General features: G+C 43.7%; 1 protein-coding gene across 4 annotated transcripts; it reads right to left on the bottom strand.

Moving 5' to 3' along the window:
• Positions 1-5,823: 5,823 nt before the first annotated feature.
• Positions 5,824-116,648, bottom strand: LOC140733124 (TOG array regulator of axonemal microtubules protein 2-like). Of its 4 annotated transcripts, none has more exons than XM_073056007.1 (18): positions 116,272-116,648; positions 72,349-72,623; positions 61,019-61,257; positions 55,150-55,313; positions 47,677-47,750; positions 42,220-42,386; positions 39,231-39,405; positions 35,457-35,612; positions 33,984-34,125; positions 31,660-31,765; positions 29,876-30,111; positions 24,834-24,992; positions 22,841-22,958; positions 20,560-20,660; positions 17,245-17,443; positions 13,868-14,084; positions 8,842-8,928; positions 5,824-7,613 (listed from the first exon to the last, which is right to left on the bottom strand). In XM_073056007.1, exons 2-18 carry the CDS (start codon positions 72,458-72,460, stop codon positions 7,360-7,362), a joined length of 2,706 nt encoding a protein of 901 aa, XP_072912108.1. In that variant the 5' UTR covers positions 72,461-72,623; positions 116,272-116,648; the 3' UTR covers positions 5,824-7,359. The 4 variants fall into 4 exon arrangements, with proteins under 4 accessions (XP_072912108.1, XP_072912107.1, XP_072912109.1 ...); XM_073056006.1 differs by lacking the exon at positions 116,272-116,648 and adding an exon at positions 90,873-91,067; XM_073056008.1 differs by lacking the exons at positions 5,824-7,613; positions 116,272-116,648 and adding an exon at positions 90,873-91,068 and having other exon boundaries at positions 8,846-8,985.
• Positions 116,649-121,942: the final 5,294 nt, after the last annotated feature.

The raw sequence follows: 121,942 nt of genomic DNA on the forward strand, positions 1-121,942 counted from the left end.
TTTTTTACCCTTTCAACCCCATTCTCCTGTCTTCTCATAACCTTTGATGCCCTTACTAATCAAGTACCTATCAACCTCCGCTTTAAATATACCCAATGATTTGGCCTCCGCAGCCATCTGTGACAATGAATTCCACAGACTCACCACCATCTGGCCAAAGAAATTCCTCATCTCTGTACTAAAGGGATGTTCTTGTATTCTGAGGTTCTGCCCTATGGTCCAAGACTTCCCCACTACTAGAAACATCCACTCCATGCCCACTCTCAATGTTAGGTAGATTTCAATGCAATCGCCTATTACTTTTCAAAATTCCATCGAGTACAGGACCAGAGCCATCAAATGTTCTACAAATGTTAATCCCTTCATTCCCAGGGCACTCTCCAATGCCAGCACATCCTTTCTTACTGCTCACAATACTCCAAATCCAGTTTGAGCAGTGCTTTGTCAAGCCTCAGCAATACATCCTTGCTTTTATATTCTAGTCTTGAAAGGAATACTAACATTGCATTTGCCTTCCTCACTACTGACTCAACCCGCAAGTTAAGCCTTAAGGAATCTGCGCTAAGTCCCTTTGCACCTCCGATTTCTGAATTCACTCCCCCTTTGAAAATTATCTACATCTTTATTATTTCTACCAAAGTGCATAACTATACAATTCCCTACACTTTATTCCATCTGCCATTTCTTTGCCCATTCTCTTAATTTAAGTCCATCTCCAGACTCCCTGCTTCCTGAACACTGCCTGCCCCTCCATCTATCTTTGTATCATCTGCAGACTTAGTCACAAAGTTATCAATTCTGTCATCCAGATCATTAACATATAATGTAAGAAGTATCAAACCCAACACTGATCCCTGCAGAACACCACTAGCCACTGGCAGCCAACCAGAAAATGCCCTATTTATTCCCACCTTTGCCTTCTGCCAGTCAGCCAATCTTCAGTCCACACTAGTATTTTTCCTGTGGTACCGTAGCCTATCGTTCAGCAGCCTCATGTGCAGGACCTTCAGGAAATCCAAAGCATCCACTGGCTCTTTGTCTATCCGCCTTGTTATTTCCTCAAATAATTCCAACAGATCTGCAAGGCATTTTTCCTTGAACCAGCCACCGAGGTAAGCGGTAATGGTGGAAGAAGGGATATGCCAGGCCGAGAAGTTACAGTTTGTGGAGATGCGCATTTCTGCTGCTGCTCTCTGCAGCACCTCATCAACGCCCAGTTTTCAGTTGCCAGAGCTGATCTGAGCCTATCCCATTTGGCTTGCTAAAGGTACGTCACCGATATGATGGAGGTGTCCTCGTGATAAGGTATCAACTGTCTCCACAAGGACTGTGTAGTGGCTATCTGTTAATGTTGACATATTTCTGTCGCAGGTAGATCAGTGAGGATGAGGTCAAGTGGATTGGTCCATCTCATTCGCTAATTTGTTACTTCACCTTTATATCCTTCAGGACTTGGCTTTTACAAGTGTGACTGAGTCATTCTTGGTGACGGACATAGAAGTTCCTCTCCCTCAAGACAATCTGTGCCCTCTCTATAGTGAATGCATCTTCCGAGTGTCATTTAGCATGGAAGAGCACTGATTCCTCATTCGAAGGGAGACTGTCAGTAGTAACCATGTTTGACCTTAGGACTTGGAGTCAGTGTTAGGTATTCCACAGGAGACTCCCTCTGCCTGTGTACCACAAAACCTCCACCTCTGGTGGATCTGTCCTGCAAGTGGGACAAGAGCTCCTCACAGATTATGATGGAGAAGTCTGGCGTATTCTCTGTAAGTTATGATTATGTGCTTCTGATTCTGTCTGTACCAGACTAGTCTATGGGACAGATCACTTATTTTAAATTCCAATCCCCAGATGTTCGGAGCAGTGACTTTGTAATGTGAGTGGGACTGAGAGTACATTTTCCATGTTTGAAAAGATTGCTCCTCTTGTTAAATGGAGTATTATGTCATAGCTGGGTGACTGAATGAGTCATGTGACTGATTGGCTGAGCCACTTCAAAGACGTTTAACAGTCAACTGAATTGGGTGGTCCAAACTCTCATACGGGTCAGACCAGTAAGGAGGCAGCTTTTCTCCCTGGCCTTTAAAATTGGAAATGGGTCATGGGGAAAGTATTGTGAACCTCAAGAACATTCATCAGGAGCATCCGAGCTTAAATCTTAGTACAGAACAGTACAGCACAGTACAGGCCCTTTGGCCCACTATGTTGTGTGGTATTTTTAACCTATTCCAAGATCAATCTAATGCCCTACATTTTACTTCCATCCATGTCCTATCTAAAGGTCTCTTGAATGTCTCTAATGTATCTGCCTCTATAACTACCCAGGGCAACATGTTCCGCACACCCACCAGTATCTGTGTAAAAAAAAAAGCACTTTGCTTCAGACATCCCCATTCCACCCCCCCCCCCCCATATTTCCATCCAATCACCTTAAAAGTATGTCCTCTCAAATTAGTCCTCGCCTCCCGGGGAAAAGGGCGATGGCGGCCCACCCTCTCTATGCATCTCACAACCTTATCAAGTCTGCTCACAACCTCCTTTGCTCCAAAGGGAAAATCCCTAGGTCATTCACTCTTTTCTCATAAGACATGCTTCCTAATCCAGACAACAACTGGTTAATCTTCTCTGCACCCACTCCAAAGCCTCCACATCTTTTCTATAATGAGGTGACTAGAACTGTACACATTCCAAGTGCGGTGTAACCAGACTCTTACAGAGCTGCAACAAATACCTTGCAGCTTTTGAACTCAATCCTCCAACCAATTAAGGCCAACACACCATTCACCTTCTTAATCACCTTATCAACTTCCCTGGCAACTTTGAGGGATCTCTGGATGTGGATCCCAGGATCCCTCTTTTCCTCCCCACCACTAAGAATCCTGCCATTAACTTTGTACTCTGCCTTGAAATTCAACCTTCCAAGGTATATCACTTTATACTTCTCCGGATTGAACTCCATCTGCCACTTCTCAACCTTTGCATCCTGACAATGTCCTGTTGTAACATACAACAACTTTCTACACTATCCACAACATCACCAACCTTCTTATCATCTGCAAACTTATTCACCCACCTTTCACTTCCTCATCTAAGTCATTTATAAAAATGACAGTGAGCAGGGATTCCAGAACAAATCCCTGTGGAACGCCACTGGTCGCAAACCTCCAGATGAAAATGCTTCATCTGCTACCACTCTGACTTCTGTGAGCAAGATAATTTCATACCCATGGAGCCCAGTTTCCCTGGATCCCATGCCTCATGACTTGCTGAATGAGCCCGTCATGGGGACCTTGTCAAAAATCATACACCACATCCACCATTTTAACTAAATCAATTTATTTTGTCACTTCCTCAAAAAAAGTCCATCAGGCTTGTATTGCATGCCCTGCCCTTCCCCAAGCCTGTCTCTAAGAATCCTCTCCAATAGTTTGCCCACCATTGACGTAAGACTCTCTGGTCTATAATTCACAGGATTATCCTTATTACCTTTCTTGAAAAAAGGAATAACATTTGCCATCCTGCAATCTTCTGGTACTACTCCTGTGGTCAGTGAGGATACAAAGATCACCACCAGTGGTGCAACAATCTCTTTTCTTGCTTCCCATGGAAGCTATCCTAATTTTTTTCGAAGTTCCAACACTGCCTTTTTCCTATTCTTGACATGTTCCAACACATTAGCCGGTTTTATGCTGACTTGACATTTGCCAAGTTTCCTCTCACTGGTGAATACTGAAGCAAAGGATTCATTAAGGATCTCCCCTACTCACTCCAACTCCAGGCACATTTCCTCTTTTATCCCTTATCAGTCTTAGGCTCAGTCTGGTCATCCTCCTGTTCTTCAGGTCTGTGCAGAATGCCATGGTGGTTTCCTTAATCCTATTCACCAGGGCCTCCCACTTCTCCCTTCTAGCTCTCCCAAATCCCTTCCTATGCCTTAAGTATGTTTCTTTCTTCCTCCTAACTAAATATTCCACCTTTCGTGTCAACCATGGTTCTTTCACCCTACCATTCTTCCCCTGCCTCAAAGGGATGAACCTATCTGGAACCAAATGCAAGTGCTCCCCAAACAACCTCCATTCCATTTCATAAAAGGCAAGTGTGTGTCGCCTCACCAAGCACCCACAGCGAAGCGCTTCCTGTGGAGGAGTTTGCCGAACCCATATTGCCCTTGTTTCTCACTTCAGAGCCAAACAAATGCAAATTATCCTCAGCCTCAAAGGCGGAAGGAGGAAGAGATTCAACTTAAAGCTTGGGGGCAGCCACCTTTCTGTTACGATCTGTGTTGAAATGCTTTGGGCAGTCAAATTTTGTGTATGTACTTTATGACATACAAACCCAGACCATTTGTCCCTGACCTCCGGGCTGGCATGTTCATCGATATACGTAACTTCTCACTTTGGCAGTCTGACGTACTTACCAGCTTCAAGCAGACTTTGGTTATTCCGGTGTCTAAGAAGAACATGGTATCTGCCGCAATGACTATTGTCCAGTAACATTTACATCTACTGTGATGAAGAGCTTTGAGAAGTTGGTGATGAAACATATCAACTCCTGCCTGAGAAGTGACTTGGATACGCTCCAATTTGCCTACCGGCACTACAGAATCACAACAAAATCCATTTCAATGGCTCTTCACTCAACCCTGGATCACCTGGACAGCAAAGGTGCATACATCAGGATGCTCTTTATTGACTACAGCTTGGCACTCAATACTAACATCTCCTGAAAATGAATCAATAAGCTTCAAGACCTTGGCCTCAATACCTACTTGTGCAATGGATCCTTGATTTCCTCACTTGCAGACCTCAGTCAGTTCAGATTGATAACATCTCCTCCACGATCTCCAGCAGCACAGGTACTCCCAAGGTGGTGTGCTTAGCCCCCTGCTCTACTCAGTTTATGACTGTTCCAATGTTATATTTAACTTTGCTGATGACACCACTGTTGTTGGCTGAATCAAAAGTGGTGACATATCAGCATACAGGAGAGAGACTGAAATTCCAGCTAAGGGGTGCCACAACACTAAGCTCTCACTCAATGTCAGCAAGATCAAGGAGCTGATTATTGACTTCAGAGGGAGGAAATTGAAGAGTCCTCATCAGGGATCAGAGGTGGAGAGGGTCAACAACTTTAAATTCCTCAGTGCTATCATTTCAGAAGATATGTCTTAGGTCCAGCACATAACTACAATTATGAAGAAAGCACAGCAGTGTCTCTACTTCCTTAGAAGTTTGCGAAGACTTGGCATGACACCTAAAATTTTCACAAACTTCCATAGGTGTGCAGTGGTTGCATCACAGCCTGACATGGAAACACCAACAGAAAATCCTACAAAAAGTAGTGGATACGTCCCAGTCCATCACGGGTGAAGCCCTCCCCACCATTGAGCATATCTACATGAAACACTGTCGCAAGAAAGCGGCATCCATCTTCAAGGACCCCCACTTCCCAGGCCATGCTTCCTTCTCACGGCTGCCATTATAAAGAAGGTGCAGGAGCCTCAGCACCTCCACCACCAGATTCAAGAACAGCTATTAACCCTCAACCATCAGGCTCTTGAGCCAGTGGAGATAACTTCACTCAGCTTCACTCACCCTTTCATTGAACTGTTTCCACAACCTGCACACTCACTTTCAAGGACTCTTCATCTCGTGTTCTTGATACTTATTGCTTATTTAATTATTTTTTTAACTTTTGTATTTGCACAGTTTGGTGTCTTTTGCACTTTGGTTGTTTGTCTGTCCTGTTGGGAGGTCTTTCATTGACTCTGTAATGTTTCTGCAAGAAGATGAATTTCAGGCTTGTATGTGGTGACATATATTTGTACTTTGATAATAAATTTACTTTGAAATAACCTAATACAGTTTACAATATCTGTTATAGGACTTCAACACTGGTGACTTGGTCAGACTACTTAGATCCAACTATACTAATAACAAAATGATTAAATCTTACTGAAAAGGTTACATCACCAATATAAATGTTAACAATGAAATGTCAGCAACATACAATCAAGATGATCCCAATAAATTATATATTATTCTTTAAAGTCTCTCCTACAAAAAATTACATAACATCAATTATACATCTTTCTTTATAGTAACAGGAAGTCCTGGGTTGACAGTGAAGCAACTGAAAGGAAACCCAGTATAGGAGATGATTTCATTTCCACTCTACAATGAAATCTTCCAAAATGAGAGACTTAAGGCCTCATGAGTTGCAAAGGAAGATTTTGATAACCAGTCTGTTTCAGTGGAGAAATTAGGCTACTGTTCCTGTTTTTGTTCCTGTACATAGAGTTCTTAAGAAGGGTCTCAACGTAGGAGGCCCTTTGGTTGGCTGCACATCACTCTAACCTCATTGTTGAGTCAGAGAGAACACTGCAGAGACTTCAGTACATAGACTTAAAATACATCTGAGTACAGAGTTAATTTTTTGCCCTTTAACCTCCATGCTAGTTAATACTATTTTGCCATATTTTCTTTCAGATCACCATGAAATTTTGAAGTCATTCTACCAATCTTGCATTGTAATTTGTGGGTCTACACTTCATTTGTAGGCAGGCAGAGTTATAATAGAATATTGCAGATACAGTTCGGAGATGACAATGTAATTTTAGGCAAGCTAACTAACTAAGTGACTATTATGAGAGGTTTATTTGTCATAAGTTTTCTGACCAAATTCAGATATCATTTGAATGCAAGAGGTTGTTAGCAAATTAGGCAGAAATAATGCAGTGCACCGATAATTAAATTAAATTGTGGTTATCTGGGCTATATAAGGAGTAAGTGTGTGTGTGTGTGTGTGTTTGAAGGGAGGAGATGTAGTGTTTGAGTGTTTGTGGGGTCAGTATGTGTGTGCGTGTGTGTGTGTGCATGTGTATCCTCCTTTGGATGTGAGGATCGAAAGTATTGTAGTATTTGTGAGGTGTATGTTTGTTTGACATTAGGGGTATTGACAGGTGGGTGGTGATGTATGAAATGGGTAATGAAGGTATGTTCGGACAGAGTGGAACAGGCTTTAGTATGCCTATGCCTGTTACCTCTGGCGGGACAGGTTTGTAAGGGGTCTGTCATCCGACTGTCCACTTCCAGCAGCCCCCATTGTCTCTGCACCTCATCCAGGACTGGATCCCATGCTACTGAAGAATGATTGGGCTCTCATTACCATTGGCTGACTCAGATGTCTGTCGACTCACTTCTTTTTATTCCAACCAATCTCTGGCATTAATAATAAACAAAAATCAATGGTTACGGGAAAGGAAGATTCATTATAAATAAGTACATCACTTTTCCTGGTAGCTGCTCACAGATGGATCTAAAACCTGCTGACTCCAGTACAAGGATCTTGCCATGATTAAAGTTCCTTCTCTGTGAGATCCTGGAGAGTCTTGATGACGTGCGCTGGCTGACTCTGTGCATATTCCTGAAGTCCGCTGCCCATCTGTTGGTGCAGGCTGGCAGCCAGCTTGGCAGTCACTGCCCGCATGTTAACACTTCCGCCTTTGATCACACCGCTCCCAGTCATGTTGCCCAGCAGGTACCACAGCACAGGTAGAACATACCTCTCCACCGCTTGAGGCCTCCGCTGATAGGCCGGCAGCACCAGGGCTGCAGGCAAGAAAGAAACAAGAATACTCAGGGAGCACACCACTTCCAACAGCAGTCTAACCCGGTAACGTGCCGACAGGAATTAGACCAGCTCAGGCCCAAATGCCCAGAAACACCAATCCCGCCTTGATTTTCCCACTCATGTCCTTGAAGAGGATAAAGAAGCTTTACGCGGTCAAAGCCCCAAGATTTGCACATCCTTTCTGCTCTCTCCGGAAGATTCAGCAGCATAAGTTATTGCGCTGAAAGTCCAGTCATCAAGTGGATCATGAGTTCAAATCCCTCCACAGTAATTGGGGCAATTAAAAGTCAAACTACTAGTTTCTCAGTTCAGACTAATTAAATTTGAAAATTAACCATATAACAATTACAGCACGGAAACAGGCCACCTCAGCCCTTCTAGTCCGTGCCGAACGCTTACTCTCACCTAATCCCACCGACCTGCACTCAGCCCATAACCCTCCATTCCTTTCCTGTCCATATACCTGTCCAAATTTTTTTTAAATGACAAAATCGAACCTGCCTCTACCACTTCTACTGGAAGCTCATTCCACACAGTTACCACTCTGAGTAAAGAAGTTCCCCCTCGTGTTACCCCTAAACTTTTGCCCCTTAACTCTCAACTCATGTCCTCTTGTTTGAATCTCCCCTACTCTCAATGGAAAAAGCCTATCCACGTCAACTCTATCTATCCCCCTCATAATTTTAAACACCTCTATCAAGTCCCCCCTCAACCTTCTACGCTCCAAAGAATAAACACCTAATTTTAAGTAATACTTTCAAATATAATTGTTTCATGGTCACAAGTTATGACCGTGGGACCACTGCTTAAACCTAGCTGCTTTACTAATGACTTTTAGTGAAACGTTATGATCTGATATATGAGCGTCCCAGATTCATAGCAACAATTCACTCTTACAGTCCCCCAAGATGCCCAGCAAGTCATTAGATTGAAGCAAAGCCCTCGTTCTGTAGATGAAGTAAACACCCCCCCAATTTCTACCTTGCCAGTTGAGTTGACAGCACAGATGGAGGTCATTTGGACAATCAAATTTATACTGTTTATGTAGGACGATTCTGTCAATCCCATTCCCCCACCCTTTTGCCAATGCTCTGCACATAATTTAGTCTTCTTCTCCTGCCTCTTGAAGACCCTGACTGATTCTGGGCTCCCTGTCACAGTTAAACCTTTGACTCTGCATCCTGACATGATTGGCTTTTGCCTCACCTGCGAGTCGCTCCGTGACGTCGTGCCTTGCCTGGCCGTTGATGAACTGCACTCGGCTGGCGAAGGGCTGAAGCAGCAGCAAGTTGTCTTTACGGAGACAGCAAACCAGTGGTAATCAGTGTTACATACGCATGGGCTAGATTACTGATCAACAAATAGAGAAAGGGAGATAGGGCGAGACCCAGCCAATGTCATGATGTCACCAGTACAGTGGTGGCACCCAGCATAATACAGGTGCAGAAGAAATAAATTCTCAAACCTTATGAACCCCTTTGCAGGGACTCAGTATACATGATAGTGGCTTTTAAGAGGCACTTGGAACAAAGAGAATGGAGGGTCATGGATCATGCGCAGGACAGTGGGATTAATTCAATTTGACACCACTGTTGGCAGAGACATCGTGGACCAAAAGGCCTGTTCTTGCCATACACTGTTCTGTGCTCTTTGCTCTATTTAAGTACAACATTGCTTGGCCAGACTCCTTTCACTCTTTCTCAAATATTATAGCCAGGAGGGTAATTCAGAGCTTCAATCCCCTGCTGACATTTTCCCCCGACTGATTCCTCCTTTAAAATCTTCTCAGTTCCTGTCCTGTAGCACTTGTGCCCCTGGGGAACCACTTTACTGGTGGGCAATGAAACAAGTCGGCCACGGTCCTTGGAATCAAATAAACTTAGTGCACAGGAGGAAACCATTCGGTCCAGTTTGTCCAGGCTGATCAACAAGAGCCATTGAGACCAATCTCACTCTCCAGCTCTGGTCTGCTGGTCACAGTACGGGTGCTCAGCAAGGTACGGTTTCAATGGGGTGAGGCTTTCCACCCACACTACACGATAAGCTCCAGACGTAAGGAGGTTACAAAGGGGTATAAATAGGTTAAGTGATTGGCAAATGGACCTAAGGTGTGAATTTTTCTATTATGGCAGGAAAAACAAAAATGTCATTTTATCTAAATGGTGAGGGATTAGAGATCTGTGTGGTCAGAGTCCTAGCTCAAAAAGCTAGTATACAGGTAGAGAAAGCAATGAAGAAAGCTAAAATACTGTTAAAGTGTGGATTGAAAAGTTATGATTCAGTTACATAAAACTCTTGGTGAGACTATATCTGGAGTACTGTGTGGTTAGTATGGATTAAATTTTATCTGTTTCATGCAAAGGGGGGGATGAATATTCAATAAATAGACAACAAGGTCCTATCCTTTTTATGGATTTTTAGTTATAAAATAAAAATCATTTATAGGAAGATCCCAAGAGTGCTGGAAATACTCTGATGATAATTTATGTCTGGATCTCTTTTTAATCAGGGAGGCATTCCGAGTTGTTCTGCATCACTTATTAACTCTTTTCTAATTGATTTGGCCTGGTTGAAATTTGGAGACATTTACATCCTAATGATAGAGATTATTCTTTTTTTTCCACACATTCACATTCACAAAAAATATTCGAGAATCGATTACTTTATAGTTGATCCCCGATTTTTGTCCAAAGTCCAGAAATGTGAGTATGATGCTATAGCTCTTTCAGATCATGCACCTTTAAGTTTAGCTTTTGAATTGAATGATGTCGCTATTGCAAATTTGCCCTGGCAGTTTCCAGAAAATTTATTACAAAGTCCGGACTTTGTCAAATTTATTGAGATTCAGATAAAAGATTTTTTTCTTTTTAACAATACAGGAGATGTATCGAAATTGATTATATGGGACACATTTAAAGCATATTTGCGTGGTCAGATAATTTCCTATTCAGCTAAGCTTAAGAAACAGACAAAAACAGAGTTAGATAAGATTTCCAAACAAATTAAAGACTTGGATAATATTTATGCAGTCTCTCCTAACATTGATTTATTTAAACAAAGAGTTGAACTCCAATCACAATATAATTTATTATTAACTTATCCTATTGAAAGTAATTTGCTTAAATTGAAAAGTCAATTTTATGTGTTTGGAGATAAAAATAATAAGCTATTAGCATCTCAATTAAAAGCAGCTAGAGCTAAAAGACAAATTTTAAAAATTCATAAGGGAGATGGTAGTTTAGCATGCAATTATGAAGATATTAATAAAAATTTTCAGAACTTTTATATGGAGCTTTATAAATCTCAGTTTCCAGTTGATTCTTCCAAAATGAATGCCTTTTTACAAAAGATTGATTTTCCTCGAATTTCTGTTGAAGATCAACAAACTCTTGATGCTCCTATTACTGAAAGCAAAATTCAGAAAGCTATTTTTTCAATGCAATCTGGTAAAGCTCCTGGACTGGATGGTTATTCTGTAGGATTTTATAAAATTGCTCTCTTCATATATGTTGGAAACGCTTAAAGATTCTTTTTTTGATAGGAGAGTTACCTCCCACATTTTATGAAGCTTCTATTTCTTTAATTCTTAAGAAAGATAAAGATTCTACTGACTGTGCTTCATAGAGACTGATTTCATTATTAAATGTGGATGCTAAAATTCTCTCAAAAATAATGGCTATTCAGCTGGAGAATATTTTAGCTAACATTATTTCTCAAGATCAGACAGGTTTTGTAAAGGGCCGTTATTCCTTGTCTAATGTTAGGAGACTGTTAAATATTATATATTCATCCTTTTCTAAGGCTCACAATGTGTCGTTTCTCTTGATGCTGAAAAGGCATTTGACAGAGTTGAATGGAAATACTTATTTAATGTTTTAGAGAAATTTGGCTTTGGTATTAATTTTAATAAGTGGATTAGAATGATATATAAAAGCCACATAGCTACAGTTATTACTAACAATTGCAGATCTCCTTTTTTTCGGCTTTCACAGGGTACGAGACAAGGATGTCCGTTAAGTCGTTTGTTGGTTAATTTGGTGCTGGAACCCTTGGCTATTGCACTTCATGAAGCTAAAGATATTCATGGAATTCTTATAAATGGGACTATTCATAAGATCTCTCTTTATGCTGGTGATCTTTTAGTTTATATTTCGAATCCTGAAGAATCTATTCCTAGTTTATTGAAACTATTAAATGATTTTGGAAAGTTTTCAGGATATAAACTAAACCTTCATAAAAGTGAATTATTTCCCCTAAACAATTCTGCTTCGATATATGATGACATTCCTTTTAAAGTTACGGACTCATTTAAATATTTAGGTATTATTATCACTAAAAATCATAAAGATCTTTATAAAGCTAATTTGGGTCCTTTAGTGGATTTTATGAAGCAATTATTTTGTAGATGGAATCCACTTACACTTTCCTTAGTTGGCCAAATTCATGCAGTTAAAATGATGATTTTACCAAAACTTTTATATGCATTTCAAAATATCCCTTTTTTTAAAAAATAAGAAGTTCTTCGATCGGGTTGACTCCATTATTTCATCTTTTGTTTCGAATGATAAATATCATTTACAAAAATTTAAAAAAGATGGAGGTCTTGCTTTGCCTAATTTAAGAATGTATTATTGGGCTGTTAATACACGTTTTATGTGTTTTTGGTTATATTGGGCTGATAGAGATGAATGACCTCCATGGGCTGATTTGGAATTGAATGCTGTGAAACAGTTTCACTTAACTGCATTATTAGGAGCATCGCTGCCTGTACAACTGGCCAAAATTACTAATTTAAATTTATATCCTGTGATTAAGCAGTCATTACAAATTTTGTTCCAGTTTCATAATTTTTTAATCTTAAAAAATTTAAACATTTTAGTTTAATTTATCAAAATTATTTATTTAAACCTTCATTAAGTGATTCTACTTTTCTTCTTTGGAGGAATAAAGGGGTTTATTCCTTCATGGATTTGTTTCAAGATGGCCGACTGATGTCTTTTGAAAAATTAGTAACTGAATACTCTCTCTCATATTCACATTTCCTGCAATATCTTCAGGTCAGCCACTTCTTACAAAAATATTTAAGTAATTTTCCATATATACAAGATTCTGACCTGTTAGATATTATTTTAAAAATGAATCCTTTAGTGAAGGGTTTTATTGGGAAAATTTATAATTTATTGTTAAAACAGCACAATTATCCTTCACTTAAGATTAAGCAAGATTGGGAGAGAGAGCTTAACATGACCCTGATAACAGAAGAATGGTTGCGGACTTTAAAGTTGGTTAATTCTTCTTCGATTTGTGCCAATCACTCTTTAATTCAATTTTAAATTGTACATCGTTACTATCTGACAAAGGAAAGACTATCTAAAATGTTTCTTAATGTTGATAGTCAGTGTGACAGATGTAAAACTGAGACAGCCACATTGACACATATGTTTTGGTCATGTTCTGTATTGAAACATTTTTGGAAGTCTATTTTCTCTACAATTTCTAAAGCTTTAAAAATTAATTTACAACCTAATAAATTGACAGTTTTATTTGGTATAATTCCTCAATATTGGTATTTCTCCATCAGACCAACATGTAATTGCATTTGTTACATTATTGGCCAGAAGGGCTATTTTGTTGAAATGGAAAGATATTTCTGCTCCTACTTTGATACAATGGTTTTCTCAGGTGATGCTATGTCTTAATTTGGAGAAAATCAGAAGTCGAACTTTTGATCCTCGATTTGATTTTGAGAAAAGGTGGGGTTCATTCACCTGCTACTATCATCTGATTTGAGTTAATTAATATGGATTCCTTCCGATTTTTCTTTAAGTGGATTTGAGTTGGAGGATTGATTTTTTTTTTGGAAGCTTGTATGATATATAGCTCGGGGGTTGTGCTCCCAATGGATTTTTTTTTGTTTTTGTTTTTTTCTCAGTCAGTAGGGTTTTTTTTAGTTAGTAGGGATTCTTTTTTCCTCCTTTTTCTTTTAAAAAAATATTCTTAACACTTTATTTTTTCTTCTTATTGATATATTGCTTAGCTTTGTTAATCAGTTATTTGCTAATTTAATTCTTTATTGTACATAATGACAGATTGACTTAATGTATCTTTTTTTGTTAATCTTCAATAATAATTAATAAAAAAGATTTAAAAATGAAAATGAAGGGAGGCAGTAGTTACATTTACTCCAGGATCATAGACCCCACACATCAACGACAAAGAGCCTGAGGCCTACCTATGTGATCGATCAGTGTATCAAGCACACGCAGAGCCGCCGTGTAAATGCCCGCGTTCTTCGAGTTTAAGTTGTCAGTGACAATGGTGACTGTGGAATGCAGAACTCTGTGAAGGTCATCCTTCAGAACTGGGATCATGGTCACCAAGGACTGCAGGGCAAACTGGTTCACCTTCTTATTGGAATCCTGCAGCCGTGGGGTGAAGGCATCAAAAATCTGAAACATCAAACGACTGGAATTAGAGGACACGGGGCATGCTCCTCATAGCCCAGCCACTCCACACACCAACACATATGACGTACTCATGCTCTCTTATCTTCACCTTCCCTGCAGGATGTACGTCAACATGTCTGCATGGTTACTTGCGACCCAATCAACATCTCACAGAAAGTTTGGAAACCAAGATCTATGGTTGCTCTTCTAGTACTGTAGCCACATCATTCCAATATCCTAGAACCCTTGGTGTGTATTTTCTGTGGAAGGAACAGCTGGATAGGACAAATGATTCAGAAATTCAAAGCTCCATTTTGATTGATCCCTTTTTCACTGTCTAGGAACAATGCAGGACGATTGAGACTGTTTTGTGAGGGGGGTAGGACCTCTAGATTTATTCCCCAAAATAGACTAAATTTATAATATAAAAGCCAAACGGTCATGGAGATTATCTTCATTCATTGTACCAAGCAATTTAGTACATTCCCTTATATACCAACAGCATCAATTTTTCATTGTTAAATACTACATGAACAAAACGTTGAGAAGCTGTTACACAGGCCCCAGCCCCTGAGTGTCCAGTGATCCAGGCAACCAACAGCTGGGGATAGAAGGCTAAACTCCTATAAGAAACCCTGGGCCACCTCTGCCCAAAGGCCTTTCCTGGACAGGATATTCCTCCTGTTTTGTGCTGTTCCTCAAAGATTCTACCAGCAGTTTCTGCTGCCAGACTGTAAACATCCCGTCAACTACAAATTAAATTAAACCAGGTAAATTTGTTTATTATTTTCATATACACTGAGCTGCAGTGAAAAAAAAGTTGCTTTAAATGCCAACCATACAAATCATCTCATCACACCAGCGCAAAGGGGAAAACAGTCACAGCACGCAGAATGTAGCTTCACAGTTACAGAGTGAGTACAGGGCAATAAGGTGAAAGCCATAGAATTTAGATTTAAAAGAGTAGAATGGAAGTAAGGAGCAGGTTTGCACAGAGCAACGTGCAATGAGATGCCATGCTCCAGTACCATGTTCTGCTGCTGCCCAGCAGCACCCTGGAGATGTTCAATGACACGTTGAGGATGATGCAATTGTACGGTTCCTAGAGCCACTGCCTCACCGCCCCGGTGACCTGAGTGTGACTGATCTCGGGTGCTGTCTGGAGTTTGCAATTTCTCACTGTGACGGCACGGTTTCCTCAGAGTGCTCCGCTCCTGCCGGATCCTAAAGACATGCTGGCTGGTAGATGAACTGGTCAGTGTTAGTGAGTGGTAGGGCCTGAGAAAGGGGGAGGTGTATATATAAATAAAGCATTCATGTAGAACTTGTGTAAATGGGTGTTTGATGGTTGGCATGAATGAAGGGCTTAACCGCCTGTTTCTAAGCCGTGTCTCCCCCGTCACCTCATTATAGGAAGAGGTAGAGGTTATGGAGGAGCTGTAGGTTTACCGGGATGCTGCCTGGATTACAGGCCATGTGCCGTAAGGAGAGGATTGGCAAACCTGGGTTGTTATCTTTGCAGAGGGAAGGCTGTACAAAGTTCAAAGTTAATTTATTACCGAAGTACATATACTCACCATATACAACCCTGAGATTCATTTTCTGAGAGGCATACTCAATAACTCCATAATGGAATAATAACCATAATAGAATTGACAAAAGACTGCATCAACTTGGTCAACAATCACTCAACCTGTGTGCAGAGGACAACAGAGCGTGCAAATACAAAAAGAAAGAAATAATAATAAATAAGGAATAAATATCAAGAACATGAGATGAAGAGTCCTTGAAAGTGAGTACATAAGTTGTGGGAATATTTCAATGATGGGACAAGTGAAATTGAGTGAAGTTATCTCCTTTGGTTCAAGAGCCTGATCGCTGAGGATTAATAATTGTTCCTGAACCTGGTGGTGTTAGTCCTGAGGCTCCTGCACTTTCTTCCTGATGGCAGCAATGAGTAGAGAGCATGGCCTGGATGTGCTCATTTATGGGAAGGGTTTTACTCATGATAGACAGGGCCATATCCACTACTTTTCCATTCAAGGGCATTGGTGTTTCCTTACCAGGCTCTACACAGACTGACAGCGGTTTGTGGCACTATGAAAGGGACAAATCAAGTAGGCAGCTAGTATCTTCTTTTTCCCCCAGAGTTAAAATGCCTAATATGAGAGGGGATGCACTCAAGCTATGGGGGTAAGTTGAAAGGAGATGTGTGGAGCAAGTTTTTTTATACAGAGTGGTGGTTGCCTGCGATGCACTGCCAGGGGTTGCAGTGGAAGCAAATATAATAGGGATGTTCAGGAAGATGTTAGGTAAGCACGTGAAGACTGGAGACGGCGCACGAGCCCGTTATTGGCTCCGTTTCTAGCCGATCCCACAAATTAAATTGAGGGAAGATTGAAATCAAAGCAAGTGCAGAAGGCAAGTGGGTATTCAGCGCTGTCTACCACTCTCACTTGCTGCAGCAGAAAGGTGGCTGTGTGTGATGGTCTCTCACTCTTCCCCCTCCCCCTCTCTCCCCTCCCTCAACCTCCCCCTCTCCCTCTCTCTCCCCTCACCCCCTCTCCCCCCTCCCCTCTCTCTCCCCCTCTCCACCCTCACTCCCCCTCTCTCCACTCTCTCCCCCCCTCCCCCCTCCCTATTTTGAGCAATTTTGTTTGGGACAGCCTGTGGAAAATAAACTGAGCTGAACTGAATACGCCTGGACTCTTTCAATTTTGTGTTTTATATTCTGTATTTTTTGCTCCTTTTTCGTTGCTGTTTTGATGCTTTTCTTTGAACAGATTCCACGGTTTTCTTTGTTTTGTGGCTGTCTGTGGAGAAGATGAATATCAGGGTTGAATACTGCATACATACTTTCATAATAATAAATGCACTTTGACTTTGAATGTGCAGAGAATGGAGGGATATGGATATTGTGTAGGTTGAGTGGATTTGTTTTGTTAAGGGTTTAATTACAAAGGACCTATCTTGTGCTGTACTGTTCTATGTTTTATGTTGAATCTACAGCACCAGAGCAAACCTACATGGAGAAAGTGTGGAAACTCCACCAGGAAAGCATCTGGAAACAGGTTCAAACACAGGCTGCTGGAGCTGTGTAACTATACTGCCCTGTTTCATGCTCTTCAGAGTTCCTTCACCCACGCACAGTGCCCAGACTTACGTCCACTATATTGGAGGTGACGAACCTCGGGTTGGCCTCACATTGCTCCTGCAGCTGTGAAATGCCTTGCATTCTCTCCTGGAACTCCTTGGCAGTCAACATCTTGTTCAGCTGCTTCACCTTCTCTACCATTTCGACGCCGTGCAGGCTTGAATGGTGGGACGGCAACCCCAGCTGCTGTGACGTGTTCTGCTCTGTCCTGCGGAGAAAAGATCAATTAACTGCTCTGGGTTTATTATTGTCATCTGTACTGAGGTAAAGTCGCTGTGAAAATTTGATAGTTTTAAAATGGCTTTCCGTCTTTTAAAATTCATTTTCAGCTCTAAAACTTTCCAAGAGTTGTGCAGTCTTCCAATGCTATCCTGTTATGCACCTTTAAGAACTGACAAGTATCCCTTCAGTTACCCTGGCCCTAAGAAGTAAAAATCCCTTCCTACATCAGAAACGCAATCTCCAAAAGAGTGCTGGAAGCAACCTTTGTTTGCATACCTCCCAGACAGATCATTTTATACGTAGGCACATTGAGGAAGTACAGAAGGGAAATACATTGTAGAACATGGTGTAACAGAGAAAGTGCAATGCAGGAGCATTGCGAGGAGCATGACAAACTAGAATGGGAGATCAAAGGCTTTAGTGTACCAGAGGCCTGCTCAAGGGTCTGCTGACAGCGGGATAGAAGCTGTCCTTGAGCCTGGTGTTCTCTGTCCTACTGTGAATGCTGGCAAGAAAATTAATCTCAAGGTTGAATATGCTAACATAAATGTACTTTGATAATGAACTTACATTGAACTTTGAAGGTATGTGTTCTCAAGCTATTATAGCTTCTGCCCAGCGAAGAGTGTGGCACACGGCCAAGTGGTTAAGGCGTTAGACTAGCAAACTGAAGGTCGTGAGTTCAAGCCCCAGATGAGGCAGTGTGTCGTGCTCTTGAGCAGTAAGGCACTTAACCACACATTGCTCCAGTCCACCCAGCTGAAAATGGGTACTGGCAAAATGCTGGGGGTTAACCTCGCGATAGATTGGCGACCTATCCGGGGGGGGGGGGGGGAGGGGCTGAGTCTCGTACTCTCAGTTGCTTCACACCATGGAAACCGGCATAACTGGCCTGATGAGCCTATAAGGCTCGGGACAGACTTTAACTAACCGGTGGAGAAAAGGAGGAGAATGATTGGAGTACAAGGAGTCCTTGCTATTTTGGCTGCTTTTCCCAAGACAGCGGGAAGTATAAGCAGTCAGTGGAGGATAGACTGTTCTGCACTGCCAGTGAGTCATCTCAGAGACTTGTGACCTCTATGTCTATGAATGACAGGAGTAGTAGGCACCTGTTAACATGACGACCTGCAGATTCATCTTCAAGACGTAACCAGAATCAGATTTAATATCATCGACCTATATGATGTGAAGCTTGCTCTTTTTAATGGCAGCAGCACAGTGCAAAGACAGAAAAACGAGTCAGCAGTGCAAAAAAAAGGAATAACGAGATAGTCTTCATCGACTGATGGATCATTCAGAAACCTGATGATAGAGGAGAAGAAGCTGTTCCTAAATCATTGGACATGGGTCTTCAGGAACCTGTACCTCCTCCCTGATGGGGGTAATAAGAAGAGGACATATCTCTGGTCAGGGTTGTTAGTTATTGTTGTTGCCTTCTTCAGGTATGCCCTCTTGAAGGTGTCCACCATTCTGACTTGGTAATAGAGACAGAGAGAGATAGAGGGATAATGAGAGAGAGAGGCAGACAGACAGAGAAGCAGAGAGAAGTGGGGAATCAGAGATATTCAGAGAGGTATGGTGTCATGTATTTATTTTGAGATAGAGCACAGTAACAGGCCCTTCCAGCCCATGCTGCCCTATTGCACCATGTGACCAATTGACTTCCTAGCCCATACATGTTGGAGGATACCAGAGCTCTGGGGCAAAGCCCACACAGTGTCCGGGAGAATACACAAACTCCTTACAGACAGTGGTGGGAACGTGTAGCATAGAAACAGGTCATTCAGCATCCCGTGTCCATGCCAACCAGTGGGTGCCCTTCTATATTAACCCTTTCCTCCACCACCTGGCCCATAACTTTCCATGCCTAGGCATAAGTGCTTGCACAGACGTTTCTTAAATGCTCTCAGTTGCTCTGCTTCCACTACTATTTCAAACATTGCATTCCAGATTCAGGGTGGGATTTTACTTCTTAGAGCATGGATAACTAAAGGCAAACCTGCCAATGGTCAAGGATGTGTAACATGTCAGAACTTTTGGAAAGTATTAGACCTGAATGGGATTTATAAAATATGGAAAGACATTGTTAAAATGATTTGTTTTTCACTTACAAGCTGATAGTTATTTTTGCTGAGCAAACGGAATCACTTGAAAACTTCAGTTAAAGATTAAAGAAGAGGGTGGGGAGGAATTACTGTCCACTAGGTTTCACCTTTTTTTTTAAAAAAAACTTAATTTACATTAAATTGAAATGAGTAAAAATCAGGAGAAACGGAATGTTGTACATCCATTGGGTGTCACCACTTTGCATAAGGAAAGATTGTTTTTTTTCCTTATGAAGGGAATCTGGGCAAGCTTAGCAGAAGAAAAGCTGGTCTGCGACATGGCAGGATGGTGGAGCTGGTGAAGAGGTTGGTGTTTGAGGACAGGGGAAATCTTGTACAGTTGCACAGGATGTTGGTGAGGCCACACCACAAGTACTGAACACAGTTTTGGTCTCCTTACCTACAAATGGTACAGTAGCATTGGAGGCCATCCAGGCATGAGTGAATTGTCATAGCAAGTGAGGCGAGACAGTTTGTATCTGTAATCCTTGGAGTTTTGAGGGCTGTGAGGTGATCTTATTCAAACATTTAAGATCCTAAGGGAGCTTGATAGGGGAGATGTTGAGATGCTTCACTAGTGGGAGAGTCATGAACAAGGGGACATCGTTGCAGAGTAAGGTCATTTAAAATTGGGGTGTGATAAAATTTCACCTCTTAGAGGGCAACCAGTCTCTGGAATTCTCTGTCCTCAAGAATGATGGAGGTCAGATCATTAGATATGCTAATGGTAAATATTTAAAAGCTTGAGGAATTGAGGGTTATGGGAAACTGATGCAAAAGAGTAGTTGAAGTCAGCATAGATGATCCATGATCAAAGCAAATGGTGGGACAAGCTTGAGGGGCCTGGTGCTCTACCTCTGCTCCTAGTTACTGAGTTTTGTGAAGACAATGCCTTAAGGTTGGTTTGACAGTGACCAAGTACTGCACCATAGAGCCTCTCTAAGAAGACAATTTAGAAAATCCCGTTTCACCAATGAAGACCGAAGTTATATGTCACCTTCCAGTGGTAAGCAGATCTTCCTGAGAATTCGAAGAGCTGTTGACCCTTGACCTGTGACCCTTCAGCGAATGATGATCTGAAGAAGCATCTCGAAGTCCCTGGATAACAATCAAGCCAGATTAACATAAAATATTTCATTATTTTGTGCTCACCAATTTTAATAAAGTTGGCACAAGAGTGGAAGAACCCCTTACTGATGATATAGTTGACCAAACTGAGATGGTTGGGTTGGTTTGAAGCTCACAACCAAGAGACGCTAACAAGGTTCAGGAATTAAGGCACGGCAGAAGTATGCTCAGAATTCTTTGATCAGCAGGAATGGCACCATCTTCCATGCAGCAATGTTGGCCACCACCAACATTTCCTTTTCATATGCCTGACCACTGCCACTGGAAATAAGGAAGTCAGGTTTTCCTTGCGATAAGGAAGAAAAATAACAGAAGAAGCTGGTCCAACACAGAATCTGCAAATGCCAAAGTCAGAGCTAGGGAGGCGATGCTTTATTCAGAAGAATCCACACAGTCAACTTAGCAATCATCTTGACTGTAGGAATAGGCAGGGAAGAAGTCAGAAGTCATGTTGAAGAAGGAAAAATGTCAGAAGCTTCTTTCAGATTCCTCCTAAAGCCTTGTATGTTGCAGCATTTTGTGTGTTATTGAAGGTTCCAGCTCCTGGAGTCTCCTGCCCAGTAGCTGGAAGGAGAGAAGAACTCAGCTGCCTGGCCGTGGTTGCAAATGATGACGCCCATAAAACAATAACCACTAATAATCCCGACTCAGCGGGACAGTACATTGGTACAGGGGGAAGAGCTACTGCTTCATAACTCCGGAGACCTGGGATCGTTCCTGACTTCCAGTGCAGTCCGTGTGGATTTTACAGGCTCTCCCTTTGTCTCCATGGGTTTCCTCTGGATGCTCCAGGTTCCTTCCACACACCAATCATGCATGGGCTGGTAGCAATAAATTGCGTGGTTGAATAAGGGATTGTTGGTAGAAATGTAGGGGGCTTAAAAAACTGGGGTTAATGTATAAGTAGGTGGTGGATGGTCAGTGTGGACAGAGTGGGCTAAAGAACCACCATTTATTAAGGCAGCATCCTTTAGCCTGATCTGTGCACTGATCGGTGTTCTGATCACTTCTTGGAAATTGGGCATCACTGGGCCACTTGATATGTTAAGAGTTTACTATATCGGCTCCAGAGCCTGTAAGGCACTCCTTTAAGCCCAGACATACTGTATATCCCAAATTTGATCCCTCTTCCATCCAGGACAAAAGAGTCCACAACCTCCACTGTATTACGGAGGAAAGGCAGCAGATGCATGGGAACATTGCCACCTACATATCCCCTCCAAGACCCACACCATCCTGACTTAGAAACACTTTGCCATTCCTTCATCATTTCTGAGTCCAAGTCCAACATTGTACAATACCTACTACATCAGAGGACAATGGCAGCATAATAAAGTGATTCATTATCACCTTCTCAAAGGCACTAAATTAATAAATAAATCAATATCCCCTTACAATATCTTAAATACAGACAGAGAATACTGGAAAAGCTTAGCAGGTCTGGCGATGGACAACAGAAATAGCACTTTAGATTTGTAAATCCTTCATCAGAGTTCTGACAAAGTCTCTCAGGCCCAAAATATTTCTCTTTCCACAGATGCTGCCCAACCTACCAAGTACTTCCAGCATTCTCTGTCTTTAGTTCTGATTACAAGCATCTGCAGATTTGTTTGTCCTTTTCAATCACTTTAGGTTGCTGGGTCTCAGATTTTGATAAAATACTTGTCAACACCTTGTGACATGAAAGCCAGTGTGTATATGAAGTTTCTGTGGTTATTTGGTTCACGTATAAACCTGACAAGGTAAAAAGGGCTAATTCCTTTTTTAAAAAAATATGGACCATTTGAGTTGGTAAAGACCATCCAAGTTCTTATGGTCACTCTTAATGATTATTCATTAGCTGATTTTAAAATCTTAATAGATTATGACACAATCCTACTCAACCATGACACGTTAAGTCAGTGATCAAAACAGGATAGAGTTAAGACCTTGGTGCCCAGTATGTTAAAGACTGGACTCTACAACCTAGAACCATGAGCTACTGAGAACTAATATCTCACGTGCAACTGTTGCTACTTTGCCAGCTACTTCCTCTCAGGTAGTAGAACCCCATGAATGTACCCTCTTGTCTCGAAGGACCTTTTGTCTACTATTGTGCCAGCCAAGTACAGAAGCAGATATGGTAGTTAAACATTGTAGATAACACTCACCCTCTTTTTTATAGTTGTGATAATATGGTACAGATCCTTGGACATGAGGGAGCTTTCCAGGTATCTCCCAAACTCTGAATGGGACAGCAAAATATTCAACACCTTCCGCCCATAGAACCTAACAAGGCAACAAAAAGGTGATGTCACCTCAACAAGTTTGAGAGTGCGGGGAGGGTAAATGATTGAAGAGAACATTGTCAACAAGGCCAGAGGGAGCATTGTCAATAGACAGTTACTTCCACAGATGTTTCAGAGTTCCTGTCAACAGGAACGCTAACTGAAGATCTGAGATGCAAATATTTTAACACTATCACTGCAAGATAAGAATCAAAGTATTCCTGACATACAGGCTCTTCTGACAGCCATCCATCCCCAGCAGACGAGCTCTCCCGTCCAAAGTGTCGTGATCACTGAGCAACCTAACCTGCCTCTCAAAACGCTGGTTCTGCAGACCAAACAGGCCCTCCCAGTCAGTTATTAAACTCTTCCCAAAAGACAGGCTTCACAGTCTGAAACATCGTTCTCACAGGGATACCAGGATGTAGCCCAAAACACTGACAATGGTCTGAAATGTCCCTCTCATGGAGAGATCGGGATGTTCTCTATTACAAGGTCTACAATCTGAAATGTCCCTCTCAAGAAGATTTCATAATAGCCCTCAGTATTTGTACTACAATCTGAATAGGAAAGATATCCACAGTCCAAAACTTCACTGCCAATTGTCACTGTCATCAGTACACTGAGAGGTCCAGTCATTCATTTAATATACGGAGTCTACAGTCTGATCTGTTACTCCCACTCAGGACCATCTCCCAGTATACAGCTTTACGGTCTGACGATTATTCCCACTGAGAGATCAGGCCCATCTCCCAGTTCACAGTTTCTATTGTCTGAACTGCTACTCTCAACTCCACAGTCCTCGTTCTCTCTCTCTCTCTCTCTCTCTCTCTCTCTCTCTCTCTCTCTCTCTCTCTCTCTCTCTCTCTCTCTCTCTCTCTCGCTCTCTCTCTCTCTCTCTCTCTCTCTCGTACAAAGAGAACAGAATGAAGAATACAGAATATAGTGTGACAGCTACACAAAAGTGCAATGTGGATAACCAGATAAAGTGCTGGAACCAGGAAGCTATTTAAAATAAGAGATCACCCACTAGAACAGAGAAGAGGCAGAATGTTTTTCTCCTGAGAGTCATGAGCACTGCTCTTCCTCAAGCAGAGGTAGGCAGGTTCTTGATGAGCAAGGAGGTGAAAGGTTCCCGCAGGTAGATGGGATCTAGAGATGAGATTACATTTGGATCGACCAGGAATTTTTTGCAATGACAGACCAGGCTCAAAGTGGCCCGGGTTGATCTTACTTCTAACGCATGAGATCAGAAATGTAAGAAACTGAAAGGAAAGATATTTCTCATATCAGCAGCATTTGATGACTCTGGGCCTATACTCGACAGAATTCAAAAGGATGAATGGGGGATCTCACTGAAAGGCCTGGATAGGGTTTGTATGGAGAGGGTGTTACCATTAGTGGGAGAGTCTAGGATCCCTTTAAAACTGCTATGAGGAGAAATTACTTCGGTCAGATGATGGTAAATCTGGAATTCATTTCCACAGAGAGCAGTGGAAGCCAAGTCACTGGCAGAGATTATTAGTTCTTAATTGGTAAAAAGAGACTGAAAAAAACCCAGCCATGATAGAATGACAGAGCAGACTCAATAGGGTAAATGGCCTTATTCTGTTCATATATCTTATGGTCACATGAAAATAATTTGCCATAATGAGAGGACTGGACAGTGGGGCCAGCCGGATTGCTCTAGCAGGGAGCCAGAATGGACTCCATGGATCTTATGACCTACTTCAACTCTGTAACTGTTCTGAGATTCCAATTACTGGCTGGAGGACTGATCTGTCATTTACTGTGTGTTGGTTCCTCCTGCTGCCAACACCATCACCATCTCCCTGCCAGTCCCCACACCAGCTCCCGTCCACCTCACTGGTCGCACCTTGTTTCCTGATTCCCATCCTGTGAGAACTTCACCGCAGACTGCACAATCTGGTCCACGTTGTCCTTGTTTCCCAGCAGCAGCCTCTCAACGCCAAGGTGTTCTACCACACGCAGGAGGTTCTCGGCGGTGCACTTCCGAACCACGGCGTTGCGATGGCTGGGCAATGGAAGACGAGTGAGATGGTGAGCAGTGGGGAAGACCAGTGATAAATACGAAGCACACTGGAGCAAAAACTACCTGCTGGAGGAAGTTAGGGGAGTGCAGAATAAAGATAGCCAGTGTACAAAGGGGAAGGTAAAGGATGAAAGTTCAAAAATCAACGTTCAAAGTAAATTTATTATCAAAGTAAATTTATATATATATGTCACCACTTACAACCCAGAGATTCATTTTCTTGTGGCCATACACAACAAATCCATAATAGAATAATAACCATAGTAGAATTAATGAAAGACCACACTAACTTGGGCGTTCAACCAGTGTGCAAAAGACAACAAACTGTGCAAATACAAAAAGAAAGAAATAATAATAGTTATAAATGAATAAGCAATAGATATGAAGAACAGGAGATGAAGAGTCCTTGAAAGTGAGTCTATTGGTTGTGGGATCGTTTCAGTAATGGGGCAAGTGAAGTCGAGTGAAGCTGCCAGCAAGGGTGAATCAGCTGAGGGAGGGGTTGATGGACGGATGGGAGCTGGTGGGAGAGGGAAGGGCAGAGAGAGTGACAGAGGCTTGCGGGAGGGGGTGATTGGTGGAAACAAGGTCTGCAGATTTTGGAGTGTGCTAAGAAAGAAAGGTGACATGTGAAACCAGACACACTGGAGCCTGATTAGACAATCCAAGCCTGCCCAGACACAACTGCATGGGCTGGGTTAGTTTTGAAACGAATTACAGGTCCTCTAACTTGGCTGCCAGTTACTGGTTCTTTATAAGCATACTCGTGCTTGCTTAAGGGTTAGGGTTTCAACTTTAAAAGTTAGACACATGGGCACATGGGTGTTCCATGTATAGCGATGTGAGCTGCCCTTCCAGGGGGGCAGGATACGATTAGATTCATAATGAGGATCAGGTTGAACACTAAAGAAATGGAATTGTCCGCAGTCAGGTTGGTTTCATACGTGGTTTTAATGTGTAACTGAGCAGTGCACTGAGTTGATTAATGGTACTGAGGCAGAGCATTTTAATTAGTAATTGGTTTATTATTGTCCCGTATACTGAGGTACAGTGAGAAACTTAATTTTGCATGCCATCCATAAAGATTGTTTCACTACATCAGTACATCGAGGTAGTACAAGGAAAAAATAATAAGAGAATGCAAAATAAAGTGTTAGTTACAGAGAAAGTGTGTGCATGCAGATAATTAGGTGTAAGGCCATAATGTGGTAGATTGTGAGGTCAAGATTCCATCTTATCATTCATTATCCTTATGACAACAGCTGTCCTCGAGCCTGAAGGCATGTGCTTTGCATCGTAAACACAAAATACTCTGCAGATGCTGGGGTCAAATCAACATGCACAACATACTGGAGGAACTCAGCAGGTCGGGCAGCATCCGTAAACCAACAGTCAATGTTTCGGGCCGAGACCCTTCATCAGGACTGAAGAAGGAAGGGGCAGGGGCCCTAAAAAGAAGGTGGGGGGAGGGTGGGAAGGAGAAGGCTGGTAGGTTCCAGGTGAAAACCCAGTCAGGGGAAAGATCAAGGGGTGGGGCAGGGGAAGCAGGGAGGGGATAGGCAGGAAGGGTGAAGAAGGAATGTAAGGGGAAAGCACTATGGGTAGTAGAAGGAGGCATGAGGGAAGTGATAGGCCGCTGGAGTAGGAGGCAGAGGAAAACTGGGATGGGGGAAGGGAGGGAATTACTGGAGAATTCAATGTTCATGCCAAGGGGCTGGAGATTACCCAGACGGTATATGAGGTGTTGCTCCTCCAACCTGAGTTTGGCCTCATCATGGCAGTAGAGGAGGCCATGTATGGACATATCCAAATGGGAACGTGAAGCAGAGTTGAAGTGGATGGCAACTGGGAGATCCTGTCTGTTGTGGCGGACGGAGCGTAGGTGCTCGACGAAGCGGTCCCCCAATCTGCGTCAGGTCTCACCGATGTAGAGGAGGCCACACTGGGAGCACCGGATGCAATAGACGACTCCAGCAGACTCACAAGTGCTTTGCATCTTCTGCTTGATCGGAGAGGGAGGAAGAGAGAATGTCCAGGGCTGAAGAGTTTTTGATTATCATTTTTATTTTGGCTTTATTTTGACTATGTTTTGCATTTCCAAGGCAATGAGAAGGTGGGTTGCTTGGCTTTAATTGTCAGTGGCTATTGAGATGACCTGAATGAACTGCTTCAGACTGTGAAATTAGAACTGTTGACCTGGGCAATTTGTTCATTGACGATGAATTGGGAAGTGGGAAAAGATACATTTTGGCAGAAAGAACAAGCCAAAATAATATACATGACATGGCATTGTTCTAAAGGGGACTGCAAATATACAATGGATATGAGGGGCAGGATAGAAGGAATGAGTAGTTAGTAAGGCAGAAGATCCTCTGGGAGTCATAAATGGCAGAATGGAGGACAAACATTGAAGCTTTCTGTAATACTAATGAGGTAACACCTGATCTGTTGTGTCCAGTTCTGGCCCTATACTGCTAGGAAGGATGTAAAGGTCCTGGAGAAGCTCCAGGGAAGATTTACTGGAATGGTTCCACAGATGAAGGATTAAAGAGCAATCCAGCCCAACGCTCTGCCCTCTCCCCAAGACCTGGAGATTCTTTCTTTTCACAGAGATTTGCGTAGGGGAAGGGTTGAGGGACGTGGTTTCATAAACAGGCTTGTTACGCCTATGGACCCAGTGCTCATGAATGGCGTTCATATAATTGCAGCTACTTAACGGTCAGCACCGACATAGAACATGGAGCAATCTGATACAGGAACAGGCCCACAATGTCTGTGCCAAACACAACACTGATTTCAAATAATTCTCTTCTGCCTGTACGTGATCCATTTCCCTCCAGTCGCTGCATATTCACGTACCTAATTAACAGCCTCTTAAATGCACTGTCATTTCTGCTTCCACCACTGTATTCCAAGCACTCCACTCTGTGTCAAAACTTTCCCCACGAACATTCCCCCCTCACCTTAAATTCCCGTCCTCTAGTATTTGACATTTCTAATCTGAGAAAAAGATTTTTGCTGTCTATCTATGCCTCTCATAAACTAATAAATTTCTATCAGTTCCCCAATGCTCCAGAGTAAACAATTCAATTTGTCCAATCTTTTGTTATATTTAGGAGCCTTTAATCCCAGCAGCAGCCTGGTAAACCTTCTCTGTACCCTCACAAAGCCTCCCCATCCTTCCCGTAATGGGGCGATCAGAACTGCACACTGTTTTGTATAGCTGCAACTCTTCCCAACCCTAATGCTCAAAGACCTTACCCATGAAGTCACGCGTGCCAAATGCCTTCTTTGCCATTCCTTCCACTTGCACGGCCACTTTCTGTGAGCTACGGGCTTGGAACCCAGATTCCTCTGCATATCAACAATGTTAAGCATCCTTTACATTCAACCTCACAAAGAATAACACATTACACTTGCTCAGATTAAACTCCATGGGTGGACAAGAGGGGCTGCTAGAGCTTTTTTAATTTTATTACTCTGTTAAAATCTGTACTTGGCCTTTAATATTGGTATAGCACAAGAGTTGGCAAATTTAGAGGGAATTTTGCCTCTGAGAAAAATGAGAAATCAATATCATCACTGTTCCCAACCTCGCTGGACATTTGGCATGTCAACAAATACTCTAACAAACCAACAGAGACACTGTTGCAAGAATCCTGACTGTTTGTCTTAAATCCTGGCACAGCCATTCCAATGCACAGTAACACAAGAGGCTGCACAGAGTTGTGGACACATCTCTGAACATCGTGGGTATGGTCCTCCCCACTATTGACAACATCTACAGGAGGCACTGCTTCAAGAAGGCAGCGTCTATCCATCAAGGATCTCACCATCTAGGCCATGCTATCTTCTCACTGCTACCATTGGGCAGGTGAAGTCCCACACCACATTTGTACAACCAACAGGTTCTTGAGCTGACCTGCAGAACTCTAATCCTAGCTCAGCGACATAACACTGCAGACCACCTCTGCTACTATTGACTTGCCTCTGAGTGTGTTTGGTTTTTGCACTAATATCTTGTTTTGCACAGTCTTTTCTTTACTGTCTTGTATAATTTACATTGTGTTCTCTGTACTTATAAGCCCGTGATAATGCAGCAGACAAGTTTATCATTGTATCTACATTACTGTGCAAAATTCTTAGGCACACATACAGTATATAACTAGGCTGCTTATGAGTTTTGCAAATTACTGTCATAATTTTACGTATCGCACTGTACTGCTGCTGTTGCAAAAAAAAGACAAATTTCATGACATATGTGAGTGATGATAAACCTGATTCTGATATGGGTCTCTGTTGTGAACTGAGAATAAGAAGAGGGCAGGGAGAAGGGTATCATGGTTGGGAAAAGGGGAAGGGAGAGGGGAGGGAGCGGGAAGCACCAGAGAGATATTCTGTAATGACTAATAAACCAATTGTTAGGAATCAAATGACCTTGCCTGGTGTCTCAGGGCTGGGTGTATCTGCACCTGCGCCAACCCTCGCTCCTGGCACTCCTCCTCTGCCACCTGTCCCACACCCCTCATGCAGCGCTCCAGCCTCAACATTCCCAATATACCTTGCCCCCGGCAGGTTTACAAACTCGCTCTCCACTCCACGTTGACAAATAGAGTACTGCGCAAAAGTCTTAGGCACCCTAGCTATATATACGTGCCAAAGATTGTTGCACAGTACTGTATCCCTCAATGTCCTTATGCACACGACAATATGCTTGACTCCACTTGACAAATGAGTGCGGACAAGGGTAGTCAACGTTAGGGGCAAAGCATTTATTAATTCACACAGACTATTGATGATGAGACCAGTTCATGTATCTGACACTCTCTTACACCTTACCCAGCCCAGCTCACATACTTCCTTACTTTAAGCCGCCTGCAATGAGGGCTGTCAGCGCCCGGGACGGGCTCACACTTTGCGTCATGATGCCCAGTGCCTTGACGGCCTCTTCGCGGATGAACTCGTTGGAGTCGCCGGTCTTGTGGAGCAGGATTCTGGCCACCTCTTCCACTTCCTGGTCCATGCTTCTCTTTAACTGGGAGAAGAGCTCCCCGAGAGTCAGCAACGCTGAGCGGGCAACCTTGGATCGCAGGTTATTAACCTGAGAAAAACAAAAATCACCTGAAGTGTCACCAACCTCATGGGAATACACACGAAATGCTGGAGGAACTCAGCAAGTCAGGCAGCATCTGTGGGGGGAAGTAAGCGATGTTCTGGAACAAGACCCTTCATCAGGACTACAGGAAGGGCCTCGGCCTGAAACATCAATTGTTTATTTCCCTCCACAGATGCTGCCATTTTGTGTGTGTTGCTCAAGATTTCCAGTGTCTGCAGAACCTTTTGTATCGTTGATCTCATGAGCCAGTGAACTTTAATTCCTGCTGAAACCACCTTCCTGGTTTCTGCTACCGGCCCCACTTGTTGGAAGGTGATGAGAGGGAAGTGCAGAGACCTGGGCGTGATCCTGATCTCAGGTGCTGTCTGGACGGAGTTTGCATGCAGTTCCTGTAGCCACATGGGTCTCCACTCAGTGCTCCACAATTCTCCTGCTTCTCAAAGAAGTCCTGCTAGGCTAATAGGACATTGAATGTTATCTCTTAGCATAGCTATGTGGTGAAACAATCAGAAGACGGGAACTCAAGGGTCTGCAGTTGCTGGAATCTGGAGTCAGGTAGCAATGGTGGAGGGAAATGGACAGTCAAGACCTTTAATCTGGAATGAAGGAATGCACGGATAGAGGACAGAATAGACAGGTGAGGGGAAGAGGGTGTGTCAAGAGCTGCTGAGAAATAGGTGGATCCATGTGAGGACAGGTGATTGGCAGATGGAGGAGGCAAGATAGTGACAGAGGCTGCGAGAGATAGGTGGAGGCAACAAAGGGCTGCAGGTGGAGGAATGTGATAGGAAAGGAAAGTGGAGCATGGCACCAAATAAGTGAGATGAGCTTGTGAGAGAGAATAAGTTCTGTGGAACACAAGGAAATACAGAAAGGGAAAATGGGACTCATAGGAACTGGTGAAGATCTGATGGGCTGAATGGCCTTTTGATGGAATGGCATAATGACTCCACATGAGAAATAGGAGATTCTTGCCATTGAAATTTGCACTGAGTTGTAGGATTATTTATGCATGAGTGTGAGTAGAAAGACCTGACTAGAACTGTGACAGGGGCCAGACTAAAGCATTAACATATCTTTTCTCAGGTGCCCTCAGATCTGCTACCCATCATTCTCAAAGAGTAATAGCTCAAAACATATTTTTTCCCTTTTCTTTCAGAAACTTGAGACCCAGTCTGTAAATGCAGTAGCTTTGTGACTAAGCTACTTGGACTGGCATCCAGAAGATTAGAACGTTGATGCAGAGACATGTTCAGATCCCAGCACAACAGCTGGGAGATTCAAGGCACTTACACAGTGAAAGACCACTGAAAGCAGCGGCCAGATTGTCGAGACAAAAATACTGCACTAACGTTCTGCAAATAACGCAGGGAAGGTTATCTGCCATGTGTGCTTATCCACTCCTGGGAAAGGCTTAGCAAATTATTCACCTCTGGGAGCAGTTGAGGGTTGTCAACAGATGCCATCCCTACCAGGAAAAGCTACTATGAACATAAAAGAACGTTAGAGCTATCCTTTTAGTAAATTACTCACCTCTTTCATCACTGCCAAGCAGACAGCATGAAGCCTTGTTAGGAGAATATCCTGGTGGAATCGGGCCAGGCGACAAACACTAGACAACCCTTGCCTCTTCATCTCCCTATAAGGAAATCAGATCACTGAGCAATCTTCCAGACTTACGTTGTCACTTGGAACAGGTCCAAGTCTCCACTAACTTAAGACTTGAGGTCAGAAGTTGTAATTGCAGAGGAACAGTGAGGCTCTTTGTTGGTCGGGTTTGACCATGGATATTGTGTCCTAGCTGCCTGTGTGACACGCAGACTAGGGCAGTACAATATGAAGAGCAAGCTGCAGCCCATGCAGCAGGCTCCCTCGCTCCACGCACCTCGTGAACCTAAAGGAATGACAGAGACCAATAATAGTTTGCCACCAGCAGCATTGCAGGAGTTGCCAGTCAGCAGTGAATTCAACGTAGAGCTGCCTTAGAGACTCCAGCTCTGGAATTTTTCTTGAAGTTTATTCCAAAAGCTTTCCCCATGAGTGTGTATACCCGTAAGGCAGCGGAGGTTTGAGATCAGAGTTTTCCTTCTCCTAAATGAGCTGCCAACCACGGCTGACAAGCCCCATCTGCCTGAAGCAACTGGTTTTAAGGTGCCAGTAACCTCCCTTTACACCTTCTCCTGTCAGTAGAAACGGTTCCGCTGGGTTTAGTAGCTAAGCCACGTGTGATGGTCTGGAGGCGGGCTTGATTGCCAGGGGCTATTTGAGGTGGCCATCACTGGGATCATTGTAACAGGTAGTGGGAGCTGTCCCTGACTATGACAGCCTTAAGGGGCTGCTGCTGAACGTTTTACCCTTTGTGTGATTGATTGGGATTGGCAAACCCATATCCACACAGCAGGCTATAGGAAATCATATCACAGCATTTTGTGTGCCTGACACACTTATAGTCAAGCATTTTGTCACCCAAACACATATGCTACTGTGAAGTCTCGCACCACTGTAGACTGCAATTTCTGTCTGTCCAAACTACTACTACGTCGACTCAGGCCTAGGGGGCCGGCGTCGGGCAAAAGGCATAAGTCTGTCCAAAAGGCCTGGCCAATTTTCAGGGATCAGGCCAATGAAAAGTTTATCTCTGGGATTTTCATGAGATCTGGGTCTACGTTAGTCACCTCTGTCAGAATAGATGGTGGGTAGATCCATATAAGGCCTTTTAGTCTCCTGACATGTGGTAAACCACTACTACAACACTGATGTTAATACTTTGTTCTAAATATTACTGCCATTGGCACAGTGGATCCTCCTATGACTGACTACACAAAAAGAAGTCATATGGATTGAAATGAAAACCCATCCTGAGCAATGCCTCTGAAGTAGTGATGAGAAATAGGAATTTTAATTATTCACTCCAAGTATCTGAGGTCAGTATTTATTGAACATCCTAGCTTATAAGTCACTGAGGCAAAAAGCAAACTGCTGGAGGAATTCAGCAGGTCAGGCAGCCTCTATAGAGGGAAATGGTTATTTGACATTTTGGGTCAAGACCCTTCATCTAGACTGAAAGAATAGATGGAAGACAGTCAGTATAAAGAGAGAGCTGAGGGGAAGCAGTGGGGCAAGAGCTGGCCCGTGATAAGAGGATCCAGGTGAGGAGGAGCGATTGGCAGATGAAGGACCAAACGGCAGAAATCTTGAAGATTGACAAAGCAGCTGCTATGAGGACGTTTCACCTCATAGGGAGGAATCCGGAACCAGAATCTCAGAAGGAGAAGTCATGTGTTTAAGAGAATTGTGTGAGGAGTTTCTTTGGAATTCTCTGAGGTGTGCATAGGTGAAATCATTGGATGTATTCAACATGGGAAAGGATAAATTTTCAGGTCTGGATGAAGATCTTGGCCCAAAATATCAATTGCCCAGTTCCCTCTATAGATGCTGCTTGACCTACTGAGCTCCTCCAGCACTTTGGGTGTTGGTCCAGACTGCAGCATCCAAATCTTGGATCTTGATTTTTGGAATGTTTAATTATGGAAAATGGGCAGGATAGTGGAGCAGAGCAACTATAATGCCACCGATTGGCAGAGCAGGTTCAAGGAGTCCCGCTCCTATGTCATTTACATTTCATTTGCATGTGCCTACCATATTTGGGCAGGCATCTTTTATCACTTTCAAATGGAAGATGTGAAAATGTCAAGGAACTGGTGAACAGGTTCCCAGCTCATATGCTGCCCCATATCCTCAAGGTATACTGAGGATTTTTTTCCAATGCCCCTGTCCTTGCCCTTCCCGACAGCCCCCTCACCCAGAGCTACTGCCACAAAGCTGCCGGTATGTTTAAATCCAATCAAGTTTCTGACCAGTCGCTGTTAGATAGGAGCTTCAGTGCCTCAGTCAGTCCTTGATCCTGACGGGAGAACAAGCTCATCTCCAATAGCTTCTCCTCATCTGATTCCTTCTCTCCTTCTGGGGAATCCAGGGGAAAGTCAGGTAACGAGTGAGCTGGGGAAGAGCGGACAGGTTAGAGAGATTAACACCTTACAAATTCAAATACATCACATTTCTTACAGGAATTAGCAGATTTTTTTTTTAAAAAGAACCAGCCTAGTCACTGTGACAATTATAAACCAACTCCAATACCAATATCAATTAGTTCACTTTAATATGTGTGTGTGATACTGGATACAAGTTATGGCTATCAGTCCCCATCAGTTAAACAACAATGCACTTGCAATAAGACCCCAACAAGTATATACTTGTGAGGCAGTGCAATGGGAGGAGATCGTTGTCTCCTGAGGAGAGATCAAGACTGACTCGCATTCACTAAAGTTTGGAAGAATGGGAGGTTACTTCATTGACATAGAAGATCCTGAGCAGGAATCAAGTATAAAAGTAGGAAAGTTAAACCTTAATCACATGGTACATTGTTGAAGCAACATTATACCACGCTTTATGGAAGGCTTTTAATACATTGCAAGCAGTGAGGAGAAAATTACTAAACTAATCCCCGGAATGGATGGGTTGTCTTAGAAGGTAAGATTGCACAGGCGAGGATCATAAATGCTGAAGTTCAGAAGAGTGAAGAGAACTTGATTGAAACATAAAATTCTGAGGAACGTTGACAGAGTGGATGAAGAGAGGATGTTCCTCCTTCACTTCACACGCCACCCCCCCTGAAGGCCATAACCTTGATGGGAGAATCTAGAACAGGAAGATGAGATGAAACTTATTTTTCTCTCCGATGGTCACAAGTCGTTGGAACTGCAGCCAAGGTAATTGCAGGCAGATGAGAGCATAGGGTTAAGTCTACAGTCAGATGAACCAATATGCGATTATATGGCAGAGCAGAATTGAGAGACCTAGTGGTCTACTCCTGCTCCCGTCTGATCTATGCACCTTCACCTGAGTACACTTTGCAAAGGTACATTGTTGTCTGGGACTTCCTAAAGGAAGATATAAAACTGATACGTACACTCCTCTTCGTGCTTTATATTATTGAAAAGTAAAAGATGTATGTTTAGCCAGGTATGTTCAGCCAGGTATGGTAAATGAGGCAAAGATGGGCAGAATGTGGTTGAAGTAAAGGTAATAGACCTTCCACTGACTTAACAGACTAGGTAGGAGTAAAAGGCAAGATCACATCAACCAGTTCTACCTTTAGAACATAAAGTTCTTTCATTAATCCAGCAAAACTTGCTTCTCTTTCCCATTAAATCCCCAACAATCCTTTCTCTCAACTTCCCCAACTCCCAGATCAACTAAAAGATAAACAGGGAAAAGTAAGACTCAAGCTGAGATTGGACAACACCGGTCACTTTCCACTCTTTCCTTACCAGAGGAATGCCGAGGCATATTGTACATCTGGGATATATTTGGAATACTTGGCAGCGAGGGACGGTTGATCCGCCTGCGGAGTGAAGTTCCGTGACTGTGGCTCCGGGAACTGAGGTTGATCTTGTTGAACTCCCTGGTGTTGAGTAACTCCTGAACTGCACACAAAACAGAAGGACACTGCTGTCATTTTAACATTTAGTCATATAGAGCATGGAAACAGATCCTTCAGCTCAACTTGTCCATGCTGACTGTTCTCCTGTGTGCTCGTCCCATCTGCTCATGTTTAGCCCATAGCCCATTAAAACCTCTCCTCAACATATACTTGTCTACAAAGTATATGTCCTGCCGAAGGGTATCAGCCCGAACCATCGACTGTACTCCCTTCCATAGATGCTGCTCGGCCTGCTGAGTTCTTCCAGCATTTTGTGTTTGTGGCATATACTTATATAGATGGCTTTTAAACCTTGCTAATGTGCCTGCCTCAAACACTATTTCTGGCAGCTCATTCCAAATATGCACCAGCCTCTGCTTGAAGACCCTCAAAACAACATGCGTAGCCATACAGCAGGGGTTCCCAACCTTTTTTATGCCATGGACCAATACCATTAAGCAAGGGGTCTGCAGACCCCAGGTTGGTAACCCCTGCACTAGAGCATTCAATGCAGTAAAACATTGCACAGGAATGTAAGAAACTGCAGAAAATACTGGATTCAACACAATACAACATCCCTCCCACCATCGGTAGTATCTACCTGAAATGCTGCTTCAAAAAGACAACATCCATGATCTAAGATCCCCACCATCCACTCCATGCCATCTTCTCACAACTACCACTGGGCAGGAGTTACAGAAGCCTAAAGTCTCATTCCACCAGGTTCAAGAACAGTTACTTCCCTTCCGTCATTCTGTTCTTGAACCAACCTGCACAACCCTAACCACTACCTCAGTACAGCAACACTATGACTACTTTCCAATACAATGGACTTTTATGTTACTCTAACTGTGTTCTTTCTTGTACACATTGTGTACAATTTGTCTTTTCATTTATGTTGTTCTAATAAATGTTGCTCTGATGTTACATGCCTGCAATGCTGATGTAAGTTTTTCTTTGCACCTGTACATAAAAGAAACTTGACTTTTACTTTGACATCCCAAAATACATAGACCTCATCATCTCATCCTTGCTCATATATTCTAGTCCTCTCAGAATTAATGCTAACATTGCATTTGCACTCATTACCATTGACTCAACCTGCAAGTTAATCCTTGGTGAATCCTGAACAAGGACTTCCAAATCTCTTTGAACCTCTGATTTTTGAATTTTCTCCCCATTTAGGGAATAGTCTGTGCCTTTATTCCTCCTACCAAGGTGCATGACAATACACTTCCCTACACTATATTCCATCTGCCGCTTCTTTGCCCATTCCCCCAATCTGTCCAAATCCTTCTGCAGACACCCTGCTTCCTCAACTCTACCTGCCCCTCCTCTTAACTTTGAATCACCTGCAAACTTTTCCACAAAGCTAACAATTCTGTCATCCAAATCATTGACATATAATGTGAAAGGAAGCAGTCCCAAAACTGCCCCTGCCGAACACCACTAGTCTCTGGCAGCCAATCAGAATAGGTCACCTTTATTCTGGTTCTTTTCCTCCTGCCAGTCAGCCAATCTTCTTCCCATGCTAGTACCTTCCCTGTAATACCATGGGTTCTTATTGTGTTAAACAGCCTCATGTGTGGCACCTTATCAAAGGCCTTCTGAAAATCCAAGCAAACCACATCCACTGACTCTCCTTTGTCTGCCCTGCCTGTTACTTCCTCAAAGAATCCAAACAAATGTGTCAGGCAAGACTCCCCCTTAAGGAAACCACTTTGGCTTTCTTTATCATGTGGCTCCAAGTACCCCAAAACCTCATCCTTAATAATCAACTCCAACAGATTCCTAACCATTGAAGTCAGGCTAACTGGTCTATATTTTCCTTTCTTCTGCCTCCCTCCCTTCTTAAAGAGTGGAGCATCATTTGCAATTTTTCCGTCTTCCGGAACCATTCCAGAATCTAGTGATTTTTGAAATATCATTGCAATTACTTTCACAATCGCTTCAGCTATCTCTTTCAGAACCCTGGGGTGTAGTCCATTTGGCCCAAGTGACATATCTACCTTCAGACCTTTCAGCTTCCCAAGCACTTTCTCCTTAGTAATAGCAACTACACTCATTTCTGCCCACTGACACTCATACTGCTAGTTTCATCCACAGTGAAAACTGACTCAAAATACTTATTACATTTGTCCACCATTTCATAGTCCTCCACTTTCCACTGGTCTGGTATCTACTCTCGCCTTTCTTTTACTCCTTATATATCTGAAAAAACTTCTGGTATCCTCTTTGATGTTGTTGCCAAGTTTACCTTCATAATTCATCTTCTCTCATTACTTCATTAAACATAGATGTGCCTAAACTGCTGAAGAGGAAAATGAAGAAAATGTGATGCAAGTGTTGGAAGTCTGAAGTAAAGAATGAGCATGCTGCAGATACTCAGCAGATGAGGCAGAATGTGTGGAGAGGAACCGGTTTTGTGCTTCAGGTCCCGCTTTCTCCACTTCCCTCTCAAGAGGTTTGCAACGTTAAAGGCAGTTTCAGAGTTGGATGAGATAAGATGCCAGAGAGATCTGAAAACAAGATGAGAGCTTTGAAACAGAAATTTGCAAGGTGAGGATCCCAATATAAGTAGACAGCAGAGCAAGAAGGGCAAAAGGATGAAGGTGGTAAATTCCAAGCAACACGGTTTGGATGAACATTGTATGGAGCATTGAAGGGCAAGGGAACAGAAATACAATGCCAGCTTAAGCTATATCTCTTCTGCATGTGCGTGATCCATATTGCCTCTATTCCCTACCTAACAGCCTCTTAAACACCTCTATCACATCTGCTTTCACCACTACCCCCGGCAGTCCAATCCAGGGGCTCATCGCTCTCTGTGTAAATAACTTGCCCTCCACATCTTCTTCGAGCTTTTTTCACTCTTGCCTTAAATACTTGTCCTCTACTACCCTGAAATAAACATTCTGACAGTCAAAATCTTTTATCCTAAGGTAGAAATGTTCTCAAGAAAACAAACTCTCCACATAGCCTATACCATCACTTAGAAAGCGTTACTGTAAACGTATTCTGCACGCTTTCTAAAGCCTCCACTTTCTTCCTGCAATGGGTTAACCAAAACTGCATGCAACATGCATAAGAGTAAGGCTCTCCTTCCACGAAATCTCACCTTCCTCCACAAACTCACCCTCAAGACCTGCAGCACCCCCCCCCCCCCACCACATCTCCAAATTTTCCCCTTAAATTTCCTGTCCCTAACTCTGCCAAACTCCGCCACGGGCAGTCCCAGATCCTGCTGTGAAAAGAAAGCTCCAAGGACATCATCCCTGGGAAAAGACAGATCTTCGAAGATGGGCTGTTCCTCGTGACAATTGAAAAACTGGTCCAGAACAGAGGAATCGGGTGAGCTGCTGATGGCAGCCTATTCCCCAGTGGGGGTGATGGACTTAAGTAAGTATGGAGGTTTCATGTCCCTACATTGATCTCTTTCCTTCAATATCCCTCTCTCTCCCTGAATCTCTTTCCCCTCAAACTTCCCATTCCTCTCCTTTAACTTTTTGTCCCTCAGATTCTCAATCCATCCTTCATTCTCTTTCCCCGCATTCTCTCCCTCATTCTCTCACTTCAGATCTCTCCCCCTCCCTCGTTCTGCCCCTGACGTTCAGCCGGTTACCCGGGAGTGAGGCGCTGTTGGGGTCGATATCCAGCAGTCGGTCCCGCAGCTGTTGCGTCAGCTCCCTCTCTTTCTGCAGCTGCTGATGCTCCATCTCCTCCCTCCGTTTCTGCCGCAGCTTCTCCTGTGCTGACTTCGAGATCGCCACGTGGCAGGGCTGCGGGAAGTCAGCTGGCTGCAGGGTTTAAAGTCAAAGCAAATTAATCCGGAATCTCAGGTAGCAAGAGCAGAGTCATAGAGTCACACTGCACATTCATAGGGCCTTGTCCCACCAGGCCTGTCTCACCATCAAGCACCCATCTACATGAATCCAATTAACCAGCACTTGTTCTATAGCTTTCTATGTCCAAGTGGTTCGAGTGCTCATTTAGATACTTCTTAAATGCTGTGAGAATCTCTGCCACAACAATTTCACCAGATATCAAACAAAGGTACAAAATGAGCTCTCCATGGCACTGGCTTAATGGAGGGGCAACCAATGTCTAGTCACATTTTAGGCCACCACAGAATCCAAGGTAAAAACACAGCAGAACTAGGAGCAAGGGCTCCTATAGTGGGAGGTGGTAATGGGGATAAGCTCCCTCTACCTATTAAATGTTCCCAATGGTGTGTATCTCAAATAGTCTCTGACAACCAAGTCCAGCTCCTGGAATTCACGTGTGGCCTAGCTACTAAGCCCAGCAGAACCGTGTCTACCCACAGGAGAAGGGGCAAAGGAGGGTTACTGGTGCCTTAAAACCAATCACTTTGGGCAGAAGGGGCTCATCAGCGAGGTTGGCAACTCACCTAGAAGAAGAAAACCCCTGATCTCGAGCCTCCGCTGCCTTGTGGCTATACTCACACACGGGGAAGGCCTCAGGAGTAAACGCCGAGGGAAAAATCCAGAGCTGGGGTCTCTAAGCCAGTCCTACGTTGAGTTCAATGCTGACTGGCAACTTCTGCAATGCTGTAGGTACCAAACTGTATCGTTCTCTGCCGTTCATTTGGGTTCATCAGATGCGTGGAGAGGGGGAGCTTGCTACATGGGCAACAGCTTGCTCTCCATATTGTACTGCCCAGGCTGGCGTATCTAGACACCTAGGACACAATATCCATGTCAACCCTGACCAACGGAGGCCTCATAACTACAAGCAGTATCTTCATTCAGGAGTGAGAACTACTGTTTTATGGAATAATCTAGCAGCAAACCCAACAACCGACTGGAGTTTAAGAACCCCAGTTTGACGGAGGAGACTCAATAGGCAAACCAAGTTTTACGTTTACTTATGACCTTCATTATCAAATGGAGTCTCTCATTAAGATGACATAGAGTACAAAGGCAACTCAGGAGATTGCAGATGCTGGAATCTGGAAAAATATCAAATTGCTGGAGGGAGTCAAGGGGTCAGACAGCATCTATGGAGAGATGCTGTCATATTATAGGTCCAAACCCTGCATCAATGGCCTGATGCAAAGCCTTGGTTCAACATGGCCCTCCACTGAGGCTGTCCACCGTTCAGAATTCCTTCAGCAGGTTAATTTATGAAAAGCCATGTGCCTGTGCAGTTGCGTTTACTCATCATGATCCCTACCCTACCCCACCTCAACCTCTGACCATAGATTTCCATTCTGCTTTCCCTCATGAATCAGCTAATTTCACTTTGTGAGGTTCTCAGCTATTTGCGTCCATCACTTCCTTAGATAGTGTATCAATATCTAAAGATGAGAAAATCTGCAGCTCGCTGGAAATCCAGAGCAACACAGACAAAATGCTGGAGGAACTCAGCAGGTCAGGCAGCGCCAATGGAAAAGAGTAAGCGTTCAGCATTTTGGGCTGAGACGCTTGATGAAGGATTCTGGCCCGAAATGTTGACTGTTCATCTTTCCATAGATGCTGCCTGACCTGCTAAGTTCCTCCAGCACTTTGTGTTCCATATTCTAACCACCTTATGAGGAAAGACTTCCCTTACTTCCTTAGAAACGTTGATGTTGGTAACATTCTCTTCATATGTAACATACCTCCAATGCATTTGTGACTTTAAACAGCTCTGTTAGCTCTCCATTGTCCTCTCTTTTCAACCTCACCATCCTTTAGAGCCTGACTACAGTGCTGTCTTTGTACATCAGGGCTTCCCAACCTGGGGTCCACGGACCTCCTGCTTAATGGCATTGGTCCATGGCGTGAAAACAGTTGGAAAGCCCTGTTGTAAATCACAGAACACCTAAACAACACAGACCAGGTACCGTATATTTGGCCCGTGATTCCCGTGGGTTTCTGAGGGGCTTCTAGGGAGGCACATGAATGTTCATGCAATGAAGGGAATGAAGCACATGACCCATATCCCTCCATTCCTTACATGTTCACAAGCCTATCTAAAAGCATGTTGAATGCCACTATCATATCTGCTTCCATTACCAGCCCTGACAGCACACACCAGGCACCCACCACTCTATGTGTAAAAAACCTTGCCACACACATCCCACTTAAACTCTCTTTGAAACTGTACCGTCTAGTATTTGGCATTTCTACCCTTGGGAAAAGATTCGGGATTCTGGCCGTTTCATGTCTGTAATCTTGCCAACACTTCAATATCCACATTACAATATATTGTGGACACAAAGCTGTGAGCAGGGTACCTGACGTCCCTGGAAATAAACCTACAGATCACATTTGTTTGCAGTCTTAACAGCTTCGCTAAACTGTAAGGCTGCTTTTGATGATTGGTTCACGTCTGTCCTTGGATCCATTGGCTCTAACCCACTTTGCTTTTGACGTTCTGAAGTGCTGGTTAAAGTGTGTTGCTCTGTACCAGAATGAACCGCCTACAGGAACCGCAGCAGGAACATTCAGTCAAAGCTTGCAAGTGCAGTTTTAATCAACACTTAAGAAGAAACGTTGGCAGGGCAATGTCAAAGAGGCAGCAGATTGTCACCAATTTCAAACGCATGGCATGTTCGGCTAACTGACCTCCTTCTGTGCTGGAGGTTATGAATTAGACGTATTACTCACCCTCGCTTCAGTCACTGCCTCCTCTCCTTCCACAAACTCCTGTCTGCTTACATCTGGACCCACCTCCGAGCTCAGCCTGAATGAGATGACCATTGTCTGGCTTGTCTGTGACCCTTTACCTCTGACCTTCTCAGCCAATGGTGGTGCACTCTGAATCAAACTGTGCCCTGGTGATGTAACAGCAGAGATTATGAGCGGTAGGAAAGAGTTGTCATTAACCTTGTTCAATCAGGGGTTCCCAACTTGGAGTCCACGGACACCTTGCTTAATGGCATTGGTCCATGGCATAAAAACATTGGGAACCCCTGTGTTAGATTGAGATTTGAGTTTGCACTTGTTGCTGGCTATTCACAAATTGGACACTTTGGAGTTCCTAGCATCTGACTCTCCAAGAACCTGAGCCAACTTGTTAGCAGTGTTACTGAACATTGTCTGACATCACCAATCACACCCAAGCCTACAGTGGAAAAGAACTGGTAATAAATGAGGAGAATTCTTCAACTGTAAGAATCTCAGGAGTAAAGCTCTTGAATAAAATTTGCTAATGAAGAAAGATAACCTCATTGAAAGCTTTTTAGAATAACCATTCATTATTCATAGCGAGATTTTTCTGACAGCCCTCCTAAGGACTGCACTGTGGTCCACTAGCAGAGCTGGTGACACAGTTCAGTCCTGACCTCAGGTGCTAACTGTGAGGAGCCTGCATGTACTCCCTGGAAACAAATGGATTACTTCGGGTGAACCAGCTTCCTCCCATGTCCCAAAGGCATGCGAGTTGATTAGCCAGTGTAAATTGCCCTTAGTGTGTAGATGAGTGATAGAATCTGAAGAGAGTTGACGGTAATGTAGGCAAAATTCAATGGGATTCGTGAGGATTAGTGTAAATGGGTGCCTTGTGGTCAGCATGCATTTGACGGGCTGACGGACTTGTATCCACACCATGCACGCTCTCTCTTTCGGTTGGAACAGTCTGCCATTTGTGCAGTGTCAGATACTAATTGTTATGTTTTGTAACTTAGAAGCATTAAACTAATTCAAAGGAAGACATGGGAGTCTGAAATGAGTGTGTAATTTCATCTTTACTTTAATCATGGTGTGATGATGTTTGCAATTAATCTATTTTAAATATAGATCATAATTAATTACTTAAACGAACAAGAATGCTTAATCAACCTATGTATATATATGTATGTGTGTGTGTGTATATACACACACAAGATTACTCACATATTACAGGTATATTAAATACTCAGCACTAATCATTGAGAAACATCCTTAAATTACATACTCAACTCAATATATTTACAAAGGATCATCTGCAAACACTCCAGTTCTGTAATTACACATACAGACATTTCCTGCTAGTTTTGCCCTCCTTTTCATTCTGGATATCTTGCTCAAACTCAACTCAAATAAAAGAGAGATGTGTAGGACAAGAGCTTTTTTTAATGTAAGAATGCACTGCCAGGGATGGTGGTGGAAGCAGATATGATAGTGGTGTCTAAGAGAGACACTTAGACAGACACATACACATTCAGAGAACGGAAGGACAGATATCACGTGCAGGCAGGAGAGATTTAGCTTAATCCGGCATCATGGTCAGCACAGGCATTTTGGGCAGAAAGGTTCCGTGTTCCGTACTGTTCTATGTTCTAACTCAATGATTACATTAGCTAGCTGTCATTTCTGGGATATTGGGGCATACTGGAATGCCACAGTAGTGTAGCAGTTAGCGTGACGCTATTATAGCTCAGGGTGTTGGAGTCTAGAATTCAATTCCGGCTCCGTACTGTAAGGAGACTCTCTGCGTCCTCCTCATGGAATGTGTGGGTTTTCTCCAGTTGCTGTTTCCTTCACCATCTAAAGATGTACCAGGTGGGGTAACTGGTCATAGTAAATTGCCCTGTGATTAGAATAAATCCGGCTCGTTGGCAGTTGCTGGGCAGTGTAACTCGAAGGGCTGGAAGGGCCTGTTCTGTGCTGTATCTCTAAATAAAATAGTTTCAAGCAGTGATTAGGCTTGGGTGTTGCTGAAAGAAATCCTAGCCTAGGTGGTTGTCACGAAATAGGGGAACACCATGACAACTGCCTTCTGATGTGATTGGCCTTCCTGTTGCTGTCCTCACCCGACGTTATGCCCACCATGAGCCATTTGGTCAGGTGGAGTGTGCCTCACAGAGAAGGTGGCACTGAAGTCCTGAGTGTTGCAAAGCATCCTCTCGGTTTGGGAGATCTTCCTCACCCTGACGAAGAAGCTGGTGGAATCGACAAGCCACTCTCAGTGGGAGGAGGATATGGCCACACCTTTCCCCAGCAGTCCACATTGCTCACCAGAAATCCTGTTCCTGCATTCTGCACAGAGGTACAGCACACAAAACCCCAATGGTACCTGTACTGATCATTCCCCCTACCTGGCAGCTCACCTGTGCTCTGACCGGTTGTCATTGGAGACGGATATTGCTCTGCTTCAGTCATCAGGGCTGGACTCACACAGCTCCTGCGCCTTCCCTTCCCTCTCAATCCAATGTCAGAGACATCCTCAACATCAGCTGTAAATTAGGTACTTCAGCTATAGACTCATTAAGTTCTACATCATGGAAACAGCCCCTTCAACGCATCCATACAGACTGAGTAGCTGGCTGATCTAGTCCTGTTTGCCTGTATGTGGCCCATATCCTTCCAGGATGCTTCTGTCCAAATGTCTTTGAAATGTTGTTATTACACCTGCTTCTACCAGCTTCCACTGGCAGCTCTCTCCCTGTACCCACCACTCTCTGTGTGATAAACCTGAACCTCAGGTCTGCTTTAAATCTTTTGCCTTTCACCATATGCCTGCTACTTTTAGACTTCTCTACCCTGGAAAAAGACCTATGCCTCTCATGATTTCATACACCTATATAAATTCACCCCTCAGCCTCCTACACTCCAAGAGAAACAATCCCGGCCTATCCAGCTGCTCCACGTAACTCAAGCCCTCATGTCCCAGCAACCTCCTTGTGAATCTTTTCCATACCCTCTTCTCAGCCTCAGGGCCTGTTCTCAAGTCTGTGAAATTAAAATATCTGCACATTGTGCATGGCAGCCATGGGATGGGACAATCATGGGATGCCCTCATACTTTGCCAACTGTGCATCTATAAATTGGGTCACATAGCATATCTTCTGCCTCAGGCCCGTGACTCTAACAGCCTCTATCAATATGACAGCTTTAAAGCATTAGAATGTTCAAGGGTTCATTTAATATCAGAATATATACTCAAACGTGGCAGCTGAACGTGAGGAAGTTAGCTCCTGCGGAACTCGGATGCTGGGCCTTCATCAACGACAAGTTACTCCAGGGTACAGTAGAGGCAGGAGCAAGGCTCAGGAAGGCCACCAGAGAGTTGGCTGAAGAGGCAGAAAAGGGCAGCTTTTGGCCGTGGCTGAGGAGGAAGGACAGAAATTGGGGAACTGACTAACCCCACTGGAAGGTGCAGGGGGTGGCAGGGAGACGTCCCTACTACTGATCTTCCCCCAGGAGATGTGCCAGGGCTAAGGGAGTGAGCAGTGGTCCCTGGAAGGGCACTGTTGGAGGTGTCGTCAAGCAGGAAACATCTTCCTATAAATTTCATTGTGTACAGTACACAACCTGAAATTCGTACTCTTCACAGACGTCCATGAAACAAAGAAACCCCAGAGAAGGAATGATAGAAACATCAAAGCCCTGAAGCCCCCCTCCCCGCACAAGCAAAAGCAATGACCCCCCCCCCACTACCTGCGCTAGGAGAAGCACTGACACCCCCAATATGCAAGCAATGGCAGAAGCCTCCAAAGAGTCTTGATCCAGAGCATCAAACTACAGCCCACAATATCTGAACAGGTACTAAGCCACTGATGGAAACATTGGTGCAAATGACCTAAACCTTAGACAAAAAAAATTGGCTTTAAGAAGGAACAGGTACAACAAGTTTAAGGATGGATTTCTGAGGCTTAGTACTGCAGTAGATAGAGGAGTGTGCAGCTGAGTTGGTGGGATCAAATTCACAAAACAGAGATGAGGAGAATTTTTTTTAGCCAGAGGGTCGTGGATTTATGGAATTCGTTGCCACATACAGCTGTGGAGGTCCAATCATTGAGGGTGTTTAAGGAGGAATTTGATAGGTATCTAATTAGTCAGGGTATCAAGAGATATGGGGGGGAAAGCAGGAAACTGGAACTAGATGAGAGAATAGTTTAGCTCATGGAGGAGTGGCAGAGCAGACTCAATGGGCTGAATGGCCTACTTTGTCTTGTGATCTTGTGACAACAATCGCGAGGCCAGAATTAGAGGAGATACATAGGTGGACTGTTGGTTTGGAGGAGAGCACATAGATAGGGAAGGGTAGAGGGATTTGAAAATAAAGTTGAGTACTTCAAGAATATGAAATACGTCAGTGAGCAGGGGGTGGCAGCTCGATGAGAGTCAGCGCCTTGTTCCAGGTGAAGAAAGTTTCTCGTGCCCTCTGACTGGCATTGGAAGGCAACCAGCAACATACTGCACTCATCGAGATGGAGGTAACAAAGGCACGTTTGGAGGTTTCAGTAGCGGGGGAGCTGCTCAGACCTCAGGAGAGAGTAACTGATCTCCTGTGGAGCCGCTTACAGTGACCAAGGTCTGTTTGAGATACTCAACTGCGAAGGAGGCACAAGAGACTGCAGATGTTGGAACCTGGAGCAACAATCCGCTGGAGGAACGGCCGATGCAGGGGACTGACCCAAAACATGGACAACAGATACTGCTTGATCCATCGAGTTGTTCCAGCAGGTCGTGCGTTGTTCAGTTGCTACAGTGGCAGTCACCAATGGCCCGCCTACTGAGTGTATAGCTAGCAGGAAATAGGTGAACAGTATATCGGTCCCCTGTAGTGATCATATTATACCACAAGCATGTGATGTTTCGACTGTACAATGTGTTACAGTTACCATCCAGGAAAGAAGTTTTAGGCAGCTGACTGAATGTTTATCTTCAAAATTGATGACATGACTGTGCACAAAACACAAGTGTTTGAGCTACCTTGATTTATCCCAATGGGGTGCAACAGCAGAGCAGCAGTTAGTGCAGTCCTGGGTTGATATTGACCTCAGGTGCTGTCTGTGTGGAAGTTTGCACGTTCTGCCTATTGTCAGTGTACTTCACACACCGAAAGGGTGAGAAGGCAAGTTGCCTATGGTAACTTACTGTAATTGGGTAACAGAAAGACTGGGCAGAAGGTCATGGTTAATGAGCATGTATGAGAGAATAGGTTACAGAGGAATTGGCTTAATGGGATTGCTTTGAGAGCCCGCATAGACCCAATGAGCAGAGTGGTCTCCTGCTATGTCAGAAGGAAATTTGAGAAACCTTGGCCCCTTTGTTATAGGATATTTTCTATAATGAGCCTTCCACAGCTACACCCTTCAGCCATCCAGCCTTACAACAAAGCACCAAGTAGAATCTTACCTGGACCCAGAGACTTTCGTTCTTCAGAGCCTGAGCTTGGCCCCTGTGTGACTGTCTCTCTCTCAGAGAGGGCTCTAATAAGCAAAGAAAGACTTCCATTTATGTTGTGCCTGCCATCAGTTCTGGACATCTCAAAGCATTCGGCAGCCAATTAGCAACTCTTGAAGTGCAGTCACTGTTACAGTACAGCAAGCTCCCACAAACACCAACACCCACCTGAGCAAGTGGACAGAAGCAGTGGTTAATGCATCCTTTGAAAGATGGCAACTGTGCAGCACCCCTGCAGTGCTGCAGTGAGGCAAGAAAGAGCAAGATCAGTTCTGCTCCATTGCATAAGTGAAAATGTAAAACTGATCAGAATCGGACTTGGAATTAGGTTTCTTATCACTGACATATATCATGCAGTTTTGTGGCAGTGGAACACTGCAGGACCTAAAAATTACCATAAATTACACAAAAATAAATTACTAACATTCAAGGTAGTTTAGTGTTATTTCAGGTACACAAGTGTGAAGGAGAATAAAATATTTGTTACTCTTGATCCAATGCAGCTCAGAGAGAATAATAATAATTTTAAAAGCACAATAAATATAAATACTGTACATAAGATAGCTTAAACACAAGAGATTCTACAGATGCTGGAAATCCAGAGCAACACACACAAATTGCTGGAGAAACTCAGCAGGTCAGGCAACATGTATGTAAATGACTAAACAGCCAACATTTCGGGCAGAGACCCTTCATCAGGACTGGAAAGAAAGGGGAAAGAAGCCAGAATAAAAAGGTGGAGGAGGGGGAGAGGAGGTTCTTTCTCTGTAGTCATTTGCTATTAAAAATGAGCAAGCTTTGAAAATGGATAAGAAAGATTTTTGTTGCTTCTTAATGTCAATTCCTAATTCACTTCATAAACTCCACGTGTGGTTTTGATTCATTGCTGCTAATTTTTCCAGTGCTGTTGTAGAGTATGATGCTAAAGGATTTACAAAGTTCACATTATTACATTGGACAACACTTTCTTTTTTGAATGTGTTGCTTCCTCAGAATTTTTCTGTGATTATGTTAGCACACTTAAAGCTGAACACAAATATAATTTCAGACTACTTATATCACGTAAAAATTTGGAGAAACAAGAAATTAACTTTTATTGAATATACTGCATTTAATTGCATAACGGTGCTGATGCTTTGCAATAGTTCAACTAAGGTAAAAATGTTTTTCAAATGTTCATTTGAACTCAAATGAGTTTTGAGGCTTCTCGCTTAAGTGTCCAACAATAATTCACCAGCATTGATAGATTCCAGTTGCTCTGATACCATTTCTCCATGACCATAATGCCCTGGTGAAATCTTTCACCGTGCTCGTCACTGTCAGTGCCAAGATCTGCAGGGAATGAAGAAAATGAATCTTCAGTGACGTGCTGCACTTCATGGTTTTGTATGCTTGAAGCATGTTGTCAACCAATTGTACGTAGTATTGCACTCTGTAGTGGCCAAGAAAAATTTCAACAACATCCTTGTATGCCTTCCATGAGATTTTCTCCAGTCCCACTAGAAGTTCTTTGAATTGCCTGTCATTGATGACCTGTTTGATTTGTGGATCAATAAAAATGCCTTCCTTAATTTAGCATCAGTTATTCTGACTGGAATTATTAATTGAAACAACAAATATAGTTGATTTCAAAAAACGGTGCATGATAGGGAAATTTCATGGTGATTTTCATAATCAACAGTCCAAAATCCATAAGGTACAACCAAAAGTATTCAGGAAGCAATATCTTTCTTGTCCTGTGTTATTAATATGGAAGGACTTTTGCTTCTTATTGCGCAGTAAGTAAGATTTCATTTAAATGACAATCCCACATGTGATTTGGAAGTGTTTTGCGTTGATATGATGGGCTTTAACAGTTAATTATCAACACAAGAGTTTCTGCAGATGCTTGAAATCCAGAGTTACACATCGCAAAATGCTGGAAGAACTCAGCAGGTCAGGCAGCATCTATGGATATGAATAAACAGCCAACATTTTAGGCTGAGACCCTTTGTCGTGATTGAAAACGAAGGGAGAAGACACCAGAATAAAAAGGTTGGGGAGGGAAGGAAGGACTAGTTGGAAGGTGATAGGAGAAGCCAGGCGGGAGGGAAAGGTGAAGAGCTATAGAAGAAGGAATCTGATAGGAGAGGAGAATAGACCATGGGAGAAAGAGAAGAAGGAGGGACACCAAGGAAAGGTGATAGGTAGGTGAGGAGAAGAGGTAAGAGGCCAGAGTGGGCAATAGAAGAAGGAAGGGGGAGGAAAAAGATCAGAAGGAGAAATCAATGTTCATGCCATCAGTTTGGAGGCTACCTAGACAGAATATGAGGTATTGTTCCTCCACCCTGAGAGAAGCCTCATTGTGGTAGAAGAGGAAGCCGTGGACCAACATGTTCGAATGGGAATGGGAATGTTTGGCCACCGGGAACTTTGGTTTTTTGGTAGATGGAGCAGATGTAAGCAGTAGCCAATTTACTTGGGTCTCACCAACGTGTTCACTCAAGTGTTGTCTCACCTGGAAGGACTGTTTGGGGCCCTGAATGGAGGTGAGGGAGGATAGGTAGCATTTCTGTTGCTTGCAGAGATGAGTACCAGGAGGGGGATTAGTGGGTAGGGTCAAATGGCGAAATAAATCATGGATTCCTCTGGAAAGCGGACAGTGGTGGGTGGGGGGAATTAAAGTTGTGTTTGGTGGTAGGATCGTAAAGCTTATATGCGTAGATTGATCCTTTGTCCAATAAGTAATGCTGGGCACAGGAGTGTTTGTACATAAGGCAAATAACAGGAAATAATAAAGTAGTGGTGGTGGGGGTGTGGAGGGGTGGGTTAGTGAGTAGAGGTGTCGATCAGCCTCACTGCTTGGGAAGGTAACAGTTTGAGTCTGGTGGTCCTGGCATAGATGCTACGTAGCCTCCTCCCTGATGGGAGTGGGTGAAACAGTCCATGAGCAGGGTGGATGGGATCCTTCATGATGTTACTGGCTCTTTTCCAGCACCTTTCTATATATACAATATATCTTTGATGGCAGGTAGGCTGGTGCCTGTGATGTGTTGGGCAGCTTCCTCTACCAGGTGCACAGCCTTCCTGTCCACCAGACACAAAGCTTCCATACCAGGCAGTAAGGACGCTCTCAACTGCATATCTGTGTGAAGTTCAGCTCTCTTCAGCTCTCCTCAGCTCTCCTCAGCTCTCTTCAGCTCTCACAGACAGTAGAGGTGTTGGTGAGCTTTCCTGACTTGGTCTTGCTGACATTGAGGAAGAGGCTACTGGCCTGACGCCAGGCCTCGAGCTCTTCTGCCTCCGCTCTGTGGGCCGTCTCATCAGAGTTGGTGATGAGCCCCATCTCTGTCAGGTCCCCAGTGAACTTGCTCAGGTTTTCGGCCGTGTGGGCGGAGTGTTCAGCAATGGGCTCAGCACGCAGCCCTGGAGGGCACCTGTGTTGAGGATGATGGGGAGGGAGGAGGGGTTGCACGTCCTGTCTATCCAACACCCAGTTGTGTAGGGGTGTATTTAGACTGAAGAGCAGCAGTTTGTTCACCAAGTTCTGTGGGACAACAGTGTCGAGTGCCAAACTAAAATCCAGAAACAGCATTCTGACATAAACATCCTTGTTCTCTAGGTGAGGTGAGGTGAGGTGCATGACAGATGCAATGGGACCTGTTATAAAGCGGATCTGGTGGTGAGCATATTGGTGAGAGCCCAGTGTGGCAGGAACGGAGTTTTTAGTATCTGCCATTACCAGCCATTCGTGACGACCGGCGTCAGTGCCACCGGGTGGTAGTTGTTTAGTTCTGAAGATGTTGAGTTCTTTGGTACAGGGATGATGGTGGCTGATTTGAAGCTTTGTGAGGACAGCGGGCTATATGAGCGCAATGTTGAAGATGTCCATGAAGCCGCGCCCTTATTTACAAAAGACAGGATTAAATATATAGGTGCTCCGGAGATTAAATAATTGGTTATTTGGGGAAAGAAATAAATATATATACTAAAGTTATTATGAACTCCGTGGAGCATGCGGGGATCTTCCAATATCCAGGCATTCCTTTTTTTTTCTTTCTTTCTTTCTTTCTTCTTTTTTTTCTATAGGGATGTTAGGGGGGAGGGGTTAAGGGGAGCGAGGATGGGTAATATACATTTTTTTTCATATACTTTTATTCTGTAATTACTTGAAAACACAATAAAAAAAGTTTAATTAAAAAAAAGATGTCCGTGAAGCCGTCGGTGAACTGATGTGTACACTCTCTGAGCACTCAGCCTGGGATGTTGTAAAGGACAAATGCCTGACATTCTTTGCCGAGTCCTTCTCACACCTACTGATGTTACGGACAGTGGCTGCTCACCTTTCATGGCCGGCATTACGTTGCAAGCCCCGAAGTGTACACAGAAGTTGCTTAGAGTGTCAGGCAGAGAGGTGTGGCTGATACAGTTGAGCTTGTTTTCCCTTAGTTAGTCAGTAATGCCCTTGATGCCCAGCCACATATGCTGGGGATCATTATCAGACAGGTGTGCGTAGGCAGTCTTTGCCCTCTTGATGCCTCAGATGAGGTGCCTCTGCCATTCTGTCACCAGACCTGAAGGCAGTGTCCCAGGATTTTAGTAAGGACAGCAGCTCTGCATTCAGCCAGGATTTCTTGTTGGGCAGTGAGATTACCGTTCTTGAGCTACCAACGTAACCAGCTACTTAGTGATGTAGCTGGTGAAAGATGAGGCATATTCCTCGAGGTCTGTGTCTTTTCCATTTGTGGCAGCTTCCTTAAACATCTGCTTTTGCTTTTTGTCCATTTGAAACAGGCCTAAAGCATAGCAATTTCCTTATTTGGCCATACAGTGATAATCCTCCTGACTGGTTTCTGCAATTTTAGCAGTTGTTGGAATGCTGGGATTAACATTATGAAGATGTGGCCAGAGAGGCCTAGATGAGGATGTGGGAGGTCTTTGTACAGTATGGACTGTCTCTGTTTGTATAACCATAATCCAGTCTATTTGTTCCCCTATGGCCTTGGTGACATGCTGGTGGAATTCAGGTAAAATGGCCCACAGATTAACATGACTGAAGTCTCCTGCAATCATGAACAGGTTGTCCAGATGTTTGTTTTACAGAGAGGTGATGATACTCTGAAGCTCCCTAAGTGCGTCCTTGCCACTTCTGCCTGGGGGGGTGGGGGTGGTGAATGTAGACAACGGTGATGAGCACAACAGTGAACTCCTTGAGCAGGTGATGTGGCCGGCATCTAATTGTAAGATGCTCAGTTTCTCTAGGATAGTGACTGCTAATGACAGATGAGTTTGTGCACCAACCTGAGTTAATCTATAGAGAGAGTTCACCTCCTTTGATTTCCCCGACAGGGAGTTCCTGTCTGCATGCAACAGAGTCATCCCATCAAGTTGAAACACCGAGTTGGGCATGTTGTTGTTTAACCACGTTTCAGTGAAAACCAGAATGCAGCAGTTTCTCATCTCCTTCTGTGCGATCATTCTCAGTTTCAGTGAGCCCATTTTACTATCTAGCAGGCATTGCAAGGAAAAGTGATGGCACTGCCAGTGTGGTTGGGTTAGCTCTCAGCCAAGCTGGTGCCCAGCTCTCTTGCCACATTTCTGCTTCCCCTTGCACCGTCTGTGTCTGCCGCTTCCTCGTCTGAGCTGGTCCGGCCAGGCCACTGTCGCCGGGTCTGGTATCCATGGAATCCCTATTCTGTTGAGCATTGCTATTAACTCTGCTGCCGGAGGATTAAATATCATTTTGTCCAAGAGTTCAGCGGCACTGTACTCACCGAATTTCAGATGACTGAAATCCCTGACCAGAAACTCTAATACTATCTAAGAATTTAACACTAGCACCATTATTGGGAGCTGTCTGTCTCCATGCACTGCCATCTTTATAGTGCTAAAGCAGAGTAGTGAGGTAGTGTTCATGGTTTCCTGAATCTGATAGCAGAGGGGAAGAAGCTAGATTTAAAACACTGAGCATTATGCTGGTGTTGTCACCCTACAGGTGGGCAAAAGGCAGACTTGGTTAAAATGCTACCAGATAGTTAGTATAAAACAACTCAAACTAAAAACACCTGGATCATGGTTTCAACCTGAAATACTGACAATTCCTTCCCCGCTCCCCCCACACACACTGAACTCCTTAACCCTCTAAGTTCCTCTAGCACTGGGATTACTGCTTGGGGTCCACCGACCCCTTGGTTAATGGTAGCGATCCATGGCTTAAAAAGGATTGGGAGCCCCTCGTCCAGCAGATCGGTAGTAAATCTGAGACCTTTCATGCTGGGTGCACACAGAGTTCAGGGTTGAGCACATGAGTGGCTTGGGGGAGGTGAGGCTTCCCATCCATAGGCCCATTGATTCCAAAGAGTTCACAGCGTCAGACGGGGGAGTGGGACATTTAACCTAAGGCAGGAAGGCAGAAGGACTATTGAATTCAACCTCCTTCCTCATCCCAATCAAACCCTCACTGCCTCTCCCTTCCCTTCCCATGCTGTAAACTGACTATTCCCGGACCAATTCAAACCCTGGGGCTTTTTACTTACACCCTGCATACCAGATTCCCATCCTGAATGGGGGTAAAACTGTAGCCAAAAATAATTGCGTTGGAGCCCCTGAGGACTACAGGGCAGGGAGGCGTTATTCCCTGGGGTTGCCCCATGTAGAAGCAGCCCCTCAAGGGAACAAGATGGTGGGGCAGGAATGCAAATAATTGGATTCCTTTAGTGGATGTCACTAACAATGCCAGCATTTATTGCTCATCCCTAATTACCCCTGAACTGGGAAATTGTTTAGAGTCAACCACAGTTCTTGGTCTGGAGTGCAGACTGGGTAAGGGCAGCAGCTTTCTCTCCCAAAGGACAACATTGAATCAAGTGATTATTTTTAACATGACTCTGATGATAATTTTGCCCTTGATTCCAGATTTATTTAATTACTCAAAATTTAAAATTCCATGGTGGGATTTGAACTTTCAACTTTGAAACAACGGTCAAAAACTCTGGCTGCTGGCCCAATATTTTAGCCACTGGGCTACAAGATGGACCTCTGAAGATGCCAGGTGGTGCTTTCCGTGATGGATTTTAAGTAGAGTAATGGTTGCATCCACTGACCCCAGAGGTTTGTTGGAAGAACTAGTACCAGAGAGTAGAAGAACATACACTAACTGATATCACAGTCCTGATGAAGGGTCTTGGCCAGAAACATCAACTGTTTATTTCCCTCCATAGATGCCTCCTGACCTGCTGGGTTTCTCCAGCATTGCGCTGAAGATTTCTAGCATCTGCAGAATCCCTTGTGTCTCCGACCGCTGTTAAATGTTTCTAGTGAAGGAACCATAATTAGAGCTTCCCTTTCGGTGATGGGCAATGATTACCTCACACAACGCATGGTGTATAACGGCATGGGAACACTGAATACAATGAATGTGTGAGCGAGTGCTCCTCGGTGCCTTACGTTGCCTGAGAGGGGGCTCCTGACTGCGCAGGTCTAGAAAGCAGTGGCTGCAAGTTGCTCTCCAATGAACTTGGCATCTGAACTGAAGACTGAAATAAGCTGGCACCAAGTAACTTCCGCTTCTTCTCAGCACTGCTCCTCAGGTGTTGAAGGGAGATCTTCACCTAAACAAGAAGCAGGAAGCTGGCTGGCATCAGGAAGCTCTGATGGTTTATAATAGGAAACCGAATACCTGAGAGCGAATACAGACCAGAATCTACTTCAGGGGCTTATACATACAGTATTGTGTAATACTCTTAGGCACATATACGGTATATAGCTAGGGTCCTTTAGAATTTGCACTGAACTGTAGTAATTTTACATGTTGTACTGTACTGCTGCAAAAACAAAAGCAAAATTCATGACATATGTGAGTGATGATAAACTTGATTCTGATTTGGGTCTCTACTGTGGACTGAGAGTGGGAAGGGGGCAGGGAGAGGGGAATCACGGTTGGAAAAGGGGAAGAGAGAGGGAAGCACCAGAGAGACATTTAGTAGTGATCAATAAACCAATTGTTTGGAATAGGTTTTTACCCGGCCTGATGTCTCAGGGCTGGGGGTTTCTGCACTTACACCACCACCCCACCCCCACCCCGCCACTCTTTCTCTGCTACCTGTCTCACGCCCCCCCGCGATCTTCACCCTCACCATTCCCTTGTCCCGCCAGATTTACCAACATGCTCTCTGCTCCACGTTGACAAATACAGTACTGTGCCAAAGTCTCAGGCACCCAAGCTAAATTTTGCATAGTGCTGTAGAACAATGGATGCTTGGCAGTGATTATAGAGCAGAATCTATCTGGTGGTTTCACCGGGTTTATATATAGAATGGATAGGCCAAATAATTGCAGACTGAGATCTGATAAAGAGGTTTACATTTAGAATTGTGATTAACCATGACTGACTATGGACTGGAGTTTGGGTCTGGATTTAAACTCAAGCGCGCTGTGTTTGGTCCAACATCATGGGCTTGTTGGCAGCAAAATCACTAAATGACTGCACTCACTATGGCCCTTATGTGGAGTGGCATTGCAGAGAGTCCAGCTGCCTCCCGGCTCCCTGGACTCAAGTTCGATCCTGACCTTGGGTGCTGTGTGCGTTGAGTTCTCTCTCTAAATGCACATTTTTCCAGGTTCTCTAGTCTCCTCCCACATCCCAAAGATGTGCTGGTTGTTAAGTTAATCATCGCTGTAGATTATCTTAGGTGTAGATAAATGATAGAAGCGAGTACAAAGTGCATGCACATGGTATAGTTTTTCATAGGGGGTATGGGAGAACCTGAGAACCAGTGCAGACACAAAGGGCCAAATGGCCTGCTCCTTTGTCAAGAAACATTACAACACAAGAGCTGATTGACGTCATTATCAATGGTCTGGATGGTAATGTGGTGAACTGGATCAGCAAACTTGCGGATGATACCAAGATTGCGGGTGAAGTGGATAGTGAGGAAGACTATCAAAGTTTGTAGCGAGATCTGGAGAAGCTGGGAAAATGGCCGATGGAATTTAATGTAGGCAAGGTTGAAGTGTAGGCAAAGGTTGGTGGACCAACCAGGGCGGGTCTTACAACTGACAGTAAGTGTTGGAAGGCTAGTTGACTGCTGTAAGTTGCCCAAAATATATGTGGGATAGTGATAGTAAGGTGGGGAGAGCAAGTTATTGGGAAAATCAGGGGGTGCTGTGTTTTTTCTCAGTAAGCCAACATAGACCCAGTAGGCTGAGGGCTTCTTTCCACATTGTAAGGACGTGGAAATCATTATTAAAGCACATGGGGAGGTCTCTTGTCTTAGATGCAAGGTTTAACTCAGATTTAAATGGTCTTGGAGCTCCTTAACTCTGCAAGTTCCATAACCCTCCGTGACCCGTACACTATTTCTGGCCTCTTGATCATCTCTGAGTTAACCTCTCCACTACTGGCTGGGCTCTAAGATTAGGGCTCCCTTCCCCAATGCTCTCCACTTCATTTTCTTCCTTTAGAACTACCTGCAAACAAACCTCTCATCATCAGCCAGGAATCGTCAAGTATGGCTCAGGGGTCAATGCTCTGTTCAGCTGTTGCTGCGCAGTAGCTTGGGAACTTTCTGGCATTTCAGAGGAGCTAAGGAAATGGAAGTTGTTGCTGAAGACTGACATGGATGCCATTAAGTAAGATCCAGGGAGTCATCCCCACCTCCAGAGACTAATATTTGTCCCACAATTTACACCAAAAAACTATCATTTTTGCTTTACTTTTCTTAACGAGTAAGGTTACATTTGTCACCTTTTAGTTGGTGCTGTGGGAATGATTCTAGAATCTGTGGAAATTGGGAAGACTTCAGCCAGTGCACTTGACATCTCCAAAGCCTTATCTTCAAAACCTTTGGAATATGGACCATCCGATCTGGAGTTTTATTGCTCTTTAATTCTATTACTCTCTCCAGTACTTTGCCTTCCCTGGAGTTGGGATGTTATGTTGAAGTTGTATAAGAGTTAGTCTGGCCTAATGTGGAGTATTGTGTGCAGTTTTGGTCACCTACCTACAGGAAAGATATAAATTAGATTGTAAGAGTACAGAAGAAATTTACAAGGACTGAGTTATAGGGAAAGATTGAAGAGGTCAGAACTTTATTCCATAGAAAGAAGATTGAGGGGAGATTTGACAGAGGTATACTAAATTATGAGGGGTATAGATAGGGTAAATGCAAGCAGGCTTTTTCCACTGAGGTTGGGTGAGACTAAAAGCAGAGGTCATGGGCTAAGGGTGAAAGGTGAAATATTTTAAGGGGAATATGAGGGGAATTTCTTCACTCAGAGGGTAGGGTGAGTGTGGAACGATCTGCCAGTGCAAGTGCTGGACGCGATTTCAATTTCAAGGTGTAAGAGAAGTTTAGAAGCACATGGATAGGGGCGGTATGGAGGGCCATGGTCAATGGAAATACACAATTTAAATGTTTTGGCATGGATTAGATAGGCCAAAAGGCCTGTTTCTGTGCTGTAGCTTTCTATGACTTTATGACTGTAAGTGTAGCCAGGATGGTAGTTAAGACAGTGGAATGCGCCTCCTGTGCTATGTGGGATTACAGGGTACATAATAGTCACCCTGATGATTAAATCTGCAGGAAGTACACACAACCTCAGCTCCTGACTGACAAAGTGAAGGAAATGGAGCTGGAGCTGGAACTGGATGTACTCCGGACCATCTGGGAGGCTGAAAACCTCACACCCAGAGTGCAGGCTTTAGATAGTAGATGGGTGGCCACCAGGAGAAGGGGGCGTGAACAGTTCCCTGTGGTCTTCCCCTTCAGCAACATATATACCCCTTTGGATACTGTGGGGAGGGGAGGGGTGACCTATCACAGCACAGCAGCAGCAGGCTGGCTAGTGGCACCGTGGCCGACTCTGAGGCTCAGTGAAGAAGATAGTGATAAGAGACTCGATAGTTAGGGGGATGGACGGGAGATTCTATGGCTGCAAAAGAGACCCTAGGATGGTGTGTTGGCTCTCAGGTTCTAGGGTCAAGGAAGGTTCAGAGTGGCTGCAGAAGGTTCTCAAGAGGAAGGGTGAGCATCCAGAGGTCGTGGTAATGACATAGGTAGGAAAGAGGAAGAGCACCTGCACTGTGAGTACAGGGAGTTAGGGAAAAGGCTGACGAGAAGGACCGCCAGGGTAGTCATCTCTGCATTAGACCCGATGCCACGTGCTAGTCAGGGCAGGAATAGGATGATAGTGCAGATGCACGAATGGCTGAGGAACTGATGCAGGGGCAAGGTTTCAGATCTCTGGATCATTGAGATCCCTTCTGGGGAAGATATGGCCTGTACAAAGAAAAATGAGCTACCACTGAACCGAAGGGGCTCGATGTCCTTGCGGGCAGGTTTGCTAGAGCTGTCGGGGAGGATTCAAACTAATTTGGCTGGGGATTGGGAATGGGAGTGATAGGGCCGAGGTTGGGACAGTTAGTATACAAATAAATGCAGTGTGTAGTGAGACTGTGAGGAAGGACCAGCAGATGATAGGGCAAAATTGCAGTCACTAGGATGTGTTGAGATGTAATATTGGGGTAAAATCTAACAGGGGGATGAATATAGGACTGAAGGTATTATATTTGAATGCATACTGTATATGGAATAAGGTGGTTAATCTCATAGTGCAGCTCGAGTCATGGGCAGCACTGAGTCATAGTTGGGAGATAAACATCCAAGGAGACATAAAAAATGCTACAGAAATAGCAAAAGTGCAACCCCATGCATCATAGAAACACTGTAGAAAAACTGTTTCCTACAATGTCTGTTTCCTATAGGCATAGGACCAGAGGTAACAACCTCAGAATAGAGGGACGCCCACTGAGAACAGAGATGAGGAGGGTGGTGAATCTGTAGAGTTGCTGCCACGGACTCTGTGAAGTCATTGAGTATACTTAAAGCAGAGGATGATAGATTCTTGGTTATTCAGGGTGTCAAAGATTACGGGGAAAAGGCAGGAGAATGGGGTTGAGAGGGAAATGGATCAGCCATGAAGAATGGTGGAGCAGACTCAATGGGCCAAATGGGCCTAATTCTGCTCCTATGTCTTATGGTCTTGTTATGATTTAGACAACCTAGCTCCATATTTGGAACTAAATGGTTTACAGTATCAGCAAGCGGGTTCAATTCCCACTGCTGACTGTAAGGAGTTTGCATGTGCTCCCCATAACCACAAGGGATTCATCTAGGTGCTCCAGTTTCTTCCCGAAGTTCAAAGACGTATCAGTTGGTAAGTAAATTGTTCATTTTAAATTGCCCTGTGATTAAGCTAAGGTTAAATCAGGAGATTGCTGGGCGACCAGGCTCAAAGGGCCAGAAGAGCCTATTCTTCGATGTATCTCAATAAATAAATTAATTAAAATCGATAACAATAACGGCAGACAAATTCAGGCTGCACCCTAATTAATTCTTCAATAATATTTTCAATGTGTTTCACGTAACTGCAGGAAACATTCTGTTTGCTGCCTCATTCCCACTAGTAATTCTTCCAGTCTATGACCTCTTCTTTTTGCCCCATGCCCCTACTAGTGAGTTCCTTACATGAGCATTGAGTAAACAACAAATAGCATTTTCAGACCTAAGCAAATTATAAAGTAAGTCTGTGTGATTATCATTTTCTGGCAGTGCAAAGTTTCATAGTGATAGAAAGGTATAGAGTGCAGAAACATTCCTTCACCTCATGAATCTGTGTCGACCAGCAGGCACCCATGTACACTAATCCTACATTGTTCCTGTTTTATTCTGCCCACACCTTCAACCCTCCCACTCACCCGCACCCTAAAGGCCAACTACCTACCAGCCCACATATATTTGGGATGTAGAAAAAAATATACATGGTTTCAAGAAGAACATGCTGGAGATTACAATTGGGTTGCCACAGCCATTCTGGATGCACAGCCTTCTTTGTGAACAAAGCCCAGTCTATTAGTAGGCTCTCTGTGATTTTTTTCTTGTTCTTTATTGGTAAAGACGTAAAGAAAATCAATCCCAAGTAATCAGTGGCTTTGTAAAGAAAACTGAAACAATTTGCAAACCATCTGAAATGTACAGGAGAGTCTCTCACATTCATGGGAGAAGGAGGAAGGAAGGAGAGAGATGGGGTAAAGGGTCATTAGCTTAACCCAGATGAACAGTGGTTCTCAAACCACATCACAGAAAGCCATGCATAGATGGGGAATCTACCATTCCTAGGAGGATCATAAAACAGTTCAGTGCAGAACCCCAACAATCTTCGCTCAGTATAATTGGTTCCACTTAAAGGATTTTCTTGGGATAGCTGTTGTACAAATCTGGATATTTTGTTTAGTGTAGTTATGTTGTTCAATTACCTCCTCTGGGACCACAGCAGGTTCTGTAAGTCCCTCTCTGCCTTCCAAACATGGTCTTCCAGGTGATTCAGCGGCAGTAGCCTCTGGACTCTTGCCCAACGGGTCCTCGCTGTGAGCGTCCTGAGTTTGTGGAGTGGAGCTCCTCTCGATGGGAGGGACAGGTCTGGTGGCATTCAGCAGTTTCTGTGAGGCAGAGCGAGCCAGGGCTGGCTTCAGTGGAAGTATGGTCTTAAGTGGGCCTAGAAGAGAACATCAGACCACTCTGTTCCATTTTGCAATCTCCAATCGCAGCAATTATAAGATTCACACATGCACAATCCCGGAGCAAGCTTTCCACACATTTACAGTCAAGGTACATGTAGTCTGCAGTATTCTGAAAATGCAAACTGAACAAAAAAGAAAATACTCTGAAAACGTTAGTTAAGAAGATCTGGTGTAGTTATGTTTGGAATGAACTATATTAACAGCATGCACAACACTTCTCTTTGTATCTCAGTACATGTGACAATAATAAACCAATTACTAATTCCCAGTTGCTGACTGCCTGGGTTATGCTGGTATGCTGGAATTAGGGTATACAACAAATATTAAGTTCAAGAGCAGCCATTTTTCAGACCTGAATGTGGATTGTAGATTGAATTTAAAATGCAGCCGTGAACAATGGTTTTCCAGGAGCTGTGGACTGGAGTTGATTGCAAACCAGACAATGCAGATTAACTTTCATTTTGAGTGTCTGGAGTGTGGGCACAGAGGACGGTGTGTGAAAACTATATGTAACTCAAAGGAAGCATTGTAGATACAGGGTAACTATAGAATTGGCCTCCTGTTACCTTTGATCTTTATCATATAAACATGTCATCTAATATTGGATCGGGAGGCCTCTTCCTCCAAGAGTGTCTCATTTTGTTGAATAAAACACTTCTGTATCCACACACAACACGCTGGAGGAACTCAGCAGGTCGGGCAGCATCTGTGGAAACGAGCAGTCAACATTTCAGGCTGAGACCCTTCGAAGACCCAAAATGTTGACTGCTCGTTTCCACAGATGCTGCCCGACCTGCTGAGTTCCTCCAGAGTGTTGTACATGTTGCTTTGACCCCAGCATCCGCAGTGCACTTTGTGTCTATTTCTGTATCCATTGGTTTCAGTGTCTCTCCTTTGACTTTGTTCACATTAAAAAGCCTTCACTGCACTTTCTCTGTAACTCTAACACTTTATTCTGTATTCTATTATCACTGTTCCCTTGTACCACCTTGATGTACTGATATTGTGAAATTATCTGTATGGATGCCATTCAAAACAAAGTTTTTCACTGTATTTCAGTATGTCTGACAATAACAGACCAATTAGTAATTACCAAGTTCACAGTGTGTGGGTGTTTGATGGCCAATAGGCTCAGTGGGCTGAAAAGCCTTTTTCTTTGCTCTATGATTATGACTTTGGGAAAACGTGAGGATCTGAGAGGGGTGTTAGTTTAATCCAAAAGTCAACGCCTTCTAACCGGCAACGGACTCTAGATGCTGTTTTGTGCTCACCTCTCTGGAGTGGAAAACAAACCGAGAGTCGGACTGACTGAGCCACTGTTATACTGATTCAAGTCACAGAGAGATGAAGCAGGCCACTTTCATTGACACCACGTCCCTGGCCAGCACACCCCACAGACCCACAGGATCGGTCAGCTGCCTGTATGAGCGTTCAGTAAGCAACATGCAGAGTCACGTGGTGGGAGAGCACTAGACCACCAGCCTTTCTGCCTACGTCAACTGTCGAGGTCATTTTCCACCAATCCTACACTGATTCCACTGTGTTCTTCCTACATTCCCATCGACTCCCCCCACCAGCACCCCAGATCCCATCCTTCATCTCCACACCAGGGGCCAATAGATCTACCATTTCACACAACTTTGAGAAATGGGAGGAAACTAAAGTGCCCGTAGGAAACCCAAGCAGCCAGGGACAGCATCCAAAGTTAGTATTGAACGTGGTTTCACTGGAGCTCTACCACATGCATCACTGCGCCTCTCAACATCCTGCAGTCGTTACACCCGGGACACCTATAGAGCCGTGCAGCATAGAAACATCAACCATCTATGATAATCCCACTTCCTTGCATTAATTCCATTTATGGCCGGATCATGCAAAGAATGGCATGGTAGTTAGCGCTACACGATTACAGCGCCAACAACCCAGGCTCAATCCTGCTGCTGTCTGAAAGGACCTTGTACATTCTTCCCACGACCATGTGGATCTCCTGCAGTGCTCCAGTTTCCTTCCACGCTCCAAAGATGTACGGGTTAGTAGGGTAATTGGTCACATGGGTGTAATTGGACAGCCCAGACTCAGTGGGCTGAAAGGGCCTGTTACTGTGGTGTATCTCTAAATAAAAACTGAAGTACCTGTCCAGGTGCCTTTTAAATGCTCCTATTGTATCTGTTCCCATCTCCTCATTCCAGATACCAACTACTGTCTCTGAATTAATCCTCAGATCCCCTTTAACCCTTTCCCTCATAAGTTAAACCTATGACCTCTAGTGTTAGATGACCCTACCATGGGGAAAAAAGACCAGCTATTACAACCCCAAAGTCAAGTCATTGGTACGAATATTGGAATTGGTATATTATCATCACATGTACCGAGATGCAGTGAAAAGCTTGTCTTGCACACTGTTTATACAGATCGTATCATTACACAGTGCATTGAGATAGAACAAGGGAAAACTATAACAGAATGCAGAATAAAGTGTAACAGCCACAGAGAAGGTGCTGGGTAGACAATAAGGTGCAACAGATAAAGTGTCAGGTCAAGGATCTATCTTATTGTATTATGGAGTAATTTAGTGGTCTTATAATAGTGGCTAGAAGCCTGGTGGTGTGTGACACTAATGTCCGGTTGGGTGGGATCGTTGATTGTGCTGGCTGCTTTATTGAGAAAGTGAGAAGTACAGACAGAGTCCATTAAGGGGAGGCTGCTTTCCATGATGCATAAGCTATACCTGCAACTCTTGCAGTTTATTGCGAGCATGTGCAGATTGGTTACCGTACCAAACCAATATGCATCCGGGTAAGGAGCTTTCCACGGTGCATCAATAACAATTGGTCAGGATGACCAGAGACATGCCAAATTCTTTATCCTCCTGAGGAAGGAGAGGCAGTGGTGAGCTTTCTTGGCCATGCTGTTTACATGGCTCAGAAAAGATAAGATGAGGGAACACACACCAGTCCTCTTTGAGAGATCAGAAGTGGAAAGGGTGAGCAGTTTCAAGTTTCTGGTTGCCAAAATCTCTGATGATCTATCCTGGGCCCAACATATCGACACAGTTACAAAGACAGCAGCCGTATTTCATTGGGAATCTGCGGAGATTTGATCATTCACCGAACACAGTTGAACATTTCTACAGATGTACCGCGGACAGCATTCTGACAGGCTGCATCACAGTCTGGTATGGGGGGAGGGGGGCACTGCACAGGATCAAAAGAAGCTGCTGAAGGTTCTAAACTCAGTCAGCTCCATCATGGACACTGGCCTACCCTGTATCTAGGATATCTTCAAGCAAAGATGCCTCACTAAGGCGGTATCCATCATTGAAAAGCCCCCATTGCCCAGGTCATGCCTTTCTCATTACTACCATCAGGAAGGAGGTACAGAAGCCTGAAGATGCACACCCAATGATTCTAATTTCTGAACGGACAACAAACCCATGGACACTGCCTCGCAAATTTTCTTTTTTTTAATCTTTTTGCACTACTTATTTAATTTAACTTTATAAATATATATATATTTACTATAATTTACTATTTTTATTAGAATGCATTGCAATGTACTGCTGCCACGTAATAACAAATTTTATAACATATGCCAGTGATATTAAACCTGATCCTAATTCTGACTCTGATTCCGATGGTTGGACTATTTGTGATGTTCACTCCTAAGAACTTGAAGCTCTCAACCCTCTCGAACTTCTTCAACATCATTGATGCAGACAGGAGCATATGCACTGCCCCTCCCTTCTTGAAGTCAATGACGAGCACTCTCAATTTGATGATACTGAGAGAAGGTTGTTGTCATGACACCATGTTGCTAGACTCTATCTCCCTGCTGCATGAGTCACATCGTTATTTAAAACACAGCCCACTGTGGCAGTTTTTAACATTTGCAAACTTGCAGATGGAACTAGTGCAGAATTTGGTCACTCAGCCATGCGTGTAGATGGAGGTGAGCAGCGGGCTGAGGAGACAACCTTATGGAGCAGTGTTTAGAATATTTGTGGTGGAGGTGTTGCTGTTTGTTCTTAATGAATGTAGACCACAACCTCTGCTCTCCGCTTTCAGAATATCATATGCCTGGCTAAGAACGTCTTGACCCTAGCACCAGAGAGCAAGTACATCAGCTTGAAGTTTCGTTTGCAGCCACAGAAATCCTGTGTGTGTGTCTCTATCACTGTTGTTTGCCTAGACTTTGACCTTCCCTGCTGTGCAACAGAGCCAGTAGTGGTGCCTCTGATCTGACTGCTGCTGTAGCTTTATCTTGAGAGCTGTTCTACCCCGGACAGCATCCTATTGTAGACTATGTATTCATTGTTCAAAGGTTAACCACTGTTTGTTTACTTCCTGTCATTCCTTTAAATGTACAATAGTTTCCCAATCAACCATAGCCAACATGCCTCATGATGTCATAGACTGATTTTGTTCAATTGAAAGCCCTGGTTTCATATTGAACTAAATCACTCCTGATTTTTATATAAAACTCTATTGTTTATGATTGCTGTTCTTTATCCATGCCTCTTCAATTAACCCTTTACTGATCGAGAAAGCTACAACTCTATTGTTCATGATTGCTGTTCTTCATCTACGCCTCTTCAATTAACTCTTCCTTTATTGAATATTCCATTCCCTCATTGTTTCTTTAGCATACTGATTGAGAAAGTTGTCCCTTGTACAATATTACTGTTAATTTTGTTTAGTTAAGTGTTTAATTACTGGTGTAAATAGTTCAGCGAAACAAGGTAGGCCGAAGAGCCTATTCTCAAGCTGCTCTGTTCAATTTTCCAATGGCATTTTTCCTTGTAAAGTATTCCAAAGGTCTTTTGCCGTACACAGTTGCCAAGGTGGCTCAGGGCCAGGCCTGGTGGTTGTTGGAGTGTTCCAGTTTGGAGAAGGAGGCAACTGCTTTTCCATAAAAGTTATTCTGCCACGAACAGAAGCTGAGTGAACCTTGGTTTTATGGCCCAGATGTGTTCAGGAGTCACTGCTGGTTAATATGTCTGGCAGCTGGAAGTTCAGTCATTAAATGAATGGGAAACAGCAAAGCAGCTCTTCCCACCAACTGAAATCCACAGCACAGCTTGTCCATGCTGTGTGACGTAGGGTTGTCTGGTTTAATCTTGCCCTGCTCTCATCTGTGAGTTACTATCCTTCCTAATCCAGGTGCTCTCTAATCATCCTGAGGGGTTCTGTTCCCGTCACTCTATTGGCAATGGGTTTCCGAACCCACTACTGCCTGTGGTGAACTACATATACCTGTCTGGACTGCTCCTGTGGCTCCTCCCACAGACCCCTGTATAAAGGCGATTGAGGCCTGAGCCCGGCCTCATTCTCCAGGATGTAGTGTTGTTCATTCTTCCAGTCAATAAAAGCCGATATCTCGCTTCTTACGTCTCAGAGTGAGTTATTGATGGTGCATCACTGCCGTTCCCTCTGGATAGGATCATAGCAACACAACTTGAAACAGGCCCTTTGGCCTAACTTGTCTATGCCGAACAAGATGCTTACTTGAACTAGTCCTAAAACTTTTGCTTAGTACCATATTTGTCAACATGGAGCGGAGATCGAGGTTGTAAATCTGGACGGGGCAAAGGATGTCGAGAATGGCGAGGGTGGAGTGCCGTGTGAGGGGTGTGGGACAGGTGGCAGAGAAGGAACGCCAGGAGCCTGGGGGTTGCTCAGGTGCAGATACACCCAACCCTGAGACACCTTGATTCCAAACAATTGCTTTCCTGATGTCCCTCTGGTGCTTCCCACACACCCACCTCTCCCTTCCCCTTTTCCCAACCATGATTTCCCTCTCTCTGCCCCCTTCCCACTCTCAGTCCACAATAGAGACCCACATCAGAATCAGGTTTATCATCATTCACATACAGTATGCATGAAATTTGCTCTTCTTTTGCAGCAACAGCAGTAGAGTGCAATCCATAAAATTGCTACAGTGCTGTCCAAAAGTCTTAGGCATCCTAGCCATGTATTCCATACATCAGGACTCATCAAGGTAATGAGGAAGTGTTGAGCTTTGAAGGTGGGTTTGCATTTTGAGGGAAGGTTGAGCAGTCTGGTCCTGTACCAAGTGCTGTTCAGAATGAGGGGTGATCCAACTAAAGCACCTAACACTTTGAGGGTACTTGACAGAGTAGTTCTTGAGACATTATTTCCCCTGATGGGGGAATCTAGGCCTGGTGACACTCAAGTGAGGAGCAATTCCTTCTCTCAGAACAACCCAGGTTCGTTTCCACCACTGCCTAGAAGGAGCTTGTAATTCCTCCTTGTGACCATGTAGGTTTCCTCTGGGTGCTCTGGTTTCCTCCCATATAGATAGATAGATAGATAGATAGATACTTTATTCATCCCCATGGGGAAATTCAACATTTTTTCCAATGTCCCATACACTTGTTGTAGCAAAAACTCATTACATACAATACTTAACTCAGTAATAATATGATATGCATCTAAATCACTAACTCAAAAAGCATTAATAATAGCTTTAAAAAAGTTCTTAAGTCCTGGCAGTTGAATTGTAAAGCCTAATGGCATTGGGGAGTATTGACCTCTTCATCCTGTCTGAGGAGCATTGCATCGACAGTAACCTGTCGCTGAAACTGCTTCTCTGTCTCTGGATGGTGCTATGTAGAGGATGTTCAGGGTTTTCCATAATTGACCGTAGCCTACTCAGCGCCCTTCGCTCAGCTACCGATGATAAACTCTCCAGTACTTTGCCCACGACAGAGCCCGCCTTCCTTATCAGCTTATTAAGACGTGAGGCGTCCTTCTTCTTAATGCTTCCTCCCCAACACGCCACCACAAAGAAGAGGGCGCTCTCAACAACTGACCTATAGAACATCATCAGCATCTCACTGCAGACATTGAATGACGCCAACCTTCTAAGGAAGTACAGTCGACTCTGTGCCTTCCTGCACAAGGCATCTGTGTTGGCAGTCCAGTCTAGCTTCTCGTCCAACTGTACTCCCAGATACTTGTAGGTCTTAACCTGCTCCACACATTCTCCATTAATGATCACTGGCTCCATATGAGGCCTAGATCTCCTAAAGTCCACCACCATCTCCTTGGTCTTGGTGACATTGAGACGCAGGTAGTTTGAGTTGCACCATATCACAAAGTCCTGTATCAGTTTCCTATACTCCTCCTCCTGTCCATTCCTGACACACCCCACTATGGCCGTGTCATCAGCGAACTTCTGCACATGGCAGGAGTCCCAAAGTCTTAAGCGTTAGGATTAGGTTAAATGACTACATGGGCGTAATTGGGTGATGGGGGCTCGTTGGGCTGGAAGAGCTTGTTACTGCACTGGATCTCTAAATAAATGGATAGGTTGATAGATAGATAGATAGATAGGATATTGTTCATTAATATTCGGCAAGGCTGAACACTCAAGCAAATTCAAGGATGAAATAAATGAATTGTTGAATCAAAGGGGAGTCAAGTGTTTTGGGACCCAGTCATGAAAATGATCAGATTGGCTAAGATCCTGTTACAGGAGTGAGAAGGCAGCATTCCTGTTCTTATTTCTAGTGGTAGTAAATACGCAGACAACTGGGAAATAAAGTAAGTCTGGTGGGCAAAAGAGAAATAAAACTGAACCGTCAAGCAGTGAGAATAAAGCCAGAGGAAGACAGGGGGACAGAGGTAGGAAGAATAGACCCTGAGCACAGGAAGCTCTGTGGAGCGCCTGCAGAGTCAGTAAACCAAGAGAAGATGACAGGTGAAGCCAATTGGGGTGAGGGAGGTGGGATGAAGTAAGAAGCGGGGAGGTGATAGCTGGAGAAAGTAAAAGGCTGGAGAAGAAGGAATTTAACAGGAGAGGAGAGCGAACCATGGAAGAAAGGGAAGGAGGAATGACACCGGGGGAGGTGGAGAATTGAAGAAGAGAGAAGCAGAGGGGTAAAAACAACTGTAAGTTGGGGAAATTGAATGCCATCCAGCTGGAGGCTGACTCGATGGAATATGAGGTGTTGCTCCTCCAGCTTGAGGGTGGCCTGATCATGGGAGCAAAGGAGGCCTTTGAAATGTGGATCGGAATTAAAGTGGTTGTCCACAGGAAAATTCTGCTTTTTGCAGACGAGGAAAAATTGCTCAACAAAGCAGTCGCCCTATCTACATCAGGTCTCACCGACGTAGAGGAGCACCAGATACAGTAGATGACCCCACAGATTCACAGGTGAAGTGTTTGAGGCCCTGAATGAAGGTGAGGGAGAAGGTAAATGGGCTGCTGTACCACTTAGACCATAAGACATACAGAAGTAGGCCATTCAGCCCATCAAGTCTGTTCCACCATTCCATCATGGCTGATTTATTATCCCTCTCAATACCATTCTCTTGCCTTTTCCCCATGACCTTTGATGCCCTGATTATTCAAGAACATATAAACTTCCACTTTAAATATGCTCAATGCCTTGACCTCCACAATAGCCTGTGGCAATAAATTCCACAGATTCACCACCATCTAGCTAAAGAAATTCCTCCTCATCTCTATTCTAAATGGATTTCCCTCGAGCCTGAGACTGTGCCCTCTGATCGTAGACTCGCACACTATAGGAAACATCCAAGGGAGGTAGAGATATGCTTGGTGGTAGGATCCCATTGAAGATGGCAGAAGTTGAGAGAATGATGTGCTGGATGTGGAGACTCATGGGGTGGTAGGTGAGGCCTAGAGGAATGCTATCCCTTTTAAGACAGTAGAAAAACGGGGTGAGGGGTATGTCCGTGAAATGGAGGAGATGCAGGTGAGGGCAGCGTTAATGGTGGAGAAAGGGAAACCCCATTCTTTGAAGAAGGATGATGTCCTGGAAAGGGAGCCTCAACATGGGAGCAGATGCGGTGGAAATGAAGCAATTGAGAAAAGGGAATGGCAATTTTACAGAAGACAGGGTGGGAAAAGGTATAGTCAAGATTCTGTACCTGTGGGAGTTAGTAGGTTTATGAAAGATATCGGTAGCCAGTGTGTTTGCAGAGGTGGAGGTGGACAGAGAGATCGAGGAAGAGGAGAGAGGTGTCAGAAACGGACCAAGTGGTTTTAAGGCCAAGGTGGAGGTTGGAGGAAAATCTGATAAAATTGGCAAGCTCAGCGTGGGTGTGTGAAGTACTGTAGCACCGATACAGTCAATGCAGCTGAGAAAGAGTTGGGGAGCATTACCAGGAAAGGCTTGGAACTTGGACTGTTCTACATAGCCAAAAAAAGGGCAGGCATAGCTGGGGCCCATGTAGATGCCACGACTACACCTTAACTTTGGAGAAAGTAGGAGGAGCCATTCCTCTCCTCTTTCCCTCTTCTGCAATTCCCCACTCCTGTCCCCCCTCTTACCTCTTCTCCTCACCTGCCTATCGCCTCCCCCTGGCACCCCTCTTGCTTCCCTTTCTTCCATGGTCTACACACCTCTCCTATCAGAGTCCTTCTTCTCCAGCCCTTCACCTTTGCCAGCTATCATCACCCAGCTTCTTACTCCCCTCCACCACCATCTTATTCTGGCTTCTTCACACTTCCTCTCTGGTCCTGTTGAAGGGTCTCAGCCTGAAACATTGATTGCTTATTCACTTCCACAAGTGCTGCCTGACCTGCTGAGTTCCTCCAGTATTTTGTGTGTTTTACAGTCAGTGGGCTCTTCTGTATTGCGGAGTGAATAGCACAGGTAGAGTTATCACTATAACCTTTGCCGCACTGCAGTCCTTGCACCGTTCAGTTTTTTTCAGCACATTTCACTGTATTTACTATTCTATTTGTCATTACTATGACACTGTTTACCCCATGAGCTTCAAGTACACTTCATTGCACCCTGGTGTACAGACAATCATTTGAATCTGGATCTAAAACTCAGTCTGAACCAGAACAGAGGCAGTTACACTCAACAAACTGCAGCTGAGTAGCCTCACAATATATCATACTATGTGGTACAGTCTTCCTAAAGATGCCCTCACACTTCAGTGCAAGTTCCAATCATCTCCCATGCAGGGTCCACCATTACTGAACCACTCCCTCCTGAACCTCCTCAGCCAGGACCTGGGTTGTAGCATTGGTGGATGATACTGAGGTCGACCAACTGTACTTGTTAGACCCCATTGTTAGGGTCTGTTTCTAGCAGGGCGATCTCATCCCAGGTCCTTCACATCACCCCCGGGAGGGTTCTAAGATATCGAGGCCTGTGCTCACAACCTGTGACGGGGGCAAATGGGAAGCATCAAGCACCCTCATCCCTATTACTCCCCACACCACAGCTCTGTAATGGCACAGTGTCTGATGGAGCCACAGCCTCACCGCTTCAGAGTCCCAGGTTCAATCCTGACCTTCCATATCGGCCGTGCACACACAAACACACATTCTCACTGTGGCCATATGGGTTTCCTCTACGTACTCCAATTTCCTCCAAAAAGTCTGCGGATTGGTGAATTAATTGACCACTGCAAAAAAGTGCGGGTGAATTGAGAGAGAGAGCGCAAATGAAGAAAGAACAATGAGACAGAGAGAGAGATGAAGATTATGGAGAAAGAGATGACGTGAAAGAGAGAGAATCAGAGAAAAAAATTAAAATATGAGGGTAGAGCAGTGGTTCCACAAACTCTTCAGTTAATGGCATTAGTCCATGGCATAAACCTGGCTGGGAGTCCCTGTTGTAGGGAGCAGCAAGGAAGAAGAGAGGGCAGAGTGTGACAGAGAGTAGGATAGAAGTGGTCACAATGGATGTTGGAGGTTCCAGCGGGAATGCTCCTAATCATCTCGAATCTCATAGAGATTACACTGGGAGGCGGATCTTAATGTGCCCTTCAAGGCTGGACAAACCTGGAGATTTGCACATCCCCAGGACACGCAAAGAGCAACAAGACTGAAAAACAAAAAGTAACAGTAACAAAAAAGTAGAAAGAGGGTGGAGATGATGCTGAACAGAGAGTGTGGAGACGGAGGGAGTGTAGAGATGGTGAAGAACAGGAGAGGAAGAGAGGGAGGATAAAATAAAGAAGGATGGTTGGCAGAGAGTCAGAAACCAGAAAGGATGAGGACACTATGTCCAAGAATGCTGGAAATTTGACAGACTTCCCAGACAATTCAGTACCTACTTTTCTGTGGCAGGATTTCCGACATCCTGCATACGAGTTTGTTCTTGAGCTGTAGAGTGTCGAACAAAGGGTGGCCGTCCTCCGTCTCCGATTCCGTCCAATCCAGCTTCATGCTGTACCCATGAAGATGAGCAGCCCCCAGTGTGTTGCCATCGAACAAGTGGTAGAAGGGATCACTGCCCAGGTCCCAGCCACTGTGGACCGAGCACCTTCCCTAGTGCCCTTTACAAAGCAGGCTCTCTCCAGGGACAAGTTCAGACCAGACTGAAAAAAGGCTACAGAGAACAGGAGGGTTAGTACAATCCTCAGTACATCCTGGCCTTAAAGGGCAAATGCCTTGTCAAATAATACTTGAAACAATTCAAGTATTTGACTATTCGATTTCACAAATTGCATAATTTAGAACTTGTCTACAATTAAATTCCATCTGCTAACATTCTGCCCACCTTTCTATATGATCCATACCTTGCTGTAACCTTATACAACCTCCCTCCCTACCATCAACTTGTATGTCATCTGCAAATTTACTCCAGCATTCACATTCAATTTATATCACAAATAACAAGAATCTCATTACCAACACCTGAAGTACACCGCTGGGCATGGCGCTTCCCATCAGAAAAATAATCCTTCTTCTATCACCCTCTACCTCCTATCACCAAGCCAATTTTCGATCCAATCAGCCAGCTTGCCATGATCCCACGTGACTTAACCTTCTGTATCAATCTACAATGCAAGACCTTGTCGAATACTTTTCTATAGGCTATATAGACAATGTCTACTGCCCCGCCTTCATTAGTCTTTTGGGTTAGGTCTTAAAAATAAATCAATCAAATTAGTGAGGTGGGAGTTCTCCCATGCAAAGCCATGGCAACTATCTCAATTCAGACGCTGCCTTTCCAAATGTTTATGAAACAAGTTCTTTAGGCTTGCGAGGCAAGCCAGGGAGTGTAGGGCTCCAAGGTTTTTAGAGCACTTGAACTGGTTAAACGAGGGTCATTAATTGTTTAGAGTCCCTACCGTTTTTCTTGAGCGACTCACTCTTTGTAATGCAGGTGTCCTGGTGCCTTCTGTTTAAATTTTTAAAGAATATTTTGATGGGCTCAGGGATTCTGTGTTATTTGTATAATTTAAGTGGATGCCCAATTGACGCTAATCATGGGGTCCTGGAGAATGTCATGTCCTGCAGTGTCACTCGGCCGAGCCACTGACGTTCTGTTGGAATTCTCGTGAATAAACTCTGGTTACCAACTATACATCAGGGTCTATCTTTCCTCTGCACTTGGGTTCTGACATTGTCAGCGCACTTTGTGATAGTATGTGTCCTATTCCTTAGGGTTTTGTCCAATGCCCAACCATTGGCAATATTCAACAGGCTTAGTTACTGGCACATTGGTACTGGACCCCAAGAGAAGGAGGAAGATAACATAAAGGCCTATAAGATGGCTTTTTTAGTGCAACTTGTGGTTGAGCCCGCTAGGGAAAAGGCAATCTTCAACTGGGTATTATGTAATGAACCAGATTTGATTAGGGATCTCAAGGAAAAGGTACCCTGAGGAGGCAGTGACTGTAACATGATAGAATTCACCCTGCAGTTTTACAGGGAGAAGCTAAATTCAGATTTATCAGTCTTACAGTGGAGTGTGATTACTACCAAAGATATATTTTGTGAAGTCAAATAGGGGTAGGACATATGCTGTCAATGTTAGGACACCAAGAAGTAAAGAGAACTTCAGAGGCATGAGGGAGGGACTGGCCAAAGTTGATTGGAAGGAGACACTAGCAAGGATGATGGCAGAACAGCAATGGCTGAAGTTTCTGGGAGTGATGCCAAAGGCGCAGGATAGATACATTCCAAAGGTGAAGAAATATTCTAAAGTGAGGGTGAGGCAACCATGGCTGACAAGGGAAGTCAAAGACGGAATAAAAACAAAAAGAAATTAGTGGGAGGCTCTTAAAAACCAACAGAAGACAACTAAAAAAGCAATAAGGAGAGAATAAAAGTACTATGAAGATAAGCTAGGAAATAACATAAAAGAGGATATCAAAAGATTTTTCAGATATTTAAAGAGTAAAAGAGAGATGAGAGTGGATATTGGACTCTGGAAAATTATGCTGGAAGAGTTAGTAATGGAGGTCAAGGAAAAGGCGGACAAACATAATAAGTATTTTACATCAGTCTTCACTGTGGAAGACCCCAGCAGTAAGCCAGAAATTGGAGAGTGTCAGGAGACAGAAGTGAGTGTAGTTATTACAACCAAGAAGAACATGGTTGAGAGACAGCTAAGTTACCTGGACCAGATAGACTACACCCCACTGTTCTGAAAGAGGTAGCTGAAGAGATTATGGAGACATTACTAATGATCTTTCAAGAATTACTACATTCCCTTAGTTTTCCATATTAAAAAAGCCTTATACAGAGTTGATGGTTTAAAGAAAAAGTTAAAATGGATATTACCAGAGAGTACAAAGTTATTTAATTCAAAAAATCTATGAAACTGAAACCAAATTTTTAAAGTATGTTTAACAATAGGACTAAGACCTTGTCTACCTATCCTGGAGAACAAAAAAGGAAGAGGAGCTCCCAATAAAGAAGCCAAAGAAAACCCCCTTACCGAGCTCTCCTCCAAGTGTAACCATGAAGGACAGTCCTGGTTATCTATACCGTGAATACAAAAGGTGATATAACGGATATTAATTGCCCAATAATAAAATCTAAAGTTTGGTAGCCCCAGTCCTCCATCTTTTTTTGATTTTTGCAATAAAGATTTATTCACTCTGGAGCTTTTATTATTCCAAATGTATGACAGGATCATGGAATCTATTCTATCAAGAAACATTTTCGGGACAAAAGATGGAACCACTTGAAATGTATATAAAAATTTCAGTAAAATGACCATTTTTATAGCATTTATTCGACCAATTAATGACATCAACATAGGCGACCATTGGGAAAATGTTTGTTGTGTGTATTCAATTAGAGGAAAAAAATTATACTTATATAGGTCTTTAAAATTTTTAGTAATTTTAATACTGTTACGAAGGATGAACCGCTCTGATGGGCAGAAGGGTACAGAGTTGCCCATGTTCCCCCCACCCCTGGGAGAATCACAAACTGCTACTGTTACCACGCTGCTAATGAGAGAGAAAGAGAGACAAAGGGAAAACATACTGGGACTGGAACATCTGCTTCAGATAAGGGAGAGATAACACCGGGAGAGAGAGACTTGTTGTTCCACCATATTATGACTCCTGAAAGACTTTTGGTTCTGGAGAGGGCTGTTTACTTGGTACCATTCTGTTCATTAAAATTCCTCAGTGGACAGCCGGAGTGGGCTGGTTTGATGGACTAAGCCATTCAAAACTGATTGACACCTGAGACCCCGTGAGTGGGGATAAAAGTGAGGTCTGGGGAGACACCCCTCAGACACACCAGGAGACACACTAGTGAGCACTGCTTGAGTGTTGGAACCCACGTGAAAGTGTGGGGCATCGGGGACCGAACAAAGGATCGGTCAGTTTAACTCACAGTGTTATAGCAGGGCCGGAGGGGGCTTGTGTGTGTGTCCGCCCTTGCCTGGGTGATGAGTCTACCACAGAAGAACGGTCTAGCTGAAGGACAGAGGGGTCATACCTGAATGGCCACAACACATCGACGGATCAAGAACATAAAGGAAGGTTTGACTGACTGTAGCTGTCACTGTTTGCTCATTCTCTCTCTCTCTCCAATGATTAAAACACAAGAACCAACAACTACCTCAGCACGTATGAACTGAACTGAGCTTTATATTCACATATGACAATTCATTATCCCCTAGACATCGATAGAACTTGTTTATTATTGATTATTATTATACCCACACTTTTAGGTTTAGTATTGCTAATGTGTATTATCTATATATTTGCATTGTTGATATTGGTTTGTATATTTTACTAATAAACGCTGTCTGAAAATAGTACCACCAGACTCCAACGGATTCTTCTATCTTTGCTGGTCAGACACCCAGTTACAGGGTACGTAACAATACCAAGGTATATAAAATAATTTTTAGCAATAGTAAAAGGTATTTAATCATAATAATCAGAGTAATTATTAATAGGAAAAATTCATTTTTATGTAAGTTTAGTTTATATCCAGAGAAAATACTAAATTCAGTAAATATGGATAACATAAAGGGAATAGACTTCCTAGGGTCTGAAATGTAAAATAATAGATCATCCACATATAACGAAACCTTATGTAGTTTATCCCCTCTCTTAATACCCTGAACAGAATTAGAATCCCTAAGAGCAATAGCAAGTGGTTTTAAAACCAAATTAAATAATAAAGGACTGAGAGGACAACCCTGACAGGTTCCTCTATATAATCTAAAATAAGGAGACTTTTGATTGTTAGTTATAACCGCAGCCACCAGGGCTTGATAAATCAGTTTGATCCAGGATCTAAATCCCGGGCTGAAATTAAACCTCTTCAAAACCTGAAACAAATAAGGCCATTCCACCTTGCTTCCGCTCAACATGTAATAGCCTTTTCAACTTTATTGGCTAGGAGAGCTATCTTGTTATACTGGAAAGATTCTAATCCACCTACTGTTTTATTTTGGCCCTCCTCCATTATGTCCTGTTTAAGTTTGGAGAAAATTAGAAGTCGGATGTTTGACACATCTTTTAATTTTGAGCAAACCTGGTGACCTTTTATTCAATATTTTCATATGATCTAATTTTTTTTCTCTCTTTCTCTTTTTTTTAGGTAAAATTTTCTTTTCTTTTCTTCTCTTTTTTTCCTCTTTCTCCGCCAAGGTTCAGAGTTGACCAGAAGGATGTTTTCTTTTTTTCTTTTGTAATTTTATCCTCAAATGGACTGCCCAGTCTCTTTTTTTGTTTGGTTTTAGGTTAGTTTAGTGTTATTATTTTAAAAATCCAGTTTTTTTTAATGAATTGCCAAGAGGAGTTGTGGTTCTTTGTTTATACACAATAGCCCAATATTTACAATAGCCCAATATTTACATTTACATGACTTTGACAGTATACTTCCCTTTCGTTGTCTGTACGTTTATTGCATTATGTATTTGATATAACTTCTCTGATTTGTATCTATTCATTTTTTTAATCAATAAAAAAAACATTGAAAATGAAATGAGGATTACTACATTCTGGAATGGTTCCAGAAGATGGAAAAATTGCAAATGTCACTCCACTCTTCAAGAAGGGAGGAAGGCAGAAGGAAAAGACAGTTAGCTTGACTTCAGTGGATGTAAAGATGGAGTCCATTATTGAGGATGAGGTTTCAGGATACATGGAGGCACATAATAAAATAGACCATAGTCAGCATGGTTTCCTAAAGGGCAGATCTTGCCTGACATATCTGTTGGAATTCTTTGAGGAAATAACAGGCAGGGTAGACAAAAGAGAATCAGTGGATGTTGTTTACTTAGATTTTCAGAAGACCCTTGACAAGGCTGCTGAATAAGATAAAAGCCCGTGGTTTACAAGAAAGGTACTAGCATGGATTGAAGATCGGTTGACTGGCAGGAGGCAAAGTGTGGAAATAAAGGGGGACTTTTCTGGTTGGCTGTCAGTGATTAATGGCGTTCCGCAGGGGCGTGTTTTGGGACCACTTCTTTTTGCATTATATGGCAATGATCTGGTTGGTGGAATTGTTGGCGTTGTGGACAGGTTGGCAGACAATACAAAGTTAGGTGGAGGGGCAGGTGGTGTTGAGAAAGCTGAGTCCCCTGACAGACTGGGAGAATGAGCAAAGAAGTGGCAGATAAAAAACTGTATGGGTGACTGTATGGTCATGCACTTTTGTAGAAGGAGAGAATGCATAGAATATTTTCTAGACAGGGAGCAAATTCAGAAATCAGAGGTGAAAAGGGCCTTGGGATCCTTGTGTAAGATTCCCTAACTTGCAGGTTGAGTGAAAGGTAAGAAAGACAAATGCAACGTTTGCTTTATTTTTGCAAGGACTTGAACATAAAAGCAAAGCTTAAGTGCTGAGGCTTTATAAGGCATTGGTCAGACCACACAGAGTATTGTGAGCAGTTTTGGTCCCCTTATCTAAGAAAGGATGTGCTGGCATTGGAGAGGGTCCAGAGGAGGTTCAGGGGAATGAACCCTGGAATGAAAGGGTTAACTTATAAGGAGTGTTTGATGGCTCTGGGCTAAACTTGCTGAAATTTAGAAGAATGACGGGGAATCTCACTGAAATTTATCAAAGAGGCCTAGATAGAGTTAATGTGGAGAGGATGTTTCCTATAGTGGTGGAGTTTAGGACCAGAGGGCACAACCTCAAAGTACAAGGGTATCCTTTTAGAACAGAAATGAGGAGCAATACCTTTAGCCAGAGGCTCCCATGGACCTGCTGCCCTTGTCCTTCATGATGGCAGAATGCATGGGTTTCAGGAGATATTGCTGGAGCAGCCTGAGCATCCACATGCTCTGCAATCTGTTGTGGTACACACTACGGTCTTGTGTCAATTGTGGAATGACTGCATGTTTAGGGCAATGGATAGGGCACCAGTCAAAGCAGCACTTGCAAGAATATTGCACTGATGCAGATCTACCCTCTGAGGGTAAAAATACCCTTGTCACAATTAGCGATATTAACCTAGCAATCAATATTTGGGCAATATTTATCCCATAGCCAATATACTTAGCAAATTATTTCCTCAGGTTGCTACGGGCAACTTGCTGCTATATTACAATACACCACACTACACCCGTCGCTAGAGTTTGCTGGGGAGGTGCCTCTGGTTGTAATGCCACCCACAGCCAGCAGAGGGAGAATGGAATGGAAGTAACATTGGGTTAGACCCAGGATCCAACTAACCCAGAAATAAAACTAATACAGAGAGTTCCATTTCATTTTGCTCATGGAGGAGGATGGCCAAAGCAACAGTTTTTGGAGAAATCTTATTGAAGTTTATAAAATTGTGAGTGACGTAGATTCTGTTGTCTGGAGCATCTGGACAGCAAACACGCCTTCATTATTGCTGAGTACTGTTTATTGGCTGCAGTTCTACCTTCATTGCTATAATTCCAAGCAAGTTCATCAAGCGCGGTCTGCTGAGTAGCTGTAGCATTCTCTGATATAAGTTTAGATTTCTAGCATTTTGTTTTTGGCTCTTAAACAAGACACAATAGAGCCAAGACAGAAAGAAGAGGAAGGTTAATCAGAGAGCCTGTTTGCCTTTCAGGAGAATGTAGCTGACTTGTGATGTAACACCACGTCCATCTTTTCTGCAAATCCCTTAACACCTTATATTCCACTTTGGTAGCCTCCAACTTGACGGCATGAATATCAATTTTTCCTTCTGGCAGTGAATAAATATTCCCTTCCCCTTCCCGCTTCTTCAACTCACCACTCTAGCCTTTTGCCTCTTACCTCTTCTCACCTGCCAATCACCTCCTCCTGGGTCCCCTCCTCCTTCCCTTTCCCCCATGGTCCATTCTCCTCACCTATCAGATTCCTTACCTTTCCTACCCACCTGGCTTCACCTCACACCTTCTCGCTATCCTCCTTCTCCTCCTCCCACCTTTTTATTCTGGCATCTTCCCCCTTTCTTTCCAGTCTGGAAGAAGGGTCTCGGTTCAAAACGTCAACTGTTTATTCATCTCCATAGATGCTGAGCTCCTCCAGCATTTTGTGTCTGTTGCATACCCCTTTTGCTGACAAATTTCTCTCATTCCTTGGGTTTAAAATTGACAATGAGGTTTTTTTTTGTCAGTTGGCAGATCATTATTATCCTGTAGAGGTTTGTTCTTAATTCACTAGTGAAGGGACTGACTCCAATTTTCAGAGGTTTCTCAACCAATTGGTACACTTTCTCACCAACTACCTTATCAGCCCCTTTCAAGCTACCCAGACTATGGAGAACACGCCCCCAGTTTGCAAGGTGAGTTGAGCTGACCATGTTGCTACACAGCTGGCTAGGTAATGTGTGTGGAGAGAAGAACTGGGTGATCATAACCAGGCAATGATAACTTTCCTACCTGAAACCGATTCTGATGAAGTTTCACCGACCTTAAAGTTTAACTGTTTCTCTCCGCAAGGCTTGCCTGACCTGCTGAGTGCTTTCAGCATATTCTGCTTTGAATCGAAGTTCTGTTTCAACTCCGGGACTCTCACATAACCGGAATACTCACACTCAAACAGGTACTGTATCTCCTCACGCAAGCACGCAGTCCCCTTTCATTGGGTGAGTGTACCGAGCGACATGTGGCACTCGTGATTTATTTATATCATTTGCACAAAGTGAAACTTAGATGTTGTCAAAATCAAACAGGCCGGCATCTAAAGTAGGGCGACACGGTAGCGTGGTTCTATTTCAGCACCAGTGACCAGGTTAAATTCTGCTGCTCTCTGTAAGGAGTTTGTACGCTCTCTCCGTGACCACATGGGTTTCCTCCGGGTGCTGCGACTTCCTCCCATCTGGGCTAGTAGGGTAATTGGTGTTAAGCTTTGTAACTTCAAAACCTTAAATTAACTCAAAGAAAGACCGGGAGTCTGGATATAACACGTAATTAATTATTTAAACAAACAAGAAGCATAATCAAACAACATATATATACCAAATTACTCAAAAGTTATTGAAATTTTAAATATACAACACTCCTTCCTGCTTAGCTATAAATTCCAACTGAATAAAGAATGCATCTCAACTATATAGACAGTATTCTAAATAATACAACAACTATATACAGACATCCATAGCATAGCAAATTTTAAATTGTCCCATTCAGACTTAAAGATTTAATCGCTGTACAGGATTTTTACTCTTGTCGGATAATGTCTTTCCTGACAAGGGGGGTGGTCACTCTGCTGGGCAGGTGAAACAATCTCAGGCTCTGGGTCCTCTTCCGTGGTAGTTGTGGGAGTTGACTCTGAGACTGCAGAAGGAAATTCTGACAGCTCTGGACACCTTTCTTCTCCTTTGCTCCCTCTGCATCTACTTCAATCCCTTTCTTTTGCTTTCCTTCTCTCTTTTATACCATTCTTTTTCTCAGTCTTTCTCTCCATCTCTTCCCTCATTCTTCTTCTAGTTTGTGCACCTTGATCTTGGGAAAGTGCATTTAGTTCACTGGAGTACTCTCTTATTAATCTGCATCCCAGACATCATGTGACGAATCTTCTGTCTTCGTATCTCCATTAAATCCTTTTCTACTAGCCTTCCATTCATCCAGCTGGGCTTTGATCTTTGCATCCAATTTTACAAGCTGGTCCTTCTGTTATTACCACATATAAGCTCGTTGGTTGATGGTTGTTGCATCTCTCAGTTATAAATATCATTCCCACCGGAGTGACCCTTTTCTCCAGTATAAGTTCTTAGCTGGGTATCTGCAGGTTTCAGTTTGTTAAATTTGAAATTCTGTTCCAACTCATTTTGTGGAATGACTGAAACAGCTGAACCAGTGTCTAATTCAATTTTAATTAATTTGCCATTCACTCCCGGCATAAGCTATATCGCTTGTCTGTTGTTAATTTTCACACTGTGAATCTCAAAGCTACACAATCCTGTGTCGCTTTCACATTATCAGAATTTTCATCAACAGCATGCAGATCAGTGCCCTTTTTGAAACTGTAACATGAACTTTTATCTTTTTCTCTTCCCTGCGTAGTCCATTTATTTCTCTCTGTCCTACGTGCTCTTCATCTGTGTCTAGCTTTGTTGCATTTTCTGCAAGTTTCACCTTTAAACCTGCATTGGCCCGCTGATTGAGAGCCCCTGCCACACAATTTGTTTGCTCAGACTGGTTACTGTTTAGATGCTGTAATTTTGTTCACACTCACTTTCATTCCTGACTGCAACTCAATTACGCCTCCGTCTTCTGGTTCCACTGAAACAGCGATTTGCACTGGTCTTTCAAGTGTAAGCTGTACTTAGGAGCCATTTTTGAATGTTTTCTTTTAAGATTCCACTAACTAAACCACCTCTTGGGCTATCATTAAGCACATTACCAAACTGACAATGCTCTGACAATTATTTCAAAGCAGTCACTTAGGCTGAAACGGGGGACTTTTTATTCTGCTTATGAAACCTAAAACGTTCTGTAATCAACAAAAGCTTCAGTTCTAAGGGCTCCTGCATCACTTTTTCAATAGCAGCAAAGCTCATTTCTGATGGTTTGTTTGGAGCAGTTGCACTTTGATGCAAAGTACCGGTATATGCTTTTAAACTCAATACACTTAGCAAAATTGGTACTCGCTTTTCATTGGCTCTTTCATTTGCTTCAGAATACTGATCCAGTAGTTCTGTATGCACAAGCCAGTTACCCATTGTGTAATCAAACTCATCAAACTTTCTGATGTAGCCAGCCACTTCTGCTTTTCTTTTTAATGATTATTATCGCCAGGTACTCGATCTTTATGAACCTTTAATTCTTCCATTTCCCAAGCTTTCTTTAAATAAAAACTCGCCTGAGCCTTCAATTCTGAAAAACATTGTGCTTTAACAGGTCAGTAGCCATCTCGTTTTTTTTAAAAAATACCTCAATGCCAGTGTAATGTTTTGAAACTTCAAAACGTTAAATTAATTGAAAGGAAGACTTGGGAGTCCAGGAATAAGGGTGTAACTTCATCTTTACTTTTAGCGAAGTGCACACGTATCACATGATAGCATCACAACGTCTGCAATTAATGTATTTTTATGTATAATCCATAATTAATTACCTAAACAAACAAGAATGATTATTCAAACAATATATATGTACAATGTCACTCAAATATTATTGAGATATCAAATAGACAAAAGGTGCATTTGGGAGGCACAAGCTCAGTGTGTTGGAGGGGCTTTTACCGTTCTGTATCTCTAAAAAAAATGTTGGCTTGCAAACATAATGATTTTCCACACAAACACGTCTAGGCTTTCAAGCTGGGTACGGGTGTTGATTTTAACCAACATTTCGATATCACCCTCTGCCATCTTCATCAGGGATGATGCCTAGGCACATCTGGTTATCCATCTAGTCTCCCGTTATCCATCCCTCCTGATTGGTTAGTCCTCAATCAATCAGGTTTCTGCTGTCCCACCTTGTTTAAAATCGTATTCACAGTGAGACCTTCATCTTTGTTAAAATTCTTATTCTCTAGTCTTCCTTCACTAGGCGGTCCCAAAGGCCACTGGTGCAGCACAGTGGTTTCATGCCCTTGAAGTCAATCCTGTGGTCATCGCATGCGCAATGTTCTGCTACCATCGGTTGCTCCGGGCAACCCAAACGGTTACACCTCTATCAGGGGGTTTCCACTGATATACACTGCTCCAAATTCACAGGGAACCCTGCAGTTTTTCTCTCAGGGGCTTAGTTTCAGGAGATGCTAATGGATAACACTTTATAATCACTGGGGCAGCATGGTACAACAATTTACGGTACCGGCAACCACTGTCTGTAAGGAGTTTGTACTTCGTCCCTGTGACTGCATGGGTTTCCTCTGAGTGCTCTGGTATCCCCCCACAGTCTAAAGATGTACCAGTTCATAGGTTAATTGATCATAAATGGTCCCGTGATGAGGCTAGGGTTGCTGGGAGACGTGCTTGAAGGGCTGGAATGGCCTTTTCCACGCTGCATCTCAATAAATAAATTGTTGGGTTTGCCTCAGTAGCTGAAGCCTGTCAAAGGAAGCTGTTGTCACTTTAAGCACTTAAAGTGGTTTCATTTACTTTGTAATTTGTAGGTAACCAGATCTGTTTTGTGTGCTGGAATGTGGACCTCCTGCTGAATGGATTAGAATCTGGAATGTGCCAGCAATCGATTAAAAAACTATTCATCATCCGCTGAACAGACGCTGTTGACAGGACAGAATGAACAGCCAGAATATCCAAAAGACTTGAGGAGGGAAAAATGGGCCACTCTACAAATCGAGTCTGCTCCTTGTAACCTTATATTCTTTACCAATCAAGAACCTGCCTTTAAACCTGATGACTTGGCCTCCACAGCATTCCATTCATTCTCAGACCCACAGAGTTTCCTGCAAATGGAAATATCCTCTTCACATCCACCCTATTCAGGCCTTTCAATATCTGGTAGGGTTCAATAGATGCCCCCTTGTCCTTCTGAATGCTACTGAGTATGGCCCAGAGCTAGCAAACACTCCTTGCACGATAAACCTTTTATTCCTGTGATCATTTTTGTGAACCTTTCCTGGACGATTTCCTTAGATATGGGGCCCAAAAGTGCCTTTGATAAGCAGGTACGTGGGGCTTAATGATGCCACACAGAATGCCAGGGCCGGGTGGTGCCACCACTCTTGCACTTGGCATTGTGTGGTTTCCCAATGACATTCCTTTATAATTGTCACTGTATCCCAACAAACACTCAAGTTTCCCAGCCATCTATTCAGTCCCCAAGACATGGAGCACACAGGCAGGGTGAGTATTTATCACCCATCCCTAATTACCCCTGAGTGGAGTGGCTTACCATTTCAGAGCCAGTCAGATACTAAGGGCCCTGTGTCACATATAGGGGCAAATCTCCTCCGGGATAGACCTCAGTAAACCAGATGAAGTTTTACAATACTCTGGCACAATACCATTATCATCAGTGCTCAATTCCAGAAGTTAAGTCCCACAGTGGGATTTGAACCACTGCCATTGGAACAAGCCTTTGGATTCCCAGTCCTGTAACCTGACCACTGCACCACCACCATACTCTTCTGGAATTGAACCAGTTTCAACTTTGGTGCCATTTTAACTCCCAGTTGACTGCAAATTCCTGTCTGTGAATTCAATAGAACCATGTCTCCACTTTACTTCTATTGTTTGGCTCCCCTATGACTGAAACCTTCAATTTAATTGTTACATCTAGTCCCGACTCTTCTAGTTCACAACAAAAGCCAAACTGCTGGATGAACTCAGTGGGTCAGGCAGCATCTTGTGAGGCAGAAAGTTGGATCAAGACCTGCAGCAGAACAAGCGGTTTGCTTCTTGCTCCAGATTCCACAGATATGTGTCTCCAGTCTTACAATTCACCTCTCTCTTTCCAATCAAGGCTTTGGCTGCCTCAGTTCTGACTTGCACCAACCTAATTCCCCATCACCTCATACATAGCAAATGAAAGCAGACAAGGCCTCAGGCCTGCTCCACCATTCCGTGAGATCTTGTCAGATCCTCTTACCTCAACATCATCTCCTGTATGAACTCCATATCCACTGATCCCCGTGACATCTCAACCTATCCATCACCCCTGGGAATATATTCAGATACTGAGCATCCACAGCTCTCTTGGGTGGACGTATCCCACCATTCATTGCCTTCTGGGTGAAGAAGTTTCTTCAAACCTCAGTCCTGAAAGTTTGACCCCTTATGTTGAGACAATACTCCTGGATCTGGACACACACCCCATTCGCGGGAAACATTTCCATCCAGTCAAGCTTCATAAGTATTTTCAATCATCTTTCATTTCTCTAAGCTTGAGAGAGTCCAGGCCCAATCTGTTTTGGCTCTCCCCAAATAACAACCCATCTCAGGAGTCAAGCCACTGAACTAGAGACATAAACTGATTCCTGATTCACACATCCATGTGCTCATATCTTCTTTGTCTCTCCCTTTCCTCTCTACAGCATCTCCACCTTTCCTGCAGAGACATAGAGAGACAGAACACAGAAACTGGCCCTGCAACCCACTGTGGCCATGCAGACCATCAAAACACCCACTAAAACCAAACTTACGTTGGTCCCATTTTTATTTTCTGCGCATTCTCACAATTCCCGTCAGATTCTCCCACCCAGGTACTCATTAGGGACAATTCACAGGGGCAAATTAACCTATCAATCTACAGTACATATCTTTGAATGTAGAAGATCACCCACAGGAAAAACCATCATGGCCACAGAGAGAACGTGCAAATGTCACTCAGAGAGCATCTGAGGTCAGGACTGAACCTGGGCCTCTGCCACTGTGAGAAGCTGGCTCTACCGCTGTGCCACTTGCCATCCATAACCCTCTCCGGTGCCGGCTCTTCTGAATCCAGCCCCCTCCCCTACCCATTCAGCTCCAAAGTTAATCACTGACAGACATGCTGCAAACAAGAGAAAATCTGCAGATGCTGGAAATCCGAGCAACGCCACTCTTTTACCACAGATGCCTTCAGGTCTGCTGAGATGTGGGATGGTGAGGGAGAGGGTAAACAGATTGCCTAGCAATCAGTGCAGAGATTAAGAAGTAAAGATACAAGTGTGCCGTAGATTCCCTTGAGCCTGCTCCACCATTCCCCTACTCCCATACCTGACCTCCGCATCACCCATTTCCCTCAGTGTCCAATATTTGGCAGTCTCAGCCATGAATATATTCAGCATTCCCAGCCCTATCCGCTACAGAATTCCACAGATTAACAATCCGCTTCATCGTAGTCCGAAATAAGTTCCTTATCTGGACGCAGTTCCCCAGTTCCAGATTCGCCAAGCTGGGAAGCAGTTTCAGTTTTCTAATCTCAGTGAGCGCGGCCGAGTTTACTCACTCACTCAGTCATCAGTAGAGAACCACTCGTCACAGGAATCAGCTGGCAAATGAGAAAGGAGTGAAGCAGGAGGAGTACGAGAAGTTTGCGTGGGCAGATTACCACTGGAGTGTATAATTGAAGAACATAATTTCTTGGGGATCTTGGGAAGCAAGGTCAATACTTCACTGGAAGTGGCCACACAAGTAGATAGAGAAGCTTGACTTCATTGGCCAGAGCACTGAGTACAAGAGTCAGGTATAAAGGTTGAAACTTGAGTCTTGTGCACAGTTCTGGGCACCCCATTACCGCAAGGATATGGAGGCTTTGGAAGGGGTGGGGAAGAACTTCACCAGGATGCTGTCTGGATTAGAAGGTATGCATTATAAGGAGAGGTTGAACAAACCTGAGTTGCTTTCTCTGGAGCATCAGAGGCTGTGAGGAGATCTGATAGTTTATATAATTATGAAACGCATAGATAGGGTAGACAGCCAGAATCTTTTTTCCCATGGAAGAAATCCTAACAGACATGCACTTAAGTTGAAAGGGGTGAAGGTTAAAGGAGACACGTGGGCAAGTTGTTTTATACAGTGAGTAGCAGAAACTGGAGGTGATGGAAAGAGATACAATCAGTTGTTATAAAAAGACGTGAATATTCATGGAATGGAGAGATATGGATCATGTACATGCAGAAGAGATTTTGTTTAATTTCGTATCATGTTCAACACAGACATTATGGGCCAAAAGGCCTGAACCTGTGTTGTATTGTTATATGTTTGATGACCAGAGTGTTTGCCCATTCCAACAGACTGAATTGGAAAAACAACTTTAGTCTCAACAATAAATCTACTGTATGGACTTAGGTTTGGCTCCCACCATGGCAGCTGGGGAATTTAAAGTAATTTATATTTAAATGACTGGCCACTTGCCTTGTAACAAGTTAGGAATTTCTTTTCATTGAGGGTGGTGAACCTCTGGAATGTTTTAGTCTGGGAGCAGGGTTTTGTAATATTTAAAAGATGTTTATTTTCTGAAAGATTGGGAGAAATGTAGGTTATAGGAAACTGGCAAAGAAGAAGAGATTGAGGCCTGAGATATATCAGCCATGTTGAATGGTGGGATAGGAGTGCTGGGCCAAATGGCCTACTCCTGTCCTATTTACTCTTATGTTCTCAGGTTCCAAATAGAGCTGGAGATTAAGACCATGCTGTCAGTGAGGTTACCTGCAAAGCAGTTGCATAGCTGGTAGAGCTGTTATCCCACAGCTCCAGTGACCTGTGTTCAATCTTGACCTTCAGTGCTGTCCACGTAGGGTTTGGTCACATGGAAGTTCCTCCACACGTCCCAAAAATGGGCAGGTTAATAGGTTAATTGAAAATTACTCCGAGTGTGTAAGCAAGTGGTAGAACCTGGAGAGCTGGTGGAAATGAGGGTGAATTTTTTTTTTTAAAAGGGATTAATATCAGATGTGTGGCAGATGAGCAGCAGGGATTCATGGGCCAAAGGACCTGTTTCTCTTCTGTATGACTCAATGACCATGGAGCTACCACTGTCATAAAAGCTTGTAATGGTGTTCAGGAGAAGAAGCCTGCTGTACTTGTCTAATTCCAGACCCGCCAAGACAGTTGACCTTAGATTGCCTTCTTGGTTCAGCAGCAAGTAAGGGTGGACAATAAAGGCTGGCACATCCAGTGGTTGAATCAATGCTAGGTGAGGTGCTGGGGGCATCGGCCTGGACCAGAAGCAGCAAGGAGCCCGAGTGGCTAGCTAACCTACTTGCAATAGTACAGACAGAATGAAGAACGTGGTCCAGGCCATTGGATGCTCAATGAAATCACAGGATAGGATTTTTCTAGTCCAATGTTAGTTGCCATTATTACCTTAAGGAGAGCAACCTCTGACAATGATCTGCATTTGGAAAAGCAAGGTCAGATTAGGGGTAGTCAATATAGGCTGTACGTATGTGTTGGCAGTGGGGAAGGGTTGAAATCATGTCAAATGAATCCCAGTGAATTTCTTTGAAGAGGTGACCAACAGGATCAATGAGAGCAGAGGTTTATATAATCATGAGGGGTGCAAATAATATTAGAGGCTAGGGGAGAAAAAAAAAACAGAGGACGTGGGTTAAGGGTGAAGGGGAAAAGTTTAAAGGGAACATGGGGGGGGGTTTCTTCACACAGAGAGTGGTGGGAGTGTGGAATGAGCTGCCAGATGAAGTGGTAAATGCTGGCTCACTTTTAACATTTCAGAAAAATTTGGACAGGTACATGGATGAGAAGTGTATGAAGGGATATGGGCCAGGTGCAGGTCAGTGTGACTAGGCAGAAAAATGGTTCAGCACAGCCAAGAAGGGCCAAAAGGCCTGTTTCTGTGCTGTAATGTTCTATGGCTCTAAATAAAGTGGCTGGTCACAGTCATTTCAGAATCAGAATCAGGTTTATTATCACCAGCATGTGTCATGAAAGTTGTTAACTTAGCAGCAGCAGTTCAATGGATTACGTAATACAGAAGAAAAAATTAATCACTTACAGTATGTGTAATTGAATAGATTAAAAATCGTGCAGAAACAGAAATAATATACTGTATATTAAAAAAAAGTGAGGTAGTGTTCACAGGTTCAATGTCCATTTAGGAATCAGATGGCAGAGGGGAAGAAGCTGTTCCTGAATCGCTGAGTGTGTGCCTTCAGGCTTCTGTACCTCCTCCCTGATGGTAACAGTGAGAAAAGGGCATGCCCTGGGTGCTGGGGGTCCTTAATAATGGACGCTGCCTTTCTGAGACACCGCTCCCTGAAGATGCCCTGGGTACTACCCAAGATGGAGCCAACTGCAGCTTCTTTCAGTCCTGTGCAGTAGCTCCCCCCCCCCCCACCCCCCACCCCCACCACCAGTACCAGACAGTGGTGCAGTGGTTTTTGTTGACATACCAAATCTTTCAAACTCCTAATAAAGAATTTTCCTGAATAAGCGAGTCTTAAACCAGAGAACACGGGCTTAAGGTGAGAGGCAAATGATTTAAAGGAGGCCTGAGGACCAAGTTTGTCCACACAGAAGGAGGCAGGTACATGGAATAAGCTGCCAGGGGAGGTGGTAGTGGCAGATACAATTGCAATGTTTTTAAAAAGACATTTGGACAGGATCGTGGACAGGAAATGGTTAAAGGGATATGGGCAAAATGCTGAGGAAGGCATCCTGGTGGACGAGTCAGGCCAAAGGCCTTTTTGCCAGGCCGTTTTACTCTGACTCGGTGACAGGGTAGAGCTGAGTCATTATATAGCGGCTCTCTGCGCACAGCGGGTAGCAATGTGACAAACGCCAGGTGAAACCGCAGCGCAGAAGCTCGCCCTCAGGACGACTTCTCTCAGCCTGGACATTCAAGAAACCTTTGGAGGGGTGCTCGACGTAAAGAGCGTCTCCAACTAAAGTGAGCTGTCCGTCAGGTTGAACCACAATCGGCTCAGTCAGACACAAGCAGAAATTTAAATGTCCCTTTCCACCCCGCCTCGCTGTCACCTGCTCCATACCCGACTGCGAATCTCTCCATCTCCGCTGCAGGAGAGAGAGAAGAGAGGGCGAAAGAAAGAAGGGCAGGAAAGAAAGAATAAGAGAGCGAGGAGGAAGAGGGTGAGAATGAGAGAAAGCGAAGGAGGAGAACAAAACACATACAGTACTTTCACATACAAACAATCACAACCTCTTGGGACATCACAAGGTGCTGCAGAGAATAAAGTACTTCTTACGCGCGGTCACTTCTGTCATGTAGAAACTGCAACGGTTAACTTGTGCAAAGCAAGTTCCCACAAACAAGATCCGACGGACCACTTTTCTAACATTGCCGGGGGGCGGAGGGGGGATGAAATTTCTACAAGTCTGCGGTAACTTCCCAACGCCGCCTGGAGATGCGAGCTCTCGCTTCTACAAGAGCGGGACACAGGCACAGCATGGAAGAGAGAGATAAGGAAGAGGCGCTGGTGGGAACGGCCTCTGCGACCGGTGATTAAAAACCTGAAGCTTTACAGTGGGCGGTAACTCACAGGGTGTTCGAACCAGTCACCCTCTCACTCAAATACTTTAAATGCCAGGCACACTGACCTCTGCAGCCTCACACCCCACAGGCATCTGCTCTCGCCAACTTTGCTCCCTTCGAGGTTCTCGTTCATCTCATTCCATGCACGCCAGAAGCAGGTAAATCCAACAGCCCCGTCCCCTGCCACATGCCACCGGCGCTTTAAGCAGGAGCGTATACGAAATGCAGCCAGACGTTCAGCGGGGTTAAAGTAAACAGGAACAGGTAGAGAACAAACAGCGTTGCATAGCAACCATGAATCCAAGTAGGCGGTCAGAATGTTTCAAGGATTAGGTCTGAAAGGACATAATTATCGTACAACGGTGGTTGACAGTGTGTGTACCTGACAACTAAAACAGCAGTCTTTGTTCGTCCCTCGCCGGGGGTAATATTGCTGCCTAAACAGATTATCGTTCAGCAGCATAATATTCCAGATAAATCCGGAGTCTGAGATTCCCACTGGGATTCAGGAGAAAACCCAGCGGAGCAGATGGAATGAGTGAGGGACCCATCAAGATTTTGATGACCAGACACATTATCTTACCCTCAACATTTCACAGGAACCCACTCCCTAGGCTCTCTCTTTCCTAATTCCCTTTCTTACAGCACTTTCTCTTGAATCTTAAGTCTTTTCACCTGTTTTTTTTAAACTGTCCTGGGAGAAAAACCAAAATGATCTTTCAGGATGAAGCAGCGTTTTTGTTGCGGCATAACCGCATTTGATGTTCACCATGTAGTCCCCTCTACACTGGAGAAACCCTAGCACACAGCGAGTAATCAATCTGTACAGCACTTGTGTTCAGGATCCCGAGTTACCTCTGGCCTGCCACATTAATGCTCCATCAGACCCTCGTGTAATATGGCCAAGTCTGAGGAACAGCACCTTATCTTGTCTGGGCATATTGCAGTCTTCCGGAATTAGCACTGACCTACAAGACCATAAGACAAACGAGCAGAATTAGCCCATCTGGCCTATCGATTCTGCTCCGCCATTCAATCATGGCTGACCCCTTTTTTTTAAACCTCCTCCTCAACCCCTCTCCAATTTCAGATAACTGCTTTCCCTTGTCTCTATCGGAACTGTGCCCATTTCAAGTGCAAAACATCCATTGTGATAGTAGTTTAGTCTCTTCTCTCCCCATGAGCACGGCCTGACCTGCAATGTTTTATATTCTCCTGTCTTTGCATTTTCACCCTCTAACTGCTCCCAACAACCCTCAATTTATTCTTTTAGCACCTCTCCCTCATACAGATATTTCCTCTGTCCTTTTATTTATTTAGAGATACAGCGCGAAATGGGCTCCTCTGGTTTTTCATGCCTCGCCGCCAAGCAATTCCCCAAATTAGCCCTAACCTAATCACGGGGCAATTGGCAATGACTAATTAACCCACCCGGTACATCTGTGGCGCACGGGAGGAAACGGGGGCTCCTGAAGGTAACGTGCGCATTCCGCGGGGAGGATGTACAGAGAGTTGAACTCCGAGCTCTGAGTCCCAGCGCTTCGAGCGGTAACCGTGCCACTTTAACTGTTACGCCGCCATGGCACTACCTAACCAATCAACTTCAACCCTGACGCTGGGTTTTGACCTGAAACACCAGTTATTATTTTCCCCTCGACAGATGCTGAGATCCCCCAGTAGTTCATTTTTTGCTCCAAATTCCATCCTCTGCTGTTGGCTTTGTCTCATTACTGTGAAGTATTGTTAGGTCATGACCTGCTTGAAGTTCCCCTCCCCTCTTCAATGGGAGTTCTCCAGGTCCCTCTGTCACTGATCCCCCTCTGTGATGCACAATCTCGACCTAAAACATCGACAATTCCTCTCTCCCTGTTAATGTTTCCTCTAATTATTATTATTCTTTAAAAACACAGCTGCGTGGACCTACCACTGCTCTGTGCAGGAAATCTGCATGACCTGAAAATTGCTCGGCACTTTAAATGCTTTTGTTTGTACTGTGCATACTATGAATATTTAGAATGAAAATTGGAAAATCACATACTTCTGATTTTATTTATTAATTGAAGGGTATAATGAAATACGGTACAACAAAGAAAATATTTCACATTGTAGTCAGCAGACTGGCAGTTTATTAACAATGACTTCCATTCTCTGTTTATTGTTACAACTTGTAACACTAACAATGTAAATACATCGAAGATCTAAAATGTTTCAAAATAAATGTTGTGTTACATTTATTATTTAGAAAATGTCTGGATTATATTCATTAACACATAATTATGGGATATTTCACAATTATATTAGCATACACGTCAAAACTATATTAACATCATATGAAACAAAATTCCAGCTCCATGGCAACAAAAGCTATGTGCGTGGGAGCATTTCAGTTACTGTGCAGCTGAGAGGGAGCAGTGATTCCCAACCTGGGGTCCATAGTCCCCTTGCTTAATGATAATGGTCCACGACATTAAAAAAGGTGGAAACCCCTGCTGACGCTGCCTAACCTGCCAAGTTCCTCCAGCAGATTGCTCTCATTGCTCTAGTTTCCAGGATGTTCTACGAGTCTGTGGTGGCCAGTGCTATCATGTTTGCTGTTGTGTGCTGGGGCAGCAGGCTGAGGGTAGCAGACACCAACAGAATCAACAAACTCATTCGTGAGGCCAGTGATGTTGTGGGGGTGGAACTGGACTCTCTGACGGTGGTGTCTGAAAAGAGGATGCTGTCCAAGTTGCATGCCATCTTGGACAATGTCTCCCATCCACTCCATAATGTACTGGTTAGGCACAGGAGTACATTCAGCCAGAGACTCATTCCACCGAGATGTAACACTGAGCGTCATAGGAAGTCATTCCTGTGGCAGGGGGATGGGAACAAGTGCAGAGAGACAGACGGGTGTAAAATGAGGGTAGAAGCAAAAAGTAGTAAGGTGAAAAGTAAAAGTGGCAGGCAGGCAAATCCAGGGCAAAAAGCAAAAAGGGCCACTTTTCAACATAATTATATAAGGGCTAAGAGTGTTGTAAAAACAAGTCTGAAGGCTTTGTGTGTCAATGCGAGGAGCATTCGTAACAAGGTGGATGAATTGAATGTGCAGATAGTTATTAATGAATATGATATAGTGGGGATCACAGAGACATGGCTCCAGGGTAACCAAGGATGGGAGCTCAACATCCAGGGATATTCAATATTCAGGAGGGATCAACAGGAAAGAAAAGGAGGTGGGGTAGCATTGCTGGTTAGAGAGGAGATTAATGCAATAGAAAGGAAGGACATTAGCCTGGAGGATGTGGAATCGATATGGGTAGAGCTGCATAACACTAAGGGGCAGAAAACGCTGGTGGGAGTTGTGTACAGACCACCTAACAGTAGTAGTGAGGTTGGGGATGGCATTAAACAGGAAATTAGAAATGCATGCAATAAAGGAACAGTAGTTATAATGGGTGACTTCAATCTACATATAGATTGGGTGAACCAAATTGGTAAGGGTGCTGAGGAAGAGGATTTCTTGGAATGTATGCAGGATGGTTTTCTGAACCAATATGTCGAGGAACCAACTAGAGAGCAGGTCATTCTAGATTGGGTATTGAGCAATAAGGAAGGGTTAGTTAGCAATCTTGTTATGCGAGGCCCCTTGGGTAAGAGTGACTATAATATGGTGGAATTCTTCATTAAGATGGAGAGTGACATAGTTAATTCAGAAACAAAGGTTCTGAACTTAAAGAAGGGTAACTTTGAAGGTATGAGACATGAATTAGCTAAGATAGACTGGCAAATGATACTTAAAGGGTTGACGGTGGATATGCAATGGCAAGCATTTAAAGATTGCATGGATGAACTACAACAATTGTTCATCCCAGTTTGGCAAAAGAATAAACCAGGGAAGGTAGTGCACCCGTGGCTAGGAAATTAGGGATAGTATCAAGTCCAAAGAAGAAACATATAAATTAGCAAAAAAAGCAGCACACCTGAGGACTGGGAGAAATTCAGAGACCAGCAGAGGAGGACAAAGGGCTTAATTAGGAAAGGGAAGAAAGATTATGAGAGAAAGCTGGCAGGGAACATAAAAACTGACTGTAAAAGCTTTTATAGATATGTGAAAAGAAAAAGATTGGTCAAGACAAATGTAGGTCCCTTACAGTCAGAAACAGGTGAATTGATCATAGGGAACAAAGACATAGCAGACCAATTGAATAACTACTTTGGTTCTGTCTTCACTAAGGGGGACATAAATAATCTTCCGGAAATAGTAAGGGACCGAGGGTCTAGTGAGATGGAGGAACTGAGGGAAATACCTGTTAGTAGGGAAGTGGTGTTAGGTAAATTGAAGGGATTAAAGGCAGATAAATCCCCAGGGCCAGATGGTCTGCATCCCAGAGTGCTTAAGGAAGTAGCCCAAGAAATAGTGGATGCATTAGTGATAATTTTTCAAAACTCCTTAGATTCTGGATTAGTTCCTGAGGATTGGAGGATGGCTAATGTAACCCCATTTTTTAAAAAAGGAGGGAGAGAGAAACCGGGGAATTATAGACCGGTTAGTCTGACATCGGTGGTGGGGAAAAAGCTAGAGTCGGTTATCAAAGATGTGATAACAGCACATTTGGAAAGAGGTGAAATCATCGGACAAAGTCAGCATGGATTTGTGAAAGGAAAATCATGTCTGACGAATCTTATAGAATTTTTTGAAGATGTAACTAGTAGAGTGGATAGGGGAGAGCCAGTGGATGTGGTATATTTAGATTTTCAAAAGGCTTTTGACAAGGTCCCACACAGGAGATTAGTGTGCAAACTTAAAGCACACGGTATTGGGGGTATGATATCGATGTGGATAGAGAATTGGTTGGCAGACAGGAAGCAAAGAGTGGGAGTAAACGGGACCTTTTCAGAATGGCAGGCAGTGACTAGTGGGGTACCGCAAGGCTCGGTGCTGGGACCCGAGTTGTTTACAATATATATTAATGATTTAGCCGAAGGAATAAAGGGGAAGCCTTTTAGGACCGAGATGAGGAAAAACTTCTTCACAGAGAGTGGTGAATCTGTGGAATTCTCTGCCACAGGAAACAGTTGAGGCTGGTTCATTGGCTATATTTAAGAGGAAGTTAGATATGGCCCTTATGGCTAAAGGGATCAGGTGGTATGGAGAGAAAGCAGGTACAGGGTTCTGAGTTGGATGATCAGCACATAATCATACTGAATGGCGGTGCAGGCTTGAAGGGCCAAATGGCCTACTCCTGCACCTATTTTCTATGTTTCTGCCTGTGGCCATCAAACTTTACAACTCCTCCCTCGGAGGGTCAGACACCCTGAGCCAATAGGCTGGTCCTGGACTTATTTCCACGGCATAATTTACTTATTATTATTTAATTATTTATTATTTTATATTGCTATATTTCTACACTATTCTTGGTTGGTGCGACTGTAACGAAACCCAATTTCCCTCGGGATCAATAAAGTATGTCTGTCAGTCTGTCTGTCTGCAATCTCTTTTATCTCTATCCCCTTTTCAACTTAAAACCAACATTTTTTTCTCTGTTAGTTCTGAGAAACAGTCTTCAACTTGCAACTTTAACTCTTTTCTATTATATAGATGCTGCCTGATGCACTTTCAGTTTTCTTTGCGCAAGTTTATACTGTTTGTAAATTCAGACTTCGGCTTTGTGTATTTGGCGCATTTGCCTGTAACAACCTTACTTACAGCCTTTCTGGTGATCGCCTGTCTTCCCAGCTCCGAGCAGGGCCAGGTATCACACTGATAATAAGTTTGTGTGCTCAATATCATCAAGAGCATCGGAGCTCCCAGAAATTCTACTGAGTTAATTTAGCATTTCTCTCTGTGAAAGGGTGTGGAAAGTTGTTGGATAGTCTGTAGGGAAAGAAGGAGGTTGGAGGTAGAGGAGTGATGTGAGGTATGCTTGAAATGGAACCTGGGTCTTCTTTTTTGTAAATAGCTTGTAGCCTACTCCAATTAGTGGACTGATTAATAAACTCGTGCACTATTTACTGGAACATTAAAAAGCTGGAAATGCTCAGCATGTCAGAAAGAGAAGTTGCTATCTTTTCAGGTCCTTAATGACATTGATTGTCCCAGAGAGATAACATCAGGAACAAGGGCTGCTCAGCAAGGGGTATTTTATTAATATCCTGAATACTATCTTAGGGGCTGGCTTTGTGAATTAGTGCTGGTAATTATAGCTACACGTTTCATTTTTAAACAGTTTCAATTAATTCTTGGCAACGGAGGACTTTAGGATAAGGAGCTGTGTGTTTGGTCTCCCCAGCAGGGGAAGCTAAAACCATGGACATTGTAGCTCTCCAGACTGTTCTGTCAGCACTGCCGTGCCATCTCCCGTGATGATTAATGACAGACAGACATACTTTATTGATCCCGAGGGAAACTGGGTTTTGTTACAGCCACACCAACCAAGAATAGTGAAGAAATATAGCAATATAAAACCATAAATAATAATAAGTTAATCATGCCAAGTAAGGCAGATTGTAGAGGGACAGATGGGTTGAATTTAGTGGTTGTACAGATAATTACACAATTATTATTGCACAATGGAGCATAGTGACTCCTGAAAAATGCCCATTTAACATAGAAATCCCAAAATTTCTGTCAATAATTCCCTTTTCCTCCACTGGACTTTGATGTACAGAGGGATCTAGGAGTGCTGTGCGCAGTTCTGTTTGTCCCCTTATTGGAAGGGTGTGGAGACTTTGGAGAGGGTGCAAAAGAGGACTGGACTGTAAGGAGAGGCTGGACAAGCTTGTGTTGTTTTCTAGAGTATCAGAAGTTGAGAGGAGTCCTGACAGACATTTTTTTATTAAACAAAATATACTTTATTCAAAAATAAAATTATGTACAATAAACCATTCAATGACTCTCAATCCTTAACAAATGTTTCCCTTATGGTCTTTACATTTTCACACTTTTAGCCACCCAGGTGGCATTCTGTTATTTCATATTTATATACCCTTGTTGAGAGGTATACACCCCTCCCTCTTACCCCTCAACTCCTGCGGGAGAAGAACCCTAGAATGGTCCTTCCCCACCAGGCCCTTGCGATGGCTGCACCAAGTTTGAGTGCATCCCTCAGCACGTACTCCTGCAGCCGAGAATGTGCCAGTCGGCTGCATTCCCCCACGGACATCTCGTGTGCTGGTAGACCATCAAGTTTCGGGCCGACCAAAGAGTGTCTTTCACCAAGTTGATGATCTGCCAGCAGCACCGGATGTTGGTCTCCGTGTGCGTCCCCGGGAACAGCCCGTAGATCAGAGAGTCCTCTGTTACGCAGCTGCTGGGGATGAACCTCGACACTGTCCCTTCCATCCTCCTCCACACCTTCTCGGCGAACCCACAGTGTGCAAAGAGGTGGGGCACCGATTCCTCCTCACTGCAGTCCTCCCATGGGCAGAGGGGTGTGGAGACAACGTTCCAGGCATCCAGGAGGGATCTGACAGACATTTATAAGATTAAGCAGCATAGATCAGGCAGACAGATGGATAGTGGTGAATGCAAACAGCATAGTGGTGCTTAAGTGGCTATTAGATAAATACATTAATATGCAAAGAATGGAGGGAAATGGACCACTTACAGGCAAAGGAGAATTAGTTTAAATCAGCATTGTATTCTGTCCAAACATTGTGGGCTGAAGAAGTTTGCCCATACTGTACCATTCTATGTTTGAAAAATATGCCATTATGGACCATTTCCAATTTAATCCAAATTAATATTTGTTTTGAAATCCAGGAGTTAAGATTTTTAACAACTTTAGTATCAAGTGCACATTCCAATGTTAATACATCATATTTACTTTATTGTCACCAAACAATTGATACTAGAGCGTACAATCATCAGTGATATTTGTTTCTGCGCTTCGTGATCCCTGAAGTACAAATAGAAATAAATATAACAAAAATTTAAATTATAAATCATAATTAGAAAATAGAAAAGGGAAAGTAAGGTAGTGCAAGTCAGGTCCAGATATTTGGAAGGTACGGCCCAGATCTGGGTCAGGATCTGTTCAGCAGTCTTATCACAGTTGGAAAGAAGCTGTTCCCAAATCTGGCCGTACAAATCTTCATGCTCCTGTACATTCTCCCAGAGGGAAGTGAGACAAAAAGTGTGTTGGCTGGGTGTGTTGATTATTCTGGCAGCACTGCTCCGACAGCATGTGGTGTAAAGTGAGTCCAAGGATGGAAGATTGGTTTATGTGATGTGCTGGGCTATGTTCACGATCTTCTGCAGCTTCTTCCGGTCTTGGACAGGATAACTTCCATACCAGGTTGTGATGCACCCTAGAAGAATGCTTTCTACGGTGCACCTGTAAAAATTAGTGAGGGTTTTAGGGGACAGGCTACATTTCTTCAGGTTTCTCAGGAATTAAAGGTGCTGGTGGGCCTTCTTGGCAGTGGACTCTGCTTGGTTAGACCAAGTCAGGTCATTTGAGATATTCACCCCGAGGAACTTAAAACTTTTGACCTGTTCCACCAGCGCACCACCAATGTAGATGGGGTTGTGCGGTCCGCTACTCCTTCTGAAGTCAACAACCAATTCCTTCGTCTTGCTGACATTGAGGGATAGATTATTGTCTTCGCACCATGCCAACAGGTTCTTAATTTCCTCTCTGTACTCAGACTCATCATTACCCAAGATACAGCCTACAATTGTGGTGTCATCAGCAAACTTATATATTGAGTTTGATGGAAACTTGGCTACGCAATCATGGGTGTACAGTGAGTACAGCAGGGGGCTGAGTACACAGCCTTGTGGGGGCACCGGTGCTCAGAGTGATTGTAGAGGAGAGCTTGTCCCCTATTTTTACAGCCTGGGTCCTGTCTGTGAGGAAGTTGAAGATCCAGCTGCAAATCTGAGTGCTAAGACCCAGGTTCCAGAGCTTAGGAATCCCTTTATTTGGAATGATGGTATTATATTGTAAAATGCTTTACAGATGAATATTTATGGGGGTGGGAACCAAACTGAAGAGATGAGGAAGAGGCTGTTGGCTCACAAGTAGAGAAAGCTTGGAGACAGTGCAAGAGGGAGGATAGGCAGGTAATGGAGAAGGGACACGTTCAGACCGATGGTTTGAGATGCGTCTGTTTTAATGCAAGGAGTATTATGAACAAAAGTGGATGAGCTTAGAGCGTGGATCAGTACTTGGAGCTGTGATGTTGTGGCCATTACAGAGACTTGGATGGCTCAGGGGCAGGAATGGTTACTTCGAGTGCCAAGCTTTAGATGTTTCAGAAAGGACAGGGAGGGAGGCAAAAGAGGCGGGGGCGTGGCACTGTTGATCAGAGATAGTGCCACAGCTGCAGAAAAGGAGGAAGTCATAGAGGGATTGTCTACAAAGTCTCTGTGGGTGTAAGTTAGGAATAGGAAGGGGTCAATAACTTTACTGGGTGTTTTTTATAGACCACCCAATAGTAACAGGGACATCGAGGAGCAAATAGGGAGACAGATTCTGGAAAGGTGTAATAATAACAGGGTTGTCATAGTAGGAGATTTTAATTTTCCAAATATCGATTGGCATCTCCCTAGAGTGAAGGGTTTAGATGGGGTACAGCTTGTTAGGTGTGTTCAGGAAGGTTTCTTGACACAATATGTAGATAAGCCTACAAGAGGAGAGGCTGTACTTGATCTGGTATTGGGAAATGAACCTGGTCAGGTGTCAGATCTCTCAGTGGGAGAGCATTTTGGAGGTAGTGATCACAATTCTATCTTTATAATAGCATTGGAGAGGGATAGGAACGGACAAGTTAGGAAAGCGTTTAACTGGAGTAAGAGGAAATATGAGGCTATCAGGCAGGAACTTGGAAGCAGAAATTGGGAACAGATGGTCTCAGGGAAATGTACGGAAGAAATGTGACAAATGTTCAGGGGATATTTGCATGGAGTTCTGCATAGGTATGTTCCAATGAGACAGGGAAAGGATGGAGGGGTACAGGAACCGTGGTGTACAAAGGCTGTTATAAATCTAGTCAAGAAGAAAAGAAAAGCTTACAAAAGGTTAAAAAAAAAACTAGGTAATGATAGCGATCTAGAAGATTATAAGGCTTGCAGGAAGGAGCTTAAGAATGAAATTAGGAGAGCCAGTAGGGACCGTGAGAAGGCCTTGGCAGACAGGATTAAGGAAAACTCCAAGGCATTCTACATGAATTTGAAGAGCAAGAGGATAAGATGTGAGAGAATAGGACCAATCAAGTGTGACAGTGGAAAAGTGTGTATGCAACCGAAGGAGATGGCAGAGGTACTTAATGAATACTTTGCTTCAGTATTCACTACGGAAAAGGATCTTGGAAATTGTACGGATGACTTACAGTGGACTGAAAAGCTTGAGCATGTTGATATTAAGAAAGAGGATATGCTGGAGCTTTTGGAAAGCATCAAGTTGGATAAGTAGCTGGGACTGGACAAAATGTACTCCAGGCTACTGTAGGAGGCGAGGGAGGAGATTGCTGAGCCTCTGGGGATGATCTTTGCATTATCAATGGGGACGGGAGGGGTTCCGGAGGATTGGAGGGTTGGAGATGCTGTTCCTTTATTCAAGAAAGGGAATAGAGATAGCCCAGGAAATTATAGACCAGTGAGTCTTACTTCAGTGGTTGGTAGGTTGATGGAGAAGATCCTGAGAAGCAGGATTTATGAACATTTGGAGAGGCATGATATGATTAGGAATAGTTAGCATGGCTTTGTCAAAGGCAGGTCATGCCTTACAGCCTGATTGAATTTTTTGAGGATGTGACTAAACACATTGATGAAGGTAGAACCACAGATGTAGTCTGTGGATTTCAGCAAGGCATTTGATAAGGTACCCCATGCAAGGCTTATTGAGAAAGTGAGGAGGCATAGGATCCAAGGGGACATTGCTTTGTGGATCCAGAACTGGCTTGCCCACAGAAGGCAAAGAGTGGTTGTAGACGGGTCATATTCTGCATGGAGGCCGGTGACCAGTGGTGTGCCTCAGCGATCTGTTCTGGGACCCCTACTCTTTGTGATTTTTATAAATGACCTGGATGAGGAAGTGGAGGGATGGGTTAGTAAGTTTGCTGATGACACAAAGATTGGAGGTGTTGTGGATAGTGTGGAGGGCTGTCAGAGGTTACAGCAGGACATTGATAGGATGCAAAACTGGGCTGAGAAGTGGCAGATGGAGTTCAACCCAGATAAGTGTGAAGTGGTTCATTTTGATTAGTCAAATATGATGGCAGAATATAGTATTAATGGTAAGACTCTTGGCAGTGTGGAGGATCAGAGGGATCTTAGGGTCCAAGTCCATAGGACACTCAAAGCTGCTGTGCAGGTTGACACTGTGTTTAAGAAGGCATACGGTGCATTGGCTTTCATCAATCGTGGGATTGATTTTTGGAGCTGAGAGGTAATGTTGCAGCTATATAGGACCCTGGTCAGACCCCACTTGGAGTACTGTTCTCAGTTTTGGTTGCCGCACTACAGGAAGGATGTGGAAGCCATAGAAAGGGAGCAGAGGAGATTTACAAGGACGTTGCCTGGATTGGGGAGCATGCCTTACGAGAATAGGTTGGGTGAACTTGGCCTTTTTTCCTGCTGTGACGGAGGATGAGAGGTGACCTGATAGAGGTGCACAAGACGATGAGAGGCATTGATCATGTGGATAGTCGGAGGCTTTTCCCCAGGGCTGAAATGGTTAGCACGAGAGGGCACAGTTTTAAGGTGCTTGAAAGTAGGTACGGAGGAGATATCAGAGGTAAATTTTTTTTAACGTAGAGAGTGGCAAGCGCATGGAATGGGCTGCCGGCGATGGTGGTGGAGGCGAATACGATAGGGTGTTTTAAGAGACTCCTTGATAGGTACATGGAACTTAGAAGAATAGAGGGCTGTGGGTAATCCTAGGTAATTTCTAAGGCAAGGACATGTTCAGCACAGCTTTGTGGGCCGAAGGGCCTGTATTGTGCTGTAGGTTTTCTATGTTCTATGTTTCTAATTTTAGTGAACCACCTGGTAGTATCTTGCTCTGTATAACTTTTAAACGCAAAAGTTATTTAATTGAATTGAAGAACCAGCTCCTGTCTAACTCCCTATTCTGGATCAATGCACCATAAAACATTAACAGAAGCCACACCTCCCAATACCTATTCACACCAGTTCACAGAGGGAAGCAACTCCCCTTCAATACTATTTTAACGTTTTTCTTTTGCATTGCTTGTCTCAGGGCTGAGACATTGGTTCGCCCAAATAGGTGGGTAGCAACAGGGTAGGAGCGCTAGCTTCAAATACACTAATATTAAATTAACTTTGGTTCAAACAGTGTAGCTATTCAGAGGCCAAATTAGTAGGTGGAACATTGCTTGAATTGCCCAAAATGCAAAGGGATGTTTGATCAAACACAGTGATGAAGGTAGAGCAGTAGATGTAGTGTATATGGATTTCAGTAAGCCAGTTGATAAGGTACACCATGCAAGGCTTATTGAGAAAGTAAGGAGGCATGGGATCCAAGGGGACATTGCTTTGTGGATCCAGAACTGGCGTGCCCACAGAAGGCAAAGGGTGGTTGTAGATGGCTCATATTCTGCATGGAGGTCGGTGACCAGTGGTGTTCTGCAGGGATCCTGTTTGTGATTTTTATAAATGACATGGATGAAGAAGTAGAGGGGTGGGTTAGTAAGTTTGCCGATGACACAAAGGTTGGGGGGTGTTGTGGATAGTTTGAAGGGTTGTCAGAGGTTAGAGAGACATTGATAGGATGCAGAACTGAGCTGAGAAGTGGCAGATGGACCCATATAAGTGTAGTGAAAACAACACACACAAAATGCTGGTGGAACACAGCAGGCCAGACAGCATCTATAAGGAGAAGCACTGTCGACGTTTCGGGCCAAGACCCTTCATCAGGACTAACCGAAAGGAAAGATAGAAAGAGATTTGAAAGTAGAGGGGGGAGGGGGAAATGCGAAATGATAGGAGAAGACCGGAGGGGGTGGGATGAAGCTAAGAGCTGAAAAGGTGATTGGCGAAAGTGATACGGAGCTGGAGAAGGGAAAGGATCATGGGACGGGAGGCCTCGGGAGAAAGAAAGGGGGAGGGGAGCACCAGAGGGAGATGGAGAACAGGCAGAGTGACGGGCAGAGAGAGAGAGAAGTGTGAAGTGGTTCATTTTGATAGGTCCAACTTGAAGACAGAATATAATATAAATGGTAAGACTCTTGGCAGTGTGGAGGATCAGAGGGATCTTGGGCCCGTGTCGATAGGACACTCAAAGGTGCTGCGCAGGTTGACAGTGTTGTTAAGAAGGCGTATGGTGTGTTGGCATTCATCGACCATGGGACTGAGTTGAAGAGCCGTGAGGTAACGTCACAGCTATACAAGACCTTGATTGGACCCCACTTGGAATATTGTGTTCAGTTCTGGTCACCTCACTACAGGAAGGATGTAGATTCAAAGGTTGAGCGTTCCTATGAAACCTTTCTTAAGCCGAAATGGCGTAAAGCGAAGAACCATTAATTTATATGGGAAAATTTTCGTAAAAGCGAAAATCCTTTTTGTAATGCAAAAACAGATTACTAATGTAGGTCTTTTGTAAAAGTAAAGTGGCGTAAAGCGAACATTCGTAAAGTGCACCTGTACTATGGAGAGAGTGCAGAGGAGATTTACAAGGATGTTGCCTGGATTGGAGGGTGTACCTTATGAGAGTAGGTTGAGAGCTCTTGGCCTTTTCTCCTTGGAGCGATGGAGGATGAGAGGTGACCTGATAGAGGAGTACAAGATGATGAGGGGCATTGATCATGTGGAAAGCCAGAGGCTTTTTCCCAGGGCTGAAATGTCTAACACAAGGGCGCTGGGAATAGGTACCGAGGGGGTGTCAGGGGTAAGTTTTTCCACACAGAGTGGTGGGTGTGTGGTATGTACTGCCAGCAGCGGTGGTGGAAGTGGATACAATAGGGTCTTTTAAGAGCCTCTCAGATAGATACATGGAGCTTAGAAAGACAGCGGGCTACGCGTTAGGGAAATTCTAGGCAGTTTCTAGCGTAGGTTACATGGCTGGCACAACATTGTGAGCCAAAAGGCCTGTAATGTGCTGTGTAAACCTTTTTCCAGATTAAAAATGAAAATGAGGAAGACAATCTGTCCTTGTTTGAGTCAAGGACCAGGAGACAGTCAGAAATTTTTTTTAAAACAGGCCTTTCAGGAGGGAACTGGGAAAACAGCCAGAGGGTAATTAGGAACAATGACAAAAGATGTTAGGTTTATCTGGAATCAAAGGTCAAATATCTTTACTTATTTCACCTGATTACTTTCCCTGTTGATGAAGATGGAGTTTAATCTGACCAAGTGAAAGGATCTTAAAGATCACTAAGACCCTTTAACAGTGTTGAAGCACAAAGGGATCTTGGGTTTCATGTCCACAGCTCTTTTAATAGGGTGATAAAGGAAATACATATATAGCATACTTGCCTTTATTAGTCAAGGCATTAAGGTTGGGAGTTAGAAAGTTGCAGTTTTATAAAACACTGGTTAGGCTGCATCCAGAAAATTGGGTTCATTTCTGTGAAGGCTTTGGACAGGGTGCAGACGTGGTTTACCAGGATGTTGTTTGGATCAGAAGGCACGTGATGCACCATCAATAACTCTCGGAGACGGGAGACAAACGATAGACTTTTATTAGCTGCAAGAGACCACCACACAACATCTTGGAGACTGAGGGAGGAGCAGTGCCTCCAATCGCCTTTATACAGGGGTCTGTGGGAGGAGCCACAGCGGGGGGACATGTCCAGACAGGTATATGTAGTTCACCACAGCACGTGCAATACTTGGACAAACTTGTGTTGTTTTCTTGAGTGTCAGAGACTCAGGTTTAAAAGATTGAGAGATATAGAGTAGACAGCTGGCATTTTCCCCTTAGGGTCAAAATATTAGAGGGCATGAACTTAAAGTGAGGGGAGTAGGTTTAAAAGAGATGTGCGGGAAGTATTTTTTCTTCTGGGCGCTTGGAATGCGCTTCTAGGATGCTCTTAGAAGCAAATGCAACAGTGGTGTTTAAGAGGATCTTAGATAGGTGCATAACCGTTCGCTCTAAGCTGCGTAGGTGGACGGCCACACGGTAGCTGACATACTCCCACGCACTTAGCCTTGTTGTCGTACAGCTGGACTTTTCTTGTATATAACATCAATATAAAAGTGCCGTGTGGTTTTCAGGCCTTGTAATAATATCCTGCTCAGAGCAATGGTTGGTCTGTGCAGCTAGAGGGAACACTGGTGCAGAGAGTGGAGGGATATGGACATTGTGTGCAGAAGGGATTAATTTAGTTGGGTGTTTAATTGCTGCTTAGTTCAGTATAATATTTATGAAGGGTCTGTTTAGGTGCTGTACTGATCCCCATTGGTCTTTCACTGGATTACTATTTTGAAGTCTTAAAGGACCAGCTACCGAACATTAACAGAACCATTTATTAATAACGGTACAAAAGCATGTATAATATCTGTAAACATACTTCTTCAATGTCTCACATCCCTTAACAGGATTCTTCATGTATGAATAGCAGAGAGTTAGAGGCATGTAATCCTACTGTACAAAGACAGGCTACTTAACCCACCAAATCCACACCAACACCATTTCCACTGACCCAGCCTCAAGCTTTTCCGGTGCCCATGAGCTCTCCCCAATTCTACCACTCCCCACAGTAGTGCAATGTACAGCAGCCACTTAATCTACCAACACGCACACTTGTGGGATGTGGGAGGGAAATGGAGAGGCCAGAGGGAAACCACACAGTCACAGGGAGAACACACAAAGTCCAAGGACAGACAACAGAGTGAGGATTGAACGGGGGTCACAGGAGCTGGGGGCAGGGTGGGGGGGCCTCATGTTTGCTAACCCAATACCGTCACAGAGGCAGCTACTCTCCTGGGCATGTTTGTCCTGTGGACATCAGACATTCAGCTAATTTCAGCTTACCTTTTAAAAGTTATGCTTTGCATTGCTGATTATTTACCACAAGTCACTCTGAATATGGAACAAAGAGGATCTTCACCCAGTCTCTGCAGCAGACATTTGCCATCCAGTGCCACCACCGCTGACTCCAGGATTGGTCAAATTCTTCAGGCAGCACGCTCCTTCTGGATACTCAGCGGAAAGGATCCAGTAGGAAAGATTACTACCAGTCCTCAATTACCTCTGAGGAGTACATCTAGTTGCACTGGTAGGGTAGCACACTAGATCATTTCAGAATCAGTGACGAAGTAAGATTCCCATATGGGAGTCACAGATAACTCTGAACAGGACGAGAAGGCAGGTGACCTTTCCTGGCTCCTGTGGTGAAGATTGAAACGTACATTTCTGCGGTGGTGTTTACCCGGTGTGTGTGGTCACATTGCTAACGTAAAAGAAACAGCAGCTGTTGAGGCACAGCAAAACCCCACAAAAGAGTGAGCAACTACCCTGTGCGATGTTATTAAAAAAACAAAATGCTGGAGCTGCTGAGAAGGTCAGGCAGCAGCTGTTCAGAGGTGGAGAGTTGAAGATCTCCCTCTCAAGACGCAGCTTCGCTGGTGAAGGGGATTGGCACCTCACTCACTTTCGGTCTACACCGGACACTCCTACGCTCCAAATGGCTGTTTGTATGTGATAGCAGGCACACCCCACTTCGACAGACCAGGTGAGCCTCACGCCCAAGGAGGCACTATATACCTGTCCTACCATCCAGCAGACTGGGCAGATGAGATCCAACGGCCAGGAAGTCCGCTCTGCACCACTTTGTGGAGAGCGAAGGGTGTGTCAAGGCGCAGTAGTCATCATGGTCACCCACTGCAACCAAAGAGCCCAATTGGGATGGCAATCATGCCACTGGACCCAGACTTCTGAGGTCCAGAGAGTGGAACTGTCTTAGTGCAACAGCTCTTCCACTTTAAAGCCTCTCCCGCACAGGTTTCCTATCATCAGGTACGATGGACAACCACGCATTGTCAGATTTGTACAGCACAGAAACAATGACACAAATCTTACGTCCTAAGATACCTCTCTGAGCTGGTCCCAATTCCTGCATTTGGCCCATATGCTTCTAAAGTCCTTACCTTCCCTACCCATCTACATGCCAATTTTTTTTTAATATAAATGTCATAACTTGTAGCCACCTCTACAGCTTCCTCTGGCAGCTCATTCCACCTATGCATCACCCTCCAGGTGAAAGAGATGCTCCCTCAGGTTCCTAATAAATCTTTCCCCTCTCACCTTTTAAGACTATAGCCTCTAGTTTTGAAATCCTCTACCATGGGAAAAAGTTTATACCCATTTATCTTATCCACACCTTTCAAGATTTTATAAACTTCAGGGGTGGAGTTATCCCTCAGCCTATTATGCTCCAGGGAAACAAGTCCCAACCAATTTCACCTTTCCACATAACTCAAGCCCTCCAGCCCAGGTAATAGCTGCATTAATCTTTTCTGAATTCTTTCCAGCTGAATGCTACCCTTACTATTATAGTGACCAGAATTGGACGCAATATCCCAAGTGCAATCTCATCAATAACTTGCAACAAGATATCCTGTACCTGTACTCAGGGTTCTGAGTAATGAGGGCCATGGTGTCAAAAGACTTATTCACCTCCCTTTCTATCTCTGAGGATCTAACCTGGACCCAACATATCAATGCAGCTATAAAAAAAGCCAAGACAGCAGTTATATTTCGTTAGGAGTTTGAGGAGATTTGATTTGTCACTTAAAACACTCAAAAACTCATACAGATATACCGTGGAGGGCATTGTGAAAGGCTGTCAGGTATGGGGGACGGGGGTGGTGTGTGTGCTACTGCACAGGATCGCATGAAGCTACAGAAAGTTATAAAATTAGTCAGCTACAACATGGGTACTAGCTTCTGCAGTATTCAAAAAATCTTCCAAGGAGCGGTGTCTCAGAAAGGCAGCGTCCATTATGAAGGACCTCCAGCACCCAGGACACGCCCTTTTCTCACTGTTACCATCAGGAAGGAGGCACTGAATCAGAATCAGGTTTATTGTCACCGGCATGTGTCGTGAAATTTGTTAACTTAGCAGCAGCAGTTCAATGCAATAAATTAAGAAAGAAATAATAATAATAAATAAGTAAATCAATTAGTACATGTTAAAAATCGTGCAAAAACAGAAATGATATACTGTATATTAAAGACGTGAGGTAGTGTTCATGGGTTCAATGTCCATTTAGGAATCGGATGGCAGAGGGGAAGAAGCTGTTGCTGAATCGCTGAGTGTTGGCCTTCAGGCTTCTGTACCTCCTACCTGATGGTAACAGTGAGAAAAGGGCATGCCCTGGGTGCTGGAGGTCCTTAATGATGGACACTGCCTTGAAGATGTCCTGGTTAGTAACTCAGATGGAGGTGACTAAATTTACAACCCTTGCAGCTTCTTTCGGTCCTGAGCAGTAGCCCCCCCCCCCCCCCCCCACACCAGACAGTGACGCAGCCTGTCAGAATGCTCTCAAAGGTACATCTACAGAAGTTTTTGAGTGTTCTTGTTGACATGCCAAATCTCTTCAAACTCCTGATCAAGTATAGTTGCTATCTTGCCTTCTTTTTAGCTGCATCGATATGTTGGGACTGGCTTAGGTACTCAGAGATCTTGAGACCCAGGAACTTGAAACTGCTCACTCTCTCCATTTCTGATCCCTCTATGAGGATTGGTATGTGTTCCTTCGTCTTACCCTTCCTGAAGTCCATAATCAGCTTTTTTTGTCATACTGACGTTGAGTGCTAGGTTGTTGCTGCGGCACCATTCCACTAGTTGGCATATCTCACTCCTGTACGCCCTCTCGTCACCACCTCAGATTCTACCAACAGTGATTCTATCATCAGCAAACTTATAGATGGTATTTGAGCAATGCCTAGCTATAGTGATGGGAATAGAGTAGAGCAGAGCAGTGGGCTAAGCACACACCCGAGGTGCACCAGTGTTGTCAGCAAGGAGATATTATAACCAATCTGCACAGACTGTGGTTTTCCGGTTAGGAAGTTGAAGATCCAATTGCAGAGGGAGGTACAGAAGCCCAGGTTCTGTAACTTATCAATCAGGATTGTGGGTATGATGGTGTTAAATGCTGAGCTATAGTCAATGAACAGCACCCTGACATTGGGATTTCAGAAGCCTGAAAGCACACTCTCAGTGATTCAAGAACAGCTTCTTCCCCTCTGCCATCCGATTTCTAAATGTACATTGAACCTATGGATACTACTTCATTTTTTTTCATTTTTGCTCTATTTTTAATTTAACTGCATAATATACATATATACTTACTGTAATTGATTTATTTTTCTTGATATTTATCATTGTACTGCTCCCGTTAAGGTAACAAACTTCTCGACACATGGTGGTGATATTAAACCGGATTTTGATCTGTGTCGCCACTTTCGGAGTACTGTGTCCCTGAACCCTTGTTCTGGAGAGCCTGCCTTCATTTTCCTCTCGGCTATCTACAGCAAGACCTAAACCCAATGACTTCCAATCCCAAAATGACGAGGACGGCCTGGACCAAGACTGAGATGCCTAATCTTAATAGCTTGTTCTGGCCTTATAATAGTGTCCTTATTAGGTATAAACCCTAATGGTACAGCAAAGCCTTTAGGTACCATTTCCCAGGAGTGATGACACAAACAATAGTGGATTTTACTGAAATATTCATTTCACAGTAAAAATTAAAACAATAGCAATTGGCACTCAACCCTTTTTGAATGCTTGTTTTATATCAGACCTACCTGTATTATGTTGCCATAAGTCAAATTGGTTATAATACATTTGATGGATAGGGTACACTGCATTACACAGGCTACATTATTCTGTTCTAACAATATGACTCACTGCAGTTCAAGATTTTTTATAAATAACTATTGTGTTATAACAGTACTGATATAATAGTTGCCCAAAATAGAAAGAGCTCAGGTTTGTTACCCAGAGACATTCGAGTTAACACTCTGATGTCTGCCCTGCAGAGGTTGTTACAAGCCTGTTCCTGGCTGAAGGTGCCAATACTGAATACCAGCCAATGGAAATCAGCAATTAATCAGAAGCAGGGGAATAATATTGATTCTGCTCTGCCCAACGGTAAGCTGTGCCTCGACACTTTGCAGGAGTGTTATCAGACCACGAGACTGAGCAAGGAGATACTGGGACAGAGAAACAAAAGACCAAAGAGGCAAGTTTGAGAAATTAATTAAAGATGGAGTGGCAGAAAGGTTCAGGGAGGGAAAGGAAGCAGTTAAATTCAGGAATGATCAGGAGAGAATGGAGGCAAATCCATATCGGAGTGTCTGGGCTGGGCGAGATTACTATTAACAGCATTTAAAAAATAGCATTTTAAACTGATAATCAAAATGCCTCTAGTTCCAATGAGAGTCTCTTAAACAGAGTAAATTCTATACCCCTCAACCAGCTTGGAGCTGTTTTTTCAAGTGATGATTGATAGAAAGACAGCGCTAAAGTTAGTGGCTGGGATACTTGCTCTTGTTAGTTATCCTGGAGGACCTGTTGCTAACGAGCCTGTAAATGTTCTTCGAGAACAATGCCAGAGAAGCCAAAAGATGCCAGCTCCTAAAAGGTATTGGAACATGGCTGTGTGCCTCAGTACAGGAGGATAATACTGTCCAGACAACTGACTTCTGCCAAGGCCAATGATTAGGAGTCAATTTGTGAGAACTATTATTATTATTAAAAGAACTTGGCTAACAGTTCTTATCCAAATGAACACATCGTATCTCCTCCACTGACATAATCCATGCTAACAGATCAAAGCTAATCTTACTTCAGCCACACCAGAGTCAGAACAAATCACGGATTCAGGCCCTTCAGCCCAAAAAGTCCATACCATACACGGCACCCATGCAACTGGTCCCAATTTCTTGAGTTCAGTCCATACCCTGCTAAGGCACACCATTTTCCATGAACCTTAAGTGCCTCTTCGATGATATTATTATACCTGCCTTAACCAGGCCCTCTAGTCCTGGCTATATCCTCGTGATTTTTTTTTCTGCACTTTCAGTTTAATCCCATGTTTTCTGTATCAGGAAGGCCAAAACTGTTACAAGTGCAGCTTTACCAATAACTTGTGCAACTGCAATATAATGTCTCAGCTCCTATACTCAATGCCTTAACTGAAGGCCTCTCTCCAATGCCATTTTAAATTAACTATGCACTTATACTCCTTTTTTCTCTCTGTTTCATTATACTCTCCAGTGTAGCACAAGCTCTACGCTGATTTAACTTTCTAAAATGCCACACTTCACATTTATCTGTATTGAAATCCATTTGCCACTCCTCAGTCTATTTCCCTAGCTGATCAAGGTCCCTTGTAATCTGCAATAACCTTCACTATCTAGAACACCCATTTTCTGCAATCAAATCATTTATGTACCTATTGAATACCAAGGGTCCCAACACCAACCCTGCAGGACACCATTAGTCACTGGCTTCTGTTCCAAGAAGCAACCTTCAAACACTCCTCTGCTCCTTCCTTTGAGGCAATTTTGAACCCACATAACTCGCTCTGCTTGGATTCCATGGGACCAAACGTTCCAGACTTGTCTTGCATGCGGGATCTCGAAGGCCTTGCTAAGCACCAAATAGACAGCATCTACTGCCCTACCCTTATCTACCTTTTTAGTTACTTCTTCAACTAGAATATTCACCAAGCATGATTTCTAGAGTCTAGATCCTGTCCCTTAGAATTCCGTCCAGTAACCTCCCCACTTCTGATCTCAGGCAGACCAGACTAGTCTCCTGGCTTGTCCTTGCTACCCTTTTTAAACAGAACACCAACAACCTTCCTGTCTTCAGGAACTTTATAACTGACAGTGGTGGTGATGAAGCAAATGTTTCAAAAAGGGCCTCCACAATTCCCTCTCTCTAGCTTTCCTTAAAGTTTGAAATGCATTTGGTCAGGCTATCCACCTTGATGCACTGTAAGATTGCAAATATCTCCTCCCTGTTAATATGAATGCCCTCCACAACATCACAGATTGTTTCTCTCAAGTCTTGAGCAATCAACACCAAGCAGAAATGGTGATCTGTGATGCACAGTGATCTTTGTGGATCTCTGAACCCCATCAACTGCAGGCAAGATCCAGTACAAACATGAGAAAGTCTGCAGATGCTGGAAATCTGAAGCAACACACACAAAATGCTGGAGGAACTCAGGTCAGGCAGCATCTATGGAAAACAGCAGTCAACATTTTGGGCCGAGAACTTTCGTCAGGACTGGATCCATTTCCAGAGCTGGACCTTCTCTAGGAGTCATCTAAGTTCTTAGTTTCATTTTGGAATTTGTAGTTCTGCAGAGTACACCAAGATGGAATTAAAACTGCTTTAGTTCTGCAGTGTCAAATAGCTTGAAACTGTATTGGTCACATGGTAGGAAATGCTCTTAGTCCAATTACGAGGAACCCAAGCTCCTGGAACCATCCCAGCTTAGAGATCTCCACATCGATCTCATGAAAAGGATTACCTTTCTCCTTGGTGATATTGCCAATTCCCAATTAAACAATTGGAAAATGCCTTCACTAATTTGATGACTTGCATTCTTAATAAAATTCACTTCATGCATACAGAACTGGTCATCCTATACTGATCATGAATCACATTGAGAAATATTACAGAATCTTGATCTGGATGAATAAAAAAAAGGCCCAAAGTGGGAGAAAATTTATTTATCTCAGTAAATCAAATAATTTAAATTTACATGTCTGTTTATTGACAACATAATATTTCAGATCTGTACACACACAAAGAGGAACCATTTGGTCCCTAAACTTGCTCTGAGCATGTTGGTTATTAATGGCAGCTTTCTCTCTGAATACTTGTTCCTGATAAATATATTATCTATCCTGTTGGTCACTCATTCCATAACTTCCCCATTTACTATCTTGGGCCAACCCAAACTATTTGCAGCCTTGCTTTCCTAACCTGAATCTCCCTACCATTCCTGGAATACTGCACAGACCTTTATTATGGTTGAAACCATTCACACCAGGGCTACCTCCAGAATACACCAACACATCCCTTCCCCAACTGCATCCAAAAGTCTGCAGTTTGCAAAGTCCCCATCTATTCCCTACTCATATTCCTGTCTGCATTGCTCGGACACTGGGATCAGAGAGCACTTACTGTACTCGACTTGTCCACTCAATTGACCCTTCCACCGACTGGGCATACGGCACTGCTAACAGATGACACAATGGTGACCCAATACGGTTCATCAAGTGTGAGTATTCTATAGTACTGCTCTTAGAGATAACAGAAGCATAATGTCCTTCTAACTGTTGAAGCAACTAACTTGTTCACACCTAAAGATTTTGTTCTACCCATCCCTCCTCCACAACTCAAAAACTAACTTTATTCTAGTTTTGACTAGGTGTCTGAAACCCGAAAAATGCTAACAATTTTTCTCTCTCCACAGATGCTGCTTGAACTGAGTGTTTCCAGCACTGTGATTTTATATCTGGAGTTTGATTTTCATTCAATTCCATGGCTGGCTTCATACCCTTCTCCAAACAGCTATCTCATCCCCCCAATTCCCAGATGCCTTTGGATGTTGACTTTGACTATAGAGTCGTAGAGCCCAACAGCACCAAACCAGGCATCTCCATGCTGACCATCTGTACTAATCCCATTCACCAACAGATGGACGATGGCCTTCTACGCCTCAGTGATTCAAGTGCTCATCCAGGTACTTAAACATTGCATATTTAATTAAATCTGCTTCCACCACTTTTCTCAGGCAGAGTACTTCTGTCTTCCTGGGTAAAAGCTAGGTTCTCGCATCTCCTCCAACCCCTTCCCTTGGCCTAAGACCTTGGGTTTTAGATATCACATTGGGGAAAAGCAACACACACAAAATGCTGGAACTCAGGAGGTCAGGAGAAATCAATGGAAAAGAGTAAACAGTCGACAGTCGAAACATCTGTCTACTGTCTGACCTGAATGCCTCCAGCATTTTGTGTGTGTTGCTTTAGATTTCCTGCATCTGCAGACTTTCTCGAGATTGGGCCAAAGTTTCTCACCATCCACCCTATCTATGCCTCAACATTGCATACCTTGATCCATGGAAAACCAACCCAGCCTATCCAGTATCTCAACTAAAACACTTTGTCAAAGGCACATTTCCAATTATCTCATCTGGTCCCTGAACTCCTCCATCCTGATCAAAAAAGCGCAACAGCGCCTTTATTTCCTGAGGAGCTTCAAGACGGCTCACCTCTGTCCCACGACACTGACAGACATTTACTGCTGTACCATTGAGAGCATACTCACCAGCTGCATCTCAGTGTGGTATGGCAATTGTCCCGTATTGGTCCACAAAGCACTCCAGCGTGTGGTGAAAACTGCCCAGCGGATTATCGGCACCCAATTGCCCACCATTGAGAACGTCTACCATAAACACTGCCTGGGCAGGGCGAAAAGCATTATCAAGGATGAATCTCACCCTAACCATGGACTTTTTACTTTGCTCCCATCTGGTAGGCACTACAGGAGCCTCCACTCCCGCACCAGCAGGCTCAGGAAGAGCTTCTTCCCATAGGCTGTGACCCTGCTGAACCTCACATCACAGCGCTAAGCAGTGTTGCACCCATATTGTACTGTCTCAGTACTTTTATATCTGTATGCTGTAGTACTTACTTTTTATTTGCAGTTATTTTGTAAATAACACTATTCTTTTGCACTTCTGGTTAGATGCTAACTGCATTTCATTGGCTTTGTATCTGTACTCAGCACAATGACAATAAAGTTGAATCTAATCTTGACAAATCTCCTGTGCCCTCTTCAGAGCCATTATCAGCTTCCTTTAGTTCCCATATACTCATGACTGAGTACCCATCCACTACCTTCTGGGGTGAAGAATTGCAAAGACTCATAACTATCCCAATGAATTCCCCACTTCACCTGTAACTTTGATAGCCCCTTCTATATTAGTTCAGGGTTGTATCGCCAGAACAGCCTCTAACCACCTCCGTCAGTCAATAAGGAATGCACATATGGGCCGCAGACAGGAAGTGCAGCCAAGACCAACATTAGATCAGTTTTCGTGCTGCAATACTAGGAGGTTCGAGGAAATGACTGCTCTGGTTTAAGCTGCTCTCCGCTGACTTGTCCAAGCTTACTTGCAAACTCCCTGGATCCTCAATGCTCTTTTCCAGCTAAGTTTTCTTATTAAGCCAGCAAACTTGGATAAACTGAACTCTCCCTTTTCATCAGTCTTAAACTTGTAAACAACACTAATACATCAGCCCCCAAGTGGACTTTCACTTTCTTTGAGTAGATTAAGAGCAGCTGTGCACCATTGGACTCAACAACAGGGCTTTACGAGTCAAAATGATATCTCCCAAATACTCTGAAGCAGAAAAAGCATGAATTCTCAGAAAATCTCTCAGAAAAACACTCCTAACAGGAATGTGGAGTTGCGTCATCAGAATAAAATGGAAGGGAAGGGGAAGCCTGCGGAAACTGAGGGAAAAGTGTTACCTGAGTCACAGATGGAGATCAGCTGAATGAACGGAAGTACAGCCGCAGGCCCAGAGTATCAGTCAAGCAGATAGTTCACCCTGTGCACAGCTTGAATTGCAAGCCTCTTCACCTCCGTCTATATTCTCTGCTTAGCAGAACATCAAGGAGGCTCCAAAAAGATTTACGTGTTGCGTAAACAAAAATGGCACATGATTTCATTGGACTGGCATCAACTAGGCAACATTAGAAGACACGAGCGTCACTCCTGTTGGCATCAGCATTGCACGGAAGGTGCCTGGATATTTAATACTGTGCCCTGGATTGAGTTCTACATTTCTGCGCTGAACTAGCTCCAGAGTCTAGGTTTTGTGCTCACAATAAGGAACTAAATAATCCATAATGCAGCAGTGCAAGGTTATAAAAGGATAAAAATAGACTAATTCAGAAAGCAGGGATCAGGGTTTCAAAGCTGGTAGATTACGACATAGGGAGGTTGACAAGCGGTGAGCTCCAGAGCTATAAAACGGATCAGAGACACAGCAAGGAGACTACATTGTAAGGAACTCACAAGAAGCTCGGCCAAAAGCAGCACTGCAATTTTGATACAGTTCAATCCAGTTCTATGCTGGGGGCACAGGGGAATCAACTTCTCACACCTCATATTGTGGACTTGCGGCAGGTTGAGTTAATCATTGAATCATACAGCAAGGTCTTTGGTCCACCACATCCATACTCACCGCCGTTAGGTACTTAGCTATACTAATCCCATTTACCAGCACTTGCTTTTTTTTTAAAAAAAAGAAAATTTGACCCATAAAAGGAACTTTACAAAATGAAGTTGACAGCTCCCCTTGACTCAAGCTCTACTTTGATACTAGTGTTGACCAGCCTCAAGTTACAAAGACAGCTGTGAAAAAAGGGCCTGAAGGATCATTGGGGAACTGAGTCACCCCAACTACGGTCTATTCCAACTGCTGCCATCTGGGAAACGGTACCACAGCATAAAAGCCAGGACCAATCAGCTCCGGGATAGCTTTTTCCACCAGGCCGTCAGATGATTAACTCACGCTGATAATGTTGTCAATATAGCGCCAAAATACCCCTACCCCAAAGAAATTGCAAAAAAAAAGTTTGATGGTCATTTCCTGTACTTTCAGACATACGGAACAATATATCAGAAGTTGGACAGAAACGGAGCGCGGGAATGTAAAAAAAATCTGACATTAAAAAAATGACATCAAAATGAAAAGAATCTGACCCATACCTATCTTATTTTGCTATATTTCACTGTTTCTAACAATGGTAGTGCCATAATTGTGATATAAAATGTGAATGGGAATACCCCGCAGAACTACGAACTATTATTTCATGACGTAACACTATAGGTATACTACCAGCACATGGTAGAGATTGCTAGGGCACTTGTTGCGGCTGATCGATTGAGGTCATGGGAGATGCACCTCAGTGCCATCTCAGCTTGCTTGCTGATATTCGCAGCCATTGGCCATCCGAATTATCTGAAGTCTCTACCTCCAGAAGATGCATGCATTGTTGGATGACAACCCTGAGGTCCATCAGAAGTTCCAGTCTGGGTTCCATATAATCAGATGCAGCAGCCAAAACCGGGCTGGCCTTGGCTCAGAACTTGTGATAGAACAGAGGGGGCCTAACGCGAGGAAGTGGGATGTCAGAGCAGCTTGGACCACGTCTTCCACTGTGTCATCCTCTTACAACCTTGCCGTGCAAGAACAGACCGCGAATAGTTACACAACAGGTGAACAACATAAGGAGTTGTCCGCCTCCAGAGTGAGTAGAGATGAGGCTGACCTTGAAAAAGTCGCAGCAAAACTGGACTGTTACTCACCATTTTTGGATGATAAATCATTGCGCAACATCATTACAGGGGTTTATGCAAATGAAGATGTTAATGTACATGACCTGCTCGCAATAGGAAATGACATAGGAAGATGGAAGGACACTGTTCTCCCGTATTCGCACATAAGTTCGAAGGTCAAGACACCAGCATCCAGCAGGGCAGTCAAAGTTGCTGAAGACCATACCATAGATCCAGTGTTGTTATTCCAGAGGTTCCTAGTTGTGTCACAGACAGATGATCTCCAGCTAGACGAAGTGATGAGCTATGAACTCTGTCCATATCTGATGTCTTTGTCTGAAGCAAAGAACATCTTGCGCCAGCTGGATAAGCCACAACTGGTAGAATCGATAAAGCACTATATCGTCTCCAAATCGGACAATGCTGTCGCACACAGTCCCAGTGACAGTTCGCTATGTTCTGGATGGGGGATCACTTCCGCACTGCTTAAAATGGATGGAGGGGTGCACCTACAGTTCAATTGCAGATGACTATGCCTCATTCACTGTCAAACACTATACCACAGCCACTGCAGTATTTGATGGTTATGGAAGTACATAAAGCACTGTACTCATCAGCGAAGTAGAAATTTGAATCCGAACAAGGTGAACATTACAGGAGCAACAAAATTTGTTGGAGAAAAGGAGGACTTCTTGTCGAATGAGACAAAAAAGCAAGTAATTATCCAGCTCATCATGGAATGTTTGCGACAGAGAGGCTGCGAAGTGATTCAAGCTGAAGGAGATGCCGACATTGAGATTGCAAAAGCAGCCTTCACAATGTCTGCTTTCAAATCTACCACCCACGTTGGAGAAGACACAGATCTCCTCGTACTCTTGTTCTACCATGTAGTGATAACAGACTGCACCGAACTCTGTTTCCGCTTCGGACAAGGCAAAATCAAATTCCAATATCAAGGTTCTTAAGCAGATACTCGGAGAAGCAGCTTGTAATGATCTATAGTTTCTCCATGCCTTTATCGGATATGACTCAATGTCCAGAGCATTTGGGATCGGAAAGAAGTCGGTGTTCCAAAGAATCATCAAGAAAGAAAAGGGAATCAGAGACTGTTTGAAAGCATTCTGCTCACCAAAGCAAAGTCAGGATGTTGTGGAAACCAATGGCTGTAGGGCAATGGTGGCATTGTTTAATGGAAATCAGAACGACTCCCTGGCATCTAGCAGATACAATATGCTCTGCAAGAAAGTTGCGAGAGCTAAGACTTTCGTCATGCCTGAAAGACTGCCACCAACCACCTCGGCCTGAAAATTTCACTCCCTGCGGACTTACTACCAGGTTATGGAGTGGATGAGCTGCAGTGATGAAATGGAGCAGTCTGAGTGGGGATGGAGGGTAGAAGGGGAAAAACTCGTTCCAGTGATGACAGATAAAAGGTAGCATACTAAAAGAATTTACGAGTCTGGTTTGGCAAATAAGGTGGAAGTAAATCCGAAAGGCTTCTACAGTTATATTAAAAGCAAGAGGATAGTGAGGGATAAAATTGGTCCCTTAGAGAATCAGGGTGGTCAGCTATGTGTGGAGCCGAGGGAGATGGGAGAGATTTTGAACGATTTCTTCTCTTCGGTATTCACTAAGGAGAAGGATATTGAATGGTGTAAGGTGTGGGAAACAAGTAAGGAAGTTATGGAACCTATGACAATTAAAGAGGTGGAAGTACTGGCGCTTTTAAGAAATTTAAAAGTGGATAAATCTCCGGGTCCTGACCGGATATTCCCCAGGACCTTGAGGGAAGTTTGTGTAGAGATAGCAGGAGCTCTGACGGAGATCTTTCAGATGTCATTAGAAACAGGGATTGTGCCGGAGGATTGGCGTATTGCTCATGTGGTTCCATTGTTTAAAAAGGGTTCTAGAAGTAAGCCTGGCAATTATAGACCTGTCAGTTTGACATCAGTGGTGGGTAAATTAATGGAAAGTATTCTTAGAGATAGTATTTATAATTATCTGGATAGACAGGATCTGATTAGGAGTAGCCAGCATGGATTTGTGCGTGGAAGGTCATGTTTGACAAACCTTATTGAATTTTTTGAAGTAGTTACGAGGAATGTTGACGAGGGTAAGGCAGTGGATGTAGTCTATATGGACTTCAGCAAGGCCTTTGACAAAGTTCCACATGGAAGGTTAGTTAAGAAGGTTCAGTCGTTAGGTATTAATGCTGGAGTAATAAAATGGATTCAACAGTGGCTAGATGGGAGATGCCAGAGAGTAGTGGTGGATAATTGTTTATCGGGATGGAGGCCGGTGACTAGCGGGGTGCCTCAGGGATCTGTTTTGGGCCCAATGTTGTTTGTAATATACATAAATGATCTGGATGATGGGGTGGTAAATTGGATTAGTAAGTATGCTGATGATACTAAGGTAGGAGGTGTTGTGGATAATGAGGTGGGTTTTCAAAGCTTGCAGGGAGATTTATGCCGGTTAGAAGAATGGGCTGAACGTTGGCAGATGGAGTTTAATGCTGAGAAGTGTGAGGTTCTACATTTTGGCAGGAATAATCCAAATAGAACATACAGGGTAAATGGTAGGGCATTGAGGAATGCAGTGGAACAGAGAGATCTAGGAATAACAGTGCATAGTTCCCTGAAGGTGGAGTCTCATGTAGATAGGGTGGTGAAGAAGGCTTTTGGAACGCTGGCCTTTATAAATCAGAGCATTGAGTACAGAAGTTGGGATGTAATGTTAAAATTGTACAAGGCATTGGTAAGGCCAAATTTGGAATATTGTGTACAGTTCTGGTCACCGAATTATAGGAAAGATATCAATAAATTAGAGAGAGTGCAGAGACGATTTACTAGGATGTTACCTGGGTTTCAGCACTTAAGTTACAGAGAAAGGTTGAACAAGATAGGTCTCTATTCATTGGAGCGTAGAAGGTTGAGGGGGGATTTGATCGAGGTATTTAAAATGTTGAGAGGGATAGATAGAGTTGACGTGAATAGGCTGTTTCCATTGAGAGTAGGGGAGATTCAAACAAGAGGACATGATTTGAGAGTTAGGGGGCAAAAGTTTAAGGGAAACACGAGGGGGTATTTCTTTACTCAGAGAGTGATAGCTGTGTGGAATGAGCTTCCTGTAGAAGTAGTAGAGGCCAGTTCAGTTGTGTCATTTAAGGTAAAATTGGATAGGTATATGGATAGGAAAGGAGTGGAGGGTTATGGGCTGAGTGCGGGTAGGTGGGACTAGGTGAGATTAAGAGTTCGGCACGGACTAGGAGGGCCGGAATGGCCTGTTTCCGTGCTGTGATTGTTATATGGTTATATGGTTATGTGTCATGATGTCAGTATTTAATACCAGAGTTGTCCCTTGATTACATCATTGATGATGTCATGACATCAGTGCAAATGCAACTTTCATTTCAGGAAACACACACAAAATGCTTGTGGAACGCAGCAGGCCAGGCAGCATCTATAGGAAGAAGCACTGTCGACGTTTCGGGCTGAGACCCATCGTCAGGACTAACTGAAAGAAAAGATAGTATGAGATTTGAAAGTAGGAGGGGGAAATCTGAAATGAAAGGAGAAGACAGCTGAAAAGGTGATTGGCAAAAGGGACACAGAGCTGGAGAAGGAAAAGGATCATGGGACGAGAGGCCTAGGGAGAAAAGGGGGAGGGGAGCACCAGAGGGAGATGAAGAACAGGCAAAGAGTGATGGGCAGAGAGAGAAATAAAGGGAGGGGGGAATAAATAAATTAGGGATGGGGTAAGAGGAGAAGGGGCATTAACGGAAGTTAGAGAAATCAATGTTCATGCCATTAGGTTGGAGGCTACCCAGACAGAATATAAGGTGTTTGTTGTTCC

This window comes from Hemitrygon akajei, chromosome 9 (genome assembly GCF_048418815.1).
Source record: "Hemitrygon akajei chromosome 9, sHemAka1.3, whole genome shotgun sequence".
NCBI classification, from domain to species: domain Eukaryota; kingdom Metazoa; phylum Chordata; class Chondrichthyes; order Myliobatiformes; family Dasyatidae; genus Hemitrygon; species Hemitrygon akajei.

Excerpts from the sequence above, each read along its gene's own strand:
- LOC140733124 (XM_073056007.1), bottom strand. The coding sequence starts at position 72,460 with ATGAAGCTGGATTGGACGGAATCGGAGACGGAGGACGGCCACCCTTTG. Across the intron at positions 61,258-72,348 it reads GGAAATCCTGCCACAGAAAA|GCCCACTTAAGACCATACTT; the intron begins GTAGGTACTGAA and ends GTTCTCTTCTAG. Across the intron at positions 39,406-42,219 it reads AGGCAGTGACTGAAGCGAGG|CCAGCTGACTTCCCGCAGCC; the intron begins GTGAGTAATACG and ends TAAACCCTGCAG.